Below are 144,179 nucleotides of genomic sequence, written 5' to 3' on the forward strand. Positions count from 1 at the left end.
GTACAATTGTGAATGGGATTGACTCCTTAATTTCTCTTTCTTCAGTCTTGTTGTTGGTGTACAGAAATGCAACTGATTTCTGTGCATTGATTTTATATCCTGACACTTTACTGAATTCCTGGACAAGTTCTAGCAGTTTTGGAGTGGAGTCTTTTGGGTTTTCCACATATAGTATCATATCATCTGCGAAGAGTGATAGTTTGACTTCTTCTTTACCAATTTGGATGCCTTTAATTTCTTTTTGTTGTCTGATTGCTGAGGCTAGGACTTCTAATACTATGTTGAATAGCAGTGGTGATAATGGACATCCCTGCCGTGTTCCTGACCTTAATGGAAAAGCTTTCAGTTTTTCTCCATTGAGAATGATATTTGCGGTGGGTTTCATCAAGACAGCATGGTACTGGCACAAAAACAGACACATAGATCAGTGGAACAGAATAGAGAGCCCAGAAATCGACCCTCAACTCTATGGCCAACTCATCTTCGACAAAGCAGGAAAGAATGTCCAATGGAAAAAAGACAGCCTCTTCAATAAATGGTGCTGGGAAAATTGGACAGCCACATGCAGAAAAATGAAATTGGACCACTTCCTTACACCACACACGAAAATAGACTCCAAATGGATGAAGGACCTCAATGTGAGAAAGGAATCCATCAAAATCCTTGAGGAGAATGCAGGCAGCAACCTCTTCGACCTCAGCCGCAGCAACATCTTCCTAGGAACAACGGCAAAGGCAAGGGAAGCAAGGGCAAAAATGAACTATTGGGATTTCATCAAGATCAAAAGCTTTTGCACAGCAAAGGAAACAGTTAACAAAACCAAAAGACAGCTGACAGAATGGGAGAAGATATTTGCAAACGACATATCAGATAAAGGGCTAGTATCCAAAATCTATAAGGAACTTAGCAAACTCAACACCCAAAGAACAAACAATCCAATCAAGAAATGGGCAGAGGACATGAACAGACATTTCTGCAAAGAAGACATCCAGATGGCCAACAGACACATGAAAAAGTGCTCCACGTCACTCGGCATCAGGGAAATACAAATCAAAACCACAATGAGATATCACCTCACACCAGTCAGAATGGCTAAAATGAACAAGTCAGGAAATGACAGATGCTGGCGAGGATGTGGAGAAAGGGGAACCCTCCTCCACTGTTGGTGGGAATGCAAGCTGGTCCAACCACTCTGGAAAACAGCATGGAGGTTCCTCAAAATGTTGAAAATAGAACTACCCTATGACCCAGCAATTGCACTACTGGGTATTTACCCTAAAGATACAAACATAGTGATCCGAAGGGGCACGTGTACCCGAATGTTTATAGCAGCAATGTCTACAATAGCCAGACTATGGAAAGAACCTAGATGTCCATCAACAGATGAATGGATAAAGAAGATGTGGTATATATACACAATGGAATACTATGCAGCCATCAAAAGAAATGAAATCTTGCCATTTGCGACGACGTGGATGGAACTAGAGCGTATCATGCTTAGTGAAATAAGTCAATCGGAGAAAGACAACTATCATATGATCTCCCTGATATGAGGACATGGAGAAGCAACATGGGGGGGTAGGGGGATAGGAGAAGAATAAATGAAACAAGATGGGATTGGGAGGGAGACAAACCATAAATGACTCTTAATCTCACAAAACAAACTGGGGGTTGCTGGGGGGAGGTGGGATTGGGAGGGGGGAGCGGGCTATGGACATTGGGGAGGGGAGGCGAACCATAAGAGACTATGGACTCTGAAAAACAACCTGAGGGTTTTGAAGGGTCAGGGGTGGGAGGTTGGGGGAACAGGTGGTGGGTAATGGGGAGGGCACGTTTTGCATGGAGCACTGGGTGTTGTGCAAAAAGAATGAATACTGTTACGCTGAAAAAATAAATAAAATGGAAAAAAAATTTTTTAAAAAGATAATAAAATGGAAAGACTACATAAAGGCAAAAAAAAAAAAAGATTTAGTCTGAGGAACATCACTATTAATCAGTTTTTTAACAGTAGAGGCCAAAATATGAATGCATAATATTAGACTGTGTCCCAGTAGAAAAGAACTAAGAGAGTTTCTGAAGCAGAGTAGGGAAGTTTGAAGCATTTTGTTATAATTAATGCTTTTCCTGGTCTTGGGATAAAGAGGCATTTATTGCCCTCTGCTCTAAGCTGACATCTTCTATGATGAATTCGCTTTGAACTGTAAAACAAAGAGATTTTTCAAAGTATACACTATAAAGAGATGATAGTTTCTAAGAGGGTGACCAGTATAAGGAGAAAAATATTTCCATTTATCATGTAGGTTTATATTTTACACTATAAGATTAAAAAAGAGAAAGTTCTTCTTCTTATGCAAGGATCAGTGAAATAAATCCCAGTAACGAATGCAAAGTTGAATTTTTAAATTCCAAATTAATTAATATTGATAATAAAAAAGTAGCTCAAAATCAATATTGATCAAACATTTAATTTAAAACCATAGTAACATCAATACCATCATATAGATATTGCCAGAATCATATGAGGCGTGATGGACCAGGTGACAAAAGGATTAGGAGATCCATGAGGTATTTGTAAGAGATTTCATCCCAATAGGAACCACTCCCAAGTATGGGGTTCCTCAGTCTGCTGGCTTTATCTGGTCCCTCCCTCCCAGTGTTTCTACTTGGCAGTACCTGAAGAGATCCTTTTAACTTGGAACTTTTAGAGAGCCACTGAGTCCGCAATGTGGCACGAAGTATGTAGAGTTCACCAAAAGTTAAATGAAGTTCCAAACACCAGTGTTGCCAAGGCTTAGCTCAAAAACCTATCTTCTGTTGATGTACCCGCAGCGGTATGAGGCACAAGAATCTGAAATCATGGAAATGTAGGGAAGATGAGGAAGCCAGGTAGCGAATCAGATACAGTATTTGAGACCTAGGGTATGCATGCGTGGAAAGGAGCCAAGACCGGATGCCAGCAGTGAAAGTTTAGCAGAGAGCTGAGCCAGAGCAGTGCTAAAGATTTTGCCAAAACACAAACGTGGAAATCAGGTGAGATGGCAGGGGGTGGAGATATTAGGTCATCTAAGTTAATTGAGTAAACTGCATCTCTTTCTGGCCTGGAGCTGTTTATAATAGGCTGGCTGGGTGTGTGGCACAAGGAAGTGCTGACTGGTACCTCAATAATAGAATCCTGCTAAGATCTTAAATAGGATTGAATCTAGTAGTGCCTTTCAGGCAATTCTTTCTGCATTTATCTTCTGGTTTACCTTGTTCTCTGCCAGTGTCTCTCCTTTGAAGGTCCATGTGCCATGTTCATCTGGTTGCTTCCTGATGTCTGCCCAAACTGATACATACGTGTGTGTGTATGTGTGTGTGTATACAGTTCTGTTAATAGGTGTCTTGTGGGAATGAACACGTTATGGTTCAGTGAAGGTGTAAAAACAGAGACCCTGGGGCACCTGGTGGCTCAGTCAGTTAAGTGTCCAACTCTTGATTTCGGCTCATGTCATGATCTCAGGGTCGTGGGATTGAGCCGCACGTTGGCTCCATGCTCAGCATGGAGTCAGCTTGAGATTCTCTCTCTTCCTCTGCTTCTGCCCCTCCCCCCAACTTGTGTGCGCATGCTCTCTGTCTCTCCCTCTCTCTCTCAATAAATACATACAATTTTTTAAAAAGACCAACAAATGGGGAGATCCTAAAAGTTATATGGTATGAGCACTAAGGCAAACTCTCCGTTCCTTAGTTTTCCTCAGGACACCACTGCTCATCATATGGCAGAGTGTGAAAAATATATCAAAGGTGAGTTATGATCCAGAAGTGTTTACCTTTACTGGGAGTTGCAAGTTCATAATTTTGGGCTAAGAAATAGCAATTTTATTCACTTAGTATATATATATTAAGAGCAAGGGAAGGAGAGGGGGAGGAAGAGAGGAGAAAGAAGGAAAGGAAGGACAGGAGGGAAAGAAGGAACAAAGATGACTTCAGAGATAACGACAGAAAACCCCATCCAAGGTGGGGTGTCAGATGAGACTTCTAGAAGCAGGTGACACCTGAGCAGAGTCCTGACAGCTGAGTGGGAGTTATCCAGGGAAGAGAGGTGTGGGTGAGTAGAGATTTGTGGAGAAGGAGGAAAAAGCCTGAAGATGAGAGTGTGGGACACACAACAGGCACTGCAAGTAGTTAGATGTGTTCAAAGTGAGAAGAGGGTGTTGGTGAGGGATGATGTTGGAGGCATAGGAAAGGGAAGCTGCACAAGGGGCTTTTGCTAGGCTAGGGGATTTGGACTTGGTCCTCGTGACCACGAGGAGTCCAGAAAGATTTGAGTGGTACAGTGTCATGATCTGATGTGTGTCTAGAGAGTCATTCTGATGGCAGTGTGAAGCATTGGTTGGAGGTGAGTAAGGCTGAGAGAGGGAGGCCAGGTAGAAGGTAATAGCAGGAATCAAGGGGACATTTGATGGTGACCAAGACTGTGGTAGTGAGGATGGAACTCAATAGAAGTGGGTGGATTGGAGGGATAATTCTAAAGAGGTAGAATCAGCTTTTTGACTGCTCTGGTTAATATTTTTTTTTCTAAAAAACGTTTTAATTTTTAAGATTTTTTTCAGCTTTATTGAGGTGTAATTGATAAAATTATAAGCTATTTACATTATTTTATTTTTTAGGGTTTATTTATTTATTTGAGAGAAAAAGAGAGGGCACAAGTAGGGGGAGAAGTAGAGGGAGAGAATCCTCAAGCAGCCATCCCACTGAGTGTGGAGTACAACAGGGGGCTCAATCTCATGACCCACGAGATCATGACGAGCTGAAATCAAGAGTTGGACACTTAACCAACTGAGCCATCCAGGCACCCCAAACTGTAAGCTATTTAAAGTGTACAACTTTATGACTTGCTACCCATATACTTGTGAAAAGATTCCCCCCTATGGAGTTAATGAATTAGTTAACACATTCATCACCTTACATATTTACTTCTGTTTTTGGTGAAAACATTTAAGTTCTACTCTCTCAGAAAATTTTAGTTGTATAGTGTAGTGTTATCACCACATTGTACATTAGATCCTCAGACCTTATTCAATTTATAACTGAGATTCGTACCCTTTTTCCAACCTCTCCCTATTCCTCCCCCACCCCTCAACCCCCGGCAAGCACTTTTCTCCTGTTTCTATGAGTTTGAGTTTTTATTATTATTATTTTTTAAAGACTCCACATATAAGTGGTACCATATAGTGTTTTTTATCTCTGTCTGGCTTATTTCATTTAACATAATGATCTTCAGATTCATCCATGTTGTTGCAAGTGGCAGGATTTCCTTATTTTTAAAGGCTGAATAATATTCTGCTATCTTTATATCCCATTATCTTATTCATTCATCTGTTGATGGTCTCTTAGGTTGTTTCTGTATCTTGGCTATTCTGAATAATGCTGCAATGAACAGGAGAGTACCAGTATCTCTTCAAGATAATGGTTTCACTTCCTTTGGATACATACCCAGAAGTGGGATTGATGGATCATATGGTAGTTCTATATTTAATTTTTTGAGGAACCTCCATACAGTTTTCCACAGTGACTTACCAATTTACATGCCCACCAGCACTGCACATAGGTTGCCTTTTCTCCGAAACCTTTTCAGTGCTTGTCAACTCTTTTCTGTTTGATAATAGCCATTCTCACAGGTGTGAGGTGGTATCTCATTGTGGTTTTGATTTGCATTGCTCTCATGATTAGTGATGCTAAGCACCTTTTCATGTACCTGTTGGTTATATCTTATATGTTTGCTACTACTGCTTAGGTCTGAGCAATGCTGAAAAAAAAAGGGATGTGACTTTCTATGCTTTCTTCTCAATATGAACATCTCTGCTAGTGTCTTCTGCCAAAGGTCTCCTAGAAAACAATGCCTTTCGTGAATACATGCGTGGAATTTCATATCCTTACTTGAATTTGGTGGCAAAAGTATCTTTCTCATACAGTGTTCAATAGAAGAATTCCCCATTATTTAGATAATTTTGTTTGGTAATACTTGCCACCTCATCCTCTGGTTACAAGTGTGTTTCAGGCTTTTTCCCTGCAGCATTATGGAGGACATTCTGGTTGTCTGTTTCATGCTCAGTCATGCTGAAAAATATCCTCCAGGAGTCTGAGGGAGTGTCTCTGATGGCACTTCAACAACAAGATGTGATTAGCAAACATCTGGGTTCATCAGAATCCCCTGGGGAACTTGTAAATAAAAGATTCCTAGGCTCTGCCTTTAGGTACTCCAATTCAGTGTGTGTAGGATGGGCTCACAATCTCCATCTCTCTCTCTTTTTTTAAAGATTTTATTTATTTATTTGACAGAGAGAGACACACTAAGAGAGGGAACACAAGCAGGGGGAGTGAGAGAGAGAGAAGCTGGTTTCCTGCAGAGCAGGGAGCCAGGTGTGATGCAGGGCTCGATCCTGTTCTAGAATCACGACCTGAGCCAAAGGCAAAGGCTTAACGACTGAGCCACCTAGGCACCTCTAGAATCTCCATTTTTAAAAAGTGCCCTCAGGTGATTCTGAAACAAATGGTCAGATAATTACATTACCCACTCCTCCCAGAAAACCCCTTTTCTATAATTTGTTTATACTTTACCTGATTTCTGAAATGGAACTTGAAATAAATGTATTACAATAAATAATGACTAAAAAACATGATTTTTGTATTATGTTCATTTCACTATTTTTTTTGTAAGTTCTAATCAATTTAAAATAATGAGAGTATGGAGCTTTTTATGTCCATGGTAAGGTATTCCAGGATGTTAAAAGTGGCTTTGCATGACACTTAGAAATTAGAATATCCTGATGGTAGGGCAAGGAGCAGCTGTATCTCGCTGTAGGACTCACAGAATGAGCATATGTTGGAGGTGGAGGTGTGTTCTGGAGCTGTGAGACCTGGTGTGTGGGCAGCATTAGCATCACCCAGGAGGCTGTTAGAAATGCAAATTCTCAGCCCCACCCTGACCTACCGAATCAGATCTTTGGGGGTTAGGGGTTTCTGTGTTTTAGCAAGCTCTCTAGGTGATTCTGATACACATCGGAAGTTGAGAATAACTGGTCTAGTGCACTTCTGTCTCTCCATGGAGACTCTGCTTGGTGGTTTTTAAAGTTTAGTAGTATGTCTTAAAGTGTGGAGGTATTGCCTCACTTGTTTCTCTAGAATAAATCCACATCTTCGAGTGTATTTAATTTGGATTTGGTTCACCCTAAAGGGACAGCAAAACCAAGCAACAGTGGATTTAAAAGGTAGAAATTGCTTTCTCTCTTAAAGTACAAGTTGGGAAGAGTGATCCAGGACTGGTTTGACCTTCCACAGTCTGAGTCTCAGGCTTCTTTCACTTTATCCTCAGCCTTGCAAGCATTGCATTCCCAAGACTACCCATCACCTTAGAAGACGCTCTGCCTGGAGCATGGACATCTATGTCCCAGTCAGCGGAAAGGGGAAAGGAGAGGATGGATACTTCACAGGGCATGCAGACACCACTCTCCCTTACATTGCACTGGCCAGGGCCAAGCCATTGGTCCTCTTTCGCTTTGTAGAAGGTAGGGATGTGGAGTCTTGATTCTAAAAGGTGATGTGCCCAGCTGAAATTTAAGTTTTATTATTGAGGACGATGAGGAAAAGAGAAATAGGGTGAGGAGTGGGGGGATGGATTGGTTGTTTGTCACCGTGGGCGTGTACACGTACCTGGGAAGTATACATTTCTTCTTCTTCTTTTTAAACAAAGTTTACTTCTCTTATATATAGTTATTTATTCATGCTTTCCATCTTTCCACTTAAGATTTCAATCTGTTTCTTTATCAATGCCTTGGCGAAAAGGATGTTGAATCCTATGGAAATTACTATGATGAAATGATTCTTATTGTATCTATCTAGATCGATTGATCTATCTATCTTTGTATCTATCATCAATCTATCTTTGTGTCTGCCTGAATGTGTACATGTTTCCATGACAAACTTTGCTTCTGTTAAATATTGTTATTTACCAATTTGTTATTTATGTGAATGTATAAGGAAGTTCCTATTTTTTAAAGTAATGCTTCTAATGGCCCACTTTCTCAGAATTTATAAGTTACATCATGTCAGAGAATGATTCCCGAACCTTTAGGGAAATACCAAATTTACATGATAATATCAATGACTTATTTTAGGCCACTTTAAATAATTCACTCCTCATTTTTTCCAACTTAGTATTTCCTGACATTTGAACCAGACAATGGCTGAATACAAATGTTTTATGTGCTCTTTAGTGGAGACACCTACTGTAAAATGGTTATTGAAAAGCCTATGAATCATCCCTTCTCTAAAATATTCAGTTCTTTAAGCTGATTGCTATTAGCTCTTCATATTATTTTAATTAGAAGAAAACATGGCTGCTGAAAATCAGCCCAAGGTTCTATAAATAAAAGTATCTGTCCTGCAGAGTCAAATTTTAATTAACCTTTTAGTATGCCAACCTTTCTGCTAGCATTTTTCAGGGCTTGCAGCCATTCATTTTGTTCAAAAGCCATATGGGCTATTTTTCATCTGTATATAATCCAAACCTATGAGAGAGTGTTCCTGGAATACAAACGTGCTATTCATCAGCTGTCCCTTCAATACCTTTATTTAAATAAGAAGACACACACAAATGTAATGCAGTGTGGTGTGGTACAGGGGAAATACACAAGGTGGAATAAGATGACTGTCTTTTCTTTTTCCCATTTATCTCCTCATTTTAGTCACAACTTGTGTCCTGACCTGCTCTGGGCAGGGTAGGTTTCTTTCTTTCTTTCTTTTATTTTTTTTTTAGGGTAGGTTTCTTAACGATAGACTACTTACTGGTGATTAAAGCAACACCAAGCTGTAATTACTGGGAATCAGTCCATTTTTCACTTCTAGTCATTATCCACATGAAAGGTATTTTCATAAGCTATTTGTTGGAAATCTATAGATGACATAAATAAGCATTTTCTGCTGATTGATTTTGTATGTTGCTGTGACCGTGACTGTGGAAGAAATGCCAGATCAAAGTACAAAAGGTGGCTGGATCTTAATTCACTTCAGTCCCTGGTTATCAGAAAAATTAGTTTTTAGGAAAATGTTTCTAATTGTTATGCAGTCAATGAAAGCCATCAAACACAACCATAGCAACCACTGTCAGAACCTGACCTTAATAAGCAAAGAGGACTGATATTAATGCAGTTTCTATGGTTATAGTCAAAGTAAATGTGATATTTTTCTACTTAAAATTTACAATGCTCTGTGATTATTATAGTAATTGAACATCAACTATTTCAAGTTTATTAAACTTACAAAAGAACCCGATGATAAAGAACTGCAATTTGTTAGTAATACCCTAGGTCTATAGTGGTGATTTGGTGAATCCAGTTTTGAGTAGAATACACAAGGCTGACCACTGAACTTAAAACAACTCATTGCTATGATCCCGCACTATCTGGACATTTCTATTTCTCTGACCACTGTTTTTCTGCCTTTTGGTTATATAAAGCCTCTGCCTTTGACTCTGGTCATGGTCCTGGGGTCCTGGGGATTGAGCCCCACATCGGGCTCTCTGCTCCGCGGGGAGCCTGCTTCCTCCTCTCTCTCTGCCTGCCTCTCTGCCTGCTTGTGATCTCTGTCTGTCGGATAAATAAATAAAATCTTTAAAAAAAAAAAAAGAAGAAGAAGATCCTTTCCAGTTGACTTAAGCCCCGGGAGTTAAGCCATGCCTAGACTCCTGACCCACAGAAACTGTGAGATAATTGCTATTGTTATTTTAAACCACCAAGTTTGGAAAAACATGTTATACCACCTTTGTTAAATACTGCAGCCAGAATCTGAAACAGGTATAAAATCTGGCCTCATGGAGGGGGAAGGGTTTGGAGAGTGGAAGGGAAGGGTCTGCTCAGCATAAAGACAGGGGTCAACACTCAGAGGTCAGGAAGAGTGGGATGGAAGGAGGGCAAAGGAGAGAAAAAAGGAGGAAGCAGAAAGCACACTTTCCCTTAAAGGACAACATTTAAACTGGAAACAGGACAAGGGCAAAATGAACATCATCTACCAACACGAGGGAAGAATTGGTTGTATCACAGTACAATCAGAGAAAAACTTGACTTTCAAAGTGGAGCATGTCTCAAGATCCCCTGCTCCTTACAGGTTACTACAGACCCAAGGAATAATAATCAGAGAATAATAATCCATTATATTTGTGATAGATCTCTCCACAGGATCCGTGGTTCAAGAACTTGCAAATATTTGTACTGCCACTGGACAAACAGAATCACAAATTATAGACCTTGTATTTCATGCCCTACCATGTTTTATATTTTATATTTGATTGTAGAGTTGTCTTTTTCCTCTGATTCATGCCGATGTTACAGGATGATGTGAGCATGTGTGTGTATGACATAATCTGAAGAAAGTACACCATGATATGCTATCTGAGGCCCCTTATTGCAGCTGTCCCACTGAGATGCCTCTCACTCACAAAGCTTGATGTTTGCAGTGTAAATGATTCAGGGAAAAAAACAAAACAAAACCCAAAATCCCCCATCCCCTCAAAAAAAACCCTGTTTCTGCAGACATCTGTGGTTTAACAGATAATCACAAAGAGCCTTCTATAGTTGTCATCCAACTTGGGGTCTAGAGAATTCTCACAATTCCATCAGAGAGACTCTTGAGAGAACTGTTTCAGGAACATGGTGAGTGATAATCTTGGATCTCAGATATAAAAATTCCTGTTAGGTCTTTCAAATTGGAAGTTTTTCCAGGAAGACTTGTTTCAGCAGTTTGTATCTACTTCTAGTGAATGAATAACTTCAACAAGATGGCCAGAAGCTCTCAGCCTACTTCTTATGTCTCTCACATTTTCCAAAAGAGATTTGGCTCCAGTGTGGGTGGAAATGAACCTGTAATCAAGATCAGAGTCTCTGCTGTCCTTTGCTCCGGTTACTGATTTGTGTCTCCTGAAGAGAAAGAGATGGCTGAGATATTCCTACTGATGGCTCCAGTTGGCCTCCCCATGGGTTAGAGCTGAACCATACTTAGTGTCATAGGCTCTAAATGTTGGCATTTTCTCAATATTTATTCTAGTGTCTTACGAATAGATGAACTGTACTCTCTTCATATTCTGCTCGAGATGAATTCACCAACTTTGGCAGCCAGAGATCCTTGTGAACCACTTCAAGTGCATGTTTCTGCTACCCCTGGAACTACAACTTGTTCCTAATACTCAAGTCATGGTGCCTAAAGAACGCTTTCTGACAACTCACTGTAATTTTCAAAATCTCTCTTGATTTGCTCATCTCTTAGGACTTGGCTTCCATGGGAAGATGGGAATGGGCATTTTCCTCACGCATGTCATTATAGATCTAAACTCAAACTATAGGCACATGAAGATATGTTAAAGAAACAACTTTTAAGTATCAATTTCAAACATTATATGAACTTTCTCTGGTAAAAATGTATCTCACTTATATTATCCCCCTTTTCCTTTCATTATAATTTTATTACTTTTTATTTTATGTATTGGCTACCTTATAATTTTGTTTCGATTCATCATTTATAGATTGTTCCTCTTTCTCTCTTACTATCACAGATAAGCTAGTATTTAAGTTATAAGTAAACAGTTTATTTGTCAAACTCTGGCACGAATGCCTGTGTAGAATGACTCCATTCTGCACTCCTTTCCAACAGTGCCTACGAAAGGGAGGATAATTCTGTGAATCTTTGCATATATAAAAATATCTTTATTCTATTCTTACCCTTGAATGAAAAGATTCTTGGTAGGAAAATTACTTTCTTTCTGAATCATCAGGTGCTGCCGTTGAAAAGCTTGATGTAATTCTGATTCTTTTCTTCGGATGTGACTTCTTTTTAAAATTATTATTATCATTATTATTATTATTAATTGTTTGTTTGTCTTTTTAACATGGTATTCTGAAATGTCATGATAATATGCCTTGTTTTGTATATTTAAAAAATTAATTGTGATGTACATTTTTGGGTTCTTTTAATCTGGAAATACACATTTTTTAGTTTTGGAAAAGTCTGCTCTTAAAAAATATTTTTATCTCCATGACTTTCATTCTGTGCTCTTTATGAAACTCATCGTAATTAGTCATTTGAGCTCTGGGTTTGATGGTATTAATTCTTAGCTTTTCTCTCTTATTTTCCTTCCTCTTGACATTTGTTTACTTCCAGGCTTCTGTAGAAATTTTTGTTTCAACTATGTTATTTTGGTTCTTCCTTCTAAGTGACATCCATTTTTATTGATGCAAAAACTTCTGTCTCCCTGGTACATTAATTTGCAGCATGGTTCTCATTTGAAATGTTCTTGCATTTCATGCATTCTCTCTCTCTGGATTAGTTTTCTTGGTTTGCTTACTTAGCCTCTCTCTTACATTCTGGAGACTTTCCACACATGTTTCCTGACCCTTGACAATCATTCCTATTTAACAACAAGGCCTTGAATTTTGATTGGAAGCTCTGTGATCTCTGCTGCTTGCAATGAGCACTTCTCACTCTTGTGAATTGGTCCAAATAACGGCCCATCACTCAGGCCTCAAATATTCATGCAAGGAGATCAATGTCTGGAATCTTTTGATTTCTCCAGAAAAAAATTCTCGACTTTTCTACATGGAGCCAGCCTATTGATTTCTAATCATCTGTGTAAGGTAGGACAGGTCTTGGGATCAGTCTATCATGTTTACAGTGGTTTAGCAATTACTCTTATTTTCAATTACGTACCTCATCCTTGCTCTAGTATGTGCCTATTCCGATAATTTTATCTCCACTCTTCAATATTGTCAGTGACTAAACCTTTATACCTAAGCCTTTCTGTCCCTAGGGATAAGGTACCTGACCACTTGTATTCAGTGTGTGGAAATGGAAGAGGGAAATTGAAAGTGCTGAACATAGACAGTCAACTTGTCTTCTGTATCCCTCTTTCATCCCTGCCCCATACGTGTTTTAGACTCTAATTTTCTGCTTTCCTCTGTATCAAATGCTTCCAAATCCTGTGCTTTTCTGGATTTTGGAAGGGGCTGGTGGTGGTAACTAGCCCATTTTTCATCAATCCCTCTGCATGCCACTGACCTGGGGTTCTATCTCCTAATATGTTTTTGCTGCTGTATTGGCTAAAATTTTTCTGAGATCTCTAGTTTCTTGATCTCAGAGCTAATAACCATAAGCTAAAAACAGTAGTCTTAGCTTGAAGTTGTTGAATATAAAATAATTTCTATCTTTGGATCCATTTATTGAGCATTTATTATGTGCCAGTCATTGTCCTAAGCACTTTATATATGTTATTTCATTTAATATTTCTAATTTTCATTTTACATATGAGGAAACTGAGGATCAGAGAGATAATAAAGAATAATATAATAATAAGATGTCCAACAGAAAATTTATTCCAATGAGAATTAGCTGCTTTACTTTAAAAATTTTTTAAGCAACAATAAGAAAATAGACTTATATGAATAGAGCGTCTTTCATCCCATGAGGTACTAGCCTTAGCTGATGGCAAGATTATGAGTACGTATTCTATGATAAGTTTATATATTAGGCATTCTATGTCTAGCTGAATGATAGGAAATGTCACTTCCAATAAATATTGCAAATTTGGAAAAGAACGGATAATTTATTACTGTGTATTTTTTTCCAAGAGTTACTGAGGGCATATCTGAAAGATACATCTCCTTTCCAGTGTAAATATCATCTACAAGGGTTGAATTCTGATCAGGGCTCATTAGTGAGTAAAAATTACACCATACCTTATGACATAAAGACTATGGACTACAAGACACAAATGAATAGAAAAAAAATGTTCTGGCAAGGAAAAAGATATAAATGCCCTGGCATTCCACTTCCAACAAACTCAGTCCTTTTTTTCTCTCAAACAAAAAGAATCTTGATCTCCCTAAACAGAATGCTTAAACCTCACACAGTTAATGACAGACAGTACTCAAACTGCTGGGTGCATCTCGAGTCTTCAGCATAGCTCTAGGCTCACAAAAATCCAGCTACTTTAGAAAAAGTTTTCTTTATCATTCATAAAAAATGCATCAAAACTCTTTCACCAACAATGAAAGAGTTTTTTCCTAAGGCAGGAGAATAATTAGCCTGATTCTTTCTTCCTTAGTCCTATTCTTACAATCAATCAAAATAGAACCAGACTTGAGATGAAGGCATGTATTACCTTCAGGGTCTGTTCCTAGTAGGGCAAAAGAGGAGCTTTCTTCCATCCTAAGTTTAGAAACTACCTTCCAAAGACCCTGGAGCTAGAAACACTGGAATTTTGTACTATTCTTTTTTGACTCACTAATCTCCTGTGTAACAGCTTTTTTGGGGAGGGAAGGTGGTATGGTGGTACAAGAATGAGTTCCTGGCTTTTATTTATTATTTATTTATTTATTTATTTATTTATTTATTATTTATTTATTTGTAACTTCTTATTTTGATATACTTTCAGACTTAACAGAAATGTTTCAGGAATAGTACAGGGAACCAGAAATATCACACAACCCAAATTCTATTTTCATTTTGTCTCATTTACTTCCTCTCTGTATACTTGCATATTATTCTTTTTTCCCCCTGAATCATATGGAAATAAATCGAAGAGATCACAAGTGCTACCCCTAAATAATTCACTGTGTGCTTCCTAAGAGCATGTTCTTTCTCTTATCTATTGACGACATATTTATCAAAATGAGGACATTTCCTTACTTTTTGCCAATTCAAGATCCAAACCAGGAACATGGATTACATTTATTTTTTATGTCTCTTCAGTATCTTTTAATTTGGAGCAGATCATCAATCATACTTAATGTTTCTGGTCTTAAATTTTTGAAGGATTATAGATTAGTTATTTCATAGAATGTTCCTCAACTCGAGTTTATATGATATTTCATCATTATTAGTCTTAAGTTACAGATTTTCATCTGGAATTTCACTGAAGTGTTAATTTAGCCTTCTCAGTGAGTCATATCAGGGCACATGATTCAAACTACATTAATATTAGTGATATTAGCTTTGATCACTTGAGTAAAGTGATGTCTACCAGGTTCCTCCATGGTGAAGTCGCTATGTTCTCTTCCTAATTAATAGGTAGCTGTGGAGAGACCATGTAAATAGCTTGTTCATCAAACTTTTATCTACTACATTTGATATTTGCTAATGGTTTTCTAACTCCATCCTCCTTTCTTCTTTTATTGGTCTGCATTCTACCAGAGATAGTGCATTTCCTTTTTTTGCATTTTTTTAATTCATTTATGTATTTTCATTAGTATGGGGTCATGGATTCCTATTTTACTCACTAGGTTATAATCCGTTAGTATTGGTATTTACTTGGTGGTCAAATTTTCCCAGATTTGGCCAGTATGAGTCTTTTGGATCTGTTCATTTGATATGTTCCCTTATTCTTTATATCCTCACTTTCTGTCACAACAAGATGTTCCAGACATTAGCATTGGTATCATCTGTTTCTCCTAGGAATCCTGGTTCCATTTAGCAGACAATAAATTTAGAATCCTGGTTCCGTTTATTGGAAAGTAGGTATGCCATCACTACTGGTGTCTTTGCTCCTATGCCTTCTCAGTGGATAGATAACATGTATGTGTGTGTGTGTGTGTGTGTGTGTGTGTAAGTGAGAAAACTTCTTCCAGTTAGCTTCATTATATTTATTCACTTGCTAAAACCTAGACTACACAAAAGAGAGTTTCAGAAATGGTAAGCTGCAAAACAAACCTACTTATTAGAGTTTAATATTTGTTGTTTCTTTTTTAAGATAAAATTCATACAAATTGAAATATACAAATCATAAAGACACAATTCAATGAGGTCTGAAAAAATAATATACCCATGTAGCCATATCCATAACAAGAAATAGAATATATTCTTTAGAAAAAAATTCTCTGATTCCTCTTCATGGCTAATGAACCCTCTCAAATTCCAAGAAAACCACTTTTCTGATTTTTTCACCTTGGATTGGTTTTTGCCTTTTTCAAAGCTTTGCATCATTGTAATATCTATATCTATATCTATATCTATATCTATATCTATATCTATGTCTATATCTATATCTATATAGGTCTATATAGATATATCTAACTCCTTTTTGCCCGGCTCTTTTGTTAAGTAAAATGTTTTTGAGATTCACATGTTGTTGCATGTATCAGTAACTCATACCTTTTTATTGCTCAGTAGTGTACCATTATATAAAATACCAGTTTATCCCTTCTTTTACTGATGGACAATTGAGTTGTTCCCAGTGTTAGGCTATTATGAATAAAGCTGTATGAACATTATGTACAAGTCTTTGTGTGGATATATATTTTCATTTCTCCCGGTAAATATGTAGGAGTGGAATTGCGGGGCCATGTAGTAAGGATATGTTTCATTTGACATGCAACGGCCAAACTCTTTTCTGCAGCGATACCATCATTTTGTGTTCTCCCCACAGTGTATGAGAGTTCCAGTTCCTCTATATCCTTGTCAACATTTAATATGTTCACTCTTTTAAATTTTGATTATTCCATTGAACATGTAGTACTATCTCATTTTGATTTTAACTTGAATTTTCTTGGTAACTTATGATATTAAGCACTTTTCCAAATGCTTATTATGTATTTCCCTTATTATTTGTTAGTTCCATTTATTAATATCACTAACTATTGACTTTTGTAAAATACTTTCTGCAGCTATTGAGATGGTTTTGTCTTATTTTATATTTTCTTAAAAAGATGAGCTACATTGATGGGTATTTTCAAGGAACCAACTTGTAGTTTTGTAAATTAATGATTTTTCTATTTTATAGTATCCTCTTATCTCCTTTATTTTCTTTGTTCTACTTGCCTTTGTTTTCATTTGCTCATATTTTGCTGGATTCCTATCATGGGCTCTTAAATATATGATTTCAAATCTTACTTATTTTATAATATAATCACTTAAAACTATGAAATTTCATCTAACCACTGCTTTACTATATCACACAAATATTGATATATTTGTGTGATATATAGATATAGATATAGATATAGTGTATTTATCATTATTCATCAGAAATGCTGTCCAATATTCAGCCATCAAATCTTTTACCCATTAAATGGTACCCATACCATGTTGGTGACTATATTTTTTCCTTCTGGGTAAGGCTCCTGGTATTTGCTTTCATGGCCTATGTTGGCCATAGTTACCAAGTTGTAACACAAAACTTGTACCTAATCCTGGAGCCAGTCATCCAAAATGAACTAATATTCATTTTGTCTGTGCTTCATTTTTGAAATTGATTCTACAAATTCATTATCCTGGAATCTATGCTCCCCTCTATATCAACCTCCATTATGATAGAGTTATGATTCTGTTCACATGAGTAGTCCTTGGGAAATATGGTGAAAGGTGCTTCCTCCTTTTTCAGCTGTCCATCTTCCAAACCCCTTTTGTATTTTAAGAAATATTCCATTCCTAAAATCTTGGCTGGATCCAGAGCCCCAGCTCCCATCACAGGAGCCAAAGGAGGTCAAACTTTCTTTCCTTCCCTCTGCCCCTGGCATTTAAGTTATATGAGTAGGTGGTATTAGCTCAGCGGATTGAATTCTTCTGCTGGGGACATTGACTCCAAAGTAGTCAACATGAAGATGGAGGGACAGTTTCGAATATAGTACTAGTTGCAATGAACAACAGGAACTACAGTGGTACCCAGTGGTTTCTCCTGTGATTCCCAGTGATAGCAGCAGTGGACAGTTGTGAGGGCAGTGGAGCTAATGGTGATGTTCTGACCAGACTGGTTTTGCAGAGGGACACCCTCACCTGATGCTCTTCTGCCTGTCTGGTTCTTGCCTGATTTGAGAGCCTGATATCCGGTTTTCCTAACAATTCTTAATATCCTACCTCCTTCCAGTAAGGCCCACTTCTGCTTAAATTAGAACTGATTTTTCTTTCTTGAAATCAGGAACCCTAACAGTTCTAGGACTCAAGGACAAAGGTCAGAAGGACAGTTTGTTGCCAATAAACAGAACTTCAGTTATGAAAATCCAGTTTATCTCTCATTTCTAGGTAGCAATAGCACCAACTTCTCAGCTCGAAGCTGTAAGTCAGGTGAATATATGTGACATACAATGGTTTAGAATTTATTCTATTTTTAGGATTAGAATCATGAAATTTACAGATTATTGTATATGGTGTGTGGTGGCAAATGACAAAATGTATATCCTAATTCGTGTACACATATCACTGTTTTCATCAGTAATGTTAGAGGTAGAGAATTATTAAAAACAGATCATTCTATCATGGGGTAGCATAATATTACATGCACCCTAAAAATTCTATCAGAAAATAATATTACACAGTAAAGAAAAATATGTATATGGTCTTATGGCAAAAATTGCTCAGCGTATTTTTTTTTCTATAAAGTAAACTGCGTGTGTACCTGAAGTTGTATGGTTACAGTAGCTGATATGGCTTTCCACTACTGAAGTGTGGCCTGCATGGATACTAACAGTAATAGCTAACATTTGCTTTACTATTTACACTTCTATATAATTTAGAACTTTTTTTTTTAGCATTAATTGCCTTTTGAACTTTTTTTTAGGACATTAACATTAAGATTCAGCACTGGAAGTGAAGGCTACATGAGCACATGACTAGAAAGACACTGGTGTCAGGCAAGCAATTAGGCATAAGTAACATTAAACACTGTTCTCATTTTTTCTGCAATAGTGTAATTAATCTCCTAAAGTCCATCTCCCAGAAAATGGCACCTTTTAAACTTAAATCTAAGATAACTTAGAAGTTCATGGGCCCATATTGATGTTATTTCCTATAGAATTGACTCAGATGTGGAATCAAGATTGTAGCCTTGATGGGTAGGCTTGTGTGGAGGGAAGGAATCAGCATTTTTAAAAAGTTTCCTCCAAATGTGTAGGCAAGTTTAAGAAACTATGAGCTCACCTATGGCCTCAGGGTTTTACCTTCTATCCTATATTGCTTTTCCTAGAAGGAATTATGGTGCCAAGTTTTTGAAACAAAGGAAAACAAAATCACCTTCCATTTTAACTGTGTAAATGAAGACTATTTTTAAAAAGCTATTTAATATTTGATTATTGCAGAAACACTTTAGGCATCCTGGAAGAGAAAATAATCTTCTGCTTAAATATTTAATTACTTAAGAAACATTGATCGACCAAATATACCATATTTTCTTACATAATACATTCTCTAGGAGTTTTTACTTTTAACCTAAGATTATACGAGGAATAATGTCAGCTAATATTCCTATAGCCACTGCTGAGAAGGTGAAAGCCATATACTTTGGGTCAGATGTAGCTTCAGCTTGGAGTGAAATTACACTCCTTTCTACTTTCACCTAGGTCTTTAGTAATTGATTTGACCTCTGGGAGAAGTATTGGGAGTGCTTATAAGCTGTTCTCTGTTTCTTTTTGGTTGCTTGACACCTCTTCACCTTCACTGACCAAAGTCTTCTGGGTGATTCTATAGCTACTGACAATCACAGAAGACTGCCTTGAGAAGTCATGTGGAGAATAAAAATACATTTCCTCCTCAGCTCTGGAGGTGGAGTAGGGAGGTGGATTATGGAATATATAGGTACATACACACACACACACAATTTTGAATGTAAAAAGCATATTTTTGTAAAGTGCAGTAAAATAAAAGAATAAGAGTGAATAAGTGCTATAAAAGGTATAAAAAGTAATTATACTTCATACTGGTAGTGAATAAAACTGAAATAAATACATATACTTTGGATAACCTGAAAAGTTTAACATTATGTTTTATGTTTTTTATTCAGAAGTTACCTGGAGAAAAAAAATCCAAATGCAAACTAAGTACATTACTCACGTGTGTGCTACTCAAGTTAGAGTGCCAGTGAGGTGCCGGTGCCGGGTGGCTGGGGTGAGGACCAGAATCCACTGCTTTCTCCAGTGCTTTATTTCTGACTGCTATGCAGCTAATTGCCTAATTTCCACTCCCATTTTACCATTTGATTGTAAAAGAACTGGACTAAATGGGAGGTACTCATTTAGCTGGATTTGCAATTTAGTAAGAAACTGACAGACAGTTTTCAGAGTGGTAGGATCATTTTGCATTCCTTCCAGCAATGAATGAGAGTTCTTACTGCTCTGTGCTCTGGTCAGTGCTTGGTATTTTTAGGCTTTTCTTAGTTTAGCCATTTAATAGGTTTGAAATGATACCATGTTGTAGTTTTAATCTGCATTTCCCCAACAAATCATGTTTGTTAATTATCTTCCTATATGTTCATTTCTAATTTGTATACCTTCTTTGGTTAAGCATCTGTTCATATTCATTGCCCATTTTTTTTTTAAATATTTTATTTATTTATTTGACAGAGAGAGATCACAAGTAGGCAGAGAGGCAGGCAGAGAGAGAGAGAGAGGGAAGCAGGCTCCCTGCTGAACAGAGAGCCTGATGTGGGACTTGATCCCAGGACCCTGAGATCATGACCTGAGCCAAAGGCAGCGGCTTAACCCACTGAGCCACCCAGGCGCCCCCATTGCCCATTTTTAACTTATTTTTTTATTAGATTTTACATTCTTTTTCTATTCTGGAAAGAACTATTTTACTGGATATGGGATTTGCAAATATTTTCTCTCATTTTGTGGTTTGTCCTTTCATTTTCTTAGCATTGTCTTTTATAGGATAAAATTTTAATTTTAACAAAGTACACATCAATTTTCCTGTTATGGACCATGCTTCTGGTGTTGTAGATAAAAACTTATCGTCAAATCCCAGTTGAGTCAGACTTACTCCTTTGTACTCTTCTAGTTTTATACCCTTGCATTTTTTATTTAGGACTATGATCTGTTTTTCACTAATTTTTTACAAAGTTTGAAGTGCATGTTGAGATTATTTTTTGTTTTGTATTGTATTGTTTTGTTTTGCGTATGATTATCCAAATCTTCCAGCACCATTATTTGAAAAGACTATCCTTTTTCCATGGATTTTTCTTTGAGCCTTTTGCAAAATGAGTTGACTAAAGCAGTAGTCCATCTTTGTGTGGGTATATTTCCGTGCTATCGAGTTTCATTAATATGTATATCTCTCTTTTCACCAGCATACTGGATTATTACTGTAGCTTTACAGTAAGTCTTGAAATCAGACAAGATGCCTTCTATATTTAACCTTCTTTTTCAAATTTAGTTGACTGTCCTAGTTCTTTTGATTTTCCATGTGAGTTATAGAATCAGCATAATGATATCCAAAAAATTATGGTTTTCTGGGGTTTTGGTTGGTATTACATTAAATTTATAGACCAAATTGAGAATAATTAACATCTTAACAATATTGAGTCTTCTGAGCAATATACAGGGTGTATATCTTCATGTACTTAAATATTCTTTGATTTTTCTTATCAGTTTTGCAGTTTTTAGCATTTGTAACCTGCACATTTTTTTTGTTTAATTTATACCTAGTCCATTTTTTGAGCAATGATAAATGGTATTTTTAAATTTCAAATTCCAATTGTTCTTTGCTGAAAATGACTGGTTTTTGAATATTGACTGTGCAGTCTACAGACTTGTTAAACTCATTTATGCACTCTGCAACTCTTGTAACGTTCATGGGATTTTCTAGACAGAAAATCCTGTTGTCAGCAAATATAGATCATTTTATTTCTACCCATCTAATCTATGTCTTTTGTCTCTTATTCTTGTCTTACCGCATTAGCTAAGACTTCCAGTGCATTGTTAACAACATTAGTGACAGACAATATTCCTGCCTTGTTCACACCTTAAGAGAAAGCATTCAGATTGTCAACACTGAGTATGAAGTTTGCTATAAGTTTTCTGTAGATGTCCTTCCTAGTTTGCTGAGAATTTTTTTAATCATAAGTGGAAATTGAATTTTGTTGAATATTTTTGCGTCTACTGATATTGTCTTGAGGTTTTTGGTTTTTTTTTTTTTGTTTTGTTTTTTACCCAATCTGGTAATAAGGTGTATTACACTGATTTTTCAAATTTTGAATAAGTCTTTCACTCCTTGGATAAATCACACTGGAGTGTCAAAAACTATTCTTTTATATATATTGCAGTATTTAATTTATATATATTTGTTGAGCATATCGATGAATATTCATGAGGGATATTGGTTTCTAGTTTTGTTTTTGTGTCATATCTTCTTCAGGTTTTGATATTAGCACAATGCTGACCTCATAGAATGAGCATAGAAGTGCTCCCTCGTCTTCTATTTTTTTAAAGATTTTATATATGTATTTATTTATTTACTAGAGAGAGATCACAAGTAGGCAGAGAGGCAGGCACAGAGAGAGGGGGAAGCAGGCTCCCCACGGAGCAGAGAGCCCTATGAGGGGCTCGATCCCAAGACCCTGAGACCATGACCTGAGCCGAAGGCAGAGGCTTAACCCACTGAGCCACCTAGGCACCCCTTGTCTTCTATTTTCTGAAAGAGATTATGTAGACTTGACATTATTCCTTCCTCAAATATTTGATAGAATTTGCCATTGAAAACATCTGGGCCTGGAATTCTATTTTTTAGAAAGATTTTTAACCATGGTTTAAATATTTTGTATGGATAGAGCTAGTCACATTTTCCATGTTTTCTTGAATGAGTTTTGGTAGTTTGTGTCTTTCAAGGAATTGGTCTATTTCATCGTAATTGTTGAACATATGGGCATAAAGATGTTTTTAGTAATCCCTTGCTATCTGTTTAATAACAGGTTTGTAATGATGTTCTTTCATTCCTGGTATTATTTTATGCCTTCTCTCTTTTTTTTCTTGGTCAGTTTTGCTAGAGGTTAATCAACTTTATTGATATTTTCAAAGAAATTCTTCATTATAACCTTTAGCATATAAATAATTAAATATTCTCTCTGGTAATTGCCCCATCCATAGCATATCTGAGTCATGATTTTTTTGGTCACTTTAGACTATTTTTTCTTGCTTGCCATTTATTGCATAATTATTATTGAAGCTGTATATATGTGCAGGCCTGTTGATGCTGAGATAGTATATTTTATGCTTGAGGATAAGCACAACTTCTCTTCTGCTAAGGGTTTTGTGAGTCTGGTTAGATGGGCTGGGGTTGAAGTTTTTTGTTGCCACAGTTACCCATAATGCACTAGACACCAAATTCCTCTGTCGTTTCTTTTTGTTTGGAGTATGGGCTCATAAAAGGCTTTTCCCAAGGTTGCTCCCCACTTGGCTTTGGGTGTCCTCTTTCAGTGCCTCCAGAGAGACTTTGTCTCAGATATTTACCACTGTTTTTGTTTTTTAATCTATGCTTATCAGCCTGGAGAGAGTAGTCTGGAAAGGAGGCATTCTCTGATGTTCTGATTAAACCTGTTCTTAGGCAAGCACTGTGAAGGTGCACCTGGGCTTTGTGGTTTTCCCCACTGTTCCCGCTCTTCCTCCAGCTGTTTGTAACCTGAGGCTAGCATGCACTCCAGCCCCTTTCTTAGAGGTAGGATGTTTTCTTACCCCCTCTCACTTCTCCCCCTAGTCCCAAGGGTTCCTGCCCATGAGCCAATGCAACAGATTGTGTTGATGTGCTCTAGGTGTTATCAAAGCTTTTATTCCGTAAGGAAGATAAAGAACCTGATCTAAAGAACAACAATGATTGCTGTTTCCCTGGCTCAGCCACAACCACAGGAAACCTTTCTCAGGATTCTCCCTATCACCCCTGCAAGTCTTTGGTGGATTTCATGGAGGAAAAGCCAAAAGAGAATACAAACCTCCATGTCGGTGGCCCCCAGAATCTTCACATTATCACAACAGCCCATATTTGATCTTTAGCAATTCCTTTTAAAAGCATTTAGCTGCATTGGGGCACCTGGGTGGCTAAAACCTCTGCCTTCGGCTCCTGGGATCAAGCCCCACATCGGGCTCTCTGCTCAGCAGGGAGTCTGACTCCCCCCACCCTCTGCCTGCCTCTGCCTACTTGTGATCTCTGTCTGTCAAATAAATAAATAAAATCTTTGAAAAAAAATTTTAGCTGTATTGTCTTACTGGTTAATACAATCTTCAACAGCATCGGCCCAAGTAATCAAACTCCAAGATCCTATTTTTCCCTGTCTTTCACCATTTGGGGATTAGTGATTTGCTCCAAAAAATCTTTAATTTGTAGTTAGGCCAGACATTTTTCTTGTTGTAAGGGTGGGAATGATATCCTTTCCAGCTTTCTACATCTTTGAGCTCTCAGCTGACATTTTAAAAGATTCTTTAAATGTACTCAAGGATATTGTTAACATTAGACTGTCTTTACTCAACTCAAAGAGCATCATGATTTGCAGTGATACCACAGATATGGAAATAGGTAAGTCCTTATGTTACCAATATATAGGTTGGCAACTACTATGGTATCAGTGCACAGGACGATAAAAAAAAAAATCATTCAAAATCTAATTACAAATGCTACAACAGATGTTTCTGCAAATGCTAATGTCTTAGCTGTTCCAATGTGAAAATATACTTTAAAAATAAAGGTCAACAACACAAGGAATGAATTTCATTAGACTTATATCAACAGTTCTATAAGAAAGAAAAACTATTGCATGACATTTATTCACAAGTAGTGTCACCATATGAGTTGACAAGAAAAAAGGTTCAGAAAAAAATCAAATAAAATGCCTAAGAAATCCCAGGATAATGTAAAGATAGAATTCAAGGAGCAACTTCCAAATCACCCTCTGAGGCACAGCCGGAGAAGAAACTCAGTCTGATTGCCACTTTCACAGGAAGTCTGGATGCACTTATGTTTACTAGGCGATCCCAATAGTAGTTTATGTCTCAGCTTTATATAGCCAATGCATGATATTACAAAAATATTTACAGAGAGAAATGCTACGTAGGCCTAACAGAAAAATAACTGTTATGTATCAACACAAATGCCTTCAAAGGAGCGGGGATATTGTTATGTTGTACTCTGAGCGTTTTTATGGGTTTAGATGTGCAAGTTTGGGCCAGGAACTAGAGGTAAATGTTGTCCTACATAACAGGGAGAGGGGAGTAAGAAGAAGGAAGTAAAAGGTCAGGAGAAGAGCAAGGAAGTTGGCAGTCCGCCAAGGTTCCACCTGGGCAGGAATAACCACTATGATTTCTACGTAGGAAATAAATTTTGTCATTGTAAGTTCTTATGAGGTGATCAAGCTGACCCTTTAGTAAAGCTTTAGTGAAAAACTCCTTCCATAACTTTCTTTTGTCCATAGTGCTTTGGAGCATTATGAACCCTTGGTAGAACCTATTTCCACAACTGGATCAACCCCAGGGTAAAAATAAAGGACTTTGTCTGGAAGCAGGAATCAGTCAAAGGGACTTAAAAATGAAAGTTCCTTCACCTCTTCCCCTAGAAATCAGCAAAGACTCAAAGGAGCTTCTAGATTTTCAGTTGCTCAGATGAGGTGATCTTCCTTTGCCAGGAGAAGCCTACCTGTGTGTTTACTTCTTTACAACTCCAGAGCCTCACCACCCACTTGTTCATAGACTATATCACTCATTTGGGAAATCAGAAGAAAATATATGGTATTTGTGTATATGATAATGCAAATAATAATAATAAAGAATGTGCTCCCTGTTTTATCCAGGGCAGCTCCAAGCACAGGAACCACAGAGCCTCTAAAGGAAACATGAGGACCCAGGACCTATGGAATAATTAAAAAGTCACTCATCACCATAATTCACTTTTGCTCATTCCTGATGTTGTTTATAGCACATTTTTACTTGTGAGGATCTCATTTTTTATATGCAGTACTCATCTCAGAGAACTTAGGTCTGACTCCAAACCCAAAGTGCTGCCCGTTAACCATAGCACGTCCTGCTCACTTTATTACTTCTCCCAAGACTGTCCACCTACAGGCACACAGAATTTTCAGGTATAGGTACTGATATATTTTCAACATTCTCATTAGGCACATAGAAAAGAATTTTTAAAGTTCCTTGAGAAAGAAAGAACAATCTTCCTTAAGAATGAAGTCATTTGCTAACTGCATTTTAAAAACTGAAAATTAAGGACTTTGAAAGATGTCATTCAATATTGGAAATTCTTGGGGTGCCTGGGTGGCTAAGTTGGTGTGACTCTTGATCTCAGTTCAGGTTTTGATCTCAGGGTCATGAGTTCAAGCTCCACACTGGGCTCCATGCTGGGCCCAAATTATTATTTAGTAAAAAATTTAGTAAAAAAATATATAGAATTATACATATGTACATATATATAATATATAGATACACATAATTCTTAATGGATATTGACAAACCATCAACTTTCTTTTAAACATTCAACTTCACTCTGACTATCATTATAAACAAAGTAAAGGGCTTTGTTAATAATACCTTACAAAATATTTCAGAACAGAACAGAAAGTATTAAAACTATACAACAATATTTCAATAATACCTCTTTGTGGTGGGTTATCTGTAATTTTCACTTCATAAATTTTGCTTTAGAATTTTCCAGTTCTTTTCCAAGTTATGTGGATTTAACCTTTTAACTAAGAAAAGTTGGTTGTTCCACAATTAGGTTTTTTGTGGCAGATATCAATATTCTTTAGTTAGAAGGGTTTTCTTCCGACATAGTTTAACTGTTCTATAATTTTTTAAAATTTCCTTCCTCCCATACAGCCTAACTGCTTTATACTTTTTTTTTTTTTTAAAAAAGATTGTATTTATTTATTTGACAGAAAGATCACAAGTAGGCAGAAAGGCAGGTAGAGAGATAGGAGGAAGTAGGCTCCCTGCTGAGCAGAGAGCCCCATGCGGGTCCCAGGACCCTGAGATCATGACCTGAGCTGAAGGAAGAAGCTTAACCCACTGAGCCACCCAGGCACTCCTCTATACTTTTTTAAAATAAAACATTATCTAAAAAGTAGCCAAGAAACTATTAACTGTGTAAAAAGGCATGCTATCAGGTAAACCAAAAAGGGCAAAATCTTGGAAGCAAGAGTATATCTGTTTTAAAATAGGATCTCTTAAATAAGCCAAAATGATCACTTTAGAAAGAGATCAACTAGTCAAATTACTTCATTTTACAAATGAGAAAACTAATACCGGAGAGGCAAATTGACTTCCCCAAAGTCACAGAGAATGGGATGGCCAGAAACAGAGCCCAGGTTCTCTCTCATGACATTGACCTGACCACAGAAATATAACCTATTGAATACAAAATAACTTGTGGCCTTTCATAAAAGTACCTACTGCCATTACCTTCTCCATTTGCACATTTTAATTGGTGTCAGGTCTAGGGAATAAAAAATAAACTAACGAACCTTAAATCCTGGCTCATCTCACATAAATTCCTTTCATCCTTCATAAGCAAATGGAAAAAAAAACAAAAAAAACAAAAGAGGAGAATATCATTCCATTTTGTCCAAACTGGGAGGTAGGTTGCTGTGTATTGAGGAGTAATAAATTTCTGTTTTAACAACTGGCTCCAGATTCCCAGAAAGAAGTGCCTTTGCCTAGGAAATATCTTCATAGAACTTTGATGAGAGAATCAATAAGGCCTGAGATTATGTTCTTTATGGAAACAGTAGAGTAAATTACACCTAAGCTATTCAAAGTAGCCACTTAACAGAAATTTGGTATTGGGGGAAGAAACTATGGAAAGGAAGAAAGAAATCCAAACAGCATGGCAGGATATTTGACAATAAAAGTAAGAATCTTGATGTTAAAAACTGACATTTAATTTCATCAATTCTATTTACTAACAAAACACATTCTCTTTATTTAGTGACAAAAATCCTTAAATCAGGGGTAAAACACCAAAATTTGTTGCACACACAAAAGTTCTGGGGAAATGGGCATCATTAGAAAGAGAAGTTATGTGGTTCTAAAGCAGAAAAAGAAAAAAAGCTGAAGGAGTTGAGACTTGGTAAGATTGAGAATTTGGTGAGAGCCCAAGCTCAGTAGAAGGTAAGAAATCACGTAACTCCAACATGCAAGTTTATCTTCTCCAAGCATCTGACAATTAAATAAAACAGCTTCATGAGAGAATTTTAATTCAATTGTACTTAATTCTCAAAAAAAAAAAAGTCATTACTCCAGTTTTCATCTAGGTTATACCAGCATCAACCATGAGTGGGTAAGTAGAAACATAAACCTTAACATCAGACATTTTGCCTCCCATTTTCATTATCACATTGTTTTTGGTGCTTATCAAAACCAGGAGTGACTCCTACCTCTAAGTAAGGCTTCATTCAGTCTGTTTTGGTGATATGCAATGAAGTTAAAACATTTAGGAAAGTTCTTTAGATCATATTAAATGCCATGTACAAAATAAACATTATGGTAATTAAAGAGACACAAAGAAAACCTTAGAGTAATTAAACGTTAAATGTAAAAGCTTAAAGTTGAAATAAACTAATAAGAAAATGGCATGAATGTGCAGAAGATCCTAAAAAACTGAAATTGGTGCAAATTGGTGCAAAAATATGTTGACCACAGAAAGAAAACTATATGGTTTTGCAATTATGAAAAAAAAATAAAATTAAATGGAATCTGACACGTATGATAGGCAAGGACTAACCCAACATTATATGGATTCTATGGATTCTATCACATAACAAACACGACTTAAATAGTTAAATGGTCAAAGGACATAAGAGCTTGTGCAAAAGAACACGAAATCCAATTGTTAAGTAAACATTTAAGAAAATATATAACCACAACATTGACCAAAATAATTAAATTTCAAAAATAGTGTCTTTATTACTTGATAAATTGGTAAAGGTAACTTCTTTCGTGAAAATACTTCCTGCTGACCAGGATGTCTCATCTTCACTGAGATACAATTAATTTGGTAATATTTACAATGTACACTGAAAAAAACCTTTACATTGTTACTTGTTTTAGAAAGCAAAATCACTATACTTACCAGAATCACAACCAAGTACATATACTTTGACCAATAATCCTAAGGAAATCTGAGTGTAAAAAAAAAACAAAAAACAAAAGACAAAAAAACCCACAAAACTCTAGGTTAGATGTGGTTCAAAAATAACAAAAAACCAACCGAAACATTCAGAAAATGAGAAGTAAATTATGAAATCAATCAATGTACTACCTTACAACAATTTTAAATACTGAATATAATGACAGCCTGGCATATAATTTTAGATAAAAATATGATCAGAAAATATAATTCAAGCCCTGAATGGACATGCACATATATGTACATGTGTGTGTACCTATAAATGGATATATATTTAAACAACAGAGAGAAATATGGCAAATGTGAAAGGAGTGTTCGAGTTAGAGTGAAAGATATAATGAGAATCATCTTCTAACTCTTTTATTGTTGTGAAAATATTTATATGAGAAATACAGTTTTTAGGAGAGAGGAAGTAATATTGATTGGAGCTCATATGTATCTCCCACTTTTCTATGCTATACCATTCCATTTGTTCACATATCCCCTCTCTTCATTGATTAAAAAAAAGCTATATTCTATACTCCAAATATTCATTGTCTTTACCAAACACAAAAAACCCATTCTAAGCAGTACTACTTAGAAGTGGGTCAGCTCCAAACAATAGTGAGAAATATGGCCCTGAATAAGTATATAAACTCCAAAGTTGACAACAATGAAATAATTTATTCTAAAGTGAACTTAGATATGCCCTGATATTAGTAATTCACCTTTATGAATTACAAGTGCTAACAATTTTTTAAATTTAATTTCTTAATTTTTTCACTTATTATTAAGGTTCTATTATTTATACTTAGCAATGTGCGAGTGCTAGGTGTTCCACATTCATTCCAACAGTTAGTATTATTTGGATTTTTCATTTTAATCATTCTGATGGCTTTGTAGTGGTAGAACTTTGTGATTGATACCAGGTGTTATTTTAGATGCTTTCTTGGTAGCATCTTTTAGTCCCCAATCAACCCATCTGGAAATTGAGGCATGAAAAATGTCAAGCTAACATGAGAATATGAGCTGTCAGACTGCAAAGCCTGAGCTCTTGACCTTTGTGATGGAACCGACTCTACAAGTAGTACATCAATTCTCTTCTGGGTAATTCTGCAGATTATTACACCAGGTTGGTAGTTCTAAGTGAAGGAGGCTAAAATCAATCATTCTTTCCCCATTAGCTCTAAGTATTAATCAAACCGATGTTGCATTTTCTCCCTTTAACCTATGATGTTCATAAAGCTGTCTTTTAAGCACTAAGAAATTAGCACTCAAGTTGAAATATCAGTTAACATGACTGATGAAACAAACAAAGAGAAATTCTAAAGCTGTCATCCAACTATAATTATATACAATTTAAAGTTTTAAATCATAACACTATGATGAATGCCTCCCTTAACACACCTATAAATACATTTGAGGAAAGCTGAGAGTTTAACCAGTCCTTATGGCATACTAATTTACCTTTTCAGCCATTCTCTGTAGAATCAGTTCCAGGATGGTAAGCAAGTAGCCATGTACAGAAATGAAGTCAATAACTGCTTTCCCTCTCATTCTTGCTGATTTCTGCCTATTCATTAAATAAAACAAAGTCTTAAAAATTACAAATTTCATCATGAACTATATTATATTAGATACTTTTTTTTAAACTTTGGGTATCTCTACTAACTGTTAATGATTTGTTGGTTCTTTCTGTTATTTAAAAGAGCCTACCGCACCAGATAGTAGTTGGAGTCTAACACACAGATTATTCAAGTTTCTACAAGTGAAAAATTAACTTCACATTTAATTCATAATCTAGAGACAGAGCAAATGTAACAATTTATTTTGCAATTTTCATTCTGAATTTTGGTTGGCAGTGTTGAGCTGGAGTGTTAAGAGGAGGTGGCATTCAAGAATGCAGAGTTCTTTAAATATATTTAGACAAAGTAGGGGAAAAAGAGGTATGGAAATAGAGAATCACAAGGAAAAAGGCTAATTTAATTTGAGGAAGAAAAACATTTCCATTTAGGCTTAAAACTCATGTATCAGGGGCACCTGGGTGGCTCAGTGGGTTAAGCCTCTGCCTTCGGCTCAGGTCATGGACCCAGAATCCTGGGATCGAGTCCTGCATCGGGCTCTCTGCTCAGCAGGAAGCCTGTTCCTCCTCTCTCTTTCTCTGTCTGCCTCTCTGCCTACTTGTGATCTCTCTCTATCAAATTAATAAATAAAATCTTAAAAAAAACCCTCATGTATCAATAATAGTGCAGTGTTTTAAATGCATAGTATTTTATTTTATTATTTTTCTTTAAAATATTTTATTTATTTATTTGACAGAGAGATCACAAGTAGATAGAGAGGCAGGCAGAGAGAGAGAGAAGGAAGCAGGCCCCCTGCCGAGCAGAGAGCCCGATGCGGGACTCGATCCCAGGACCCTGAGATCATGACCTGAGCCGAAGGCAGCGGCTTAACCCACTGAGCCACCCAGGCGCCCCAAATGCATAGTATTTTAATGCACATATATCAATAGCATTTTTCTATTATAAATGATAAACATTTATAGAAAGCTTATTGCACAATTCTGTGACTCCATTCATTCATTTCTGGGCCAGTAAAAACGATGACCTTGTACATGGGCTTGAATGAATATCTTCATGAGCTACTTGCAAGGAGGTGATGAATAATATTATTCATGTATCTCATTTCACACGTTAATTTTCACAAAATACTAAGTAGTATGAAGAGTAGCAGAGCAAAGAAATCACAAGCTAAAATCAACACGATTTTAATGAAGAGTGGCCTATGTGTTCTCTAGGTCTAATAGAGTAAAACACCGGTATTTTGCAATGCTGAAAATCCAGACAAAGACAGAAAAAGCTGTTTCATTGCAGAAACATTAGTCTAGAATGGTCTTATATGATATTGAGATCACCATAAACAAAATGGATTATTCAAATAGAATTCTCAAGGCTCTATTTCAGTTTCTGTTTTCTGTTTTGTTTTAAGAGAACCCAAATGGACAATTAAATCTAATTTCCTAATTTGTTCCACAGTTACATATTTGAATGATTGGAGGAATTTTGCATACTATAGTCTTCTATAATATCCCATTCTTACTGAAAATTAAACTATCCAAACTAGACTCTTAACCAATGTTTGCCTATGAGTCTTTCCTAAATCAGTCCTCAATCTATCATCACCATCAAGGAGATATAATCCCAATGTTAATATTTTAAACAAGATCAGAGTTGTAGATCTGTCATTATGTCTGAATTTACTACATGCAAATTAAATTGTACATTCGATAATCAATACTGTCTTTTAATTTATTAACCTACATAGGTTTCATGTACTTTTATAGGCATGAAATTACATACTTCCTAAAACTTTCAAGAAAGTTTGCAAATTTCAAATAGCTTCTCTTTACTCTCAGATACATGAAATACCAGAACTTTCTTGGTAATAATAATGTAATATTAAATATAATGCCATTAGCAAAGAAAGATCATTCTTAATAAAAATTGGGCCATTAAAATCTATAAAGTGAAATCTTTTCTCATATAAATCACATGCATAAATCAGACTTTTTTTTTTTTTTTTAAAGATTTATTTTTTTGACAGATAGAGATTACAAGTAGGCAGAGAGGCAGGCAGAGAGAGAGAGAGGAGGAAGCAGGCTCCCAGCCAAGCAGAGAGCCCGATGCGGGGCTCGATCCCAGGACCCTGGGATCATGACCTGAGCCGAAGGCAGAGGCTTTAACCCGCTGAGCCACCCAGGCGCCCCAAAATCAGACTTTTTTAAAGTGAACTACTTTAGAACAGCTTTTGGTCCATAAACAAAATCAACTTGAACTAAATCTATCTCCCCATCATATAGATTATTATCAAGCAGGTCTGTAGGCTATAAATGATCTATATCCTTAATATAATTACAGAAGGACTCAAGGTCCATGTACTTTTTTTAAAACTCTAACCTCTAAATTAATAGAAAAAATGTAAAATTCTTATAGAAATTTTCGCTTAGTAGCAGACATTTTATAAGAGGAAAAAGACCATTTGGAACCAAATTAGGTGGATGTTTTCAAGTAAGATGTAAAATAAAAAAAAAAAAAAAGGATTTCCCACCAGAGCCTAAATCATAAATCATTTTCAGAGAAATCAATGTACATTCCCTTCTGTGTCTGGGATTTCAGTCTCTTATATAATACATCTTTCTAAAACAAATGAAACTATCTTACACCCTTGCTAATAGAAAACTAATGGTAAGTTATGCCTCAGATACCTCATTTACAATATTTTCATACTTATTGCTTTGTATCTCTATAAAGCTTCATTTTTATGTTTCCCTGGGTAATTTCTAAGGAAAGAAAATCTGTTCTAAATCATTGGTTTTGTGTATCAGAAAACATATATTCACTATATATCATGGCAGATTTTTAAAGGCAATTAGAATCAATCAATATAAGTATTACATAAGATTTGCAATGCTTGAACTAGTCTTTAATAACTATTTTTAAAAAGCATTCACATAGATCTAAGTGGCATTTATAGCTTCTTTCGGAGTTGAATTTGTTCTGGGAAGGGAACTAACGAGAGAATAAGATTAGATGACTATTGTACTTTCATTTCTCGCTTTCAAATAACTTTATTTTATTTACATTGAGAGGAAGGATTATTGCTACATTTTGTGGGGCTGGTATCTAGACACTGATGTCAAAGAACCTAGACTCTAAGAGAAAAGGTAAAACATTCCTTCTAATAACTGACTCTAACACAAGATGAGAGTTAAAAGCACCCATAAATCGAGTGCTCATAAAGAGCTATGGAAGTGCAGTGGTTCCTTCCTGCTTGGAAGAAGCAAGGTCTAGGAAGAAAGCCTGAAGGGAGGTAGCTTTTGAACTGGACCTTGAAGGGTAAGTAAGAAAACAAGAGTGTCAAAGGGCATGAAACTCTTGTTTCACAGAACACTTATTCATGCCTGGTGGCATCTTTTGGAACAGAGTACAAAGAAATACCAGTTTGGGGCCAAGCACTGTACAAAACCAGTTGCCATGGCCTCTGAGAGAGAAGTAGGGGCATGATCTGAACAGTGTTCGTTGAGAGCAGAGAAGGTACGGAGGTATAGAGAGATACTTGGAAAAGACGTGGTAACTATCTGATAAATGAGAGTGAGTGGCTACTGAAAAGTCAGAGTAGGATTCATGCTCCCACATGGCCTTCAAGAGTGAAAAGGGAGCATCTCCGCTTCCACGGAGGCTGGAATAAACAGCACCACATAGGAAGAACACTAAGACAGAGATTATAGTTAATTTGTTTTCCATATCTCTCCCTGATCCTCCTTTCTGTCTTCTTCACTGGTTTTTCCTATACCCCTTTGTTCCTTGAGTTGGAAGTCCCGGGGATCAGTGTATGGTGGGTCACTTCTCTTTTCTGTCAGTCCTCACTCCCTTGGTGATCTCAGAGTATTCTCATTCTCAGGGAACTGAATGCCATTCTTATGCAGATGAATTTGTATCTGTCATCATATGAAGATGAATTAGTATCACCAGCTGAGAAGACTCATCTTCATCCGAAATTGTGCATACGATAGCCTCCTCAACGCCTCACAGACTTCTCAGATTCAACATAATTTGAACTCGTCTCCTGATCCCTACTTCCCGGTCCCTGACCCTACACCACCAAATGTCTTCCCTTCCAGTTTCTTATGCAAAAACATTCCTGACCCCATTCTTTCTCTTTAACCCCACATTCAATGTTTTGGTCTTCTGTTAGGTCTTTAAAATTTACCCAGAATCTCACCTACTTTCACTACCTCTACTCATGTGTGATTAAAATTACTTGTCTGGCTCCTACATGATCTCTTCATTCCCCTACAGTATGTTCTAAAGTAGAAAAGCCAAAAGGATCCTTTTAGAGCGTGCTTCAGTTAAGATGACTACCCCACTCAAAACCCAGTGATGGTTTCTGACTTCACTCAAGATGAAAGGCAAAGCTTTAATATAACCCAAGTCTCCACATGTTCTTCCTTCTCCTGCTAGGCACCTCCATGACTTCATCTCCTACTACCTTGCCTTAGCTGATTCCACTCTAGGTACACCCGCCTCTCTGTTGTTTCTCAACTGTGCCAGGGAAACTCCCACTTTAGGCTTTGGCACTAGCTGTCCCCTCTGCCTAGAATGGGCTCCTCCAGAAGAACTAAAACTCCTACCTCCAACAAGTCTTTGTCACATTCTCAAAGAGATCTGTTGAAACTACCTTGTTTGAAATTACAACCAGCTCTCTCATCCCACCTAGCATTATCAATCTCCTATTATCTTGTTTTTTTTCTTATTTCCTTCGACAAAATTTATAGAAGGAAGTTAAATCATACAATATGATTTAATTATTTATTATATTTATATTTTTGTGTGTATCTCCCTCTACTAGTAGGTAAGCTCCATAAGAGCAGAAATACTTGCTTTATGCACCAAATACCTAGAACAATAATTGCCAGAGTAAGGGCTTAATAAATACTTACTAAATGAATGAATTCATGAATGAATGAATGTACTCTGAAGGGTCTATTGAGATAACTTTTCTCTTATTTTAACCACTAATGTAATTATATGATATTTATATATTGATTTATTAACATGGTAATATTAACTATAGTTGGATTCCAGGGAAAAATCATATTTATTTGTGATGTTATATATATATATATATATAATATACGAATATAAAATATTATATATAATATATATAAGTAATATAGATATTTAAACTATATTCCCTAAAGTTTTTTTTCTTAATTTTCATATCTATATTCAAAAGTAAAATAGATGTGACCTTATGTTGTGCCATCTTTACAGTTTGGGCTTCAAGCTGTGTTTGCTCTTTGAAAAAAGATGGGAGCAAATACTATGAAGTGTTGGGTGTGGCATACAAATTTGCCAAAAATTTCAAGACAATTTAACTAAGCAAATTCGGCAGAGATTTTGATAATATGTAGAATTTTTCTGTTTTTTTTTCTACCTTCTACTTAAGAAAACTTTGGAAATACACATACCTATATACGTATTTCATAGGTATATGAACTCATATACATATATTAAAGTTTATGAATATTTTCTAAATATGTAAGCACACAACTTAAGAGCCTATGCAATGAAGCTTTGGCTTTACAAACTGGACTCTAAGCCAGGGTACCTGGGTTTGAATCCCAGAACTCACCTTCCAGTTTTACCACTTACTAAACATGTAAGGTTTGGCAAAATAGCTTACTTCTTTATGCATCAGTTTTCCCAAAAATAAGAAGGGATGAGCAATAATATGTATGACTTTGAGAGGTTCTGAATGGTTTGATATATATAAAATTCACCTGGAACTGAAAAAAAGAATTCAATATTTCAACTTCCACTCAACTAAAATGAAAATAAACCACCCAACAAGAATAGCCTGATTTTATGATAATAAATAAATAAAAAGTACATTTTATTTAAATTTCAGGTTGATGTTTAGGCAGCAGGTGCTTTGGTTCTCTCTCTTTAAGAATTTAATGACTTGTAAACACACACTTGATAAGGCGTTACATAAGAGGAGCCTGCGATACTTTTGTGGTGTGAGGAATTCACTGTTGATGGAAATAATTTCATCTGCTAATTTATATGTTTAATAGTAAAGTGTTTAGGCTATGTAAAGCATCCTGTTTGATAATATGGTAGAGCACCTCCCAGATTTGCCATATCTGTATTTCTTGGAGGACATCAGGCACTAATCTCTAGTTTTTCCCCCAGGGAGCTTTCACTCATTAAGCCTCTACCCTCTGCCAATCTGGATTACTTGTTAGAAGTTACATGTTCTCAAAAAAAAAAAAAAAAAAAAGAAGAAGTTACATGTTCTCAGAGCTCTCTGTTTTTGTCCTTTAGCATTTTTTTAGCATCAAAATTGTATTTTTCAGTTTTTTGTATAATACTAGTTGAAACTCAAAATGCAGTTTCCATAAATGCATAGACTGTGTCTACCTTTTTTATTTGTTGTATCTCTGCTATCAGTTTTAAAATTTGAAAACTCTGGGGTGCCTGGGTGGCTCAGTCGGTTAAGCATCTGACTCTTGATTTCAGCTCAGGTCACAATCTCAGAGCTATGAGATTTAACATCACAACAGTCTCTGTACTAAGCATGGAGCCTTCTTGAGATTCTCTCTCTCCCTCTTCCTCTGTCCCTCCCCACTCTTGTGCAGTCTCTCTTTAAAAAATACTTAATTAATTAAATTAAAATCTGAAAAATTATAGACCCTCAATAAATATTTTATAAAATAAATGAATGATGATGTTATTCAGCACATACCAAACAATACCATATAGTGTTTAATAGTGTAGACTTTGGAGAAATAAAATTTTTATTTTGTCTCTCTCTGCCATTTTGTGTAAACAGGTTTCCACCAGGAAAGTTCAACTTTCTGATACTCAGCTTCCTTATCTAGAAAAGAGATATGACAAAAATCTCTTTCCTTACAGAATGATTGTGAAGCTGAAGTGATATTCCTGAAGGACTCAGCAGAGTAGTCATGTCTCAAGGTATAATACACTGTGGCTATTATTTTTAGGGTCATTACAGAACATATTATTATTATAACTTTAATCCTAATTGTATCTTTCATTAATATGAAATAAACCACAATCCAACATTATTTGGTTTGTGTTTAAAATTTCTTTCTTTAGAAAATGTTCTGAAAGTCAATTTCTCTATTGTTAAATTTATCTATTTGCTGAGAACTATCTCCATTTGACCCCCCACAATTATTACATTCTTCAGATGGCAGTATTTTCGATGGCCCAAGATACTTAAAAGACTGAAGAGAACTAGAGATCCTACTCACTACCCAGTAATGGTTTGGATGTTCTAGAGGGTTGGTCTGAACCTGCCACATCTGCGTGGTACAAGAACAAGTGGTATAAGAACAGTCATATGATCTTTCCATAGGAAGCTTGATGAAGTCCCAGCAACCTGTCCTTTGAAGCAGTCTCCCGCAGCTTGCAAGATCTACTTGAGGCAAATGTAACAATTTTCTATGGCAGAATGCAGTCAGATTTTAATCTGAATCAGGTGACCAAATTCATTTTTGTGATTCCTCTCAGGGCCAGGATGATTCTAGGACTACTACTCCAAAAGTCATGATGACCTTCTTGATTTTAAATCTTATTTATGAAAAGACACTGGTGTTTGATTATTATCTCTAGCTAATTCACAAATCTTAAACATCAGTAATTCCATCAATGAAGTGATGTCTCACATCCCTTTACACTGATTGGTAAGGGAAGTAGCTCTAACCAGAGATAAAGAGAGTTGACTTGTTTGTAGCTACTATCTTTGGAGTGTGGAATGAAGACTTTAAATTAAGTCTTTCAAATTCTGATTATTCTTTCACTCACCCAGCAGCTCCATATTACCTACTCTGGGGTGTATATAAATCAAAACACACACACAGCATTTTCTATGCTGAAGTATTTTAAAGTAAATTAAAGCAATGTGATATGTTTACTGAATCATTTTACATTTAACTCTTCACATCCTGGAGATATTGACTTACCCTTTCTGTGTTTCAGTTTACATCTATAATATGGAGGTAATAATAGTAATTTTCTTACAAGATTGATGTGAGTTTTGAACAAGATTGATGTGAGCTTGAATAAGACCTAGTAAGCACTTAGAACAGTGTCCAGCCTATAATAAAATTAAATAAATTTTGACAGCAGCAGCTACTACCACTGTTACTAACTACTTTTACCATTTTATAATTATTAATATTACTGACAATATAAGCAGATTTTTTAAAAGTCCTTAGATTCTAGGCTGTAGTTCTTTTGGGCAACATTATTTTCCTCTGAGTTCTCAGGATCCTGCTCCCTTTTTTGTGTCACTTAATTCTTTCTTGGTTCGTATGTTCCTTCTTCCCATTTACCCAGTCACAAATAAAAAATCTCCTTGGGATTATGGTCAGGATGTGTGGATTACCCACAGCTTCTATACATATCCCCCGTGGACTGTTCAGGCAAGTCTTCAGGAAACTGGGGACTCCTGAGGGAATCAAATTTCCCATTTCAAATTTCCCATTTCAGGTTCCCATTTCAAGCAAGAATGTGAGTTGGTATGTACTGTTCTTTGCCTAGTCTCCAGATCCTCTGAAGCAATGGACAAATGCCAATTGTCCTTCTGGATATGAAACCAGATTTTAAGCCTCCAGAACAGAAGTGCCCAACTCATGACCCCAAGCTTACATTTAGCTATCAGAAGTAATTGCTTGTCCTACATGATGCTTTTGTTGTTGTTGCTTTTGTTTGTTTTGTTTTATAGAATTTAAGTCAAAATTAAAAATTAAGAGGTCTTTCAAAGACTGAAACATTGGACCTAATGCCATAAAACTCCTAACATAAAACAGAGAAGCTCACCCGTATTGATCTTGGCAATGATTTTTTTTTTTTTAAACATGACAACAAAAGCAAAAATTAACAAATGGAACAATATCAAACTCAGGAACTTCTGCCCAGAAAAAAAAAAAGAAAAAAAAAAAAAGACAATCTACAAAATGGAAGAACATTTTTTTGTAAACCATATATTGAACACAAGGTTAATAGCCAAAATATAGAAAGAACTTGGCTAATTTAATAATAAAAAATAAACAATTTGAATAAAAAATGGGCAGGTAAGGTAAATAGATATTTTCTCAAAGAGGACAACAAAATGGCCAACAGGCACATAAAAAGATGCTCAATATCGCTAATTATCAGGGAAATGCAAATCAAAACCACAATAAGATGCCACCTCACACTATTAGAATAGCTATTATCAAAAAGACAAGAGACGACAGGGGCTGCAAGGATGTGCTGAAAAGGAACACTTACATAATGTTGTGGTAATATAAATTGGTTCAACGACTGTAAAAAACAATATGGAGGGCCCTCAAAAAAAAAGTAAATAAAACTACTATAGGACCCAGCAATTCCACTTCTGGGTATGTACCCAAAGGAAATGAAAATTGGATTTTGACAAGGTATATGCAGTCCCATGTTTATTACAGCATTATTCACAATAGCTAAGATACAGAAACAACCTAAATGCCCATTAATAAATGAATGGATTAAAAAGATGTGATATAAAAACACAAGGGAATATTATTCAAACATGAGAAAGGAGGATATCCTTCCATTTGCAACAACATAAATGGACCTAAAGCACATTACACTAAGTGAAATATGTTAGAGAAAGGCAACTATTACATGATCTCATTTACATGTGGAGTTTTTAAAAGTTAAACCTGTAGGGGCACATGGGTGGCTCAGTTAATAGAGAATGCAACTCTTGATCTCTAGGGTCACGAATTCAAGCCCCACATTGGGCATAGAGATTACTTTTAAAAAGTAAATTTAAAAAATTAGTTAATATTTTAAAAAGTTATACCTGTTTAAAAAAAAAAGAGAGTAAAATAGAAGTTACCAGAGGATAAGGTAGAGGATGATGTTTAAGGGTACAAACTCTTTTTTTTTTTTTTTAAGGGTACAAACTCTTAAGGAGTAATAAATAAGCCACAGAGATTTAATCCACAGTTTAATGAATATAGATGTTAATATTATAATTCAGTTATGTAATGTGGTCAGCAATCATATTAAAATATATAAGTGTATCAAAGTAACATGGTATATATGTTAAATTATACAATATCATGTTATGCTCCTGGCTTAAAATCATCAGATGGTTTCCTATCACTAGCTTAACCACCTCCTCTCAGTTTGAATAAGCCCTTCCTGGATTTAAACTGATAGTCTTATGTCCCAGAAACTCCTACATTTTGGGACAAACTGAAATAGTAAGTCACTCTGCCTACCGTAACAGAATAAAATAAGATACAATCAAATAAAAATCTCTACCATACACCAGGTCAACTGTATGACTTATTAATGAATTATTTCTACTCATTTAATATAGAGACTTCCAACTGCTTTGTTAATTATATTAGAAGTCTGGTCCCAGTAGCATGTGACTTCAGCTCTTGCTCTAAGCCATGCTAAGAAACTCAGGACATGAATACTGTTGTATTAGATCAACTTCAGGAAGATAGGAAGCCCGAGCTGTGCCTGGCATTCAGCTACTGAGCAGTTAATGGAAGCTGTTAATTGACCAAGAGAGAATAGTTAGAGAAGTAGATTTTCTATCAGAAAACACGGATCCTGGTCTTGGCTTTGCCACAGGCTAACTATATGACGTTCAATGAGTCACTTGTCCTCAGGCATTAGGTTTTTGGATTTTTGTTTTTGTTTTTGTTTGGTCGGTTGATTGGTTGTTGTTGTTTAATCTGAAAGAAGGAAGTTCTGGCATAAAGTTGTCACTTAGATTCCAGCTCTGCAATTTTTAAATGACTGATTCTCTTTTGCTTTTCCCTTGAGCTATGCATTCATATTTTCCAGATACAACAGTAATAAGTGTACAATCTGTGTGAAACTGATCTATTATGGATGCCACAAACCAGAGAAAAATAATGCTGGCTACATACTGCCTCTCTCACCAAGCCTAGGCAGTATTTTTTGGATGATTTTTAAAGAGATTATTCAGTGAGATGCAGACTGGTTAAAATTATTCATGTCATCAAGCTGTTAGCACTTCCTTAGGGCTCTGTTTCCTTGACACTGTTGAGTAATTTTTTGGATGGTAGGATAAAGTTTCTTTTCCTCAATTTCTTCCTATTTCTTTTCATTATTCCCTTTAAGATCAGATAGCATTCTCCTTCCCATCTTGGTGCTTACAGTTTTTAAAGATTTTATAATAATGTGCCATGCCCTAGTAGCTTTCTAAACTAATTTCAAACCCCTGGAGCTTCATGGAAATTCTGTTGCTTACATTTTTCCAGAGAAGTAGAATGTAAATCAGGTTATTAATATTTCAAATCTAACTTCATGATACCATATTTAAAATTCTATTTTTACTTTAAATAGAATAAACTCCCTCACATATTCTGTTTCTAAATGGCAAAAATACTAAGGAAACTGAAAAGTCATATCTCCTGCTGTATCATTTTCACTGTAGAATGGAAAGAAAGTGTCAGCTAGCTAGTTCATAGTTTGATGCTTCAGAAAACCTACCCCACCTACATTTTTCTTTTTGTTTTATTTTACATTATTCATCCTTCCCTAGTTTCCCCTTAACTATAAATCTTGCTTATTGTTATGCTTCCTGAAATATAATTTACCTTGCTATTTGATGTTAATATATCCCTCTCTCCCCTGTAGGTATTTAACTCTCCATTTTCTTGCTTATGTCATTACATTTTACTCATTTGATAACTCTACCCATTTATTTGTATGAGATTCACTTTTTCCTTTCCTTCCTGTAAAGGATGGATGGTAATTGTCTGTCATCAGTAAGCTTTAATGAATTTGTCTTGCTTGTGTTGTTTTTCAGGAAAACACTTAATAATTCTCAATATTACTGTAGCATCTTTCATTTTATAACTCACTGTGTTCTTAAAATTATACAATTAGCATTTATATAGCAGCCTTTGGAAATAATTCAATTGGTTGTATGCATTTTACAAATAATTAGAAATGGAGATTATAAATAATTCTATGCAGCAATTAAAACTAAACTACTTTCTTTCCTTGGAATGGTATATCTGGTTAGGGCATGGCTCACCTATGAGTATCTCACCTTTTGGTCTTCCTTTGTTGTTGTTTGGTAGTAGGGATCTTCAAATAAGCTTATGTTTTGCTCAGCTCCTTTTAGTACCGGAGGTGGTTCTGAGTGTATCTAGAACATGATAGAACTTAGTAAATGTTAGTTTCGCATTTTTCTGAGCAGATTTTGAGATGCATTCTGTTTCCTAGAACTAAATATTTTTAGTAGTATTATAAAAAGTATATGCACATAATAGGTCATAGGATAAATTTCTCATCCTATGCCACGTGTATGTGGTCATCAGGATGCTCATTCCATGTGTAGAGCAATGAGGGAAAAATTATGTATACAAATGATTAAAATCCACTGGGAGAGTTGTTTCCTGAGGTAAGAGTGGAGTGCAGTGAAATTACTAGAGATGAAATCATAAATTCTACGTTGGAATTTCAATACTTAAAAAAGAAGCTTAGATTTGAGCATTGTAGTTTGCATGACAGAGGGGAAGAACAGTATGAGTAAAATCAGTGCTGAGCAAGTGTAGCAAAAAATCTGAGTCAAGTCAAGGAAGCAATTAATTAGCAAGCTAATTCATTAGCAAGAAAATGAAATTTCTGAAGTTAGTGCAAGTGAACAATAGTATTTTAATTATGTATATGTTGTCAAAACCAAGGAAAATCTATACACCTAGGACACAAAAAGTATAGCAACTAGAGAAGTTCAGGACCTCCATTATTTATAACTGAACTATTTCCCCATATATTTCTTATTTTCTATTCTACTGCCAATTAATGCAAGCTCTCATCACCCTAATTCCAAATTTCCAGTTGAATAATCTAATGAACTCAATTTGAGAAAAATTACCCTCTCTTTAATTCCTTCAGCTATTGAAGGTCCAGAAAATGGTGCTATATTAGGTTCTTTGAAGAGGATTTGTGTGAAAGCATTTTCATAGTCTTGGGGACATGTATAGCAGACCGATATGCTCCTTAGAAGGAGCTTGGTTTTTTCACATGGTATCTGGGGTCTCAACTGGGAAGACTCAGTGACTGAAGATGACTCAATAGTTGAGGGCTATAATCATCTGAAGAGTGCATTCATCTGACTTGTGATTGGTACTAGCTATGGCCTGGGACCTCAGCTTGAACTGCAAATCACATGTACTCATGGCTTCTCTATGTGGCCTCTCTAGGTGGCTGCTTGAACTTCCTTAATTGTTTGTTTGTTTGTTTTAAGATTTAAATTGATTTATTTGACAGAGAGAGAGACAGCAAGAGAGGGAACACCAGCAGGGGGAGCAGGAGAGGGAGAAGCAGGCTTCCAGATGATCAGGGAGCCCAATGCAGGACTCTATCCCAGAAACCTGGGATTATGACCTGAGCCAAAGGCAGATGCTTAACGACTGAGCCACCCAGGCACCCCTCGTTAGTTGCTATTTTGATGGGGAAAAAAAGATTTAAAGAAAAATAAAAATTTGGGAAAATTTTTACAACATTCGACATATAAGAAAGGGGAAGAGTTATGCATAATTTTTTTTTAAGTTTTTAAGCTTTAGTTTTAAAATAGTGAGAAAGTAAAGAACTCCAAATAGAAACTAAAGTGCATTAAGGAAAAAAAAATTACAAAAACCTAGCAGGTGCATGAAAAAATATAAATGTCCCTGCCGTGTAAAGAAATGCAAGTAAAATAAAAAATAAGATAGCTTTATCTTCACTTATCAGATTGACAAAGATGAAAATCAAAGATGAAAAATTGGAAGATAACTCCAGTTATTAAGAATGTGAGGGAAAGGAAATCCAATTACTTTTAGTAAGAAGACAAACTTATATAAATTTTCTGGAAATTGCATTAAAATTTTAACTGCATAATCTTCAGCGCATTTTAAATCTAGAAATTTATTCTCAGGAAATTCTCAAGCAAGTGCAAACATGCATATAAAATGTCATTCAAAATAGTGTGATTTATAATACTGAAAAATTACAATCTACCCTTCTAAATGTTTAAGAAATTGGGTTGGTGGAAGACAGAATTGTCATATATGCAGTTTTTGAAACAATTGTGTAGTTTTAGGGTGCCTGGGTGCCTCAATTGATTAAACTTCTACCTTAGCTTGCATTATGATTTCAGGGTCCTAGGACTGAGCTCCGTGTTCAGCTACCTATGCAGCGAGGAATCTGCTTCTCCTTTTCCTTCCACCCCTCAAAACTGTTCATGCCCTCTCTCTCTCTTTCTCAAATAAATAAAATCTTTTAAAAAATAAAATAAATAATAGTGTAGATCTAGGGGCTCCCAGATGGCTCAGTTGGTTGAGCATCCAACTCTTGGTTTAGGCTCAGGTCATGATTTCAGGGTCATGAAATCCAGCCCAAGATGAGTTCTGTGCTCAGTGGGGAATCTGCTTGAGATTTTCCCTGTCCCTCACTCCTCTCTCTTTCTCTCTCTTTAAAACAAAACAAAACAAATCTTTAAAAAGATAAAATAATATAATTGTGTAGATTTATGTTAATTGACATAAGATGTCCAAAATATTACAATGATCATGACAGAAAACTAACTTACAAAACATCATGAACCAATTTTTGTTAAATTATTTATTTAAAAATGTGTATATATGTTTAAATGAATTTTTTTTTAAAGGCAGACAAAAAAGACAACTGAGAAATGCATATTTGAGAAAACGACTTAGTCATTTATTGTACAAAGATTGAGTGCATGTTTTGTTACAGGGATTTTTCTGGGTACTGGAAATAATGGCAATGAAGAAAGCAGACCAACCACAACTTGAAAAGCAGAATGTGGATGTATCTAGTCAGGTTCTTGCCCTATCCAACCCCATAAGAATGTTGAGCACTGCTAGACATTATTTTAAGCTCTTTTAAAAAATTACTTCATCTATTTGTTTTTATTTTAATTCCAGTATAATTAGCATACAGTGTTATATTAGTTTTAGGTGTACAATATAGTGATTCAGCAATTCCACATATCACCCAGTGCTCATCACTGCAAGTGTATCCTTAATCCCCTTCACCTGTTTCACTAACCATCCCCCCATCCCCTGTCCACCTCCTCTCTGGTAACCACCAGTTCTTTCTCTATATTTAAGAGTCTTCTTTTGGTTGGCCCTTTTCCCTTTGTTCATTTGTTTTGCATCTTAAATTCCACATATATAAGTGAGACCAAATGGTATATGTTTTTCTCTGACCTATATCACTTACAAAATCCCATTTAGATTCACCCATGTTGTTGCAAATGGCAAGATTTCATTCTTTTTATGGCTGAGTAATATTTCATTGTATGTACATACACACATACATAGCATTTTTTATCCATTCATCCATCCATGAACACTTGTGTTGCTTCCATAATTTGACTATTATAAATAATGCAGCAATAAACATAAGTGTGCATATATCTTTTCAAATTAGTGTTTTCTTATTCTTTGTGTAAATATCCAGTAGTGGAATGACTGAATCATGTAGTAATTCTATTTTTAATTTTTGGAGGGGAAACTCCATATTGTTTTCCACAGTGGCTAGGCCAATTTGCATTCTCACCAACAATGCACAGATTCCTTTTTCTTCACATCCTCACCAACACTTATTGTTTCTTGTGTTTTTTACTTTAGTCATTCTGACAGGTCTAAGGAAACATCTCATTGTGTTTTTGTTTTTAAGTAGGGTCCATGCCCATTGTGGAGCCCAATGTGAAGTTTAAACTCATGACCCTGAAAAAAATACCTGAGCTAAGATCAAGAGTTGGACACTTAACTGACTGAGCCACCCAGGCACACCCTCATTGTGGTTTTGATTTGCATATCCCTGATGATGAATGATGTTGAGCCTCTTTTCATATGTCTAGTGGCCTCTGCATGTCTTCTTTAGAGAAATGTCTTTGTATCTTCTGCCCGTGTTTAAATTGGGTTATTTAGTTTTTGGTGTTGAGTTGTATAAGTTCTTTATACATATTGCATACAAAACCTTTATTGGATAGATATTTACAAATATCTTCTCCCATTCAGTAGGTCTTCTATTCATTTTGTTGATTGTTTCCTCTGCTGTGCAGAAACATTTAACTTTGATGTAGTCTCAACAGTTGATTTTTGCTTTTGTTTCCCTTGCTTCAGGGGATATAGCTAGAAAAATGTTGTTATGACCCATGTCAGAGATATTACTGTCTGTGTTCTCTCCTAGGATGGCTAGGGTTTAAGGTCTCACAGGTTATTTTTGTGTAGAGTGTAAGAAAGTGGCTCAATCTTTTGCATGTAGCACCATTTGTTGAAGACTTTTTTTTCCCATTGCATATCTGACCTCCTTTGTCAAAGATTAATTGGCCATATAATTTTGGATTTATTTCTATGCTAGTACCATACTGTTTTGATTACTACAGCTTTGTAGTATATTTTGAAATCCAGGATTATGATACCTCCAGCTTTGTTCTTCTTTCTCAACATTGCTTTGGCTATTCAGGATTTTGTGTTTCTATACAAATTTTAGGATTATTTGTTCTAGTTCTGTGGAAAATACTGTTGATATTTTGGTAGAGATTGAATTAAATCTGTAGATTGCTTTGGGTAGTGTGGACATTTAATAATATTTGTTCTTCCAATCCATGAATGTGGAATCTTTCCATTTGTCTGTGTCATCTTCAATTTCTTTCATCAATATTTTATAGTTTTCAGAGTATGGGTCTTTTACCTCCTTGTTTAAGTTTATTCCTAGGTATTTTATTATTGGTGGTGCAATTGTCAATGGGATTGTTTTCTTGATTTCTCTTTCTGCTACTTCATTATTAGTGTATAAAAATGCAACAGATTTCCATACATTGACTTTGTATCTTGCAAACTTACTGAATTCATTCATCAGTTCTAGTAGTTTTTTGGTGGAGTCTTTAGGGTTTTCTACATATAGTATTATGTCATTTGCAAATAGTGAAATTTTACTTCTTCCTTACCAATTTGGATGCCTTTTATTTCTTTTTGTTGTCTGATTGCTGTGGCTAGGACTTCCAATACTATGTTAAATAAAAGTGCTGAGTGGACATTCTTGTCCTGTTTCTGATCTTAGGGGAAATGTTCTCAGTTTTTTGCCATTAGGTATGATGTTAGGTGTGAGTTTTTTCATAGAAGACCTTTATTACACTAAGGTACATTCCCTCTAAACCTACTTGGCTGAGGGTTTTTATCATGAATGGATGTTGTACTTTGTCAAATGCTTTTTTTCTTCTATTGAAATGATTATATGGTTTTTATCCTTTCTCCTATTAATGTGATATATCATGTTGATTGGTTTTTATCCTTTCTCCTATTAATGTGATATATCATGTTGATTGACTTGTGAATATTGAACCACCCTTGCACTCCAGGAATAAATCCCACTTGATCATGGTGAATGATTTTTTTAAAATGTATTGTTGGATTCAGTTACTAATATTCTGTTGAGGATTTATTCATCTACATTCCTTAGTGATACATTCCTTTTTTTTTTTTTTATCATGTCTTTATCTGGTTTGGGTATAATGCTGGCCATAAAGAATGAATTTGGAAGCTTTTGTCACTCATCTATTTTTTGGAATAATTTGAGGAGAATAGGTATTAATTCTTCTTTAAATGTTTGGTAGAATTCACCTGGGAAGCCGTCTGGTCCTGGACCTTTGTTTGCTGGGAGTTTTTTGATTATTGATTCAATTTCATTGCACCATATCCATGTATTCAAGCTTTGTATTTCTTCCTGATTCAGTTTTGGGAGGTTTTATGTTTCTAGGAATTTATTCATTTCCTCTAGGTTGTCCAATTTGTTGGCATCTAGTTTTTCATAATATTCTCTTATAATATTTTGTATTTATGTGGTATCAATTGTCATTTCTCCTCTTTCATTTCTGATTTTTGTTTATTTGTTTACTTTGTTTATTTCTCTTTTTTTTCTTCGATGAATCTGGCTAAAGTTTTATCAATTTGGTACATCTTTTCAAGGAACCAGCTCCTGGTTTCATTGATCTGCTCTATTGTGTTGTCGTTGTTTAATTCTATATCATTTATTTCTGCTCCAATCTTTATTATTTCCTTCTTTCTCTAGTCTGGGGTTCTGTTTGTTTTTCTTTTTCTAGCTCCTTTAGGTGTAAGGGTAGGTTGTTTTAGTTTTTTTTGCTTTGTTTTGGTTTGGTTTGGTTTTGGTTTTGGTTTCTTCTTGAGGTAGGCTTGTATTGCTATACACTTCCTTCTTAAAACAACTTTTGCTACATTCTAAAGATTTGGGGCCATTGTGTTTTCATTTTCATTTGTCTCCATGTATTTTTTTTTATTTCTTCTTGGATTTCTTGATTGACCTATTCATTGCTTAGTAGAATGTTATTTAGCCTCCATGTATTTGTGCTCTATCCAAATCTTTTCCTGTAGTTGATTTCTAGTTTCATAGTGTTGTGGTTGGAAAAGGTGGGTGGTATGACTATAATCTATTTGAATTTGTTGATGCTTGTTTTGTGGCCTTACATGTGATCTATTCTGGAGAACATTCCTTGTGCACTTGAAAAGAATGTGCATTCCACTATTTTAAGATGGAATCTTCTGAATATATCTGTTAGATCCATCTTGTCCAATGTGTCAAAGCACTGGGTATTACACACAACTATTGAATCATTGAACACTACATCAAAAACTAATGAGGTACCATATAGTGGTTAACTGAACATAATAAAAAATAAAAATAAATAAAACAAAGCCACGGTCTCCTTGTCGGTTGTTTGTTTGGATGATCTATCCATTAATGTCAGTGGGGAGTAAAAGTCTCCTACTACTTTTTTGTTACTATTGATTACTATTGATTACTTCCTTAATGTTTGTTATTAACTGCTTTTTTAATTTAGGTACTCCCATGGTTGTTTTTCATATATTTACAATTATTATATCTTTCTGTTGTATGGTTCCCTTTATGATTATATAGAGTCCTTCTTTGTCTTTTGTTACAGTCTTTGTTTTGGAGTCTATTTTGTCCAATATAAGCATTGCTACTCCATGTTTCTTTTCACTTCCATTTGCATGATGAATGATTTTCCATCCATTCACTTTCAATTTACATGTGTCTTCAGGTCTGAAATGAGTATCTTATAGGCAGCATATAGATGGATCTTAATTTTTATCCATCCTGTCACCCTATGCTTTTGATTGGATCATTTTGCCCATTGACATTCAAAGTAGTTATTCATAGGTGCTTACTTCCTCTTTTATGGTTGTGTTTATAGTTCTTCTCTATTCCTTTCTTCTCTTGCTCTCTTCTCTCATGGTTTGTTGGTTCTTTAATGATATACTTGGATTCCTTTCTCTTTACTTTTTGCATATCTATTACCACTTTTTGGTTTGTGGTTACAATTAGGTTTATATATAACATCTTATTCATATAGCAGTTTATATAAAAGTGATGGTCACTTAAGATTAAATCTATTCTAAAAGCATTAAGTTGTTACTACTCCTCTCCCCCTCCATGTTTTAAGTATATAGTGTCATACTTCACATGCTTTTATTTCGTGAATGTCTGATTTTTATAAATATACTGAATTTTAGTGCTTTTCTGCTTCCTACTTTTCTTACTCTTACTTATGTTCTTTCTTCTCCACTCAAAGAATCCCCTTTAACATTTCTTGTAGGGGAGAAGCTGGATACAGCCATGCTCCCCAGGGCTGGAGTGGATGTGGGGACACCCCTTTTCTCCACTGGTAGATTGCCAGGGGGTTCAAGTCCACCAGACGGTCAGGGGGTTCGAGTCCCCCTTGGCGGTTAGGGGGTTCGAGTCCCCCTACGCAGTCAGGGGATTCAAGTCCCCCTAGGTGGTCACTGGGGGGTTTGAGTCCCCCTGGGCTGTCAGGGGCCTGCCAGGGGGTTCGAGTCCTCCTAGGCGGTCTCTGGGGGTTCGAGTCCCTCTGGGCTGCCGGGGGGTTCTAGTCCCCCTAGGCGGCAGGGAGGGGTTCGAGTCCCCCTAGGCAGACGGTCACCAGGGACTGAAATAATCCCCACCAGCAGCAGGTTCTGGTAAGGACCACTGGGTCTGCAGTTGTCTTTGTGTTGTCTTTTTGTTGTCTGTTGTGTTATTTGTTGTGATTAAAGGAATGGGACAAGCAGAAAGTAAGGGGACTCTTGACTTTCGTCTCTCTATTCCTCATAATAGATGTGGGGCTTATCCCTCACTCATTTCGTGTGTTAAGGGCTATAACTGGAGCCAACTGGGGTTAGTCTAACTCAAGACAGAGATTTTAGGGAATATTCCCAAGCAGCTGCCGAAACTCCCTTTGTTTCTTGGGGAATTCCTTGCCTTCTCTGGCCTGAGGTGGACTGCCTGGCCCCTCCCTCTTGCTGGTGGGAAAGCATGGCGTCTGAAGTAGAATGGGCCCAGGTGGAATGTGAAATCTGTTAGCAAAGAGATGACTGAACTGATGGTTAATTGTCTGTCTCAGGGTTTTAATGGGTAATTGTTAAAGTAGCTTTCAGAGTCTTTGGTAATCTGAAACTTTGAAGTTTTGCCTGGATGACAAATGGGATAAAATGCTAGAGTGCTGGTTGCTGGAACTAGGTTTGTGCTTTTGAAATCTGTTGGTAAACATGTTTTGTGCTTAACTACTGTTGCAACAGTTCACAATTGGCTAATATTTAGTCTTCACTAGAGATTGAGGTGTTTCTAAGAAAATGTAAATGGTTTTCTCTTTGCCTGCCCAGAATTGTAAGTGCTGTAACTACTCCAGAGGTTCTATACATTTCCTAGAGTTTTAATGTTTTGATAAGCATCATCACTTGATATTTAACCATATCTATTCTGAGTTTTTGTCATTTGTAATTGTTTTAATTCTCTTGTAAGATGAATTCCACCTTAAAGGAAATTCATATGGGAGACTTTCAGAACAAATACAGGTCTTTGATATGTTGAAATCCTGGAACTGAAATGGGTAAGAATTTCCAGAAGTAAAAGCTACACTTAGACTAAACCAGAATTAGTACGGTGACTCAAGGTAAGGATGAGTCTCCAGGAGCTTTCCTAGAAAGGCTTATTGAAGCCTGTAAAATGTATAGCCCGATCAACCCTGAGGCACCCGAAAATCAGAGGGCAGTGAATCTTGCTTTTGCCAGTCAGTCAGTCCCAGATATAAGGAGGAAACTTCAGAAAATTGAAGGATCTGAAGGGAAGAATCTGACTAAGTTAGTTGGAATAGCAGAAAAGGTGTTTAACAACAGGGATGCACAAGAGGATGAAAAACAGTAAAAAAAAAAAAAAGCTGCTTAAGGTTTTGGCATTGCATGAGGCAGGTAGGGGATGGTAAATGGAAGGAAAAGCCTAAGCACAGAGAAGGCAGCCAGGAAGACTTAGATTCAGATCAGTGCACTTACTGTAAGGAAAAAGGACATTGGGCCAGGGAGTGCCCCAAAAGGAAGACGGCAATGCTCACAACCAGAGTAAAATTAAAGTGGAGGAGAAATCAGTTGATTTTTTGGTGGACACAGGAGCCCAATTTTTATCCTGCATATCTTTAGCAAGGGAGTCTCAGCCCCTCTTTGCTTTTGAGTGGTCCGACCCACAGGAGGGATTCCAAGGCCAGCTAACCTGGACAAGACTTCCCCAAGGGTTCAAGAATTTACCCACTATCTTCGATGAGGCCCTACATGAGGATTTGCATGAGTACAGAACCTCCAACCCGGGAGTCACTCTGTTGCAGTATGTTGATGACTTGCTAATAGCCACTGAGGACTGAGTCATGTTTGTGGGGGGGGGGAGGGGGGGACAAGAGCTCTCTTACAGACTCTGCAGAAAAAATGGTATCAGGTGTCAGCAAAGAAAGCACAGCTCTGTCAGAGCCATGCCACTTATCTAGGCTTTGATCTCCATGAGGGAGTTCGTTCACTGTCTGAGTCCAGGAAACAGGTGATTACCCAATATCCCTGCCCCACCACATCCTGACAAGTGAGGGAGTTTCTTGAGACGGTGGGCTGCTATAGGCTGTGGATACCGCAGTTTGTGGAGATTGCCCGACCTCTCTACGAACTGGCAAAGGTGGGGGGCTCACTATGATAGAGTGGACAGCTGAGGCAGAAGGAGCATTTCGGGAATTACAAACAGCCTTACTGAGTGCCCCAACATTGGCCATCCCAGAAGCCCTTCCACTTGTATGTGGATGAAAAAGCAGGGGTGGCCAAAGGAGTTTTTGACTCAGACTCTGGGCCTTGGCAAAGGCCAGTAGCCTATCTTAGCAAGAAACTAGATCCAGTAGCAGCTGGGCTGCCCCCTTGCCTCTGCATAATTGTTGCCACGGCCCTCCTGGTCAAGGATGCAAGTAAATTGACTTTGGGTCAAAATCTCATCTTAACCACCACCCACGCTATCGAGGGCCTTCTCCGGACTTCACCAGACCAATGGATGATGAACGCCTGAGTGATAGGGTATCAGTCCCTCCTCCTCAACGAACCAAGAGTGACCTTCTGGCCCCCAGCAGTGCTAAATTCAGCCATGCTGCTGCCAGAGCAACTGGCTGACCACCCACATGACTGCCAGGAGGTTCTAACCCAATTCACAAGAGTAAGGCCGGACCTCAGAGACATTTCCCTTCCAGATGCGGAGATGACTCTGTTCACAGACGGGAGTAGCTACAGGTCAATGGGAAGAAGTATGCGGGGGCTGCAGTGGTTTCCCCTGAGCAGGAACTCTGGATGGCAGCCCTGCCACATGCAACCTCAGTGCAAAAAGTGGAGCTGATTGCACTCACCAAGGCACTGCAGATGGCCAAAGGTAAAACCGTCAACATCTATATGGACAGCAGGTACACCTTTGCTATTCTCCATATACATGGGGCTACTTATAAAGAAGGGGGCCTATTAACAGCAGAAGAAAAAGGAATTAAAAACAGAGGAGAAATATTAGCTCTCCTCCAGGCTATTTGGGACCCAAAAGAGGTGGCCGTTATGCATTGCCCGGGACACCAAAAGGGGACTGATCTGATTTCAAAAGGAAACCAATTAGCAGATCAAACCGCAAAGCAAGCAGCCCAAGAAACAGTGTGAGAACTGGTTACACTCCCGGCTCCAGCCCTATCAGAAAAACCGAACTATTCAGAGGAAGATGTAAAGTATTTACAAAAATGAGCTAAATTAGACTATGAAGGGGTTGGGCTAAGACTAAAACAGGAAAGTTAATTCTTCCTTGAAGACTAGGTAAGAAGTTAGTAGACCAGATACATCAGGGTACTCATCTGGGGACACGCAAATTCAAGGAGCTTATAGGCAAGCAGTTCCAGGTTTCTAAATTAGGGCGTATGGTTCAGGATGTAGTTAATATATGTGCTCAATGTTAGGCAGTTAATGTGGGAGGAACTAGAATGGGAAGAGGGAAAAGAGAAAGAGGTAAGAAACCAGGAAATTATTGGGAAATAGATTTTACAGAATGAAACCCAGAAAATACGCACAAGTGTATGTTAGTTTTTGTAAATACCTTTTCAGGCTGGGTAAAGGCTTTTTCCGCCAAACATGAGACGGGGACGGAGGTGGAGCCACATCCTTACCAACTCAGGGACTTGGTTTGGATACGCCACCACCAAGTGGGAAACTTGGAGCCTCGCTGGAAGGGACTGTTTACTGTCATCCTGACCACCCCCACCACAATAAAGGCAGAAGGCATCAGGGCCTGGATTCACGCGGGTCACATCAAACGAGCTGAGGATGAGGATGCTCCCCAGAGATGGAAGCCGCAGCTGTTGGACCCCGCTGACCATGGACTAAAGCTAAGACTCAAAGGACTATGAGTTCATTGTTGTTCCTATTGTTACCTGTTTGTGTAAGAGCTTCTGAGTCACCTCATAAGACAAAAAGTATAGGTGGGAAATTAGACAAATGGAATTAGGAAAAATGAAAAGGTTATACAAAGCAGAGAATGGCTAACTCATCAGCCAACAGTGCACTAATGTCATTTGTACAAAAGAAAATTAGAGTGATAAAAATGTTAGTCTTACATGCTCAATATAACCCCTTACAACAGGAGAACATAGAACTGGCTGAAAAGTCAAGGATTTGACTAATTTCCAAAGAAAAGGGGGGAATGTAAGGGCCTGGTTAGCCAGAAGGAGCCATTTGGTTGTGAACTTATATTGACCCTACCCCTCCCAGAGGAACTTACTTGCAGAGCCCAGATACAAGGACGGGCCAGGCCGGGTGGAGACATCCAATCAGTAGGACGCGCATATATTTACTATGGTAAATTGAAATTCAATTGGCCACCTGTATTGCCGACCTAGCATGACTGTGCAGTTTTCCCTGTGTATTGCAATTCCATTGGCCACCTGTGTATAAGCCAGGCTCAACCACCTCTATAAGTTAGTCTGTGAGGATGGGGTAGGGTTGTCGTTGTCGGGGTCATTGTCATCGGGGGTTGTCATCATTGTCGTCGGGGTCATTGTTGTCATCATTGCCTCTTGGAAGAGAGACAGCCCTGACCGGTCAGATTGATTCTCGATGCTTGGCGCGAAATAAAGCTTTGCTTGACCTTCGCTTTGCATCAGTCTTGCTCCTTTGATCACGGACCCATTATTGGGGGACCCTAACACATCTTTCTAATGTGGGCCCCTCATGCCTAGGGTACCTATTATGGGGTCTACTCCTCTTCCCTCTCCACTCACAGCATCTCTCCTTCATACAGACAGTTCCTCATGTCTGTTTACCTTCTAACCGCACCCTTTCTCCCACTTCAGTGTTGCTACATTTAGCTGTGGAGAGTCTGTTCTGCCAGTTTTCAGCCCATTTCCTAGGTATTTACACTGACGTAGTAGATGTTATCTAGTTGTATTCATAAGTCGAGGTGAGCTTAGGATCCTCCTACTCAGCCGTCTTTCAGAGAAGTCTGACGCCCTGCTTTTAGCTCTTTGATGGGGATTCAGAGAATGGGCAGAGGAGGACATGAGGAGAGCTTAAGGAATGGCAAATAAGTCCATTTACATATTGAACCAGGAGCAGAATGTATTCCTGTGATTTAAAGTTTTCTTCATGGTTTTGAAAAGAGAGGCATATATTAAAAAAAAAAAAAAAAGCTGGTGTTTGTGTTGGCAGAGGATGGGATGGAAGAAGGAATTTATGTAGAAATGTTGGTGACTTCCTGAGCTTTTCAAGCTGCTTAATAAATGCAAATAAAGATTTGTATTTTTTCCAGATTACTTCGGTTTCTTATGCCTGGTTTATGAGCAATAGAATACAGAAGAACCAGGGAGTAAACTGGGAACCTCAATCTAATCAGAGAGTCAGAGACTCCTCACTGAGATTGTGGCATCTATACTCAGATTTAAAGATGTGTATGGCAGTAGACAGAGATCTCAGGGAAAGGGATCAGCATTTTAAAAGCCCCTAAAAAAGACTGTAAGGTACCTCAAATTAAGCAAAATAAATGTAGTCTGCTGAAACACTCAGAGATGTATCAACAAATTCTAGTTGAAGAAAATATAGTTTAGGAAGTTGCAGGACAGCAGGACATGATATATAACTTACAGACATGGGTTTAGCATATAGATTAGATTTGAGGCTATATACCCAGGCCTAGAAAAGGATCTGAAACTTGGCTTTCCTTAAGAAAAAAAAAAAAAAAAGATATTGTGTTCATGACTTGGGACACTCAATATTGTTCAGGTATTAATTCTTCCCTACTTGCTCTATTGATTAAATGCAATTCCAATCAAAATCCCAGCAAGATATTTTGTAGATATAGACAAACTGATCGCAAACTTCATATAGAAAGGCAAAGACTTAGAATATCTAACATAATATGGAAGAAGCAGAAAACATTGTAGAACTCACACTTCTCTATTTTCAAGATTTACTACAAAACTACCATAATCAAGACATTATCATATTAGTCAAAGAAGGACGCATAGATCAATAGAATAAAATAGAGAGACAAAAAATAGACCTACAAAAACAGTAAACTGGTTTTCAACAAATGTGCAAGGGCAATTCATGAAGAAAGCATAGTCTTTTCAACAAATAATGCTGGAACATTTGGACTTCCATATGCAAAATGGTGAACATAGACAGACTTTTCACCTTTCACAAAAAGTTAACCCAAAATAGATCATAGATCTAAGTGTAAAATGCAAAATTTTAAAACTTCATAGAGAAAATGAGAGAAAATCTGTTACCTTGTCTTTTGTGATGAGTTTTTAGATACAACATTAAAAGCATGATCCATGAAAAAAATGATAAATGTCAAATTTAAAAACTTCTGGACATCAAATCACATATACAACAGTGAAAAGGCAACCCATGTTTAAATTGGTAAGATTTATGCAATGTGTATCTTACCACAATTAAAAATAATTTTAAAAATTAAAAACTTCTATAAAAGACATTGTTACAAGCATAAGACGACAACGGACTCAGAGAAAACATTTGCAAAACATGTATCTGATAAAGACTTGTATCTAAATATACAAAGAATTCTTAAAACTCAACAATAAGAAAATCAACAACCTATTTTTTAAAAGATTTTATTTATTTATTTGATAGAGAGAGATCACAAGTAGGCAGAGAGGCAGGCAGAGGAGAGGAGGAAGCAAGCTCCCTGCTGAGCAGAGAGCCTGATGCAGGGCTCGATCCCAGGACCCTCCCAGGACACTGAGATCATGACCTGAGCCCAAGGCAGAGGCTTAACCCACTGAGCCACTCAGGTGCCCCAACAACCTAATTTTTAAAAGAGCAAAAGAAATGAATAGGCACCTCAGAAAAGAAGATATACAGCTGGCAAATAAGCATATGAGAAGATTCTCGATGGCATGTCATTTAAGGTAATGCAAATCAAAACAAAGAGATGTTGCTATGTACCTTTAGAAAGGCTAAAATCCAAATCATTTGAAATAGCAGTTACTGGCAAGGATATGGAGCAACAGGAACTACATTATGCATTGTCACTGGGAATGCAAAACCCTATAGTCACTTTGGAAGACAGCCTGGAGGGTTCTTACAAAACTGGCCAGAATCTTATCACAGCATCCCACAAGCCCCCTCCTAGGCTGTTTACCCAACTGACTTGAAAACTAAGCCTACACCAGAACTACAAAAATTCCAGACTGATTTGGAGACAGATAACCTGCCTGGGCCATTGGTAAGAGGAATTATTCTGCACCAAACAAAACCAAAGCTCTTATCTTGCATAAAAATAATACCCAAATTCACAATATCTATGAGGTGCTGAAACCTTGAACAAGAAACTAGTATATAGTGCCAAACTGGTTGACCCAATAGGGTTCTGGTATCAGTGAAACTGAAATATGGGCACTCATAAAATCCAAGAAATTCCCAGATCTTTTAGGGGAAAAACTCCCAATAGAGACAAACTCAGAAAAACTCATAAATGGATAATTCATACTTCATACTAAAGAAATAGAGATCAAATAGATAGAAAGAGATTTTTAAATGTGTTTAAAATATTCAGAGATCAAGGAAGCAAAAGAACCCCTGAAGAATAAAGATTTTATGAGGAGAAAACACACACACACACACACACACACACACACACACACACACAGATGTATTTGAAAAGAATCAAATGGAGAGTCTGGAAATAAAAATAGTCAATGAAATTTATAAAAAATTAATAGACATTTTAAACAGCAGGCCTTCTAAGAAACCAAATGAAAGCAGTTAAGAACTGAAAATGTCTGCTGCCACTAATCTGGCAGAGAAGATGACAGCTTGAGTTAGACAATGGCAGTGAGAGTAGAAGTAAATGGGAAATTTAAGACTTTGAAAGGAGAATCAACAAGATTTGGTAATGAATACACCAGCCTCCCAATACATCCCTTCCTGACTTAGACGAGAGGCATCCTGGCTGTGATTTGAGCTGATGTGGAAGCTTCTTCACGCCTAGCTTGTGGTAAGCACTCATTGATGCTGTTCATTGTGTTGTGGTGGTGGTTGTCATTTTACTATTATTACCATGAAAGTTCATCAGCTGTGTTGAAAGGTAAAGAAGGAGGCTGTGAGCCTCCTTCTAGGGAACATGGAGACTGTCTTCCGTTGCTTTCTGTTGTCCAGATATTTTGCAGGATAGCTTGGCACTACAGAGCTGCCCTGCCTCAGTCACATTGCAAAAAAAGATTAGACCAACTGAAATATAAAATAAACCAGATACCTCAGAAAACATACATCATTGTATGTAATCATGTACTACCTGATTAAGGAAGCAACCAAGTCAGCAGCAGAGAGACAAGGTTATTAAATCAGCGAGGCTGGTGCAGCAGCAATGACGAGCAACAAAAGACCATCATCACTTCACGATGCTGACACAATTTTAAAAATTCAAAAAGCACATAAAAAAAAAGTTGTAACAAAATTAAAGACATGCAGCTTTAAAGATTTCTTTTAAAAAATATGCAGATGTGATTTTTGTGGAAAAATTTCTCATCAAAGTAAGAAATAACTTTTATGGGAATATGCAATGCTCAACAACGTGCAGTAAACCAAGCACACTCTTGCATTACTGGAGGAATAATAATGTTTATGGCTGTAAGACATTGTCAGCAAGTTTTAAGAGGCCTAAGAACGTTTATGCTTTTTAGTGTAATAATTCAACTCCCAAGAATTTACTCAAAGGAAATTGTAGCAATGAAGAAATATATGCATTTTTTATAATAGCAAAAATACTGGACACAATCTAAGCAGTCAACCAAAAAGCAGTGGTTATAAAACACGGTATGGTTATTTTAGACTATTACATGGACATAAAAATCTATTAATAAACAATTTTTAATAAGTAATAATCTGATTATTCTCCATTTGCTCCCCATTCTGCCAGAGCTATTCTTCCTTGATTTTTCATTCCTTTCCTTGATCTGTCCTCTGAGAAACTGACTACTACAGACTGCATCATATAGATTCCTTGTCACTTCAGTTTCCACTGAGCTCTAGAAAACTATGATGTCTTTCCTTTGTCCTTGAGGCCAGATAGCTTCCTATTGTGGCTGATGCCCACCATCCTTTGTCCTTAATCTTAACCACACTTCTGTATAGAGTCTCTTCATGAAAGTCTCTTCATTAAAACCTTCTTAGTAAATTCCGTATCCAGACTGAGATGCATATGAACTCTAATGTCATGAACTGCATAATCTATATAATCTAGTGTGAAAGTACAGAGAAAAACTTATAAAGAAACACATGAACATGTGGAAAGAAGCTTCTTCTGAATAGGATAAATGATTTATTTCTTTCATCTGTTTTCTACTTCTTAAAATTTTTACAATAAATAAATTACATGCAATTTGTTATTTCATGTAATTATTATTAAAATTGCCAATAATTCTTTTACGATAGAGTAACAACTCTAAAAATTAGATGAACATATTTTAAATATACCTCTTCTTTTAAAAGTGACTTAAGCTGACATTCTTTTGACCTTCAATAGACTTCCAATAGTTCACTGTTCTTTTATAGAAAGATTCCAAGTCCTGGTGTCCACATCAAAATAAGTATTTTGCCAGAAATTACTCTTATTTTTCACTTTTGACTGGGGCATTTTAATTCTTGAAAGGGGAAGAGGTAATATCTAATTTTATCTCGCTTCTTTGGGGATAGGAACTTAAGTTCTTGCCACTGAAGCATTTTCATTGCATCTAACTAGACAAGCTTCCCTTGTACTCTTCATTTTCTTGGTTTTTTAGAGAACTCAAATAATGTACTTCTGCCATCCTTGTCCTTGCTGTTGCTGTTGTTACTCACATTTTTTAAGATTTTATGTATTTATTTGACAGAGAGAAACAGCAAGAGAAGGAACACAAGCAAAAGGAGTGGGAGAGGGAGAAGCAAAGCCCTACATGAGGCTCAGTTCCAGGACTCTGGGATCATGACCTGAGCCGAAGTCAGACACTTAACAACTGAGCCACCCAAGCACCCCATTACTCACTTTCTTCTTAGGAAGATGTAGTGTTTTTTCTGACCAGAAGCATAGGAAGAATAACTAGACACCCTCCACCATCCTATTTTCTCCTGCAGTCAGCCTCCTGGAGACTGTTAGCCTTCCTATGCTCTTTTATGCTGGAAGTGGTTTTATATATATATATATATGAAAGATACATATATATGAAAGATAAAGATATATATATATATATATATATATATATGAAAGATATATATCTTTTACTTAATAGTCAAGCCTTCTGGTTGGTTTGAGTTTTGCTATGTGCTGTCATAATTTGGATGCCAAAGGACTTCACATCATTCTTAAATAGTCCATCATAACTTCATAGAGAATTCAGAAGGTCAAACAGCAAAAAAGAGTGAAGATCATTTGGAGAGCTGGTAACTCTCAAACCTGAAGAGTATGAATGCCGTTATTGAGCTTTATGTAGATGTTCCTTTTCCTCTTATCATTTTACCCCTGGATTCCCAAAAATGTTGGCAAAATAAGTATTCTATATTATTCTCCTTAAAACTTTATTTTTTGACACGACTCAGTAATACCTCTTAGGAGTTAGGTAATCAGGCTACCCTAATATAATAGCTATTTCTTCTAAATACCAAGATAGTAAATTAGAGGCATGACTGCCTTTTTAGCTTCCCATATCTTAAGCATTAGTCATTCAAATAATGTTGAAATCTTTTGTAGTAATTGTATTAATTCCACTTGAATAGATCTTCATTTCATGAGTCACTGTGCACCCTTATTTTCTTCTTGAATAAAATAATTTTAATGAAATAATTCTGTGTCAATTTAGATTTTATTGTTATTATTAATGCTACATTTTAATGTTACATTCATTATGTGATCTGTTAATAAAAATCTACTAAAGGCAGGTCATTAATCCATTTCTTTCAGAATTCATGAAAAACTGATATACTTGCTTGACAATTTGGCAGCAAGCAATCATTTAGTATAAGACATACTTTACACCATATGATGAAGCATGATCATTCAGCTTGTGTGGAATGGATGAAAGATTGTTCATTAATCCCATAAAAGTGTATTGAGTACTTACCATGTGTCAAGCACTGTGCTAGTTACTGGACCCTAAAAGAAAAATTATACAAATGATATACATGAATTGAGTGATCACACAAATAATTATATAATAATAAATTATGAAAATACAATAAATAAAAATATATAATATGACCAGGGTTGTCAGGAAAATGTAGGAAAACTTGATAGATAGCGTAATGATCCTTTAGCCTTACAGTTAATAGAAATTTTCAACCTCTAAAATTTACTTCTTGCCTCTAAGTTGAATCACCATAGCAACTTAAACTTTTTTTTTTTTAAGATTTTAATTATTTACTTGACAAACCGAGAGAGACAGTGAGAGAGGGAACACAAGCAGTGGTAGTGGGAGAGGGAGAAGCAGGCTCCCCACTGAGCAGAGTCCAATGTGGGGCTCCGATCCCAGGACGCTGGGATCATGACCTGAGCAGAAGGCAGCCACTTTACTACTGAGCCACCCAGGCTTTCCAGAACTTATAACGTTTTAAAGATTTATTTATTTTAGAGAGAGAGAGAGAGACCATGGGTGCACATAAGCAGGGGGAGGCGCAGAGAGAAAATCAAGCAGACTCTGTGCTGAGGACAGAACATGAAGTGGGGATCGATCCCATGACTCTAAGATCATGACCTGAGTTGAAATCAAGAGTTGGAGGCTCAACAAACCGAGCCACCCAGGCACCCCAGAACTTGCAATTTTTATAATCAACTCTTTCATTAAAATTCACCCAATGACAATTATATGAGAAAAACATTTCTTTCAATGTTATAGACATTACGATCCAGATAGCAGGACACCTGAACTGCATATATAACCCTTCCAAACTCCAAAAGGAGCATTACGAAAGTAACTTTGCCTCTGTGGGCCCCAGTTGGTCATCGCAAAATGAAGTGTTGCCAAGGTCATCTCAAGGACTACACCAATCTAAATTCTCTGATCTGTAACTTCAGAGAAATATTCCCTATGACTACAGGATAAGTCTGTGCCTGTCATATACAGATTACCTGTCATATAGAAGACACAAGAGTGTTGATGGTAAGTGAAAATACAGAAGTGGATCCCTTTAGTCCTTCATTAATATATCACTATGTAGAACTACTACTTGAGATGAAAAAAGCAATTGCTTCCTGTTGTGAATATAGCAGTTGATTTTCCTGGTAGATAGGTTTGCAAGGGCACATCTCTTCTTTAATGGAAGATGGGATGACACATACTAAATAATGACTAGAAGCTAAATTAAATTGATTTATATATACATAGTAGCCACCAAGATTTTCCTCTTCCTCCAAACTAGGGTAATACTGGCTATGCATACTTGTAGAAACATTCCATTTCCTTGAAACACAAAGAACACATCAGTAACTACCTTTTTAATGTCTTTCTTTTCCACTAGACATAGTATCTTATTCACTTCTGCGTTAGTTTTCAATGCATTAACGAACAACCAAAATTTGAGTCTGACAAGAAAAAATCTATTTCTTCTTCATGATTTTGTGTTGACTATAGCTTGAGCCAACTTGAGCCAAACTCAACAACTTGGAGTTATGCTTAGCCAAGCCTAGTTGAGTCTTGGCTAAGTATAACTCCAAGTTGTTGAGTTTATGTTTCCTCCACAGGTTTCTCATTCTGGAGCCAAGACTGAAGAAACACTGACTTTATGCAGTATGGTTTTATAACAAATGACAATAGTGTAAGAGGAAACAAACAATAAGTTCTTAAGCCTTATTTAAGAATGGTCACACTGTGTCTTCTGCCTGCATTTTCATTGGTCAAAGAAATCACATGGACAAGTGCAGTATCAATGGAATGGGGAAGTATCTCTGCCCACATAATGGGGAGAGGAGGATGAATTAGTGAACAATAATAAAGTCCATGACAGCTGCCCTATGCTTCACCACATAGCACAGCTCATGGCACATAGTAGATGTTTAACTTTTTTGAGGAATTCATAAAATTTGATAATATGCCATTCATCTTCCCAAAATAGTTCATAGTCTCTTATCTATCTTTGTAATACAAATACATTTTTATTTCATGTGATAATAGTACTTTATTTAATGCTTTCATTTTCCCCAGATTCATCATTGCCAAGGGAACAATTTGTCATCATATCCCTAGTTCCAAGTTCAGTGGCCTTCATATAGTAAATATTCAATAAGTATTTTTTAGATGAACAAAAAAATGAAGGGATGAATGAGTCCATGAGCCAGATGCTCTATGTTTTTGTTTGCTTTTGTTTATGTTTGTTTTTGAAGAGATTTTTTGTTGGATTCATTTACAAATATAAAGCTAAATTTGACATCTAGTAAGTGGTGAATCCTAAGGTGTTCTAGAATTACCTTTATATAAATCAAGAAAGTAAGTACTCCCTTTTGTGAACTCTACTTAAATGTTATGGTGAGCTACTTGAAATTGGTTTTGAAAGCCAAATATACCCTACTGAGATTATATGGGCATCATGGAAGTGGTCCTACAGACTGGTGAATTTCAAACCTCATACTTTAAGGATGATTGTCATTATCTTAAATTTACTGCTCACTATCTCATGGAAGTATTTTGTTTTTATGTATTTGCCATTGCTTTTCAGTAAAAAAGAAAAACAAAACAAAACAAAACTCTTCGAGTATCTATTATATCCAAACCTCTGATACACAAGATATATAAGAAACAGGGTTTTTGGCTTTGTTTTTGTTTGTTCAGGGTTTGCTATCTGTTTGAGTAGATATACTGTGTTTCAAAATAGCTGCAGTAATATCTGTGAGTACCAAATGAGTAAAACATAAACCCATAGGAATTTAGATAAAGGAGATAAGGCCTTGTGAGAATGATTAGGAAAACCTCATGGACAAAATACAGTGCAATTAAACCTGAGAAAATGAGTAGGATTTCCATACGTGAATTAGTATTCCCAGAAGAAAGAATATAATAAGTAAAATAAGGAAAAGATATAACCCAGCAACATCAAGAAAGTCAGAGTTAAGACTGTGTAAGAAAATAACTTGAGATAAGACTGGAAAAATAAGTAGAGAACAGATTGTGAATGAAGACATAAAATGATGAGCTAAGGATTACCAATTTCATTTTGTAAGTATTATAGACCTGCTGACATTTTTCACAAGGGAATATATCACAGTGAATGTTTATTTTTAGGACTATTAATTTGGCAATACTATAGACAATGGATTTGGGGAGCACTAGCACAAAGGCAATTTAAGGGAAACTTTCCATCATCAAGGTATGAGGTAATCACACCTAAATGAAGATAGATGTCTATAATGTAAGTAAGGACTAATTAGTAAATACAAAGTCAGAGGTACTGGGACTAAAACAAAGAGCAGTATGTCATAGTTCCATTCATGGCCCAGGAATTCAGATTAGAGAACACTGGGGCAAAAGTACTGAAAGAATATCAAGTTGGGCTAAGACCTCAATCTAAAAATGGAAACAAGGGCAAGGGCAAGGGCTGGTTATTCCTGAGATAGGCATGATTCCTAAGGTATGAACAAATCCAAGAAACTTGGCATTATTTACCAGAGTTCAAACTGAATGGAGGCATCTAGAGTGTGGATTTTAGAAAAGAGAAGCTATATGTTCATTAAAAAAAAAAAAACAGCTAACATTGGACAGAATTTATTAAGTGAATAAATTGAACTAATGTTGACTCTTCTGGCCCAATTGAAAAGGAATTTTTCTCATTGGGAAGTATGAAAAATTAAAAATGGTGTTTGTGGAAGCCATGGGATTGTAATGTTCACTGTTGTCATGCAGTACAGGTTGAACACAGACATGCACCTGAGCACCAGAATTAGAAGCAGAAGGGACAAGATGTTGGTGATTCACTTCAGGGAAGTGAGACTTACATGGTCCATACTGAAAATTTGTCATTTCTTATCAAGTGAAGAATAATTTGCATGGTCTTTGAGAACCAGCCACTTACTCGTCATCAAAGAAAGGAGTGTTTCATATCCTAAATCTTATTCAGATCATGGAATTTTGAATTTTGTCTCTCTTACTCTAGCAAATTTTTCTGTAGTAATATTTCTAACATAAAGTAGGAAACCTACCAATGAGCCTAGAGACACAGAGAAGCAGAGAGAAGAGTGCTATGGTGGTTTGGGGGGGTGATTGGAAAGAAGAGGAGGGGGAGGTAAAGGAGAACTAAGGAGTAGGAGGAGGATGAAGAAGAAGAAGGTGAAGTAGGAAAAGAGAGAGGGGAGAGTTTTTATATTAGGTTAAACTGAAATCACTAATCAAGATATAATAAAAACACAATTTGCAAATGTAAAGACTATAAGGTATAGTTCCTTCTTAAAATGACATTTTAAAAATATCTTTATTGTTTATGGATTATTATATTGCCATGTAGAATATTATCAAGTGATGAATTTTTTTCATCTGTGAATATATTCATTTGTATGATTCATAGCCCCAATATGCAGAAGCCTGACTGGTATGTCACTGAGGAGAGATTTTAGATGTAGCATTATGCCTTTGTTCCTTGAAAACTTGTCAGCAGATACTGAAAATAATCATGTATGCTCTACTTGCTTCTGGGTACCAGGATACCAAAAATAAGATTTCTTCTGCTAACTGAAATTCTTCAGTGTATAGGATCTAATGACACAAGATTTAGTGCCAAGATAATCCATTTATTATTAATTGATCATGGAACTACCAAAAAAGCAAAATGCACCAACGGCTATAGGTTTCAAATATGTAGGCATCCACCAGATGTCTAATGCAAATGAAATCAGCACAGTACCTCTGTGGTCATCATCAACACATCCTTCTTTCTGAATTGAAATTCTCACTCACCTCTCATTCTGAACACCTACCCAAGCTCCAAAACTCTTTTTACTTATAATCATTTTTACCATTTGGACTTTTTCTGTCAAGATTCTTAATTCTATAAATCTCTTCCACTTTGATCTCTCTTTTGGTTTTGTTTTCCCAAACATGAGAAAAAGCGGTCATGCATAAGAAAGAAATTTAGGAAATGCACCAATTTCAAGATTGAATTGATGCTTTCTTTCCTCTCCACCCCAAACTTAAAGCTCACCAGCAGCATTACTGCTTCACAAATAGGAGTTCAACAGCAAAAGCATACTGAGTATGATTGTAAATCAACGGAGAAAAATCTAATAAACTCCATCCAGTTGAAACTGTCATCTCCTAAAACGGTCATCTTGAGTCAGAATCTCTTTTGGAATTTATTAAAAATACAGATTCTTTGGGATCTACTCCCACAGAGATTCTGATTCAGTAGGTCCGGTGAAAGGCCAAAAAATGTACATTTTTAACATGCTGCCCAGATGAACCAGGTGTATGAACTTACACATTACAATTATTATTCTAGAAATGGAAGGAATCAATACTTTTTGGTCCTAATTTGACTAACAGACTAATTGATAGCAGAATTGATAGTGATGGAGACACAGGTTATAAAGGTCCAGGGTAATCATAAAACTCACAGTACCTGAGAGGACAACACAAGACCAAAATTAGACCTTAAACATTAGGACCTCAAATTTCTGAAAATTAAGAGAAAAAATTGAAACCATATGAGACTATGGACTCTGAAAAACAACCTAAGGGTTTTAAAGGGGCGGGGGTGGGAGGTTGGGGGAACCAGGTAGTGGGTAATAGGAAGGGCACATATTGCCCTGTATTGCATGGAGCACTGGGTGTTGTGCAAAAACAATGAATACTGTTATGCTGAAAAAGATAAATAAATTAATTTAAAAAAATGAAAATTAAGAGAAAAAATAGATTGAATCTTGGGAACTAAACAAACACGTTTCTTTCACGTTGCTGTCATGTACACTTAAATATGATAGGTCCTACTCATTCCCATTTTCAGCCCATCACTGCATACTTTTCCAGTTCTTTCACTATTTTTACCATTTACCATTTACCACTTTACCATCTCTTTCAAACCCAATCCCTTGGTCATCCTTACCTCCATGTCTAGAAGACTCTACTAGTTTTACTATCTAAATTCCAGCCCCAGAGTCCTTCATTCCACCCAGTCTATTGTCAACACCTTCAAGTACATGTCACTGTTGCCCACACTACTTGTTTTATTAAACTCCTAAACTAAGATGAACCCAATCCTGGCATCTATTCTCTGCCTCCTCTGATCACGACTGAACAAAAACTACACAGTCAGGCACACTAATGTTATTACAATATGACTTTTCCCCTCAGCTGGTCTTTTAACCTCACAACAGTCTTTTTGTTTTATTTCTAGTCAGTTCTGACTCTTTTCTCACAGTAGCTACACTAAATCTTCACCAATTTGCTTGATGACTCTATTAATTTTCTCAATACAAACAATAAAGTCCATCACACACAAGCTACTTTAACTTTCCATTGCGCTATACCTAAATGCCCATGTCTGCATCTCTACCAAATACTTTTATCTGTATCCACAGCTGTGCTCATCCTTTCCCTATTTCCTCTTATCCCAGAAAAATAAGTGCTTCTAAACAAAGTTAACATATTGATCCCATCTTCTCCAAAATTCTGTGTCATTAATTTTACCTTTTGAAATTCTGTAGCCACCTTTCTTTCTTCACTGTCCCTTCTTCTTCGTAGTTTCAGGACTCTCCCATATTTTAAAAATGCTTACCAAATTTTCATTCTCCCTTAAAACAACCCTTCCTCATTCCCTTATTTTATATTGGAAACTCATAAAACGAAGGCTTAAGCTCTCTATTTTTTACATTTTCCTTTCATTCTTTAGGTCTCTATATTCCACCTTACTACTCCCATCTTTGTACTCAAGCTGGTATTGCTAACATTATCAATGAACTCCTCATTTATAAATCTAGGGAATGGTGTTTATTATTTATCTTACTTAACTCTGGCATTGACATGCTCTGCTCTGTGTTCTTTTCCTTTTGACTCTATGACAGGCATCTCCCTGGTTTTCCTTTCACTTGGCTCCCCCTTTCTTAGAGTTGTGGGCATGGGCTTTAGAATCAGACTGTTTCCACCACTTAGCAACTATGTGACCTCTCTGACCCTAGCTCCCTTCTCATATATTAGGGAGATGTTAATAATATAAGTTTCATAAGGTGGTTGCAAGAAATACATGGCAAAATATGCTATAAATGCTTCACAACCCAATGTCTGATGAATAGCAATGTGGTGCCATAACTGGTAGACAGTGTGGTGTTAATCCATATGTTGTTTAGTTGTTACTATTATTATCATAACTATTCCTTACATCAAAATTTTTCCAAGTGAATCCTTTTTTGTGTTTGTTAGAATATACATTTCTGGGCCTTACCCCAAACCTAACAAATTAGAATTTTTGGAATAGATCCCAGTAATATGTATTTTAAGAATTTCTTTGGGTGACTTTTCTGTTCATTGAAGTTGGAGATCCATTATCTTATCTCCTTCTTTTAGTGGGGACCTTAGTATCAGACAGATCTGAGATCAAGTTTAAGGATAAAGACTTGAGCAAATTACTTCTTTCTTACTTTTAGTTTTCATGTCTATAAATGTAGCTTAGTATCATCAACTACATAAGTTTGTTGAGAAGAGAAAATTTGATTGTATGTATAAATGGTCTAGCACAATATTCTTAATATAGACCATTCAACAAATATTTATTTATAATACACCCCATTTTCATCTTCAGACAAAGGTGAAAATAGTATGACTGTGACATTGAAAGCAAATCCTCTCCCACCCTGTGTACCAATCCCCAAGATGTATCTGTGTACATCTTCTCTAAAGATAGAGTTTTAGTTGCCTTATTTACTGAGAAGTCTAGTAAGAATGACAGTAAATTAGAAGGCAATAGAGCAGGGAAAAATTGTAAGTATGGCAGTAACTTAGAACCAATAGATCAGGAAAAACAGAATGAAGTTAGAGTGTCAGATATTACAAAATAAATTTAAAGTAAAAACTAGGTCATTTGTCAGCTAGGTCCCACCTAACAATGGATATTGTTCATGTGTTGAAAATCTCCAGCACAATCAGCATTATGCTTGCTCATGTAGCAAATCCAAAGAGTCTCAGATTTGACTTCTTCCCACAAGGACTTAATATCCAATTGGCTTAAAAGACTAAAACACATGAAAAATAAGATACAAATTTAAGCCATATTTTTCTTTGAATGAAAACATAATCAGCACTTACCATGTGTAAGGTCGTAATATTTGCTAGAGGTGATTCAGTTTCTTAAATATCTTATAAAGATATCTTAAATATCTTACAGTCAATAATCTGTATAGATAATAAAAGGTAACCCAGAAAGTGGATTAATATGCAAATAACCCATCTCAAGTTTCCATATTGGAATTTCTATAGTATCACAATTTTAAATTCTCTCCCAGTTTCATTCTGGGTTTGGGGGGAGGTCTTTGTATGATTAAGTACTAAAGTAAGTGTATTAATTTCTCCTTTCAGTTGTGAAAGAGAAGAAACATTGCCAAAATAACATGAAGTTCTCCAGGGGAAATTGGGAACAGGGATGGGACCTGAAATAAGGCTTGGATAGCTGAAAAGAAGACAAGATGGCACTCAAGCCAAGGAAACATCAGCAAAGTCTTTGGGGTGAGGATGAATATGGCATGTCCGTGGAATACCAAGAAGGCCAGTAGGACTTGAGCAGCTACCTAAAGTCATGTTATACAGAGAGGATGTGAGTAGACACGGGAGAGACTTAGAAGCCTGGCAAGGAATGCAGATCTGCTTCCATAAAATAAGAATTTTTTTTTAATGATGACAAAACAATGAATAATATTATTCTGTTAGTCATGTTCATTCCCTCAACAACTAGCCACTGGCAGTTCACATAGTCAAAGCCAAATGCTAAGCATTGCAGAAAATAAAATTGAATGAGACATAGTACATTGCTCTCAATGCCACTGAAAAATTAGGACATAAGATAATGACAAAAATAATTATAATCACAGCAGAATATAAATGCTACCAGATAGATCCATGATATTACTATGAGAGGAAGTAGGTAGCTTATGAATAGCAGTAACTCATGATATCGAATGGGAACTTGAAGGATAGGGGTTATGTAGGTAAAGGCAAGAAGAGAGGACTCCTGGGAGGAAAATAGTATGAGCAGAGGCTGCCCATTTCAACAAGCTTGCCCACTGTGTGCCAGGTCCTGGATTAATACTGGGGTATAAAGAAGTTTTATACCTCTGCTCTTAATTGCATAACGGGCAAAGAGAGCACTCGTTCTCGGGGACCTTTGGGGAGTTCCATTCAGGCAAAGCATTTATACATGAGGAAGTAATAGAATGAAGCTGGCAAGATAAATTGAACCAATATATTAATGAAAGCCTTAAATGCCAGGTTATGGGTTCAGTGGAAATCTGTTGCTATCATTTTTACCAGGGGAGGGAAATTATGAGAATTGTATTTTGGGCAGTCTAAGCTGGAAGGAATGTATAGAATAGATTTTAAAGGAAGAGACTTTAGAACTAGGAGGTTATTACTACACAAATAAAGTATGGAGTGATAATAGCCTGGGATAGCTGGTGACAGCAGAGAATACCAAGAACATGGTAATGCTCTAGTCATTTGCTAAGAGCTTAATGAATCATCCCACTCAGTCCTCACAATATCCCTATATTACAGGTACTGTTATTACTCCCTATTGACAGATGACTAAATTGAGCACAAAGACATCAAGGAACATGCCCATGTTCCACAACAACTCAATGATGAAGCATAGGCAGTCTCTAGAAACTGTACTTTTTAACCATTAGCTATGGTGTCAAAAACAGATATACATTTTTGAACTTGCATGTCTAAGTTAAAAAAAAAAAAGCTCAATTAACAAATACAAGGAGGTTTAAATACTTTTTTCATTTAAAAACTTTACCAGCTAAGGGGCACCTGGGTGGCTCAGTGGGTCAAGCCTCAAGTCATGATCTCAGGGTCCTGGGATCGAGCCCCGCATTGGGCTCTCTGCTCAGCAGGGAGCCTGCTTCCCCCCCTCCTCTGCCTCTCTGTCTACTTGTGATCCTTCTCTGTCAAATAAATAAATAAAATCTTAAAAATAAAACAACTTTACCAGCTAAAAAAGGCTTTATCATTCCTTTCCTAAATCACACTCACTGAAAGGTTTAGTGGTTTTCAAATTCAATAATAGAATTTTAACAGCAGAATGTATCTCAGAGAGTATTTACTCCAAACTCAGAACTTTACAAGAGAGGGACTTGAGACCAAGATTAAGGGAATTGACCAAAGTCAAAAAGCTAGCTAGGAATAGGGGCGGGAGTCAGATTAAAACCCATACCTCCTGTTTCTGGTCTACCATAATACAATACCCTGATTTTATCATATAGAAAAGGATATAACTCTTCTATTATGGTTTTCATGGCAAATATAAGGAAGATCCCAGTACAGACTCATAAAGGGAGAATAGTTTTTACTATAAATTTTAGAAGTATATATAGTTGATTGCATAACTACTCACTCAAAATTACAGCAGTAAGTGTATTAATAATTTTTAAATATTTTTTTATTAATTTATTTGACAGAGAGTAAGATCACAAGTAGGCAGAGAGGCAGGCAGAGACAGGGGTGTTGGGGGAGGGAAGCAGGCTCTCCACAGAACAGAGAGCCCGATGCGGGGCTCGACCCCAGGACCCTGAGATCATGACCTGAGCCAAAGGCAGAGGCTTAACCCACTGAGCCACCCAGATGCCACTAGTGTATTAATAATTAAGACCATTTTTATTTTAACAGTCTTAACAGATAAATTTATCTGCAACAGTGGATTTGCAGGCAGTGATGTCAAATAAGTCCACTTCTTTATTAAAACAAATCTTTAGTGAGCAAATAAATAAAAATCCATATACTACTTGTTACCTCACCATGATAAATGCCAGGGATTTTTTTGGTTTTGCTTTGGCAGATTGGGAAGGTGGAGGGAGCACCAAAAAAATGTTCAAATATGAAATGCATTGCTGTCTTGAGTGTACATCTTTCCAGAACTTTGAATTTTTTTTTTGGGGGGGGGGCTCATTACCAGGTGTTTCCCTTTGCAGCACCAGAGTCGAGCATTGATAGTAAAAGCATGGCCAGACCAATTTGCTCTCATCTATTTTGAGCCATTGCCAGACTCAGAGAAAAAGAACAAAAGGAAGCATATCCTTTTCATGTCTTTTTAAATTAAATGATCTTCCATGAAGTATCTTCATACTATTAAGTATGTTAGAGAATGTTCTACATTGATGTAGGACCAAAATACCTTTAAGAACTCTGTGGGTTCAGGGCTAATGGAATGTGCCAAGAGGGCTATCGCACAAGCAGAGAGACCACACTGGGCAGCTCAGAGAGTAATGGTGTAGGGTTCTCTGTCAGGAACAAGACAAGTCCAAATAATAACTAAAAATAGTCTTTCAGTTATTTCCCCGTGGCCTTCCCTAGCCACAGTTTAGAAAAATAAAAATGAAAGGAGTTTGAAGTAAGAAGAAAATATAAACCAGGCAGTTTGTAAAGAAAAGCTTGATTCACTTCAGATTCACTGGATGAGCAACTGATTAAAGATGAATACATAAATGCCAGAGTTCACATCACTGGTAGAAGAAGAAAGAAAGAGGTAAAACCATACATCCAAGTGGGGTGGAATGAAGGGGGCAAAAAAACGAGAAAAGCAAATAAAATTTAAAAAGTGAAAGAAAGAGAGTAGAAAGTAAAAGAAAAAAATTAAGCCAACAGGAAGGAACATATGAAATGCAGCTGTGATGCTTATTTGTTCTTTTAAAATGTAAATTACTCGTGATTTTGAAGTCAAGGTCTTGATATTTTCCTGTGGAAATATAGCCATGTACACATAAATAGCCTCTTCTACAAAAGAGAGAAAATTAGGAGAGATCATGTAATTTTACTGCAAGGAATTAAAAAATAGTCCTAAAAACCTAAAGGCATCTCAGTGTAAGTTGTCCGCAATAGACAACAGCGTTAAAAACCTCACGATTTCCTAGCCTGATGTAGGCACAAAGAGAGCCAGGGACTTGGTTGCCTGGCAACGGCGCTCTTCACAGGCAGCTGGAGTAAAAGGAACTGCCTGGTGCCAAATGGCCTTTCACCTGCTTCGTTAAAGGGAAATCAAAGTGAAAGCATTACTTCGCAAGGGCCAAAGCTCCCCTTGAGAAACAGAGGCTGGAGAAACCCTCCTCTAGCTTAATTTTGTTTGGGGAATCATTTGAAGGGAGTTTTCTAATGCCTCAGTAATCCGGAGTGCGTTCTGTCTCCTTGCCCTCTCCTCTGGGTACCACCCTGCACATAACAGGCTGTAAGCTTGGTATTCTGACATTGTATACGAGGCAAAGCCATCGTCTTAAACTTTTCACTCCAAACTGATAGTTAAACTCTGAAAACCAAGCACAAGTCTTATAACTATTTTAGGGACAACCTTTTAGGAACATCTCCCCAGTTTTTCATTAGATTGGCTTCCTGATAAATACGAGGACTGACAAAATTTATTCATGATGAAAAGAAACTTAGAAATAATCACAAAAGTATTTTGTGTTTACAAAAACACCTGGTGAATGAATTTAGTTTAGGAATCTCCTTGGCTGGCTATTTGAGTGGAAATATGAAAAGTGCCTAGAGGTGATTTCTTATAAAGAGTAGGGGGAGTTCCTCCCAAAAGAACTCATACAGCCCATTCCTAAAATGTAAATTATTCTCTTTTTAAAATGTATTTATTTGAGAGAGAGATCAGGAGCAGGGGAAGGGGCAGAGAGAGAGGCAGAAAGAGACGTGCAGACTCCCTGCTGAGCGGGAAGCCCAATGTAGGGCTCCATCCCAGGACACCAAGTTCATGACCTGAGCTGAAGTCAGACACTTCACTGACTGAGCCATCCAGGCATTCCTAAAATATAAAGTATTCAAATACACACCTTTGTCTGTGGAAATTTTAGATTTTGCTAGAAAATGCAGTTTTATAATGGCAAAACTTACAGCTTAATAAGTAACTCGCACTTATGCTAACACCGTTAGCATAGGACCCAGTGTTCTCAGACATAGTATTTACCCAAGAGAACTGAATACTTACATTTACACAAAAATCTGTATGTGAATATTTGTAATGTGTAAAAGTTGTAAACAATCCAGATAGTTTTCAACACATGATTGGATAAACAAAACTATAGTATATCTACTGAATCACTGACTCATGCTACAGCATAAGTAAATCTTGAATGCACTTTTCTAAATGAAAGAACCCAGATTCAAAACGTTACATAATAGCCTTTTATTTATATGACATCCTTGTAAAAGCATAGGCATAGCAAATCGGTCAGTGGTTGCAGAGGTTGGGAATAAAAATAAGGATTGGCTACAACAATTGCACAAGAGAATTAGTAGAGTTATTTAACTGTTCTGTATGGTGCCATGGTGGTGGTTACATGATTCTATTCAATTGTCAATACCTTTAAAACTGTAAACTGTAAAAGCAAAACATAACTTTTATTATATGTAAATTAAAACTTTAACCAAGATTTGAGTATCCCAGAATATAATGAATCAAATGAAGATTTGGACAAATACATCCTAAGCATATTATGAATGCATGAGATATCCTCACTAAAGGCAGCGGAGGAAGAAAAGAACTGACATAAAATGTTTTGTTTCATCTAGATACAGTTACAGCTAAAAGCATAAAGTGTCCACAAAAATTGTAGTTTAATAAATTTATTTCTCATGAGGGTGTGGTTTTGTTCACCTTAAATTTTCACCTTAAACTAATTTACATGTAAACTACAAGAGCCAGATTTTTCACTGTTAGAGAAAGAAGTTAAAAATCAGAGGGAGTTTAGAATGAACTGTGTGGTCATATCAATATGAACTCATGTTTGTTCACATATATATATTTAGAAAAAATATATACAGAGATAAAACTAGGGTTGCTAGATTTAGCAACTGAAAATGCAGGACATCCAGTTAAATATGAATTTCAGATAAACAAATAATCTTTTAGTATAAGTATATTGCATGCAATATTTGGAACACATTTATGCTAATTTAAATTTAACTGGGAATCTTATATTTTTTGGCAACCCTACATTATAGATATATATACATACATATATGAAGATGCATACTTTAATGTCCTACTTTGTTCTCTGAGAGGATCTAGAGCATGAAAACCCAATAGCAACAAGGACAACTAGCACCCAGATTTTGGTTTCTAAATATTAATTTTTTAAATACAATACACAAGGCTTCTTGAAGGAATGGCTGATTCTGGATTAGGGGCAGGGTAACAAAGATGAGCCTGGAGTGTTGTAGCATCAGAAAGTTAAAAAGTACACCGAACAAAACAGAAGAAAACAAAGACAAAGTCATGTCAAGGACGCTGAAGCCATCTAGTGAAAGAGCTCTCAGTAGCCAAAACTGCACAATTTAAACAGTCAAATAAATAATAATAGTATTGAATTATAAGCCAAAGAGTAAAATAAATACTCTTGAGTGCATACTAGTATAAAAGAATGAATGAATGAATGGGAAGAAAAAATGAAATTTCATTATAGAATTCCAATTAATAGAAGTGGAAGGAATTAATATATTATTAGTATCTTGATGATTAGTATAGCACAGTAGTAACTGTTGTAGATGAAACATTGATAAATGCTAAAATTAGTGGACAAGATATTAATGATTAACAGGACACTTGCACAGCCTCCACTAAAATATTAACTGATTACTATGGTATTTTTAGCACATGTTCACAAATTCTTTAATAGTTGTCATCATTCATACAGGCTACCTTAACAGAATATCACAAACTGGGTGCCTTATAAATAACAACAAAAAATATTCCTCATAGTTCTGGAGGCTGGGAATTCCAAGGTCAAGGTGCTGGTAGATCCCATGTCTGGTGAGGGCCTGCTTCCTAGTTCACAGAGGGCTGTCTTCTTGCTATGTCCTTGCATGAAAGAAGGGAGCTCTCTGGGGTCTCTTTTTCAAGGCTCCAATCTCATGATCTATGCACATCCCAAATGTCCCACCTCTCAATACGATCACATTGGATGTTAGATTTCAGCATGAATTTGAGCGGACACATTCGGTCTATAGTAACAGTCTTTCCTCCAGGATGTGGAGCTTAGTTCCCCTCTCTGTGAGGGGGTCAGGCTTAGTAATTTGCTTCTTACAAATAGAGCTTGGAAAGGAAACCAGTAGTTTTTATTTTGAAGAAATCTGGAAGATGCCACCTTAACCAATGATCAAAGTTAATGTCACCAGCTATAAGTGAGGTACACCCCATGTGATGCTATGAGAAGGGAATGTCATCTCTTTGATATTCTTCCAAAAAATTCATGACTTCAATATAATCATCAGACAACATAAGACAAGCTAGATCGAGGGACATTCTACAAATGCTTGGCCAGTACTCTTCAGAAGTGTCAAGTTCATGAAGACAAGAAAACACCAAGAAATTATCTCAGATTGGAGGAGACCAAGGAGATATGATGATGTGGTTTCCTGGATTGAACCCTAGAACAGAAAAGACATTACTGCCAAAATCGGAGACATCTAAATAAAACCTAGAGGGCAGGCCAAATCTACAAGACCAGTGCTCTAACCCCTGAGCTATGGAGCCAACTGCGGGCAGGCCAAATCTAGTCCATCATCAGTCTTTATAACATTTTACTGGAACAAAGTTGTACTCATTTGTGTTATGTATTGTCTACAGCTGCTTCTACTCTACAATGGCAGAGTCAAGTAATTCAAACAGTGGGCATCTCATTCACAAAGCCTAAAATATTTGCTATCTAACCCCTTATAGAAAATGTTTGTAGACCCTCCTCCCTGTGTACAGAAACATCTGTGTACTATCTTCTGCCAGTTTTCCATAAGTCTAAAACAATTTTGATATAAAACATAATTTTTAAGTCATTTGGTTAAAATCATCAGTACATTTTTAGCTAACATTGTTAGAGAGTCTCCTGTTTGTGTTTTGCAAAACACTTTGCTAAATGTTTTTCATAAGCTACCTATCCTAGTTAATCTTCTCAGCAGCCTTTGTAGCTTATCCTATTATTACCCTCCTTTTGTACCTAAGGAGACTAAAGTCAGTCAAGTGACCTGCTGAAAGGCAGAGTTTACATGGTTAAAAATGCAGAACTAGAGTTTAAGCCAAAGTCTGCCTGTAATCCAAGTCTCTTATCCTATTCTGTCATCTATATGCATGGGTCGATGGCAGACATCCAATGTCATCTTCATATAAAGTTCAGAATTCATTTCCTCAAAGTATGGAACACCTACCAGGTGCCAGCTACTCTACCTGTATGAGATAAACATGCCCAACACAATTTTCTGAGACCCATGGAGTGTGGGTAATCCCGTTACTCACAACACCCCTGAACTTGCCCTTACTCAAAGCTCTGATTAGATTTACGATTATGCTTATGTCCCTCCTCGACCTGGTTTCTTCTCTTACTGTTCCAGTTGCACTACCTATCATAATAATATATACCAAGGAATAAATTTACATCTCCTTTCCCTCACCCTTGTCACAAAGTTTTCAATTCCTTAGTGGCCTCTGTGTCCCTTGTTTGAAACTGGTGGTGTCAAGAGCAGTTGTCTTTAATGATCTTTTATTATTCTGCTAATAAATAAGCAGACAAATCTCGGTCTTGAAACTTATTTATAACCCATTTTTCTTGAAAATTCTGGAAATGATGTGTTAACTTTTTCAGTCCATGAAAGCTTATCTAAAACACCAGGTACTTGAGATTTTGTTTTGTTTTGTTTTGCTATTTGAATTCCTAATAAATGGAAATTTACTATACTTCTTGTTCTAGTTATTAAATATTATACATAAGTTATAAACATGACCTTTAAAAACTAACCCTGGAAAAACAAATCTATTTGGTATTTACGTACACTGAAGAGAATTTCTGGGTACTGCAGTTTTCATTAGTTAAAAGAGGCAAGGAAAACAATCTCTTTGGTCTCTGAGGATACTTTATGGTTGGGGAAAAGGGAACTTTTCCCTGGAGGTTTGTAATTCATTTTAGTAGAAGCTGACTTATGGTTGACAGTATATTTTCAATGTGAAGATAAATGACTGACAAAACATTAAGCCTCATTGAACACAGGTATTCTTACTATCTGAGTCCTGGTTTGACATAGGCAGAGAATGATTTTATTTGAGCCATACTTAGAATTCATGACAGGTTCACCCTCAAACACCAGATCTCTGATGGCATTACTGTCTTTACATGACGCTTCGATTCTTTCTTAAGAGGATATAGTACCTGTCTGGGCTTGACAAGTAAAGCTAAAGTTTTAATAACCTCAAAGGTGTCTCATTGCCAGAAAGGAACTGATGAAATGTTTAAAAGAATTACTTGGAAGTTGCCTTATTACTTTTACATCAGAGCACATTTAAATAAAAAGCAGACAATTTCATTACTGTCAAGAAGCACACTTTTCAACTATACATTTCTATAGCAACATCTCTATAGCAACACTTCACTGTTTAATTTGAGATATAGACTACACAAAGAACACATTTCATTTGCTTATTCTGTAGGCAACTCCTAATCCTACTTAGAAGTGATATCAACATACAGACATTGTTGAGAAACTCAACATGACATTTTTTTGGGTAGGGAAGAAATAATATAAAAATATAAGAAGTGATCTTATGGTTTACTATTAAGAAATAACCCTAAATCTGGTATTTGAAGTTCTCTTCAAGGTAGTCCGCTCATAAATGATATCCCCAAATCCTATGGGCTACCTTATTACCAGTTTCTCCCTAATCCTCAAAATCTACTTTATCTACCTTTGAATATCACAATGTCTTCATCAATATTTTTGTGAATTCCTAAGTTATTGTCATAAAATCAGTGGCAGCCTGGCTTAAGTTCTAGATCATCTAATTTGTTCCATCTCTTATCTCTTTTCATTGGAAACACTATCTCCCTCATAGTATGATTTTGAAGATTAAAAGGTAATTGGCCCAAATTTGCTAAGTTCCTTTCCACTCTTTCTCTAAACATCCTATAGGCGCAAAATCTGATAATCAGAATACCATCTCTTCTGAGCCAATATCATATCTAGTTGGCTCCCACAGTGTTGATTTTGGTCTTCCCATCTTCTTCAGTCTTCTACATTGGCACACCTGACAGTGGCAATTTTTCTATGCATTCTCTCCATTTCCAAACTTGGTTTTACCATGTTTTCTTGCATTTGTTTGGATTGAATACCTCACATGGCATATACTGAATTATTTATCTTGTTTCTTTCTTAGCACTGCTATAACATCCAATTTTGTAGAAGTCTGAGGAATCAGGCTACGTTCTTGGTATGGCTCATATGTCTCAGTGACTGCTGTTAGGATAGGCCAAGCATACCTACTGAGCTGGACTTGCAGGCATTGGTGAATGTAGTTTCCTGAATGTTCTAGCTATTACTTTTTGGCCTTACCTTTTGCTCTCTTGACTCCCTCCATTCCTTCTCTGTTCTATTTTGTATATCTACAGTATGTCTACTACACCTACAATAGGTGCCTTCATTGTAATTACTAATTATATGTTGTCAGGAATCTCCTTTTTATTCTTTTACTGGCACCTCATGGTGTCATGAAATCTCCTAAAAAATAATACAATAAAATTAAGATATAATTGAGCACAGTATCAAAATCTATTAAAGCTCTAGGAATTTTCTGACAAGTATTTACTGTACATGTAGACTACTTAAATAGCAGATATTTGCACAGTGGAAATGAATTACATTGTTGGAATAAGAAAATGATGAAGTCCAAAGTTATGGGCTGTCACTTTGGTTTTTAGTGCCTAGTATTGGGAGAGGAAAGCTTTAGTGTATTAAAAAAAGATACTGACAGTGATTTGTGTTAAAATTTATAACTTCAGTAAATTGAATTTAAAAACCAACTCTTTAAGCTTAACTTACAAATCCTATTTTTAAAACCAATTAATTTTTTGCTTAAATTAAAATGCTCATTTTAGTTCTCTTCCATTAACGTTCAACTTGTGTATAGATTTACCAGACTAAATTCCCTAGGTTTTAGTACAGCTTAAATAGTTGATTAATGATTAGTTGTAGCTATTTCATGCTAACATCTTAAATCTAATATATCTAATTATCTTAAGCACAATTATATGCAGAACAAGACAGAGCTATAACTCAAATGAAAGTGACTTCATAAATTCTTAAATATGTCTAATGAACCTAAAAGTCTATATATATGGATTTAGCAAATTATATTTTCTTTGTCTTTCAATACTGTTTTAAACAAAAATTACGTATATAACATCATAAATATAAGCAACTCAAATGATCTTAAAATATTTAAAATTTAAAAAGTAAGTCTAATATTTAAATAGTCAAGGTTTGATTTAGAAACTACAGCTACTCTGAATTTTTACACAGAAATATATTGAATATAAGGAAAATTGTTGAAAGGGCTGAGAAGCTGGGCACAACTGGAATGACTGAATGTAAAGACATGCCACAATGTCTGCTGTCCCAGGACCAGAGAGTTCCTATGTCCCCAGGTACCTCTGCTGCCCCAGTTTTCTCCCAACACCTATGGAACTACTGACGACTGAAATGCCAAGTTCAGCTGCCACAGTTTCCTCTCTGCTCTCCATTCTACGATGCTGCCTGTTAGGAGAATAGAGTGGTGGAGGGTATCCTCTGTTTCACTTCTACCTCCCAAGTCTAAGATGATGTCTAATTGACAGAAACTATTTCATATATGGAATTCTAGCTGCCAGTGAACCTGAGTGATATGGTTTTTAATTCTTGGCTCTTGAGAACAGGAGGCACGTGAAAAGGTAGCATGTAGCCTAGCAAACCAAACCAACCACGTCCATAGAAGCCCATCAAATTCTCTAACGTTACAAATTCAGGTTATGGATTCTGGTCACAGGTCCAGAATTTCTGACACAATTTCCCAGAAGATTATTCTCCAATACACTTATTTATTTCTTGGATCCATTCTTACAGTCTGTCTGTTATCTGCTGTGTCAACCAAGAATCCCCAAATCAAGCCTTTCAGCTAGGATTTCATGTAGGTTTTATAACCCAGATATTAAAGATCTCCAACTCACTTTTATTATAATCTCATAGTAACACCTTTCCCAACTTTTTATCATCTAACTTGATATGTTTGAATTCTCACCCCTCACCCAGATTGCAAGTAATCTTTTTATTGTGTGATACAGAGAACATAATTTCACCAGTAGTGGAATTAAATTTTTGTTATAGAAAATACGTTTTAGGGGCGCCTGGGTGGCTCAGTGGGTTAAAGCCTCTGCCTTCGGCTCAGGTCATGATCCCAGAGTCCTGGGATCAAGCCCCACATGGGGCTTTCTGCCCTGCGGGGAGCCTGCTTCCTCCTCTCTCTCTCTGCCTGCCTCTCTGCCTATTTGTGATTTCTCTCTGTCAAATAAATAAAATATTAAAAAAAAAAGAAAATACGTTTTAAAGCATGGATTTTACTAAATACTGTTTCTTCTAATTTTAAGACAGATATTTTCTTTAGGGAAGTGAGATTTAACTCTTAAAAATGATTCTTTTCCTGAGATAATAAAGACTTCTTGCAAATCCTGTCACCTAGTATTCGAGTCCTCCAATTTTGTTCTTTTTCTCCAGTATTGTGTTGGCTATTCTAGAGTCTTTGTCTTTGCATATACGTTTTAGAATAAACTCATTGATGTCTATAAAATGGCTTGCTGGAGTTTTGATTGGGATTCTGTTAAATCTATAAATCAATTTGGGAATAATTGACATATTAACAATATTCAGTCTTCCAATCCATGAACATGAAATAGCTCTCAATTTATTTATTTTTTTATGATATTTTTTTCACCAGTTTTTTTTTACATATAAATTCTGTCCATATTTTGTTAGATTTATACCTAAGTGTTTAATTTTGGGGAGTGCTATTGTAAACTATATATATTTAATTTCATATATATATATGGATATAGGAAAGCATGTAGGAAGTATATAGGAAAGCAGATGATATTTGCATGTTGACATCGTATAGTTACATTGTGACTTACTATTGTTACTTTTTAGTTCTAGGAGTTTTGGTTTTGTTTTTGATTTTTGTTGTTGTTTGCATATTCTTTGGGGTTTTCTGTAAAGACGGTAATATCATTTGTGAGCAAAGACAGTTTTCTTTTTTTTCTAATCTATAAATCTTCTTTTCCTTGTTTTATTGCACCAGCTTATAGTATGATGCTGAATAGGAGTGGTGACAGAGAACATCCTTTTTCATGTGTGATATTAAAGGGATGTGTCCACTCTCTCACCACTAAGTTTGTTGTTAGCTGTAAGTTTTTTCTAGATAATCTTTATCAAGTTCCCTCTATTCTTGGTTTACTGAAAGTTTCTTTATCATGAATGGGTATTGGATTTTGTCAAATGCTTTTTCTAAGTTATGATCATATGATTTACTTTTTCTTTAGGCTATTGATGTGGTAGATTACACCGAATAATTTTAAAATGTCAAGCCAGCCTTTCATACCTGGAATAAATCCCAGTTTCTTGCAGTATATAATTCTTTTTATACACTGTTGTATTCAATTTGCTAATATTTCGTTGTGGATTACAATGGCAAATGCATGAATAAATCTATTTAATGTGAGATTCTTTGTATTATCTGGACCAAAGATATTTTTGAGAATGCAAATTTCCTTAAGTGGAAAGGTACTGGCTTGAGCCTCTAGAATTTCAGAACTATAAAACATGTGATTTTATTTTACATCATCAGCTAACAAATCCTATAGGTTTAATTTAATTTTCTTTCAATCTAATGGGGTTAGTGTGCTTTTTGTTATTTTTTTGCGTTAGGAAGCTGACCATTCACAGTTGAGGAAGGATATAAGTAAATTGCATAGAATCACATAACTAAAAGTGGTGGAGCTCTATGTTAAGCCCATTTTTTCATGCCTTAAAAGTCCATGGTTGGGGCGCCTGGGTGGCTCAGTGGGTTAAAGCCTCTGCCTTCGGCTCAGGTCATGATCTCAGGGTCCTGGGATGGAGCCCCGCATCGGGCTCTCTGCTCAGCATGGAGCCTGCTTCCCTTCCCCTCTCTCTGCCTGCCTCTCTGCCTACTTGTGATCTCTCTCTGTCAAATAAATAAATAAAATCTTAAAAAAAAAAGTCCATGGTTTTCCCACCATAATAAACAACCTTGCTAATGGTAGGGAAAAATGAAAGGTTGATACATTAAAAGCCATAAAGCAAGTCAATAATAAAGTTTCAAAATTAAAAATATATATGTACTTTAACATCTGCACTAAAACCATCAAATTATGTAGTCAAGATTATATTTGTATGTATGTATTGTATATGCTGACTATTGAAAATAAACTTCATAACATAATGAAGACTGGACTGGCACATGCTTATTTACTGTTAAAAAACTGATATAGAGTCTATATAACTCAATACTCACTATGTTTCTTGTAAAACTATGAAGAAGTGTTTTGATTCCCTGATCCTCAAACTCATTTTCTCTGACACAGTGTTCTCTTATTCAGCAGTGTCTTTTATGAAAATTATCAATGCAACACTATTAATCATTTAGCAGCTGGTACAAGAAAGAGCTTTTTGGAGACTTGGGTTGATGTACAATTCAGAAATAATCACTTGCTTACTGTGCTCCATGAGATATCTGACACCTCATTTGATGAACCAGAGACACATCCTCATTGTTTTACTCTTATGATTTCTGAAATTGAAATGTTTAGTATATGTTTCTTTAATAGGCCTCATCATGTTTATAATTTAGTGCTATGAGAATGATGTGTGGCATTCTTTTGGTGAAAGAGGAAAGGGAAAAATAAAGGAAAATTACCTTTCTATTCTGTTAGAGTAGTTCATTTTTTATCAATTAATAATGCAAAATAGCCTTGAAATATTCCACAGAGCTTTTCAAAAGGAACTGGGCATATTATCAATTGCTCTGTAAACTAAAAAGTCTCAAAGTGTGTAAGATAGTGACTGTAGATTTATAAATCTGAAATAGGCATAATTAAATTTTGTTTTAATATCATGAGATACTATATTGTATGGTCAAAACTTATAAACTAAACAGGACATTTATTAGAACAATAAGACTCTATCCATAATCTTGGAAAAAATTCAAATTTTTAAGAATCAGTTCAATCACTAATGCTTATACTTAGAGGGAAAATGAATTTATGAGAGAAAATTGGCAAACTGGGGATGGTATTCATTTAAGTAGCAGATGAGCGTTTGAGATAATCTGTATCTCATATCATTGCCTGAAATAAATTTCTATTCTGTTTATCAAAGTAAAATTATTAACTCAAATCAGTTTTAAAATATTGAACTCTAAATATCAAAAGTGACTTGGTCTATGTAAGCCACATAAACTGAGACATTGTCCTTTTTCCAATGGAGTCCTTTTTTCCACTGACTTTTCCCACGTTGTGCTTTAATAAGCATGAAAAAGTTCTGCCATTTCCATAACTGTCTCAGAAAATAGCCCAAATGTGGAAGGATTGCTTCAGGTGTTCAGAGAGTCTAGAAGTTGCACCTGTTGGTGCCCATGAAAGCAGAGCTAGTCAGAGGGCTCAGGGATCAGTCAGTCCCAGAGATGTCACATCAGTTTTTGGTTTGTTATAGCCTAAAGCCATAGAGTCACTTAAGGGTGTAAATTCTTGGAAAGAAGTGATACCAAGTAGCGGCTAAAAAGCCCAGAGTTAGCCTGAGTGGGCTGGAATTCTGGGATCCACCATTTACCAGTTGACCTTGAGGAAGCTACTTAGTATCTCTGTGCCTTACTATCTTCATATCTGAATGGAGACGGAAGTAGTACCTGTCTCACACAGTTACTGTGAGGATTAAACAACACAGTCCATGGTTAGTACCTAACTGGCATTAGAGAAATACTGTGTAGCAGAAGCAGCCCTGGAAGTGTAATATTGTAAGGCACACACTCATAATTTTAATGCTCATCATTCCCACATTTCCTTTGCTATGTCTCTCCTTGCTTCGAAAAATAGAAAATGATGTCTTGCTTTGTGTGATATAAATTTGAGAATATATTGTGGGGCCATTTTTCCAAGTGGAAAAATACTTCATAAAATTCTGTTTGGTCAACAAACTTTTATAACCAAATAAAACATACATTTCCTCACTCATGTTTCTTAATCTGCTAAGCTTGAAAAATGTTGTGAAAATGAGCTACGGTGTGGTAGAAAAATTATGAACACATTAAATTTAATCTGCATTATTGAAAGAAATTTTAAATCACATTTTATTGTATTTTTTCTTCTTTTGTAAGATGAAGTATCAGAAGTCAACATCAAGTCCTACTGTAAACCAGGAGGAGCTTTAAGAACTCCTATCAGATTAATAATTATTAACTGATTAGTTATTATTAGTAGCTAATTGTTTCACCTATTAGTTGTTTTAACCATTCCATACTGAATTTAAGTGTTAATTCATACAGAGTTTCTTCTCATGTCTTGCTTCTTCCCAGCCTTTGACCCAAATGGATTAACATTATTTCCATTTCCAATCATGATGTTATTTTGGTGTGTGACTTCATCACTCATGAAGATTTTAAGTTCCTCATAGTGCTTTTAGATGGAGGTGAAAGGTCATAAAGAAGTATAACAAAGACACTCCATCATAGCCACAGTGACTGTTGATATATACCATCCTGTAGTTTGCCCAATATGGATATTTTAGCACTTACTTTCTCTGACAAACATTAATGTTTCTTTTATAGTACTTTATCATAAACATTAAATAATGGACATGTAATTCAGAGGAAAACATTTATAGAAAATCTGTATCCTTTGAGAACATTAGGTAAGTAAATTATTATTAACAAAAATCATGCCCATCTTTATTTTTAAGATCCCAAAAAAGAAAGCTTGATCACCTGTCTCCCATGTGATGTTAAAACACCAGTCTTATGTACAGATGTACTTCCTCATTAAATTGTGTAGCTTCTTTTGTTATTGTGGACTTTGCCTACATCTGTAATGTATAGGATATGCTGGCCCAGGTGGGGAGCTGTCTCACTTGCTCACTGTTTTAACTCAGTGGTTGGTGTATTACTCAGAATATAGTAAGTGCTCAACACCTGGATGAGTAAGTGGTTGAGTCAATGCTGATTAAATGAACAGATAACTCTGAACATTTAAGAATTTTTGTAAAACTTGACTTTTTATTGTAAAATAATACATGTTTATTTTAGAAGATTTAGGTAATAAAAATAAGCATATAGTACAAAAAATCTATTACATAAGAATCCATTATTTATAAATAGCTTTGTTAACATTTTTCATATAATCTTTTGTGATTATATGTGATGTGTGTATGTATTTATATGTACAAAATGGTATACCCAGAGGTATATATGTATAACAAAATATATAATCATAAGTGATTGAAAAATACTACCAATGTTTTATAATAGACTCTATACTATTTAGTAAACATTTAAAATAAAGGTATTTTATGGCACAAAATTCAAAGTGATAATCAAGGATTTGGTTAGGTGGTTGGATGACCCATTACTAAGAGGGGTACAAAGGATTAGAAACAGAGAGAGGAAGACAGAAGAACAATAGAGCATTTAAAACAGGGATAGAGGGGAATAGGAGACAAAGCCTGTGTATCTGTCTTAGTAGACCAATTCTCTGTCCAGCCCAGGAGATGCTGCACTGTATTTTGGTGAGAGTAGACAGGCTAACAAAACCATGAGGATAATTTACAGACAAAATCTTCGGGAGACTTGGGTGGTCAAGTAAGCTCTTTTGAAGATCATTCTTTCAATGCATATATGTATGTGGCAGGTCAGCCAGTGAATCAAGCTTAATTTTTAGTTGTTCTTTTAAAATTTGATATATGTAGGTTGTTGCAGGGAAAGAATTTGGGAATTTTGCATAAGAAGTTTGTATGTTCCTGAGAGGCAAAGGACAGAAATCCTAAACCCTCCTGAGATGCAAGTTCTGAAACCTGTTGAATGGGAAGAGCCAGCCTGGACCAAATCTTGGCAACAGGGAAGAGCATAGAGGCCTTGATGCTCACCTTACTTACTAGGTGTTAGAACATGGATTGGAACAGTGGGCTGGCCTCTCCATGTGCCAGTGGTTCTGAAGTAAGCATGCATCTGCTAGCAAACTTAGTCTTCATCTAAACCTCTTATATCAAAGGGACATAAAACATGAGTAAATCTAAAGTGTTATATCTTTGGGAGCTCAAAACAGTCTGTGGCTGAGCATGGTCATTCAAAGGAGGGAAGCCAGTTAGGGAACCATCCTCCCTTGAAACTTGAAGAATGCCAGTGTCCAAGACCAGTAGCTGTTGAACTGAAACTGGGGCAGGAGCTTTTACCTTGGCCATATCATTTTGAAGAGGACTGGAGAAGTGTGTGAGCCTTGATGGTGAACTGAGGGTCGTTTGCATGTCCTGGAGGTTACATGGGTATCTGGTTGTCTTTAGAGCTCAGATGGGAAGCAAACTACACTTATGGTATTTGACTGTAATATCTGCAATATTCAAGGGATTAATGTTACTACTACTTGGAAATGAAAAAGTACTCTGGGGACTCTGAAGATTATCATGGGATTGGGGTAACCATGTAGAAAGAGCATTTATTTATTTATTTAGTGTTTCATCTAGTAAATAATTTATTAAAATAGTCCAATTATTTTTCATCGAAATGCAAATAACATTTAAGGAATTCAGTAGTATTCTGGGACACATAGGGTGATTTACAAAATAGTTATTATTCAAAGGCTCAAACATTTTTCTTCTAAATTTTTATTTAAATTCTAGTTTTTTAACATACAGTGTAATAATAGTTTCAGGAGTAGAATGTAGTGATTTGTCACTAAGGTATAACAACCAATTCTCATCATAACAAGTGCCCTCTTTAATACCCATCACCCGGTTAGCTTCCCCCACCCACGTCCCTCCCTCAATCCTCAGTTTGTTTTCTATTGTTAAGAGTCTCTTATGACTTGTTTCCCTCTCTCCCTCTCTTTTCCCTCCCTTCCTCTATGTTCATATGCTTTGTTTCTTAAATTCCACATATGAATGGAATCATTTGGTATTTATCTTTCTCTGAGTGACTTATTTTGCTTAGCATAATACATTTCAGCTCCATTCATGTCATTGCAAATGGCAAAATTTCATTCTTCTTGATGAATGACTAATATTCTATTACACACACACACACACACACACACACACACACACACCACTTTATCCATTCATCCGTCAATGGACATTTGGGCTCTTTCCATAGTTTGGCCATTGTTGACAATGACAGCATTTAGATGTTACAGAGTGATGGAGTAGTAGCTGAATCCTCCCCTGATAAGAAGTGAGAGTCCTTATGTATGCAGGAGGGAAGAACTCTTTCTATTTCACCCAACCAACCACCCTGTTATGGACGTAAATAGTATGCCATGATAAGGGCATCAACAGGGAGTATATATTTGTTTCCTATTGCTGCTTTAACAAACTTCCACAAAGGTATCAGCTTAAAACAATACAAGAGCAATATCTTACAGTTCTGAAGGAGAGAGTTCTAAAATGGGTTGTCAGGGTTATATGCTCTCTGGAGGCTTTAGAGAAGAATCCATTTCCTTTCCTTTTCAAACTTCTAGAGGCCACCACATTCTTTGGTTCATGGCTCTGTGTCACTCTGACTTCTGCTTCTACCATCACATCTCTTTCTCTGACTTTCCTGTCCTTGCCTTTCTCTTTCACTTATAAACATCCTTGTAATAATGTTGGATCTACATAGAGAATCCAGGACAGCCCCTGCATCTCAAGATCTGTAACTTAATCACATCTACAAAGTCTTTTTTGCCTTAGAAGGGTAACATATTCATAGGTTCCAGGCATTAGGACATCTTTTTGGGGCCCATTATTGTGCCTACCACAGGGAACATTGCCGAGAGTGGGCACTGACACCTGCATCTTTGGCAAGGACTAGTCCCCTACTCATAATTATAGATCCTTTCTATAAACACCAGTTTTTATAGGATTTGAAGAGATTATATTCATGACTTAATATTTTTGCAATAGATAAATTGCTATTTACAAGAATGACCTTATTGGTTATGTGGAGATCTCCAAAAACTATTCACACATCCCTTCAAAAATTTTTGTTTGGGGGCGCCTGGGTGGCTCAGTGGGTTAAACCTCTGCCTTCGGCTCAGGTCATGATCTCAGGGTCCTGGGATCGAGCCCCGCATCAGGCTCTCTGCTCGGCAGGGAGCCTGCTTCCTCCCCTCTCTCTCTGCCTGCCTCTCTGCCTACTTGTGATCTCTCTTTGTCAAATAAATAAATAAAATCTTTAAAAAAAATTTTTTTGTTTGAAGCCATATCTTAGTCAAGTGGGAGATGAATCCAAGTTTAAAATATAATAATAACTAATTAAATTAAACCTGAACCCAGGTCGTGAATATCAAAAAGTCATTCAGGTAAATCTAAATTATTACTTTAAATACTACTTTTAAAACTGAATACAAATTAAAAAAAAAAACCCTGAATACAAGTCAATATTTTTGAAAAAAAAATTATATCTAGAGTATGGGCACTTGGCTCAGACAATGATAGGTTCAAATCCAAGCTCTATAATATGATAGTTGAAAATTTTATCCCAACATGGTTATATCATAGTTTTATGATTGATGATCATTATTAGAGAAGTAAAGAAAAATAAAAGAATGTTCTTTAAAAAATTATGGTAACCATTAAGACAACTAAACTAAGACTGTTAACTCTGTAAAAGGTTGTTAAGGATAATTTAAAAAATGAAAAGTTATTACAAATATAGAAATTCATAGCAGCAAGAAAATTAAAAACTACTTCTTCCAAAAGAGAAAACATAAAATAAAGTAAGGAAAAGCTTGCAAATTTTATCAATAACTATAATCAGATTAAGCATTTTGTTTAAGATGAAGATGAAACTGGCTCTTTGAAGACAAAGTTATCTAAGACTTACACATAAAACTACAAAGAATAAGAATTATTAAAAATAAATAGACAAGATTTCTCAAATTAAAAAAGTAAGTTTCAGTGGCAATATTAATTTCAGCAAGTTGAGAATTAAAAGTAAAATTAATTAAGTGAGCTAAAAGGTGTAATTCATATTTAAATAAAAATATAATAATCATAGGTTCTTTTTGGTGATCTTTAATGAAATATCAAAATATATATTTTAAAGACCAATGTTTGGGGAAAAAATAGAAACACAAATGATCTAAGGTAACTGTCTTTGCTATTGATAGGTTAAGTAGAAAAATATGGAAAATTAGAATAATATGATTAATAAAATGAAGCATTGGTTTACATATAAACTTTTTAACTCAAAAGAGATAGCAAAACCAATTTTCCAATTTCCATGAAATCTTTAGCACAGAAAATTACACATCAAGTTATAAAATAAATTTAGAATATTTCAAATGGCAGAAATTATTCATGGTAGACTTTTTTTTTTCTGACCAAAGTGCTATATAATTTGAAATTTGCAATTAAAATTTTAAAGTAAACAAAACATCCAAGCATTTGTTAACTGCTACAACAACACTTCTCCTTGGTAACAAGAGGGTTAAAGAACATTATTGTAAAGTTTGGGGATGCCTAAAGTGGTGGCAGTATTAAATTTGTAATCATATGTTTCTATTATTAAATATTGGTTTAAAATGAAAATTTATTTGTAACAAAATAAAAATTACATCTTAATATAGGTTACTAGACAGGAATTTATTAGGTTAAATAGTATGCATTTTTACATGCATTTGATTTGTATTACAAGCTTATTTTCCAGGGCTGTTGAAAAAGTAAAAATAGCAATTATTGCCTCTATTAAAACATGATAAAAATTAATTGCAAAGTCATCAATTAAATATGTATCATACGTGTACTCTATTTTGTTTCTCAACTAATATCAACTCTATTATTGAGCCAGTAGTACGCAACAGAGTAAGCAACATGGTTTTTTTTCATTGGTCAGATAATATTAAAGTCAGAGTCAGTCTTTATTGTCAAGTGTATCTTAAGCTACATCACAAAGCTTTGTGGATTCCAGCTGCTCATGTTCTCTCTTGACTAGTTTGTGGTGCTGGTATACCCATTGTTGATTTTGGCTTATGGTACACTTGGTGACCTAGATGGGCACTTGCTGGGTGCTCTGCTGCTTGCTATGGAGGATTCTAGAGAAGCAATCCCTGGAGTGTGACCCTCAAAGCCCTACTGATATACGTTTTATTCTCTGCCAAGCTGTCAACCTTCCAAATTGACCCAGGGTCCATTCGCATTAGAAAACACATATATCTTGCACTTTTGTGGAGCTCTTTAAATGTTCTCTCTCTCTATCTTAATTGAACCTCTATATAGGTATGTCGCATTTTATATTTTTATTTTTTAATATATTTTTATTTTTTTAATATATATTTATTTATTTTAGAGGGAGAAAGAGAGAGTGAACTGGGCAAGGCATAGAGAGAGAGGTAGAGTGTCCACAAGAAGACTCCCTGCTGAGTGTGGAGCCTGACATAAGGCTTGATTCCAGGATCCTGACATCATGAGCTAAGCCAAAACCAAGAGTCAACCACTCAACCAACTGAGCCACCCAGGTGCCCGTATGTTGAATTTAGATGTGTGTGTGTGTGTGTGTGTGCGTGCGTGTATGTGTGTGTTACATACATATTGGTACTTGCTTATCTGGGTTTATATTTCTTTTGTGCAAGTTAACTAACACCAGTCTCCATGAGCACTTCAGAGGAGAAGTGCTCATTAAGCTCATGTTCCAAACTACAAGGGAAATTCTGGGAATGGGGACAATCAGGGTAGAGGCAGAAGTCACCTTCTCTGTTCTATTCACCCCTCTGACTCCAAGATTTGTCTCTTTCTCTTGCATCTCCATTTATGAGCTCACTTCTGGTAGCTTGGGAAGACAAAAACCAGCTCCTTGGTTTTCTTCATTGTTTTAATCTTACATCTTGCAGGATAGTGTAGAGTTTTGTCATTTTTAATTTGGCAATTATCCTCCACAAATAAAGGGGGGCGGGGATGTTGCAGGGGAAGGTAAGATGACCCAGAACTGGTAGTTGACATCTTGAGATACCGTAATGGAATAACCTCATATGTCACTCCATTTGAGCTCTGACAACTGACAGTGCGGTACTGACAAAATAATTAATGAGCATTATGGAATACTATGCAGCCATCAAAAGAAATGAAATCTTGCCATTTGCGATGACGTGGATGGAACTAGAGCGTATCATGCTTAGTGAAATAAGTCAATCGGAGAAAGACAACTATCATATGATCTCCCTGATATGAGGACATGGAGAAGCAACATGGGGGGGTAGGGGGATAGGAGAAGAATAAATGAAACAAGATGGGATTGGGAGGGAGACAAACCATAAATGACTCTTAATCTCACAAAACAAACTGGCGGTTGCTGGGGGGAGGTGGGATTGGGAGAGGGGGAGCGGGCTATGGACATTGGGGAGGGGAGGCGAACCATAAGAGACTATGGACTCTGAAAAACAACCTGAGGGTTTTGAAGGGTCAGGGGTGGGAGGTTGGGGGAACAGGTGGTGGGTGATGGGGAGGGCACGTTTTGCATGGGGCACTGGGTGTTGTGCAAAAAGAATGAATACTGTTACGCTGAAAAAAAAATAAATAAAAAGGGAAAAAAAAATGTAATGGAACATGCATTGATGTATCTCTGAATTAACTCTATGCTAATGGAAGCATTAAAGACCAATGTTGGAAGGATATCTTTATTTAATAAGTGGGATGGTGAAAGTTACTTTCCAGATAAATTAGAGAATTGGAAAAAGTATGAAGGAAAATAACTTTGAATATAGATTTTTTCAAATAAACAGTATTTTAAGTTATGAAAATGAAGTATCTTTGTTTTCTGAGGCTTAGATCATTGAAGCTCTGAAAATTTGCAACACAAAGACCACTTTTGAAATTATTCTTGGAGAAAGAACTCTGGCAAAAAGAGAAATGGATCTAAGGGAAGTAATGCCATGGAATTGTCGCCTACATACTGTTATTATTGTCTTAATAAGTAATCATCATAAACAGAAAAAAAACTCCATTAACAGTCCAGAATTAAAATTCCAGGTGATTCTAATACAACTTGGGGTATAAGGGATGTTGGAAATCAGTGGGGGCTGAGAATAGTTTACAAAAAAATATATAGATATATATAGATTTAAGAAATTGATAGTTTAATATAAATTTGGGCTTTAATTAGAAATAACCATACATAAACAAAAATAGTACGTCTGCTGTTTTACATAGAATTCAAGATGCCATTGATGATAAGATACACCATTATTTCATTTATCACTAAGAGTAAAAAATGCTGCCAGCTCTGAAAAAGAGGCTGCCAATCAAGACACAATGCTTTCTTATCAGTTAGAATTTGTATTTGTATTGTGAAAGATCTTTTAGACATTCTTATAAAACATATAAAGAGGAAAGACCAAAATAAAACCAGTTACCATTTTCATAAAATTTCTTCACACTGAGGCCAACTTTTCTAAATGAATTCTTAACATCATTTGTGTTTTTCTACACAGAATAAACCTCTGTGCTGTAAAGAGTGGCGATGCAATATTTTAAAAAGATTTACGGGAGTAAAACCGATGTGCATTGCAGGTAGAGCAGGGATACTTGAGAATGTGGCTACATATGTCTGATTCACTTCTTCTGTCAACCTCTTTTCCGGAATCATTTTGTTCCTAGAGGTTAAATTTTTCTGTTCTCCACCACTTATCTCTAGGATTTTCTTTAGAACGGCTGACGCCCACTCTATGGGTAATGATGCTGGCACTTTGACATTCCTGCATGCTCAGGGAATGACAACTATGGCATAACTTTACTCCCTGGCCATCCCAGGGATCACAAAACACTACAGACTGCAAAACCCACCTTGATTTTCAAGATATTACATTATAAAGTATATGAATTTTGGAAGTCATAAAATAGAACTTTAACCAGTTAAGAAAATTCCACTGTCCTAATATAAAAAAAGAAAGGAGAAAAAAGGAAAAAAAAAAGAAACTATGATAATATCTAACACCAAGCATGGCATAGAAGAAAATCTCATTATGAGTAGTTTCAATAAATGTGAGTTCAACTCAAAAATCTAAAGATAGAGACATACAGACTGGATTTCAAATAAGGTTAGCAGTATATTGCTGTATCAGTTTAGATGCCATTGATGAAAAAAGAATTCTATATTTAGAGGGGATTTAAAACAGGAAATCGGTTATACAGATGTGGGATGAGCAAAATGCAGGAGATGATTCGCAAGAGCAACATAGAAGGAGTGATGCTCCAAGATCAGACGTTTGCTGATGCTTTCTCTCTGGAGCCCACGAGTCTACACCTGCTGATGAGCTGCGGGACAGCTGTCACATCCAGTTCAAGATCCACCACAGAGTCACCCTCTTGGCCAAGGCTGAGACCAGAGGCCGCGTGGTGGCTACTACCAATGCTGTCATCTGTCACTGTGCCATGGTCACTATCGCTCTGTTGCTGCTTCTCTTGTTGACGCTGCCAAAAACTCTGACAGAAACGGGAAGCAGGGTGAGAGGTACTTTCCTCTTCCACCTCACAAATTCCTCTCAGGAATCCCCTTAGCAGAACTTGACAGGAAGCTGGTTGGTAAGAATTCCAAGGAAATGTCATTTGCAGACTCCCAGCCCCCTCCAACACAGAGGAGAATACAGAAGGGGCCGCAGACAAACATGCACATAAGTGACACTCTTGTCTACAGGACATGCAATTAAAGCCAAAGGATATAGGCCTGTTTATTCATTCATTCAACAAAGTTTTATGGAATTCCTTCTAAGTGCCCATTCGTCTTCCAGGTCCCCAGCAGGGAGTAACCCAGACCCAATACCTGCTCAGTGTATTTTTGGCCTTTGAAGACAGACAACAAACAAAATGGGTAGTTACATTCTATAGTATCTTGGAACATGACAACCGTTATGGGAAAAGTAAAGCAGGAAGGAGGGGTAAAGAGCCTGGGAGATTGTAATTTGTTAAAACAGGCCTTATTGAAAATGTCACGCTTGAACCAAAATATGCAGGGAAAGAAGAGAGAAGTCTGAATGAAATGTGAAATCTTTATTTTAATAATAAATCAAGTAAGGATTAAGGTAAAAGTTTAGTAGGAATAAATAAATGTTATTTATTGGTAAAAAGGAATGTTATTTGGTAAATAATGATAAATAAATATTATTTATTAGTAAAAGAAAACTTGGCCATAGTAATCATGTACCTAGTTTGTAGAATATCATTGCAGCCCTAAAGCATAAACCAACAATGGTCAGAATAAGGAGAAACGGGTATATCAAAAATTGTGGTTTAAATTGAAAAAATCTAGCAGACAAAAATTCTCAATATAGTAAATTTGGGTAACACAATAAGAAAATATTAGCTCTATGTAAAAAATGTATGCCCAACAGGAAACACTGATTCATTTAATTCATTTGTGGGAGTCTCCGTGTACAAGGCTGCAAAAGAAGCCCCAGTACAATCTAAAGAATCAGCGTGACACCAAGACCATGTTCTTTGATGGAAATGCAATAAAGTTAGAATCCATAAAGGACAGCTTTAAAAAAAATTCCCTATATTTGGAACCTAAAGTAAGTACTATTTTTATTAAGGAAGATCTCATGGGAAATTACAAACTACTGAATGCAATAAACATACCACATATCAATATTTGTGAGATTTTACCAAAACAGAACTTAGAAATTTATATCTTTGAATACATTTAAACATTTAACCACAAAAAATATTGAAAAAAGATAGTAGTTAAACTCAGAAATAAAGAAAAAAGTGACAGAATAAACTGGAACTTAATCATTAAAAGTGACAAGAAGTAAAAGAACAAACATCTCTGAAATAGGGAACAGAAACCAAAAAGGTGATCAACAAAATAAAAAAATTAACAAGAAAAGCTAATGATAGAATCATTGGTAAGTCTAATTTACAAAAGAAGAAACAAACACAATTCAGAATGAAAGAAACAGAAATAAGAATAATTATGAGGGTGCCTCGGTGGCTCAGTGGGTTGGGGCCTCTGCCTTCAGCTTGGGTCATGATCTGAGGGTCCTGGGATCGAGCCCCACATCGGGCTTCTGCTCAGCAGGGAGCCTGCTTCCCCTTCTCTCTCTGCCTACTTGTGATCTCTGTCTGTCAAATACATAAATAAAATCTTAAAAAAAAAAAGAATAATTATGAGAGCTACTAATATAATAAAGGACATCACGGACAAACGCAAATAAGTTAGCAAACCTATGCATGAAGCTATTGCCGTGCATTTACCTTGTCCTCTGGGAGTTTCAGCGGTGCCTAGACACAGAACAACAGGTGCTGGACCTTTGGTATAGGACAGGATGAGAGCTCATCCTTGTTTAAGTCATTCTCAGGTCCAGACTACATGCAGAATTGAGTCATGCAGAAGTAGAAGACTGGAGAGAAAGCGTTTCTTTCTGGGAACTGCTGGAGTTATCTTGGGTTTCTCTCCATTCCCAAACAAACGAGGGGTTCTTTAAGGCCACCTGGGGAAGTTGATTGGTGTCACTTGGAATGTGGGAGACAGAAGGCTAGGATTTCTCTTTGTTCTGGAAAAGTATTTTATTTTATTTTATTTTTTTAAGATTTTATTTATTTATTTGACAGAGAGAGATCACAAGTAGAAGAGACGCAGGCAGAGAGAGAGGGGGAAGCAGGCTCTTTGACCTGAGCCGAAGGCAGAGGTTTAACCCACTGAGCCACCCAGGTGCCCTGGAAAAGTATTTTAAAGATGAGAGACTGGTGAGGACAGACCTGTGGTGGCAGAGCCAACATTACATACTGTTCTTTATAGAGTCTGAGGGGCACTAGGGTAAATCTGTGCTTGCTCTAGTCTCTCTCATCCAAGAGGAAACCTGAAGGGATGAGAGAGCCCCAGGGATGGAGTTTGAATGTGGTGCACACCAGAAGAGCTGAGGGAAGGAGTCACACCTTCCTGGCCAGAGACAGAATGCCCCATAGGAGGAAAATGCAGGTGGGGGCACCTCAGAAACAGATCCTTAGAAATGGGTCCTGAATGAATTCCGTAAGTGCCAATGTACTTGTAAATAAGGCAAGTCCCAATATTTATTCAGAACCAATATTGTGGGACTATGATATCAAAGACTTGTAAAGGAGTTTGGAGAGGACAACATTTAAGAGATTAAAACGTTAATGTTAGCTGAATATTTAACTGAATAATTGACATGAACTTCTTTCAAATGTTAGGACTGGTTTTGTCACCATATCATTGTGGTATGATATCTGGGAAGACATAAACAATAGTTTTCAGTGTAGCATTGTTTGTAATAGTAATAGAAGAAAAAGCAGAAACAACCCCAAATAGACATCAGTAGGTGAGCAGAGAAATAAATCTTGGAAGATGCACACAAAGGAATGTTATACAGCATGTAGAATAAACTAGGACCAGAAAATAGAAACTCAAAGACCAAAGCTTGAGTGCTGGGTGAAAGTCATATTTATTGCTAGGCAGAGCTCAATCTGATACCACATCTAAACTTTGATGATGGGCTTTGAGGAAGGAAAAATGGGGTATGTCTCCTAAAGCTGAAAAATCTCAAATGATCTCAGTCCCATATTAGGAAAGCAGGCTCAGAGTGCAGCTGATCAGCTGGTAATAACTACAATGGCTAGGGAACGTATCGATGGCAGATCTCACTTTGATGTTTGCTTCTAAATTTGGGCATCTGGCTACCTTTGGTATGTTGATGAGTTTCTTGATTTGGAACTGTATTACACAATTATCTTTTAGTAAAGCCAAGCCTGCCCCATTGGCAACAGGCTAGGCAGGCAGGTCAGGCTAAACATCAGTTTGGACAGATCTCAAAGACATAATATTGAATGCAAAAAGCATATTGCAGAATCATGGAGAAGTGGGAATCATTTATGTAAATTATGTAAATTAAAGAACACATGCAAAAAATGTGGCATATTGTGTTATTTTGAGCATATTTGAGAAGGCTATTCTTGGGATCATTATTAGCTACTTGTAGATTTTGTTTGCTTAATCCTTCTCGACACTAAAATCAGGAGAGGAAAAGCTAAAGCACATTTGGCATTACTTTCCTTACTGTTCCATCACCATGAAAATAAATGAGTGGCTGCTTCTGTCTTCCAGCAGCTCAGAGCTAGCACCAGGCACAAGCGCTTTGGTTGATTTGTGGAGTCAGAGATTGGAATTTTAGTCTCGTACACTGCTGAGCTTACGTGCCCTAGCCATAGCATGTGACAGTGTAGGAATGATGGTTCCTGTCCTCCTTTCAGCTTTTCCCATTCTGATTTCAGTGCTGAAAAATGGAGACAAGAAGCTCTATGTGAAAGCCAGCCAGACTTCTCTGGAGGAGCCCTTGCCTGTCAGGGATTTCTGGGGAAAGCTTTGGGCATCAATATTTCCTTTTCATCCGGCGGCAAAAATTCAAGGACTAGGGGAATCACTCAAATATTTATAGGAGCTACCAGCTCATGCCAAGCCTAGGCTCTCATCAGACTTAAAGAAAGGCACGGACCTTGTCATCAAAGGCATGTTCCTTCAAAGGATAAACAACACATGTTCTCATATATCTTTCATGCAAACACAAATCTTCATATTTCTACTGCATGTGTTAGTATAGATGGGTTAATGATCTACTTTCTTTTTTTTTAATTAAAAAAATTTTTATTTTTTAAAGATTTTTTTTTTTATTTATTTGACGGAGAGAGAGATCATAAGTAGGCAGATCATGACCTGAGCCGAAGGCAGAGGCTTAACCCACTGACCCATCCAGGCGCCTCAAATGATCTATTTTTTTTCTTTTCTTCTTTTTTTTTTTAAATGATCTATTTTCTATACCTGGAAACAAAGAATGTTGAAATTATTCTTCCATGTGAAAATGTTTCCACTGCGGGGAAAAATGACCCCAGGCTTGACCAAGCTTCACAGTAAATCCCGGTCTCTGACCGTCTTCACTAATCAGTCTTTGCCAACTAGGAAGCCACTGGAACAAGGTCCTCAGACCTATGGCTGCAGCTCCTTGAGCCTCCCTGGGTGGTCACATCCCAAGGCAGTTCTTTTCCTTGCCCTAATCCCCAAACTGCAGATCGCTGGTTTAGCAATCCAACTGCAGAAAATGTGACCCTTTGCTCTTTTGAAAGAATCCGCTTTCCGCCATCTAATGATGGAGGCTGTGTTTCCCTATGCTATTTATTTTGTTTTCAGATTAAATCAGGTTGTCAGAGATTTTTATTTTCATAGTCAGACCTCCAGTGTTCTGCAGCAAGCCCTTCAATGGACGGTTCCAGCTTATGTGACCTGTTTTCTTTTTTATTTTCATCTCTCTACCTTTTAATAACTCAACCTATCGCTTCCCTTCAACTGCATTAGCAGTGCTAGGTAGTGCGGGATTCAACACACTTCTGAACTGTTTGCCAGGAGGCTCTGCAAAACACTGGCTATTTTAAAATTTGCTTTTGAACCAGCATTTTACCAGAATGCAATAATTATTCTTTTATCCTTGTTGCATGCTTTATGTTATCTGTTAAGTGAAACTGTAACTGTACAGAATATTTAGAAATGATGTAATTTTTTATTGCCAGTAGTGAAACACCGGGTGAAAGCTACAAATTCCCCCAGATATGTTGATTTCTTTAGTACATGTGCCAGTCCCCAGACACATTCACTAAATACCAGATATTTGGTCAATTCTGATTACATTTGTAGGCAACCAAGTTTGCTCAAAAACTTTTCAGGCAATTTAATCAGTCAGTCAATTAAGTCAGATTAGGCAAAATGACCAAACTGATATGATTGCCTATCTCGTGGCTGACATCCCCACCATTGCAATTGCTTCACACAGATCTGACTCTTGGCCAGAAGTCCTCAGAACTATTCAGCTTTCCTCCAAGTTGATTCTGAACAATGGAAAAACCAGTTGTGATACTTATTAACTCTTAATCCTGTTTTCAGGTCATTTCATCACCTCGTACTTTACCCACATTCTTCCTTTCTTAGTGCCATTGTCTCTGTATCTGGTTTATGGAGCTTAATATTTCCATCTTCTGATGGAAGCCTGCACAGAGAGCTCCTGCAGAGGACTTGAGAAATTTAACCTTCACTTGACCCTTCCATCAATTAAAACCTTTGTTCTTAAGGTCAGATTTGCATGCTTCTAACCCCCAGCTTCATCTTGATTTCTGCATTTAGCAATCTTTCCTCCTCCTTTTTATTCAATAATTTGAACTAATTAATTCAGGTACAATATTTATTGACTCCTTCCTGTGTCATGTCACACAAATGATAAAAGATGAAAAAGGCAATTCGTATCCATAAGGGGATTATACTCAAGTGAGAGAATTGAACACACACACACACACACACACACACACACACACACACAGAGGTAATTTCAACACACAGCAGTAAGAACTCCCTGAGCAGAATTCAAGAGGGCCGGCAGAGAGGGGGTGTGGATTGGCAGTTATAATGCTTGCTTCAGCAATCCCACTGCCTGCTCACCACTCTGAAATCATGTAACTTTGGGTACATTTTTAAACATTTTCTCATGCCTCAGTTACCTTACATTTTAAATGGGGATACAAGTAAGACTTCCTTCATGGGATTGTTGTGAGACCAAAATGAAATGATACACATACAATACTTAGGCAAATTCTTGGCACATAGTACGTAGTCAATACATATTATTGTGCTACTAAGATTATGAGAAAGGAGAAAATTTCACACAACTGGCAGATTGCCTGTTGAGTGAGTAAGAACAAGACTTTGATCTGTGAGATTTTGTTTGGCTTCTGGATCTGTCATTGGAACACTGATGCCCCTCCCCCTTTCTGGAACACAACATTTTTTAGATGTAACATGAATGGATTTTAATAATTTGTTGGATTTGTTTTCCCCTAAATTTGGGCCGTGTATGGATCCTTAAAAAAAAATGTTCTAACAGATCTTAGTATTTAAAATTAATCTTATGATAACATTACTAATATTATTAAAGTAAGTATATCCATAAAATGAAATATAAACCAGATATAAAACGTTAACAGCTATAAAAATACAAAATGAAAACAAAAGCAGGTATCTCCCAATTTTGGCTTGGATTGTTTGGATATGCCTTCTTCTTTTGTTTTTGCTTTTGTTTGATTCTACAGAGTGCATATAGATAATGCTTTCATTTTAGCTTTCAGGATCACTTAAAACAGACTATGTGGGATTTTCTTTCTTACCCCTTGATGGCATATTGGGCATAATTTCTATGGTCACTTTCAGGTATTAAAATGATTCCATTTTTAGGTCATGGAAAGTCTGATACAACCTAAATCAAATGGCCAAAGGTAACATCACAGTAATGGGACAAATTGAAACCATGTACCGCTTGGTGGAATGTAGTGAGAACAGAACATCACCTCTGTGATATCCTTGTGAAGATATATAACACAAATCTTATCATGAAAAATCATGAGACAAACCCAAATTGTAGAGCATTCCATAGAACATTAGCTTATAATTTTTGCAAGTACCAAGATCATGAAAGTCAAGGTAGTCATGAAAGACAAAGAGAAACTCTCCCAGATTGAAGGGCATTAAGGAGACTGACAAGAGAGCTAAGTGCAGTGTGTGTTCCTGGACTGGATCTTTTTGCTATGAAAGAAATTATTGGAACAACTGGAAAAATTGAGTGGAGTCTGAGGATTTGATGCTGGCCATGCTTCAGATTGATTTTTTTTTATTTGATAGTTTTATTATAATTATCTTTTAAAAAGTCCTTGTTTATAGAAATTGCATGCTGACATATTTGAGAATGATGGGACATTGCATTAGGAACTTACTTTCAAATGAGTCAGGAAAAAAGTTATTTGTACTTGTGGCTCTTCTTTAATTTTTAAATTACTTAATTTTTTAAAAATTTTATTTGTTTGTTTGACAGAGAGAGAGAGATCACAAGTAGGCAGAGAGGCAGGCAGAGAGAGGGCGAGCAGACTTCCTGCTGAGCAGAGAGCTCAATGTGGGGCTCAATCCCAGGACCCTGGGATTATGACCTGAGCTGAAGGCAGAGGCTTTAAACCACTGAGCCACCCAGGTGCCCCACTTAACAATTTTTTAATGATACTTTTCAATGGGCTTGAAAAGAAAAGTACATATCTAGATAACCAATTCCAAGCTAAATAAAAAATTCAGCCTCTTTAAAAATTCAATGCCAATTAAATAGAATTAAATTAATGAATATTATAATTTAAAATATATTAATGAAATATTAATTGCTATGAATTACATTAATTTTTGCCTCCTCTTCCCATTTAGTCCTGACCTGCACTATTGTAAACCCCATAGAGAAAAGAATGTATTCTCTTTTATCTTTCTCTGCTTCATGGCCAGCTCCTCACCTCTATGACTCCTATTTTCTCTGGGTCTGAGACATGGTAAATGGTGGTGATATGGAACAGACAAAGCCCTACCTGACTGCTACACACTGTATCATTTTCTGATGCTGATAATACATGCCCTAAAGAACTCCCAACTCCTATCCTCATGAACAACACCCCTATGAGTTTTAGTAGCGTTCTTTCAATCTCTTCCTAGCCCTACTAACTTCTGAGTGTCCACTTGGTCCCTAGGAAAGTTCTCTACCTCACCCTAATCAAGCTCTGGACTTTCAGGCTTTTATCAGTTGTGCTTTCTATCCCCATTTCACCATTAGGAGCACTCAGACCAGTCTCTAACCTTCAGATTCATCTAATTCGTGCCAAGCAACTGTCTCCATTTATTCCCAAGCTTCAAAGAAATCTCCAGTACTCTGCTCTAATCTTAAGTGGGGATATGGTTTTTTGAAGCTCATCAAGAATCTAGAAGGAAGTAAGACGCCGGTCTTGCATTCCTTGGACTGGGGGAATGGCATAGAGTGGAGAAGAATCACCAAGGCATTCTCTATTTCTACATATTTCCTTCAAAGAATCTTCTCTCCTCAGTAAATTCTCAGTTGTATGATAGAATCCTCTAAAGGTTTCTTGGGTTTTTGTCAGCTCTTAGCAAGTCATCAACCTAGGGTTAATCTAAATAATTTTGTTACAATAAATGATGTATTTTTGCTGACATTAAATTGATATTAGCAACACTAATAAGGTACTGATGAAGACAGGAATTCTTCTGATTTTATCTTTTCTGTACTGTGTAATAACTCATTTCTCCCATTCCCTTTCCCTGTTCAAAATTCTAGGCACCTTGATGTTTTTGGCCATTAAGTAGACTGACAGGGTTCTCTTATGGCTCAGAATTATAGCTTTTAACACTTACATGATTGTGAACACAATTGTAATTTAAGACTTTCCAATTGTGTGGTAGTTATAAGGTGCTCATTTGGGTGGTTAAGAGTTCTTTGTTTTTAGATTATCCTTGGATTGCAGACCTGCAATATGTAGATGAACCCTAATTTGAAAAACATTGGCATGGACCTAACAATTTTGTGTTCTTTTCCAAATATAGAGTCACTATGATTCTAGCAGCATAAAACATTCTCTGGCAATTAGTTCTTTATATGGAGGAGGACACTCTGGTGTCATCAAAATCGAATTTGACCTTTAAAAACAGCTGACCTGATTTCTTTTTATAGAAAGCACCCTCTCCTAACAGGTTTTTTTTTTTTTTTTCTTAAAAAATTATATAGCAAACTTGCCTGTAGAGATATCTAAGATTTTTTATTTTTTTTTATTTTTATTTTTTTGGTCTGCTAGGCATATCTACATAAGATACCAGCAATATAAACTCCATAATCATGTTGGAAACAGAAGGCAAGCTTAGTTATCACAGGGTACCACAGGGTATATTAACCCAATGTCCAAGTGTTTTAAAAAGTTCCTGAAACATCTTGCTGTATTAAAGTCATCAGTATGCCCGTTGCTCTGAGTCTATCTTTGTAACTCCCAGTTTTGGAGAAGCATGTGATAGAGAAGAAAGATCTACTGAAAACCATCTCCATGTCCCCTGCCTATAGCTACTTCATCAAAAGTTGCTCCCACATGCTTTAGCACCAGATGAAGATATGACTGAGTATATCAAGGTTCCAGGGACCATATTTTCTGTTTCATTATATTCTTCACAGTTTTCCATGTCGATGCATATGTGAAAGTTTCTCTCAGTAGACTTGTGATGTTCAGATAAATACCAAATATGGCTCAGCTAGCTGCTCTTACAAGGAAATTTTGTGAGAAATCCTGGTCTGAGTGTTTTGTAATAAATAAACAATTAAAAAGAATTCGGAATGACCTTAACTAAATCTTACTGTTTGTTTTTCTAAGCCCCCCCACAGAAGACATTTGTCCAGATCATTTTAAAATCTATTCAAACCAATAGAGAATCTCAGATTTTCCTTCAGGAACATAACTCAGATTCCACTCCAACATGGTCCAGTTTTTTATTTGCAATGTGCATTCTTGATTTTGGCAGTTTATGATTTATAACCATTCTGTGTGGGACACAATAACATTGTGCGTCTCTTATTCTCAAGGGTATAACTAGGGAAAAATAATTGTTTCTCAATAGGTTGAGCTCAAGAATTTGCGAATATTTAATAATAATATCACCAAAGTTTCTGGGAAAATGCCTTCCATTGCAGCTGTAGTGTATTTCTTGTTTTTGCTAGTTGGAAATTTAGTAATGAGTTTTATCTGAAATAGAGAGAAAGACCTGTTTTTTCTTTTCTTCCATTTATTCTACTTAAAATTAAATTGCATTTGTATGATTTTCAGTGAGATAATTGTTTTAAACAGATATTTATTCAGGTTACCATTTGCAAATTCCCCCTTATTTATATTTGTACTAACAAACAATAACCAAGAAATGCACTGGTATACCTGGCAACAAAACTTTCATGTAATAGCTGGGCCAATAAAACTCATGAGCTTCTAAAATGATGTCCATGATACTTACATGGAAACTAGCATCTGTATTTGATTAAAATAATCCCCATTTAGATCAATAACTAAGCAATTTTAAAAATTAACTGATTCATGAAATAAGGCATCTTTTTTTTTATAGTTTAAATCATCAGATGTAATTCAATTACCACAAAGCAATTTTTGGCTGATTTGAATTTACTTATTTTATATTACTATTCACTATCATATGAATTTTCCATCATACACCATAAAGTAGTGTATTATATACTATGTCCAAAGCCCTATAAATAAAAAGGAAGAAATATATTCAATGAGAATTATGTCAGCAAAGTGTCTTTAAGCCAATAGCTAAAAATAACTGGTCACATAAAGCCACTAATCAAAATCAAAGGAGAAAAACATTCTTAGCACCAGTCTCATTTTCTCTTGGTAATTGGTTTTCTTTCTTCATGACTTTGGAATTAGAGGAGACTTAGCAGTAGAAGAAAAAAGGCACACAGAGAAAATGAGAACCTGACAGATCCACAGGATTAGCATCAGCTCTCTTTCCAGATTTGTTAATGATGGACTTGCTCATAAAGTTCTTATCTCTAGGAAATCTCATTCACTGGCAAGCCACTTTCAGTTTTCTTTGTATTTGCAGCAGAATGTGTGTATTTCACTCATTTTTCTTTCTTGCATTTTTTTATGTTAGTCTGAAATATTAATGTTGCATGGCAGGTGTTGAAACAGAAATTGTCTTTGTTTGGATTCGTCTTTAAAAAACTAGAGAAACTTAAAAAAAAAAAAGGTAAGCTGTGTCCTTTACGTCCTGCTCTGTGTGTCTCTATTATTTCTTTTCAAGCAACAGTGAGCTGAGTACTTCATAATAGATGTCTGTAGACTCCTTTAGAGGTGAATCACCACCCAAGGAGAAGCCTGGAACGCAGAGCAGTGGAGCAAGAATATCTTCGTACAGGGAATCTGGTCAATTCCCTTGGCTTTTGTTCCTGAATTACTCCTGAAAACTTCACTTACAAATCCCCAGAAGAAGTATCACAATTCTCTCAAATTTTAGAATCAGGATTTTCTATTTTACTTCTTTTTTAAAAAAATTAATTTATTTGACAGAGAGATCACAAGTAGGCAGAGAGGCAGGCAAAGAGAAAGAGGGGGTGGGGGGAAGCAGGCTCCCTGCTGAGCAGAAAGCCCAATGTGGGGCTCAATCCCAGAACCCTGAGATCATGACCTGAGCCGAAGGCAGAGGCTTAACCCGCTGAGCCACCCAGGCACCCCTCTACCTTACTTTTTGAATTCATTATTATTACTGTATTATTATTATAATACCTGACTATGAAATTAATACACTTTCTTTGAAGAAAATGTGAATAATAAAGAAAAATAGGAAGAGTAGGCAATCCCATCCAAAGATTGTGTGTCTCTATACTGTTAATAATTTTGATATATATTTATTTCTATGCATACATGCACTTAGATATCACATAAATTAGGTTTTTTGAAGTTTGGATCTATGGTTGCATTACCTATAATCACTAAACAGCATTTTATAGACAAAATTAATATTATATTTAAATAGCACCCATAATGTACCTGATCAGTTTCCTACTGTTAGACCTTTAGATTATTTAATGTTTTTTATTATAAATAACATTACAAGAAACATCATTTTAGCTGCAACTTGTAGATGTCTCAAATTATTACTTTAAGTCAGTTTTCTAGAAATTAAATTGCCATGTCTAATGTTATACACTTAAATTTTGATGCATGCTGCAAAATTGTCATTAAAAAAGCTGGATGTACAATTTATGATTCCAATGGCAAAGTGAGAGTATTGGTTTCCCAGCACCCTTGTCCATGGTATTCACTGGGCAGCAAGATTTCAAAACTATCTTTGCCAATATGATAGGCAAAATTTGGATCTAATTATCTGAATTTGAATATAGTTGATCAATAAGGCTGAATATATTACTGTTACTAATATTTCCTCTTTTAGACACTTTTGGTACTGCCAACTCAAGTCATTTGATAATTGTTTTCATTCTGACATATAAATATTTTTTACATATTCACTATATTTCTCTCATCTACCCATCAAATATTGTTTCCAGTTTAAACTTTGCATATTAACTTTATAATGGTGCTTTTGAGATACTCTTCTTCTTGTGGTCAACTATCAGTTTTTGTCTTTGCCTATAATTATAGCTTTTTCACATCAAGGTTATGCTTTTCTATGTGAACTGGGAGCCATTCTCACTTTTATTCTCTTCTTAACATTTCATTTAGTGAGGAAATGATCTCTTCCCAAGAAGTTTAAAATATCAGCCATTTGAACTGGTTGGTTATGCTAACATTAATGGAATTCAGCTTCTGACTTTTTCAAAATTCCCCAATATTATTGTAATTCACCTGAGCTGATTTTCTTTTCCAGAAAATTCTGTATACCATTGAACATTTGTAATATATTAACATAGAACATGCCCCAAATATTCTTTTCAGCTTTTGTCTGATAATCTTTTTGTTTCTTAATTTAAGGTTTTCTGTCTTCTTTCTTTTTTTCTTGATTACAGTAGCTAGTATTTTGTTTGGGTTACACAATTCTTCAAATATTTTTTCATTATCTAATGTGAGTTTCTTTATATTCTACATTCTTTGGTATGAGTGCCTTGAATAATGAGATTTCGGATAACAGAGAAAAATATTTTTCCTGTTCCCTCGAGTATTTCACATCTCGTCTTCAAGGTGTAGAGCAGTTTAGTATATGCCTAATAAATGCTTGTTAAGTGGGTCATTGAAAAGTAGAGGTCAGAGGGGAGGAGTCAAGATAGCGGAGGAGTAGCAGGCTGAGATGACATCGGGTAACAGGAATTCAGCCAGATAGTTATCAAAACATTCCAAACACCTACAAATCCAACAGGAGATTGAAGAGAAGTAGAGCAGCAATTCTAGAAACAGAAAATCGACCACTTTCTGAAAGGTAGGACCTGCGGAGAAGTGAATCCAAAGCGATGGGAAGATAGACTGCGGGGGGATGGGCCAGCTCCCAACAAGTGGCGGAGCAATGGAGCACAAAATCAGAACTTTTAGAAGCCTGCTCCACTGAGGGATGTCGCTCCAGAGGCTAAGTGGGGGTGGAACCCTCACCGGGACAGCATGGTCTTAGCTCCCGCAGAGTCACAGAAGGATCAGGGGTGTCTGAGTGTAGCCAGAGCTTGTAGGAATCAGAGAGGGGAAGGCGGCTACAGAGACAGAGCCAAGGAGTGAGCTCTCAGCTTGGGGTTACCTTAAACTGTGATCCATGGCACATTCAGGCCACTGTTCTTTGAGCAGGGGCCCCACAAGTGGCAAATCTGGGGACACTCCCCTGGAAGAGCGGCAGGGATCTGCTGGGTTTGGAGACTCTAAACGGGGCTGTGTGCTAGAGACAGAAACACTCAGTCACAGGCCAGGTGAGCTCGGAGCGTGGCTCCAATGGGGGTGATTGAGCACTTTTCTCCAAGGGCGCACTGAGGAGTGGGGCCTAGAGCTCTGCGCTCCTCTGGCCGGAGACTGGGAGGTCTCCATTTTCATTCCTGTTCTCCAGAGCCCTATGGAAAGAGTTCAGGGGGAAAAAAGCCCTCAAGAACCGGAGCAGATTATTTAGCACAGCCCCTGGGAAGGGTGGTGCCATTCTGCCTCAGGCAAAGACACTTGAGAATCACTACAACAGGCCCCTCCCACAGAATATCAGCAAGAAATCCAGCCGAGACCAAGCTCAGTGATCAAGGAAAACAGCGGAATTCCAAAGAAGGGGAAAGCAAAGCATGGAATTCATGGCTTTCTCCCCATGATCCTTTAGTCTTGCAAAGTTAATTAAATTTTTTTTTAATTTATTTTTTCTTATTCTAATTTTTTTAACTTTTTCTTTTCCCTCTTTTAACTTTTTAAAACTAGTTTATCTTAACAATATCTTTCTTTAAAAAATCTTTTTGAACCTTTATTATTATAGTCATATTTTATCCTTCATTGTATCTAACTTTATCTTTTATATACACATAGGGTTTTTTTCTTCTAAAAAAAATTTGGGATAGAACTTCTTCTAGATCAAAATATACCCTAAATCTAGCACAGGGTTTGTTCTAGTCTCCAGCCTGAGCAAATTCTCTCCACTTTCTTTTTTTTCTTTTCCCAACCAACTTATCAACTCCTTTTATAGAATTCTTTTAAAATTTTCATTTTACAGTCATATTCCATTCCTTCATCGTGTTTACCCTTATTTTTTGTATACACACACACACGTTTTTCTTTCTTTAACATTTTGGGAGGAAGTTTCTTCTAAGAGACTAAAAGACTCTCAAAATCAAGTGGGTGGCTCTGTTCTATTCACCAGTCTAATATATATATTTTCTTTTTTTCTTATTCTTGTCTTTTTAACTTCTTTTTACCCCTTTCTTCTCCCCATGATTTGGGGTCTCTTCTGATTAGGTTAATGCACATTTTTCTAGAATCTTTGCCACCCTTTTAGTATTTTATTCTCTTGTTCATATATTCTTATCTGGATAAAATGACAAGGCGGAAAAACTCACCACAAAACAAACAAACAAACAAACAAACAAACAAAAAATTGAGAGGCAGTACCAAAGGCTAGGGACCTAATCAATATGGATGTTGGTAATATGTCAGATCTAGAGTTCAGAATGATGATTCTCACGGTGCTAGCTGGGCTCAAAAAGGCATGGACGGTATTAGAGAAACCTGTCTGGAGAATTAAAATCCTTTTCTGGAGAAATAAAAGAACTAAAATCTAACCAAGGTTGAATCAAAAAAGCTATTAATGAGATGCAATAAAAAAATGGAGACTCTTACTGCTAGGATAAATGAGGCAGAAGAGAGAATTAGTGATATAGAAACTAAATGATGGAGAATAAATAAGCTGAGCAAAAGAGAGACAAACAACTACTGGATCATGAGGGGAGAATTCAAGAGATAATTGATACCATAAGATGAAACAATATTACAATAATTGGGATTCCAGAAGAAGAAGAAAAAGAGGGGGGCAGAAGGTATATTGGAGCAAATTATAATAGAGAATTTCCCTAATATGGCAAAGGGAACAAGCATCAAAATCCAGGAGGTGCAGAGAATCCCCCTCAAAATAAATAAGAATAGATCCACACCCTGTCATCTAATAGTGAACTTACAATTCTTAGTGACAAAGAGAAAATCCTGAAAGCAGCCCGAGACAAGAAATCTATAACATACAATGGTAAAAATATTAGATTGGCAGCAGACTTATCCAAAGAGACCTGGGAGGCCAGAAAGAACTGGCATGATATATTCAGAGCACTAAATGAGAAAAACATGCAGCCAAGAATACTATATCCAGCTAGGCTCTCATTGAAAATAGAAGGAGAGATAAAAAGATTCCAAGACAAACTAAAAGAGTTTGTAAACACCAAACCAGTTCTACAGGAAATATTCAAAAGGGGTCTCTAAGCAAAGAGAGAGCCTCAAAGTAGTAGACCACAAAGGAACAGAGACAATATACAGTAACAGTCACCTTACAGGCAATACAATAGCACTAAATTCATAACTCTCAATAGTAACCCTGAATGTAAATGGGCTAAATGCCCCAATCAAAAGTCATAGGCTATCAGAATGGATAAAAAAACAAAACCCATCAATATACTGTCTACAAGAAACCCATTTTAGACCCAAAGACACCTCCAGATTTAAAGTGAGGAGATGGAAAACAATTTACCATGCTAATGGACATTAAAAGAAAGCTGGGGTGGCAATCCTTATATCAGATCAATTAGATTTTAAGCCAAAGACCATAATAAGAGATGAGGAAGGACACTATATAATACTCAAAGGATCTGTTCAAGAAGAAGACCTAAAAATTTTAAATAACTATGCCCCTAACATGGGAGCAGCCAACTACATAAACTAATTAATAACAAAATCAAAGAAACACATCAACAATAATACAATAATAGTAGGAGACTTTAACACCCCCCTCACTGAAATGGACAGACCATCCAAGCAAAAGATCAACAAGGAAATAAAGGCCTTAAATGACACACTGGACCAGATGGACATCACAGATATATTCAGAACATTCCATCCCAAAGCAACAGAATACACATTTTTCTCTAGCACACATGGAATATTCTCCAGAATAGATCATATCCTGGGTCATAAATCAGGTCTCAACCAGTACCAAAAGATTGGGATTATTCCCTGTATATTTTCAGACCACAACGCTCTGAAGCTAGAACTCAATCACAAGAGGAAATTTGGGAAGAACCCAAATATATGGAGACTAAACAGCATCCTTCTAAAGAATGAATGGATCAACCAGAAAATTAAAGAAGAATTGAATAAATTCATGGAAACAAATGATAATGAAAACACAACGTTCAAAATCTGTGGGACACAGCAAAGGCAGTCCTGAGAGGAAGATACATAGTGATACAAGCCTTTCTCAAGAACAAGAAAGGTCTCAAATATACAACCTAACCCTACACCTAAGGGAGCTGGAGAAAGAACAACAAAGAAAGCCTAAACCCAGCAGGAGAAGAGAAATAATAAAGATCAGAGCAGAAATCAATGAAATATAAATGAAAAAAACAATAGAAAAAATCAACAAAACTAGGAGCTGCTTCTTTGAAAGAATTAATAATATTGATAACCCATGGCCAGGCTTTTCAAAAAAAAAAAGATAAAGGACCCAAATAAATAAAATCATAAATGAAAGAGAGATCACAACCAACACCAAAGAAATACAATTATAAGAACATATTATGAGCAACTATACATCAGTTAATTTGACAATCTAGAAGAAATGTATGCATTCCTAGAGACATATAAACTACCATAACTGAACCAGGAGGCAAGAGAAAACCTGAACAGACCCATAACCAGTAAGGAGATTACAGTCATCAAGAATCTCCAACAAACAAGAGCCCAAGGCCAGACGGCTTCCCAGGGGCATTCTACCAAACATTTTTTTTTTTTCTTTTTTAGAAAGAGAGGAAGGCAGAGAGAGAGAGGAGGAAGCAGGCTCCCTGCTGAGCAGAGAGCCCGATGCGGGGCTTGATCCCAGTACCCTGAGATCATTACCTGAGCCGAAGGCAGAGGCTTAACCCACTGAGCCACCCAGGTGCCCCTCTACCAAACATTTAAAGAAGAATTAATTCCTATTCTCGTGAAACTGTTCCAAAAAATAGAAATGGAAAGAAAACTTCCAAACTCATTTTATGAGGCCAGCATTTTCTTGATCCCCAAACCAGACAAAGACCCCATCAAAAAAGAGAATTACAGACCAATATCCTTGATGAACACAGATGTGAAAATTCTCACCAAAATACTGTCCAGTAGGATCCAACGGTACATTAAAAGGGTTATTTACCAAGACCAAGTGGGATTTATTCCAAGGCTGCAAGGTTGGTTCAACATCTGCAAATCAATCATTGTGATACATTAATAAAAGAAAGAACACAACCATATGATACTCTCAATAGATGCTGAAAAAGCATTTGACAGAGCACAGCATCCTTTGATTAAAACTCTTCAAAGTATATGGATAGAGGGTACATACCTCAATATCATCAAAGCCATCTATGAAAAACTCACCACAAATATCATTCTCAATGGAGAAAAACTGAGAGCTTTTCTGCTAAGGTCAGGAACACGACAGGGATGTCCATTATCACCACTGCTATTCAACATAGTACTAGAAGTCCTAGCCTCAGCAATCAGACAACAAAAAGAAATTAAAGGCATTCAAATCAGCAATGAAGAAGTCAAACTATCACTCTTTGCAGATGATATACTTTATGTGGAAAACCCAAAAGACTCCTCTCCAAATCAGCTAGAACTCATACAAGAATTCAGTAAAGTGTCAGGATATAAAACCAGTGCACAGAAGTTACATTTCTATACACCAACAGAAGAAAGAGAAATTAAGGAGTCAATCCCATTTACAATTGGACACCAAACCATAAGATACCTAGGAATAAACTAACCAAAGAGGCAAAGAATCTGTACTCAGAAAACTATAAAGTACTCATGAAAGAAATTGAGGAAGACACAAAGAAATGGAAAAATGTTCCATGCTCATGGATTGGAAGAACAAATATTGTGAAAATGTCTATGCTATCTAAATCAATCTATATGTTTAGTGCAATCCCTATCAAAATCCCATCAATTTTTTTTTCAAAGAAATGGAACAAATAATCCTGAAATTTATATGGATCCAGAAAAGACCTCAAATAGCCAGAGGAATGTTGAAAAAGAAAGCCAAAGTTGGTGGCATCACATTCCAGACTTCAAGCTCTATTACAAAGCTGTCATCATCAAGACAGTATGGTACTGGCACCAAAAAAGACACATAGATCAGTGGAATAGAATAGAGAGCCCAGAAATAGACCCTCAACTCTATGGTCAACTAATCGTTGAAAAAGCTAGAAAGAATGGCCAATGGAAAAAAAGACAGTCTCTTCAACAAATGGTGTAGGGAAGATTGGACAGCCACATGCAGAAAAATGAAACTGGACAATTTCCTTACACCACACACAAAAATAGATTCCAAATGTATGAAAGACCTCAATGTGAGAAAGGAATCTATCAAAATCTTGAGGAGAACACAACCTCTTCGACCTCAGCTGCAGCAACTTCTTCCTAGAAATATCACCAAAGGTAAGGGAAGCAAGGCCAAAAATGAACTATTGGGGCTTCATCAAGATCAAAAGTTTTTGCACAGCAAAGGAAAGAGTCAACAAAACCAAAAAACAACTGAGAGAATGGGAGAAGATATTTACAAACAACATATCACATAAAGAGCTAGTTATCAAAATCTATAAAGAACTTATCAAACTCAACACCCAAAGAACAACTAATCCAATCAAGAAATAGGCAGAGGACATGACCAGACATTTCTACAAAGAAGACATCCAGATGGCCAACAGACACATGAGAAAGTGCTCCATATCACTTGGCATCAGGGAAATACAAATCAAAACCACAATGAGATACCACCTCAAACCAGTCAGAATAAAATTACCAAGTCAGGAAATGACAGATGTTGGCTAGGATGCAGAGAAAGGGGAACTCTCTTACACTGTTGGTGGGAATGTAAACTGGTGCAACCACTCTGGAAAACAGCATGGAAGTTCCTCAAAAAGTTGAAAATAGAGCTACCCTACGTCCCAGCAATCTCACTATTGGCTATTCACCCTAAAGATACGAATGTAGTGATCCAAAGGAGCACGTACACCTGAATGTTTATAGGAGCAATTTCCACAATAGCCAAACTATGGAAAGAACCTAGATATCCATCAACAGATGAATGGATAAAGAAGATGTGGTATATATATATACAGTGGAATACTACGCAGCCATCAAAAGAAATGAAATCTTGCCATTTGCGATGACGTGGATGGAACTAGAAAGTCTTATGCTGAGATAATAAGAAATAAACCAATCAGAGAAAGACAATTATCAAATGATCTCCCTAATATGAGGAAGTTGAGAAGCAAAGTGGGGGTTGTGGGGGTCAGGGAAGGAAAAAATGAAACAAGACAGGATTGGGAGGAAGACAAACCATAAGAGACTCTTAATCTCACAAAACAAACTGAGGGTTGACAGGGGATGGGGGTAGGGAGAGGGTGGTTGGGTTATGGACATTGGGGAAGGTATGTGCTATGGTGAGTGCTGTGAAGTGTGTAAAACTGGCGATTCACAGACCTCTACCCCTGGAACTAATAATACATATATGTTAATAAAAAATTAAAAACTAAAAAAAAAAAAAAAAAGAAAGAAAAAAAGAAAAGAAAAGTAGAGGTCAAGTCATGGCATGGAGGGAACCAAAACAGGGTGAGCATAAATGGCATAAACCAAAGGAAAATGAACAAAGAGGGAAATAAAGACCTATTATATCAACAAAAATTCCTTCTTTGCCTTACATACTAAATGGCATATCTTTTAGTTTAGGGATTACAGCTTTTCAAATTCTGACCCAATGCCTAATTTCTGGCAGTGGAGGAAAGTGTCCTATAGCCACTGGGTCAGAGGCAGTGTTATCTTTTTTGTCCTAAAATCGTTTTATTTGGGAGCAAGATGCCTACTTTCCCTGCATGTGTCACATATATGGTCTCCTCTTACCTTGCACACTAAGCATCTGATCTGAAGTAGTTTGTAATTGCTCCATACAATTCTATCACTTTAAGAAACAACACTAGGACCCCCGGACATAGTTTACACACAGATAAGATCTGCTATAATCCAAAGCATGAGATACTCAAATTGAGGTTGAAGTTTGAGTCAGTTTTGTGATGGAAAACTTGGAAATCTTTTAAACTATTTCTTGAACTTACTCTCAAGAGATTAATCTTATTTCATATTTTTCATTGAGCCACATAAATTTCCTCTGTACATGACAAGACCTTTCCCAGAAGCATTGGTACCTGCGGCTCACTTTTGCCCCTTGGCCATGTGTTTTCTTATCTTGTAGGTTGTTAGCTGTATGCAGTGAATCAGGGAGAGAGAACACAGAGGTGCATTCAATTAATTTCTTAGCTCAAAGGCATCAATCTGCAGCTTCTTACATCCATTACCTATGTTGGCAATGCTTTTTATGAAGACTGACTGCTATTTCTGAGATAGCACAAATTTAACCTGAGTGCTTGGACAGGTTTTCTTGATGACATGGTTGATTTCCAAGAGGATTTTATTTCAAACAAGGACATGATTTAGAGAAATGGTAAAAGAGGTATTGTGGGGCAGATTTACTTTACCAAGTCTTTTAAAATCCATTTTTATTAAAGTCTGAGTTTCAAAGCAAGTGTCACTTAAGTTTACATGGTAGCAGCACATTTCCAGTATGGTGACAAGCTTTGTGATTAATTTTTTAATAGACTTTAGTTTTTAGAGCAGTTTTAGGTTCAAAGCAAAATTGGGCAGAATATACAGAGATTTTTCCATGTGCCCCCTTGTCTCCACCCATGCAGAGCCTTTCCCTTTACCAACATCAGTCACCAGAGAAGTACACTGGTTATAACTGATGAATCTACACTGACCCATTAATATCATGTTACATCCATGTAAAATCCATGGGTTTGGGGAAATTTATAATGACATGTATTTTTAAAAATTAGAATTCACTCAACATACATTTTATTTACATACCGTATGCCACATAGTATACTAGATCTTGAAGTTTCAAAAGAAAAGATGTCCTTTGCTTCAGTGTGGAGGACAGTGTAGCAAGGAGACTAATGTAAAACCAAACTAACAAAAAAAGGTGTATGTGTCTGTGTTGCAATGAGAATGCATACAAAAAACAATGAAAAGAGAGCTAATGTAGATATCCTATATGTTCTCTATTTTTATTGTTGTTGTTTTTGGAAGAAAGTAAAAAAAAAACTATGGCTAGGATCTGTGAGAAGACAGAAAACAACCGTGAAGTGTGATAAATGTCACAGTTCTACTGGAAGTTGAATGATATTTAGTATCAGCTCAGAAAATGACTTTAACCTCAGTACTATTTATCTTTAAATAAATAAAAAGTTTAAACTCAGTAATATTATCTACTTTAATCCAAACCCAGGTCACTTATATATGGGAAAGGAAAAAGGACTCAAGCAAAATGAAACTCACCTATTACTTTGCTGTTTTCTATATAAACTGTTTTAATTTTTTGATAGTTGATACATATGTTTCCTTCAAATATAATATTCTTGATTCACGAAGAAGAGGTTTTTTTTCTTTTTTTCCCCATAGAAAGTAAAACTGTATGTAGTGTATGGTGACTAACATAGCACAATAAAAATTAAAAAAAAAAAAAAGTAAAACTGTGCCTAAATTTGGAAATAAGGAAGAGACTAACTGCAATCAACACTAGCCCACAAATAGCGCTTAATAGTCTCATTGCCAGCAGTGTGACAGAATGGGAGTTAAAATTGAGGGGATAATCTAAAATTGTTAGGATCCTGTGAGAAAAGAGTTAACATGTTAGGGCCTGCTGCTCAGTCCTTGCATGTCTCCTAGGAAACCTAGGACCATGACTAATCCTTAGCCAGTCACTTGGAATGTGACTATACGTAGGTTCTTTATGTTAATGATTGATGTTTTGCTATGTACACAGGGATCCATGGACTGTGACATAACAGTCCATCTAGGTTGCTTTACAAATCATCAAGATTGGTGATATACACCTGATTTCATTGTTGGGGTCTTGAGTTTCAGTTGTCATGGCTGGTTACATGGCAGAATGTGACTATGTGACTAATTCTTCATTGAAGTCTTAGACCTGACATTCAAAGATAGCCTTCTTGAATGGAGACACTCCATACACGTCTCTATGGTTTGATGCTAAAAAGAAAGAGCATCTGGTGTAGCTCTGGGTGGAGAAGAACTTGAAAGCTTGTGTCTGATGTCTCTGGACTCTGCTCAATATGTATCTTTCCCTGCTGCTTTGACTCTATATCCTTTGCTGTGTTAAACCTTAGCCCTGAGTATAAACTGCTTTCGAGTCCTGTGAGTCTTTCTAGCAAATCACTTATCTTGAAGGTAGTCATGTGATTCCCCCAAACAGATCCGTTATAAAAATGTATAGCTCTTGGGGCACAACTGCAAACACTATAGCTGTGCATGTTCTTGTATGTGATATTTGGTAAAAATTTCTGTTGGGTATATACAAAGCAGTAGAATTGCTGAGTGGTAAGGATTATAAATCTTAAGCTCTACAAGATACTGACAAGCACTTTTCTCCAGTTTACGCTCTCACTAACAGAAGGAGAGTACTAATTAAATCCTGACGGCACTTGGTATTGTCTGTTTATTTTTTCACCTTTTTAGTCACTGTAGTAGCTGTAGTTACTGTAGATGATTATTTCACAATGTATACATATATGAAACAGCAAGTCATACATCTCAAATATATACAGCTTTGTCAGTTAAACCTCAGAAAAGATGAAAAAATGAAAAGGTAACTGTAGTGTGTATAATTTTACCAGTCAAAAATTATATTGGTGCTGAAATGTAGCTTTCCTTATCTTTTTGGCAGATTTCTTCTTCCAAGCTCTATTTCTGCCAAGCGTAGAAAAAGAGCTTAAACCTGCTTATTCAAACTAATTGAGACTCTATCATTTTAAATGGTTCTTTTCAGGTGCATGCAAAGCTTAAATTCCTTTCAGGAACTTCTGACCTTTCAAAAGTCTTCTCTCCCCATGATGGTGTCTCAAAGACTGTATCAGCAGAATAGCATGAAATCTCTCTTCCTTTCCTTGCTTCCTGGCTGGCCAGTGCTCTTTCTTGTTCTCCGATTGAGGTGCAGTTCATCTCCTGATGGTTATGGTGGGTAATAAAAATCACTACTTCCATTGATTTCACTTTCTTATCACTTATTCCAATATAGAATTCTATGCCAGAAGTTGAACATGGGTGGCTTTTGAGACAAATCCAGGCAGGAGATAGATTTCATTTGGCATCCATAAATGTTTTTAAAAATAATCAAATTATTTGCTAGCATTTAAACTAGGGAGATTTCACTTCTGATTCTAAATTTTTGGTTTCTCTTCGACAATCAGAAGATTTGAAAAGCCTGGGCCAACAGTTGGCCAAAGCTGATCAGGGTCAGAGACCTCTGTAAATGGGGCTCACTTTGGTTATCATTCCTGGTCTCACTCTACAGTCCTCAGTGAGCTTGACTTACTCATTGATGTCACCTGCCCCAGACAAAAAATATTTGTTGCAGCCATTCCCTTAGTTGCACTTTTTTTTTTTTAAAGGCTCTGCTTTTATGTGAGCATCTTTTCAAAAAGCTTCTGTGAAAAATCACTTCAAAATGGCATTTGCAATTTTACAAATAAAGTTAAATGATCGTGTAGAGACTTTTATCATTCATTAGAAGTTCCTGGTCAAAAGACTACTTAGTAGTCTTAGACTTAGTAGTCTAAAGTAGAGACTTAGTCTCTAAGTAGAGACTTAGTAGTCTAAAAGACTACTTTATGAATTATTCTTTGTCCAAAAGCTTCTCAACTGAAAGCTAGAAATGCATGCTCTACTGGCAATAATCTGACTTTGAGCTGTCAAAATTCTGGGTTATAAACTGTTAATTTTTTGTTAGTTTTATTTTATCAAAGGTAGGCACAGCCTCTCATGCTGTATCTTAATTTTTCTTTTTTGGAGATCATATGAACAAGTTGTTGAGAAATTTCTCCTTGTCTAGCATCGAAGGAAAGGATCTTAGAAAAGGCACTCACTGGCTTCCAGCTGTCCAACATCTAAAGTGCCAAACTCCCCAGGCTTTCCAAAATTTGACTGATTTTAAGCCTGTCTGCCTTTCGCCTTTTTAGAGGCTTTTTGGCTACAGGGGCACAAGAGCAAGGCTGCTCAACTTCTTGATCCCTATGAATTCAGTCTAATTAAGTGTAACTTTGATGTTGTAAGGAGCCTAGATATCTTTGCTAAAATGTAAAATCTAAATTATGTAAATTGTTTTATTTATGATGCTTGCATAAGGTGAGCAATATGATAGCGTGACTGACTGGATGACTAATTAGGCTTTTGGTTTTTCAATAAATGACATTAAAAAGAGAAAGAGTGCCTGGCTGTCTGAACCTAAGATAGGAGGAACACCTGTGCAAATCTGGAAGCCAGCGCTGTACCCGAGCGTGAAGCTTTATTTTAGGCACACTTAGACCAATTACACTTCCAGGTTTTCTTGAGATGATAGACTTCCCTGTAGCAGTCAGATAAGAGTCTTTTGTAATACTGCGGTTTCTGTTTTATACACATCAATCGACTAGGAGATGGATGTGAATTTTAACACACGTAGGAAATAGCAAATGAACTATAATTTCTCTCAGGTTTTCTTAACCCTTTAGGTTAAGAAAATGACAAAATGACAAAAACGACAAAGAACTCATTCATCCACTACCATGATATAGTTACATGCAGGTAAAAAAATCACATCTAAAGTGGCTTCGCATTATAACTGAGTATTTTGGTTTGAATTAGAGTCTGTTACTTTGAATAAAGAACAAAGGAAATGGCCAGCTCTCTCACTCAATTATTTAAGGTGTTTCCTAATGTTAAAGAAAATGGGAGGAAAAGTATAATAAAAATAAGTGTTTCTTGTGAAAATAATTTTCTGACTAATATATGTGATTCTGATACTGCTTCCCCCAAACTTGAAGCTGTTTCTCTTGTATGCAAAATATCTCTTACTAACAATGAAAATATAATTTGTATATTCTGTTTAAATATTTATGTATATGTACATATGAATTTTACCTTAACAGATTACAAATCACTTAGTGACCAATTTAAAAGGTGATGGGTATTAAAGGAGGGCACAGATTGCATGGAGCACTGGGTGTTATATGCAACAACGAATCATGGAACACTAAAAAAACTAATGATCTACTGCATGGTGACTAACATAACACAATAAAAAATAAAAAATAAAAAAATAAAAGTATTTGTGATTAGAGTAGTTTTTTATTTTTTTATTTTTTAAAAAAGATTTTATTTATTTATTTGTTTATATCAGAGAGAGAGAGAGAGAGAGAGAGAGAATGAGCAGGCATTGTGGCAGGCAGAGTCAGAGAGAGAAGCAGGCTCCCTGCTGAGCAAGGAGCCCGATGTAGGACTTGATTCCAGGACCCTGGGATCATGACCTGAGCCAAAGGCAGCAGCTTAACCGACTGAGCCACCCAGATGTCCCTAGAGGAGTTTTTTAAAGGCATGGGGTCAAAATGAAATGGCAGCTCTAGGTAAGCCATCTTATGGTTTTTACAAATGCAGTTACTATGATAAGAAGGAATTCAAGGGGTCATCTACACCAGTGGTCCCCAAAGCAGGGTAACTGAGTTTATCTGTTAGGATTTGGTAATAATTAACTTAAAGGGTGACCCTGGCACTCTCAGCAAGCATATGTTTCATAAGCCACCCACCATGAGTGATCCCGAGGGAAGGGTAGGTCCTAAAACAGGAATTGACAGAAGATCTTTGTGCATTCATTTGATTTCAGACAATTATGATTACTGCAACTTATCTGTGCTTAATTAGTTGGATTTGCAAGTTATGTTAATTAGCTTTAATGAAAGGAAAACTCTCGAATCGAACAAATGGTTTAAAAAAGATTCCTGCAAAGAAATCATAGCTTGAGTATATTACTAATAACACAAGTGCAAATAAACAATAAGAAAACAGCAGAGCTCACACTTCTAAAACGAAAACTGGTTCTTCTTCAGCCACAGTCTGAGCTAAAACCAATAATGGTATTTGAGATGTTGATAAAAAATAATTGAAATTTTCAAGGACATTATTTGAAATTTAATTACATGCACTACCATTAAGGATGAATCTTGTCCTTAATACTTATTTAGTTCTTAGATATCAGCGAATTGTAGTCTAAAGCCATCATCATTGAAAAACTAAGCATTTGGAAGATGATCATTTCTTCACTAATGTTTAGGGTCATATGATAATTTAGTACTTCATAATATTTAATCAACTATAATAAATGCTTAGATGACAATTTCGAGTTTTCCTAATAGTGAGGGGCAAAATGCCATGTAGGTATTCCCAATTAGGGGAACTTTTTTTTTTTTTCCCCCCTGATTTAAAATTTAGTTGAACTATAGCAGAGAATTCATATGGGGACAAATTAAAACACATCCCTTGTAAGAAAGTTATATTGGAAAATGCCTGGGAAAAACTGTAAAAGAAGTTGTTAAAATATATTTCATGTATTTGGGGAAGTTTGTTATACAGATGGAAAACCTGCAGTTTTTTCTAACATTCTGGCTATGGTACTTGCTGGATTATATTTCTTTGGGTGAATGATCAAAGGAAGATGTCTGCTAACAGATATAATCTCAATACAAATAACTTGATTAAAAGAACTGACTACAAGTATTTTGTTTTATGGACAAAATATTTACATACAACCACTGGCAAAACTGCTGATTTATTAGGAATTATAATTAAGGTTCCTGGTTATGAATAGAGATATCCTTGTAAGTGAAGTTCATTCATTCTGTTACTTGAACAGAAGCCTTTGAAAGTGAAATTGTGCCATTTTCAGTTTATAAATGTAGTTAGTTTTGTAAAAATAAGATTTTTAAATAGCCAGACAATTTTTTTTTAATACAATAGGAGTGACTATGAAAGTCTTTTTTAATCACAACAAGTTTTTATTTGTCTCAAGGCAAGTACTTAAAGGAATTGACAACTTAAAAAAAGACACAATTTTTCTTTTTAAAATAACAGATGTTCCAAATTTGTTGACCTTTTCAGGGATGAGGAGGTATATCGCTACCTGGAAGATGTTTCTTTAAAAAAAAAAAAAATATATATATATATATATATATATATATATATATATATATATATTATAAAATCTGCCTTTTCAAGTTAAAAGTGACATTTTAACAATAAGCAAATGAACTTCTTTTTTTTTTAAAGATTTTATTTATTTATTTGACAGAGAGAGATCACAAGCAGACAGAGAGGCAGGCAGAGAGAGAGAGAGAGGGAAGCAGGCTCGCCGCTGAGCAGAGAGCCCGATGCGGGACTCGATCCCAGGACCCTGAGATCATGACCTGAGCCGAAGGCAGCGGCTTAACCCACTGAGCCACCCAGGCGCCCAAGAAAATGAACTTCTGTTCAAGAAGAAATTCAAGAGAATTTTGAAAATAGATATCTGGAGATGTTCCCATCATTACGTAGCTTTGTTGAAAAAAACAACTATAAGAATATAACCTAGAGGGGCACCTGGGTGGCTCAGTGGGTTAAAGCCTCTGACTTCCGTTCAGGTCATGATCTCAGGGTCCTGGGATCGAGCCCTGAGTTGGGTTCTCTGCTCAGCAGTGAGCCTGCTTTCTCCTCCCTCTCTCTCTCTGCCTGCTCCTCTGTCTACTTGTAATCTCTGTCTGTCAAATAAATAAATAAAATCGTTTAAAAAAAAAAAGAATATCACCTATAAACTTTGCTTATCTGCAAACAGAGTTTTCTAATCTCCTTATAATTTACCCAAATGAAGAGGTTTTATAGGGTTTATACCCATTTTAAATGGAACATTATGTTTGTTGTTTTATAAGCTTTGATTGACATTGAGAAAGGTAAAAATTAGCTGGCTCAATTTCATAATTATCTATGGTGATGGATAAAATAGAAAAAAGGTATCATGCTTTAGTGGAAGCAGCCAGTAAAGCACTTTTTCATTTGAATCAATATATTTTTGTGAAGTGTCCTTTCCAGGTATATGTGTCACTTAACCAAGTAGGAAATGACTAAATTTATAAACCACACCTCAGAATTAGTACATCACAGTAATTTTATGCAAATATTAATGTAAAGAATTTCTAAATATTATACAATGAAGTATGTGTACATATTTTTCTTTTTGATCAGTGGAGTCGAGGAAGAAAATATCTGGGTGCCACTGACCTATGCATGCCTTCTGTCTCAGATGCCCCAGAACCGAGCTACCATGATGGATGAGACTTCCTGCTAGTGGAAGGTCCTTCTACCTTCCATACGAGCTTCAAGAGTGGCTCATTTCAAGACAGAATGTCAATTATTTCTATGTTCTATTAATCTCTACTTTTACCTTTAGTCTAGAAAAATATATCCTGATTTTTAAAAAGAAATTGAAGTAAAACATATTTACATTTGCCCCCTGTCTTCTTCTCAGGGCAAAATCCTCTACCTTTGTATTGACCCTGTCTCCACTGTCCTCACCACACCCCTGTCCCCTCTTCATTTTCTCCCTTCCTCTTTCTCTCTGCCTTCAAACTCTCTTGGTTCTTTCCCATTTTGAAAAGAAAGAAAGAAACAGACATTCACCTATCTTGTACTCGTATCATTTGTTTTATAGTACTTTATTTCCCCAGCATCCAAAAATATGGAATCTATTTTCTGTTCAAGATTTATCTTCGGGACGCCTGGGTGGCTCAGTTGGTTAAGCGGCTGCCTTCGGCTCAGGTCATGATCCCAGCGTCCTGGGATTGAGTCCCACATCAGGCTCCGTGCTCGGCAGGGAGCCTGCTTCTCTCTCTGTCTCTGCCTGTGCTCACTCTCTCTCTCTCTCTCTCTGACAAATAAATAAATAAAATCTTAAAAAAAAAATTTATCTTCACTTACTCCTTTTTCACACACTTTGAAAATATGTCCTCCATTGTTTATATGGTAAGATGTTCTCTTAAAAGTCACTAGTGCCTAATTGATAAAGTCCGCTTTCATAATCAAATTCTCCGTAGCCTGTCTGCAGCATTTCACACCATTGACTGAAATCTTTCTCACTGCATTTTCCCCTCAGTTCCACGACATTATAACATCCTCCTTTCCTAAAATTCCTTGGCATTCTTTGTCCATATCCCCAAGGTTCCAAGTGTCAATATTCAGCCCTATATAGTCCTTGGCTCTCTGGATCAAAGAGGGATCTTTTCTTTATAGAGATGCTTCTTAAACATTTGCCCTGAAGAATTCATCTCATCATTTGATTCAGTCACGAACCTATCAGGAGACTAAATTTATAACCGATTACCATACGAAGAGGCTTAACGGAGAGATGTAGGCTGTGTTAAAGACTCAAAAAAGGCATGGCATGGTACTCAGCGTTGGTTTTAGGAAATTACCTCCACCTCAAGGCCTGAAGGAAAAGGGCAGACACAAACTTCCAAGAATGCAGGGAGGCCTAAAACCCAGCCAGAGGTAACTACTACAGGCAAACCCTACTTGTGGGGGAGGATACAGAAATCGTGCTTTGAAGCAGAAAAGAGGTGAGGAAGAAATACCCCAACCACTCTCTGCTCCCACCACACCTGTAATTTCCTGTCTTTGCTCTCTAAGTGCCAAACCCAATTTGAAGCTGGTTGGCATGCAAGGTGGGACAAGTAGTGTAAAGAGATCAGCCTCCTGAGGTGCCCAGGGGCCTGATAAGAGCAGAGGCTTACTGATCTGGGAGGAGTACGATGACAGCCAGTACATCGGCTCTAAGCCAGTGACTAGAAATCCATATTTTTTTCAGTTAGAGCTGAAACCTAATTTCCAGGTCAACTATCAATTAGCTATCTCTACATGATTTTCCTGCTAGCCCTTCAAACACAGTATGTCTAAAAACAAATACCATCTTCTTTTTCTAAACCTGTCCCTGAAATGCTCTACATTTCAAGCAATACCATGCTTGCTTTGTAATTTTCTCTGACTTGGATCCTATTACCACAACGCTAATTCCAGAACCATATTCCACTTCTACCTTAATCCTGAGACTCGCTGTTACTTTAAATCATACTTCTGGAAATTTGTTGCCTTATTTTGTTTCCAATGCCCATTTCATCTTGCTTTTCCTATTAACCATATCCCTGGGGACTGAAGTTCTGTCCTAGTGGCTGGATTGTGATGGCATGTGATAGTATTCTGAGCAGCTGTTGTCTATCTAGCCTGCTGGGTCTCTAAAGCTTGGAGTCCCAGCTGTCCTTCCTCCTAAATTCATCTTTTAGGACCTTTTCTGAGTGCAACTTTCATAATGCTGACTAGGGCCTGTCTGGGCACTCCCTTGTAGCTACTGTTAGTCTCCAGATACAGTGTTCCATTTACTAGACTAGATTTTTTTTCTCCCTTGGGCACATCTGTACTCCCTAGTGCCTGCCAGTTTCTACAAACTAATATAATACTGAGTGTTCATCCTTCTCAATTGGAAGAGTTAACGGGGTTATTCAAAGTTATGTAGTTACTTTCATCTGTACTACGAGAGATGGCAAACCTTAGTTTACTAAACCAGAAAGCTTTAACATTTAATGTTCTAACTTAAAAAAATGTGCCTTAATTATAAAAATTTGGATGATACAAAAAAAAGACTAAAAAAGAGATAAAGTCCACTTATATGTATAATGTTAATACCTCAAAACAGAAATTAATAATATTTGGGGTATTTCTAACTACCTCAAATATATGTAGACCTACATAATATATTGTAATATAAATATCATTTAATATACATATGTAGACAAAGGTTTATATAATGTTTCATTTATCTTTAAAAAAATATGCAATGTCCACAATCGCCGAATTATGGAAAGACAATATGCCCTTCAACAGATGAATGGATAAAGAAGATATGGTCCATATATACAATGGAATATTATGCCTCCATCAGAAAGGATGAATACCCAACTTTTGTATCAACATGGACAGGACTGGAGGAGATTATGCTGAATGAAATAAGTCAAGCAGAGAGAGTCAAGTATCATATGGTTTCACTTACTTGTGGAGCATAAGGAATAACACGGAGGACATTGGTAGATGGAGAGGAGAAGTGAGATGGGGGAAATCAGAGGGGGAGACAAACCATGAGAGACCGTGGACCCTGAGAAACTAACTGCGGGTTTTGGAGGAGACAGAGGTGGGGGTTACCCCACCTGGTGGTGGGTATTAAGGAGGGCACATATTGCATGGAGCACTGGGTGTTTATGCACTAGGTGCATAAACAATGAATCTTGGAACTCTAAAAAAATAAAATTAAATTAAAAAACCCCCAGAACATTATATGCATATACAAAAACACAATATATTCATATATTCATAAATTTATATAGATTATTCATATATATATAACAATATATTCATAAATGTGTAGATAAAATATGTATAGATATGTATATGTATAAGTGTAACTATATGTATAGATATGTGGTACAAAGTTTTGTATCCCATCTTTTTTTTTTTTCCATTTTATTTATTTTTTCAGCGTAACAGTATTCATTCTTTTTGCACAATACCCAGTGCTCCATGCAAAACGTGCCCTCCCCATTACACACCACCTGTTCCCCCAACCTCCCACCCCTGACCTTTCAAAACCCTCAGGTTGTTTTTCAGAGTCCATAGTCTCTTATGGTTCGCCTCCCCTTCCAAATTTTTTTTTTTTAATAAACATATAATGTATTTTTATCCCCAGGGGTACAGGTCTGTGAATCGCCAGGTTTACACACTTCACAGCACTCACGATAGCACTTACCCTCCCCAATGTCCATAGCCCCCTCCCCCTCTCCCAATCCCACCTCCCCCCAGCAACCCCCAGTTTGTTTTGTGAGATTAAGAGTCATTGATGGTTTGTCTCCCTCCCAATCCCATCTTGCTTCATTTATTCTTCTCCTATCCCCCTACCCCCCCATGTTGCTTCTCCATGTCCTCATATCAGGGAGATCATATGATAGTTGTCTTTCTCCGATTGACTTATTTCACTAAGCATGATACGCTCTAGTTCCATCCACGTCGTCGCAAATGGCATGATTTCATTTCTTTTGATGGCTGCATAGTATTCCATTGTGTATATATACCACATCTTCTTTATCCATTCATCTGTTGATGGACATCTAGGTTCTTTCCATAGTTTGGCTATTGTAGACATTGCTGCTATAAACATTCGGGTACACGTGCCCCTTCGGATCACTATGTTTGTATCTTTAGGGTAAATACCCAGTAGTGCAATTGCTGGGTCATAGGGTAGTTCTATTTTCAACATTTTGAGGAACCTCCATGCTGTTTTCCAGAGTGGTTGCACCAGCTTGCATTCCTACCAACAGTGGAGGAGGGTTCCCTTTCTCCACATCCTCTCCAGCATCTGTCATTTCCTGACTTGTTAATTTTAGCCATTCTGACTGGTGTGAGGTGGTATCTCATTGTGGTTTTGATTTGTATTTCCCTGATGCCGAGTGACGTGGAGCACTTTTTCATGTGACTGTTGGCCATCTGGATGTCTTCTTTGCAGAAATGTCTGTTCATGTCCTCTGCCCATTTCTTGATTGGATTGTTTGTTCTTGGGGTGTTGAGTTTGCTAAGTTCCTTATAGATTTTGGATACTAGCCCTTTATCTGATATGTCGTTTGCAAATATCTTCTCCCATTCTGTCAGTTGTCTTTTGGTTTTGTTAACTGTTTCCTTTGCTGTGCAAAAGCTTTTGATCTTGATGAAATCCCAATAGTTCATTTTTGCCCTTGCTTCCCTTGCCTTTGCCGTTGTTCCTAGGAAGATGTTGCTACGGCTGAGGTCGAAGAGGTTGCTGCCTGCATTCTCCTCAAGGATTTTGATGGATTCCTTTCTCACATTGAGGTCCTTCATCCATTTGGAGTCTATTTTCGTGTGTGGTGTAAGGAAGTGGTCCAATTTCATTTTTCTGCATGTGGCTATCCAATTTTCCCAGCACCATTTATTGAAGAGGCTGTCTTTTTTCCATTGGACATTCTTTCCTGCTTTGTCGAAGATCAGTTGACCATAGAGTTGAGGGTCTATTTCTGGGCTCTCTATTCTGTTCCACTGATCTATGTGTCTGTTTTTGTGCCAGTACCATGCTGTCTTGATGATGACAGCTTTGTAATAGAGCTTGAAGTCCGGAATTGTGATGCCACCAACTTTGGCTTTCTTTTTCAATATTCCTTTGGCTATTCGAGGTCTTTTCTGGTTCCATATAAATTTTAGGATTATTTGTTCCATTTCTTTGAAAAAAATGGATGGTATTTTGATAGGGATTGCATTAAATGTGTAGATTGCTTTAGGTAGCATAGACATTTTCACAATATTTATTCTTCCAATCCAGGAGCATGGAACATTTTTCCATTTTTTTGTGTCTTCCTCAATTTCTTTCATGAGTACTTTATAATTTTCTGTGTATAGATTCTTAGTCTCTTTGGTTAGGTTTATTCCTAGGTATCTTATAGTTTTGGGTACAATTGTAAATGGGATTGACTCCTTAATTTCTCTTTCTTCAGTCTTGTTGTTGGTGTACAGAAATGCAACTGATTTCTGTGCATTGATTTTATATCCTGACACTTTACTGAATTCCTGTACAAGTTCTAGCAGTTTTGGCGTGGAGTCTTTTGGGTTTTCCACATATAGTATCATATCATCTGCGAAGAGTGATAGTTTGACTTCTTCTTTACCGATTTGGATGCCTTTAATTTCTTTTTGTTGTCTGATTGCTGAGGTTAGGACTTCTAGTACTATGTTGAATAGCAGTGGTGATAATGGACATCCCTGCTGTGTTCCTGACCTTAACGGAAAAGCTTTCAGTTTTTCTCCATTGAGAATGATATTTGTGGTGGGTTTTTCATAGATGGCTTTGATAATATTGAGGTATGTGCCCTCTATCCCCACACTTTGAAGAGTTTTGATCAGGAAGGGATGCTGTACTTTGTCAAATACTTTTTCAGCATCTATTGAGAGTATCATATGGTTCTTGTTCTTTCTTTTATTAATGTGTTCTATCACATTGATTGATTTGCGGATGTTGAACCAACCCTGCAGCCCTGGAATAAATCCCACTTGATCGTGGTGAATAATCCTTTTAATGTACTGTTGAATCCTATTGGCTAGTATTTTGGCGAGAATTTTTGCGTCTGTGTTCATCAAGGATATTGGTCTGTAGTTCTCTTTTTTGGTGGGATCCTTGTCTGGTTTTGGGATCAAGGTGATGCTGGCCTCATAAAATGAGTTTGGAAGTTTTCCTTCCATTTCTATGTTTTGGAACAGTCTCAGGAGAATAGGAATTAGTTCTTCTTTAAATGTTTGGTAGAATTCCCCTGGGAAGCCGTCTGGCCCCGGGCTTTTGTTTGTTTGGAGATTTTTGATGACTGTTTCAATCTCCTTACTGGTTATGGGCCTGTTCAGGTTTTCTATTTCTTCCTGGTTCAGTTGTGGTAGTTTATATGTCTCTAGGAATGCATCCATTTCTTCCAGATTGTCAAATTTGTTGGCGTAGAGTTGCTCATAGTATGTTCTTATAATTGTCTGTATTTCTTTGGTGTTAGTTGTGATCTCTCCTCTTTCATTCATGATTTTATTTATTTGGGTCCTTTCTCTTTTCTTTTTGATGAGTCTGGCCAGGGGTTTATCAATCTTATTGATTCTTTCAAAGAACCAGCTCCTAGTTTCATTGATTTTTTCTATTGTTTTTTTGGTTTCTATTTCATTGATTTCTGCTCTGATCTTTATGATTTCTCTTCTCCTGCTGGGTTTAGGGTTTCTTTCTTGTTCTTTCTCCAGCTCCTTTACGTGTAGGGTTAGGTTGTGTACTTGAGACCTTTCTTGTTTCTTGAGAAAGGCTTGTACCGCTATATATTTTCCTCTCAGGACTGCCTTTGCTGTGTCCCACAGATTTTGAACCGTTGTGTTTTCATTATCATTTGTTTCCATGAATTTTTTCAATTCTTCTTTAATTTTCTGGTTAACCCATTCATTCTTTAGAAGGATGCTGTTTAGTCTCTATGTATTTGGGTTCTTTCCAGCTTTCCTCTTGTGATTGAGTTCTAGCTTCAGAGCATTGTGGTCTGAAAATATGCAGGGAATAATCCTAATCTTTTGATACCGGTTGAGACCTGATTTGTGACCCAGGATGTGATCTATTCTGGAGAAGGTTCCATGTGCACTAGAGAAGAATGTGTATTCTGTTGCTTTGGGATGAAATGTTCTGAATATATCTGTGATGTCCATCTGGTCCAGTGTGTCATTTAAGGCCTTTATTTCCTTGTTGATCTTTGGCTTGGATGATCTGTCCATTTCAGTGAGGGGAGTGTTAAAGTCCCCTACTATTATTGTATTATTATTGATGTGTTTCTTTGATTTTGTTATTAATTGGTTGATATAGTTGGCTGCTCCCACGTTAGGGGCATAGATATTTAAAATTGTTAGATCTTCTTGTTGGACAGACCCTTTGAGTAGGATATAGTGTCCTTCCTCATCTCTTATTATAGTCTTTGGCTTGAAATCTAATTGATCTGATATAAGGATTGCCACCCCAGCTTTCTTCTGATGTCCATTAGCATGGTAAATTGTTTTCCACCCCCTCACTTTAAATCTGGAGGTGTCTTCACGTCTAAAATGAGTTTCTTGTAGGCAACATATAGATGGGTTTTGTTTTTTTATCCATTCTGATACCCTGTGTCTTTTGATTGGGGCATTTAGCCCATTAACATTCAGGGTAACTATTGAGAGATATGAATTTAGTGCCATTATTAGCCTGTAAGGTGACTGTTACTGTATATTGTCTCTGTACCTTTCTGATCTACTACTTTTAGACTCTCTCTTTGCTTAGAGGACCCCTTTCAATATTTCCTGTAGAGCTGGTTTGGTGTTTGCAAATTCTTTCAGTTTTTGTTTGTCCTGGAAGCTTTTGATCTCTCCTTCTATTTTCAATGATAGCCTAGCTGGATAGAGTATTCTTGGCTGCATGTTTTTCTCATTTAGTGCTCTGAATATATCATGCCAGCTCTTTCTGGCCTGCCAGGTCTCTGTGGATAAGTCTGCCGCCAATCTAATATTTTTACCATTGTATGTTACAGACTTCTTTTCCCGAGCTGCTTTCAGGATTTTCTCTTTGTCACTAAGACTTGTAAATTTTACTATTAGGTGATGGGGTGTGGACCTATTCTTGTTGACTTTGAGGGGGGTTCTCTGCATCTCCTGGATTTTGATGCTTGTTCCCTTTGCCATATTAGGGAAATTCTCTCCAATGATTCTCTCCAATAGACCTTCTGCTCCCCTCTCTGTTTCTTCTTCTTCTGGAATCCCAATTATTCTAATGTTGTTTCGTCTTATGGTGTCACTTATCTCTCGAATTCTCCCCTCATGGTCCAGTAGCTGTTTGTCCCTCTTTTGCTCGGCTTCCTTATTCTCTGTCATTTGGTCTTCTATATCACTAATTCTTTCTTCTGCCTCATTTATCCTAGCAGTGAGAGCCTCCATTTTTGATTGCACCTCATTAATAGCTTTTTTGATTTCAACTTGGTTAGATTTTAGTTCTTTAATTTCTCCAGAAAGGGCTTTAATATCTCCAGAGAGGGTTTCTCTAATATCTTCCATGCCTTTTTCGAGCCCGGCTAGGATGTTCAGAATCGTCATTCTGAACTCTTGATCTGACATATTACCAATGTCTGTGTTGATTAGGTCCCTAGCCTTCGGTACTGTCTCTTGTTCTTTTGTTTGTGGTGATTTTTTCTGCCTTGTCATTTTGTCCAGATAAGAGGATATGAAGGAGCAAATAAACTACTAAAAGGGTGGCAAAGACCCCAGAAGAATGCGCTGTAACCAAATCAGAAGAGACCCCTAATTGTGGGGGGGAGGAAGGGGATAAAAACAGGTTCTGAAAAAAAAAAAGAAAAAAAAAGGAAAAAAAGAAAAAATTAAGAAATAAAACAAATAAAAAAAATAAAAAAGAAAGAAAAAAATATATTTAGATGAACTAGTCAAAAAGCGTTAAAAAAGAAAAGGGTAAAAGTTTTAAAAAATTTAGCAGAAGAAGAAAAAAGAAGAAAGAAAAAAAAATTGAAAAAAGAAAAAAAAAATTGAAGTAGCCGCAAGACTAAAGAATCATGGGGAGAAAGCCATGAGTTCCGTGCTTTGCTTTCTCCTCCTCTGGAATTGCTCTGCTGTCTTAGGAATTGAACCTGCTTTCTCCTTGATAGATGAACTTCGTCCTGGCTGGATATTTTGTTGATCTTCTGGGGGAGGGGCCTGTTGTAGTGACTCTCAAGTGTCTTTGCCCGAGGCAGGATTGCACCGCCCTTACCGGCGGCCGGACTAAGTAATCGGCTCGGGTTCGCTTTTGGGAGCTTCTGTTCCCTGAACGCTTTTCGTAGAGTTCCGGAGGACGGGAATGAAAATGGCGGCCTCCCAGTCTCCGGCCCGGAGGAGCCGTGAGCCTGCGGCCCCACTCCTCAGTGTGCCCCCAGAGGACAACACCCAATCACTCCCGTATCCCCAGCCTCTAGCCGCGCTCCGAGCTCACCCAGCCCGCGACCAGTTCAAGGTAACCCCGAGCTGAGAGTTCAGTCCTCGGCTCTGTCTCTGCAGCCGGTTTCTCCGTTCTAATACCTGTGAGCTCTCCGACACTCTGACACCCCCGATCCTTCTGTGACCCTGCGGGGCCTGGGGCCACGCTGACCCCGCGTGGGCTTCACCCTGGTTTCGCCTCTGGAGCAATGTCCCTCAGTGGAACAGACTTTTAAAAGTCCTGATTTTGTGCTCCGTTCCTCCGCCGCTTGCCGGGAGCTGGCCCCTCCCCCCGCGATCTATCTTCCCGTCGTTTTAGATTCACTTCTCCGCCAGTCCTACCTTTCAGAAAGTGGTTGATTTTCTGTTTCTAGAGTTGCTGTTCTTCTTCTCTTCACTCTCCCGTTGGATTTGTAGGTGTTTGCAATGTTTAGATAAGCTATCGAGCTGATCTCCTGCTACCTGATGTAGTCTCAGGCTGCTACTTCTCCGCCATCTTGACTCCTCCCTGTATCCCATCTTTTTAACTTAACATTTTTATGAGCATATAACTAAGTCTTTAATACTTCAGGGAAATATGACTTTATTGGTTACACAACACTGCAGGCAGGAATTGCTCCATAATGCATTTTGTCCCTCACATTGTTGAGTGCTTGTATTGTTTCTAGCTTTTCCTTTAACATATATGTTTGTTACACATCAGATTTTTTTTTCCCCTTTAGGACAGAATCTTCAAAGTGGAATTACTGATTCAAAGGTAGTTATATTTATTAAAAGACTCTTGATATATACGGCCAAGTTGTTGTCTTAACAAAATGAACCAATATGCTCCTCTTCCAGTAACGTCTGTGTGCACGTGTTCCAATGACCCTCTCTTGCCACACTGTTTTTATGATGAATATTTTTATATTTAAAATATTCCTCACTGTGATGAGCACTGGGTATTATATATAAGTGGTGAATCACTAAATTCTGCTTCTGGAACTAATAGTGCACTATATGTTAACTAACTGGAATTTAAATAACAATTCATGATGAAGAACAGGGAAGATTTTGAAGAAACTACAATCCTTATTCTGTCTTCCAGTTGGAACATAACAGAGGTTATCTTACCTTTCCTTGTTGCCACTCAAACTTATATTCTATGAAATTGTTTTATCTGTTTATTTCACTAACTGGAAGTCAGGAGGTTTGTACTTACCTCTGAAAGAGTCAGTGTCTCAGAGAAGAACCAAACACCAGAGCTGTATAAAGTAGCCAGGAATCTTCCTGAACACAGGTACGGCAGCACTCAGGAAGCCAATGGTGTGCTATAAGGTTAGAGGGTGCACTTGGAGGCCACATCTGACAAAGAAGGAATTTGGCTCACAGCAAAACCCCCCTGCTGACCTTCTTTTGTTCAGTGATAAAACATGTAGACGAAAAGAAAAGTTTTAATTTCTTTGTGTAGTTTTTAAAAAAGCGATGTTGAGCTTCCTCACCAGCACCCCCCGCCCCCCATTTGATGACTGTGATCCTGGTGGATGGTAATGTAAGAAAATGCAGCACTATAAAGTTCTGTGGTACTTTTCTTAATTTTGAGAACAGAAGTGTGGAATTCTTCAAAGAGTGACAGTAAAGGTATATAATTCTGTCCTGTTTTGGGAATTAGCTCAGTAAACCTATTACTAATGTTGCCCATAAAAAAGTAGGGCCATTCTCTTTAGTTTGTTCCATGAAGCTTTACTGCCATTTATCAGCCATTCCCTCTATAAGCACAAGAGGATCTTGAAGATATATATGTATGAATTGCTATCTCACTGTATTAAAGACAATGAATCCTTCATGTGAGAGTTTATAATATGAGCTGTATTGTCTCTGTGACAAATGAAAGGTAGGACAACAGCAGTAAATATTTATCTTAGTCGAAATAAAAGCTCAGAAATACCCTTTTTGTGTTGTTAATTTCCATCTTTCCCTGTCATTAGCTTTGTACTACTTCTTGTCAATTTCACACTAGGGAAACAGTGCGAAACAAATGGAGACGAGTTCTTGGCATCCTTTCTCCCTTAAAAAAAGAAAAAAAGAAAAAGGAATCCCAACTGAAAATAGCACTTAAATCAAGATTATAGTTGCAACTTTTGATACCAAAAAAGGTTTTCTGAATTGTAGACTGAAAACATGGACTTAATCAAAATCTTCTTCTCTTATCAATTTCTGTTTTGTTTTATGGACATTAGCTATTTTTTAAAGGTAAGTTACTAATTTCCCTGATTTCTGTTTTAAGTCTGAAAACTGTTATCTTGAAAAGGAACATTTTAGAAAAAATCTATACATAATACTTAAATCCTTCCCATCAGCCTTCTGTACCATGTGCAGTGAATTATGTCTTTCTTGAATTCATAATTAGAGGAGAAAGCAGATGGCTGAGACTTATTATAAAATTATGTACCCATTAAATGGTAACTTATGTATTCCCAGTGACTACTTTTTGTAGTGGGGTAAACCAAACATTTAAGAGGTGATTTTTTAAAAAACATGAAACAAAATACATTTTCTCTTCTAGGCAAACTTGCTATATACAATCAGAATCACTTCGCAGGTTAAGCTTCAAATTACTATAGGTTAACTATGTGGAATTTTTGTTCCAGATCCTTTTCATAGATATTGTGATATAGACAATTTTGGAAAAAGAGTTCTTATAATACCGTCAGCAATTTTATCCTCTCCACTTTACTTTCAAACTATTCCTCTATGAAGATTGTTTTCAAAGGCATTTGACCTACTTCACAGCTGTTTTACTGTTACTTCTAAAAAAGACACATTTGGGCATGTGCCGTTTTAGGTTGTGGATAGAGGCAGGTGAGCCAGCTTATCATTTTCTTATTCTGTTTTAATTCCACCCAGAGGAGGCCATGAGAGTAACCAAGCATCAGAGGTGTGCCTCTGGCTTCTAGCATTATCCACACATTCCCAGCCAGTCCATTAGAGGCAGGTCAGTGATGCCTTCCTTCTCATACACTCATTGAACACCTGTGCTTATCAAGCACTTTCACTTTCAATGTGTATTTGGGGATCCTACTAGCTGTGGGTGGAAAAAGGATTCTAATTTTATGGGGCATGAGGTCTGAGGATAGTCAAGTACAATGCTTTAAAGACAACATTATTATACCTTTAACATTCCTTTTGCAGGTGGCAGAACCTTTAGACCAAATGTATGACTGTGGTATTACAGAGGTTATGTCCCTGGGAGGAAGGTTGTGGAATGAGTCCTACCCTTTCCAAACCAAGACAGGTTTTTGTTAGCATGTAGTTCTACTTTTTCTCTGCCTAAAATGTTCTTTTAGAGAAACTGGGGGGCCTCACATGGTGACAAATGTTGAAATTAAAGTCATGAATTCCATTTTATCCCTGATTTGTGTTTTCATGTTAGTCAATGTGAAAGAGTTTTTGTCTAAAAGGAAGGGGTATTTATATATTACACAATTCCTTGGAAATTCTGGAAATATCTGCTTTGGTATTGCATGAAATAAATATGTGGATGTGTAAACCTATAGTCAAATATCATGTTAACAAAAAGAGGTTGCTCAAAATGCTGATGAGCATAATTAATGTTTTATTAACTGGGAAATCAGGCATCATTCTTTGCAATGGTTTTTTAAAAAATATTACATGTCTTTTGTTGAGAGAAAAATATTTCTGGATTACTTTCATGCAAACAATGAAAGCAATACAAAGAAGAGAGTGATGTTGTGTTTACAATAAAGCCTTGCTAGGCCTCATTGGTATTCTTAGTTGTAACAATCCCTACCTTTTTTAGAACCAACTACTTAATGAATCAGCTCTGAAAGCAGCAAGCGGATATGCCTGGAGGGCTTCGAAACTGGCCTCAGTCCAGACCTCATTATGGTTAAGGATTTCAGTGTTTAAAGAACAACCAGAAGTTTAGGAGGTATGAATGCTAGCAGGATTAAGATCCCATTCTCTATTCTTTTAGGTTCAGAATCTTAATTTTGTCCTAGGCCTTTTCTTATAGAGTCCCAGACATTGGGGTTGACCAGACCATTCACCCAAGACTTGGATTGATCCTAGGAAGCATGTTAAGATTTTAGGTCAGGATTCTCTCCCTGCAGACTTTTGGGGATACCCTTCTTAACAAAGCATGTAAATGGGCGATGTTAGTGAAAATAATGCATCTGTTTGTTCCTTCTCCCAGTTGGTCACTGTTCTCATATAAAAATTACCCCTCTGAATGATACTGCTTTTGTGTTTGATACACAGGGGCTGGACCATGAGTTTAAAAGGCCCTTAGAAGGCACTCGGGTATGAAGAACGGAGTGGCACCCTACACACCAGCAATAATAACTGGTTTCCAGGTGGACATGTGAATCAGCAAAAAAAAAAAAAAAAAAAAAAAAAAAAAAATCAACAGTGATTGCTATTAATTATTCTGATTCTGTAAAGGCAACAAATTTTAGTTAACTGTTGTAGTAGGTAAGACTCATGCATGTATATATATTACATATATATGAGAGTGTTGCATGCATACCTTGTATGTGAGTATGTATGTGTGTGTGTATATATATCTATATAGCAGGGACACTTCCACTTATTCAGTATAAATAGAATATAGTGATAATATTTTGGACATTTTTTTAAAGATTTTATTTATTTGAGAGAGAGAGAATGAGAGAGAGAGCATGAGAAGAGAGAGGTCAGTAGGAGAAGCAGACTTTGCCAAACAGGGAGCCCGATATGGGACTTGGTCCTGCGGCAGTTGCTTAACCAACTGAGCTACCCAGGTGTCTTGTTTTGGACATTTTTAATTTAGCTTATTAGATTAAGAATCTGTGATTTTTTTCTCTGGTCCTCCACCTTTATTGCTTATATACATGTATAAATTGTGCATCTATATATAATCTATAGGTACATTTGAATGCATATTGAACATATACTAAATATATATATACATATTATTTATATTTATCTCCAGAAATTTCTCTTTAATCACTTGGGTACTGATAGAATTTTTTTCTCATGTTCATTGTTCCTGATCAACTACAACTACATATACTATATTGACCAACATAAAATTGGATTTTTTCTTCCTTTTTAATGTTTAAAAAATTGCTCTGGGAATTCGTGAAAATTCTAATCAAGGACAGACATTACATGATAAGAAATTATGTGTTAACTATGTTATTGATACATTTTTCAAAATTTTTCAAAAATTTTGAAAAATTCAAAAATTTTTCAAAAGGTTAAATTCTTCTGGAATATTGTTGAATACTGAAGGGAGATTTGACAGTGGTCTCAGAAGTAACCTGAAACTTCAGACATAAATTTAAATCATCTTCCATTGAAACAACTCAGACTGTGCAGCTAAAACAAAAAAAGAAGAACTTTATCTAGAGATTGATTTCCAGATGGAAACATGTGCATTATCACCCGTCACTTGTATGTTCTCTGTTTGAGAATAAATTATACAACAGTTGTTTCTCATAAATCTGTGATCAGTGCATGGGGCTAGAGATTTTCTGATTCACTCCTGATTTTACATAGGTTAAGATAAGGAGCTACTTATTTATATGGTGCTAGAAAATATGGATTTATAGAATATATTCATTTAAAGAAGCCAGTAGTAGTTTCTAGTAGAAGCAGAATACCAAAAATAACTGTGTAACCTGAGGACTTGACTCTCTCTCCTGGCAATTCTGGACTTACTAGCTTTCCCAAAATTTAGTAATTCCCATTTCCCACTTTCCTCCTTGTACGGGGCACCACTTCATTAACCTTAAGAGGAATATTCTTAGACATCCTTCCTCAACATCCAGATCCAAAAACAAAAGGCCCCAAACTCTGTCTTCTCAGTTTGAGTTTTAGTTTCAAGACTTATTTCTTCTCTAGAAGATCAGGGTTTGTTCAAGTGCTCATCACTGTGAAGGTCCATGACACTAGTTAAAGTCGTTTTGTAAAAATTAAATATAAATGAAATCCAAAGGAAAATTTTAAAACATGCAAATATTTTATTTCTTTATTTAAGTTTTTTAAAGATTTTATTTGTTTATTTGACACAGAGAGAGAGCACAAGCAGTGGGAACTATAGAGGCAGATCCTGGAACGTGGGACCATGACCTGAGCCAAAGGCAGATGCTTAGCTTAACCGACTGAGCCACCCAGGTGCCCCCGAAAACATGCAAAGATTTTAAAAAGTAATGTACAATGAACAGTTGTGTATCTACCACCCAATTTACAAAAAAACCCAAAAACAAACCCATTCCCTTGAGGTCACAGGCACTCTTCTTTTTTTTTTTAAAGATTTTTTTTATTTATTTATTTGACAGAGAGAGAGATCACAAGTAGGCAGAGAGGCAGGCAGAGAGAGAGGAGGAAGCAGGCTCCCTGCGGAGCAGAGAACCCGATGCGGGGCTCGATCCCAGGACCCTGAGATCATGACCTGAGCCGAAGGCAGCGGCTTAATCCACTGAGCCACCCAGGCGCCCCCACAGGCACTCTTCTGATCCCCCTTCCTTCACCCCTCAGATGTCACGGCCATCTTGAATTTGAGATTTATTATTCCTTTGTTTTTCTGTATTAGCTTAATTTTACGTATGTATCGCAATCAATTCATTGTTTAGACTAATAAGTTTTTGAAGTTTATGTGATTCAGTTGCATCATTCTGTGTGCATTATTCTACGATTGCTTTTGCCATTCAAAGTTATTTTCCTAAGATTTATTCATGTGATTGTATTTAGCTGCAATTTATTCATTTTCTCTGCTATATCAGATTCCATTTTCAACCATTTATTTGCAGATTCTACTGTCGATGGATTCGTGGCATTTTGACAAGTTAATTTCTTTTGTGTCCATTTTCATAATCAGGACTTTTTAAAATTTTTGTTTATTTCATATCCACAGACACTAAGTCACTGAGTTTTGAGCATTTTAAAATTGTCATTTAATTTCCCTCTCTAACAGAACACCCTCCTCACCTCCCTTCTGTGCTGAGCGTCTTTCCGTTCCGGGCATATGCTCCACGCAGCTCACCGTGTACTGCTGTGAGCGATGATGTATAAGAAGATTGAGGCTAAAGGAAAGAATGTTGGTCAGGAATGAGTTTGGGCAATCTGCTGATAATAATAACTTTTAAAAGACTGAAATTTCATCTTTATCAAAATGTTCTGCTTTTCCGGGTTCACCACACAGTATTTTTAAATAAATGAAATGCCTCGGTGATAAGGCAGCCATTTCAATTCACTTAGTCTGACGCCCTTTCTGTAGATAAACACACAAAACTTGGATGTTACCATATAATTTCCTATATTGATGTGCCTGGCTGGGAGTACCTGAGTTTTGTTCTTTGTTTCACTTCTATATAATAGGGAAAGATTGCTGTTGCCACCAAAAGAGAAGGACAATCGGCAGAGATTTTCTTTCTGTATTTTCAGTGATTTTCTAAGAAGGGAGTTAATTCCCCTGGGATGATAATACTTTATAAAATGTGCAAGAGCTTACTGTGAATCAAGGAGATGCAGGGTTGTCTTGGGAGGAAACTGAAGGAAATTTATAGGGGAGATTAGAAAAGGGAGTGAGATTTTAGCCAAAAGAACTGGGGAAGTAATTAACCTCACAGGAGAGAGAGCATGGCTTATATCTGAAGGCCTTATTGGAATTTGTGTTTTTTCCTTATTGGTTGATTTACTGCATTATATATGTTAGAAAAAAAATGCAATGAAACTTAAATGAAAACGTCTTGCATTGCACATGGAGTAATTTTAATTAACACTTGTATCCTGCTTATATTTAATAAGCACAAGCCAAAGCTTGTGTAAGGGAGTGAAAGGCTGTCACACTCTATTCTATGAGTCTGCACCACTGTCCTCTTATAAACTACAGGCTCTGCTTCTGTGGATAATCACAACTCACTCTAAGGAAATGAACAAGAAAACACTGATGATTCTCAGGAGAAACACCAGCCTTCCTTCTCCACCCACTTGTGGTATCTTCTTAATACAGCATTCCTTCTGCTCAATTCTAGCACCTTATAATGAAAAGCAAGAAGAATGTTTTTCCTGTCCTTGTTTCTGTGACATTCTGGCAAGTTTCTCTTTCTTTGTGTATCGACTTAGAATGTGGTATGGGGAAAGTGTACACTTGAAAATACACCTAATGGATCAACTTCTCATAAATGAAGCCCTTAAAATTAACGAAGATGGAGACTGAAGTACAGTCTGTGTTAGTCTAAGCTTGCACAGAAGTAGGCAATGGGGCTTAGTCACATTCTCAGGAGGGAGCTAATGCTGAAGTAGGACGGGAACATTTATTATAGTTGGAATGCTTTGGCTGGACCAGCAGGCCTGCGCGAGAATGCAGAGGGACAATATGGTGCAAACTGGATTGATAGTTATGAGGCTATGCAAATGCCTTGGCTCTATAGCTATGCCGCTCTACCAGCTGGGTTACATTGACCTTGGGTTAATAATAACCTTTTCCTTCCATTTCCTCATCTAAAGAATGCTGAAAGCTATACCTGACCTATCTACTTCACAAGATTATTGTAATCACTGAATAGAGAAATAGATGTGAAAGGTTTGTGAACTTTTAAATGTTCTAGTCCTTTAAAAAGGAATAACAATATTGTTCCTGGTCACTCATTTTTCACAGTGGCAGGAAGTAGAGTCCAGATATTTTTCAGATGGATATCAAGCCCAGAAAGTCTAGTGACTTGTCAAATGTCGCATATGGTAACCCTACTAATGTATCTGGGGTTTCATTCTAGACTATTGCCTTTGGCCTCTGTTTTAAAGATGTTTAAAAACAGAGCAGAGGTTGTTTGTTTTTAAAGATTTATTTTTTTTAATTTTTAAATTTTTTATTAGCATGTAATATATTATTTGTTTCAGGGGTACAGGTCTGTGACTCTTCAGTCTTATACAATTCACAGCGCTCACCATAGCACTTACCCGCCTCAATGCCCATCACCCAGCCACCTCATCCCTCCTTGCACCGCCCTCCCCTCCAGCAACCGTCCGTTTTTTTCCCAAAATTAAGAGTCTCTTATGTTTGTCTCCCTCTCTGGTTTCATCCCATTTCCTATTTATTTATTTTAGAGAGAGGGAGAGCAGGGGTGAGAGTGGTGGGAGGGGCATAGGGAGAGGAGAAAGAAACGCCAGCAGACTCCACATTGAGCAGGGAGCTGACCTGGGGCTCAACCTGGGGCTTGACTACTAAGACACGCAAGTGCCCCCAGGAGCAGAGTTTCCTGAGGAACGAGATTGGTTGATGATTATACAGCAGGCGGAACTCTGTTTTGGCTGCCAGGAACAGAAACCCAAAACAAAGTAGTTTAGGATTAAAAAATGAAAAGGAGTGCATTTGTTTGCACAATTTATGTTCAGCCTTACAGATGGCCCCAGCAATCCCCTCCTCCTGGCACTTAAGCCATTGTATAGTCCCCTCCCATACTGCTGTGGGCTGGTCTTTGTGACAAATAGGTGGCAGCAGGAGTGAAGGTATATGACTCCTGAAGATAAATCATAAAGACGTCGTAGCTTCTACCTAGCTCTCTCTCTTGGATTTGCTCATGCCAGGGGAACCTGTCATGTCCTGAGGACACACTTGTGGCTCTATGGAGAAATCCCTATGATGAGGAAATAGGGTCTTCTGACAAAAGTCGGTGAGGAACTCTGGCCAACACCATGGGACTGAGTGAAGACCTTGGAAAGTTCCAGTCACATCTTCAGTTGCTGTTCTACTCAGCTGACATTGGTCTGGAACATGGGAGAGATCCAAAGTCAGACCACCCATCTAGTCCCTTCCTGGATTCCTGACTCTCAGCAATGTGTAACATCATAAATGTCTGTCTGGGGCTAATTTATTATAGAGAAATAGATTCCTAATAAAACAAATGACTGGTGAAACTTGTTGAGACACATATGGATTCATATGTTCAAAGCTGTGATCAGGGTTCTACTTCACTTCATCTCCTGGCTCTGCATTTCTCCACGTTTCTCCTAGTCTTGGCTCTCCCCGATGTGGTAGAAATGGTGACCACCAGCTCACATGAAATGAATAGCTTTTAATTTTAGAAAAAAAGTCATAGCCTCTCTTTCCTACCCCTTCGGTGAATATTTTATACAGTGAACAGTATATAAACTGTGAACTATGAATACTCCTATTTGGGACAAAGGCAGAGAGATGGGTGCTTTGATTGCCTGGGTCTATGGCCTGGGTCAGATCCAGCACCGCTGAGGAAAAGATACCTCTTTTATGGACAGCCCCACTGGAATCATACTAAATACAGATGGGGCTGTTCCCCAATGAAAGAGGTACTGGATAGTCAAACATCATACATTCATCACAGGATAGGTGTGACTCCACAGGGGGAAAAAAAAAGTTATTCTGTAGTTATTCTGTTGCTCTTTATACTTTTATTAAGATAAGGGGCACCTGGGTGGCTCAGTGGGTTAAAGCCTCTGCCTTTGGCGCAGGTCATGATCCCAGGGTCCTGGGATCGAGCCCCACATCGGGCTCTCTGCACAACAGGGAGCCTGTTTCCTCCTCTCTCACTCTCTCTGCCTGCCTCTCTGTCTACTTGTGATCTCTGTCTGTCAAATAAATAAATAAAAATCTTAAAAAAAAGATAAGGAAAACATCAGAGAACCGATATTTGTCAGATAGCAGCAACTAAGAATTATTTTCTCTTAAGGATGCCTTAGTCTATACTACTGAAAAGACATCTGCAATGCTTCTTTTGTTAAAGTATTAAAAATTAGCTTGCAAACAAAAATTTCACATGTTAGTGAGATATACCCCAGAGCAGAGTTTAACGGAAGTCTGGGAGTCTTGTGTGCTCTGGGTGATAATTTGTGTCCCCATGTCCTGCTCTGTCTCCACTACACATTGTCTGAAATGACTATTACAGAATTGGTTGAGCAAATCCATCCCTCAAAGGAGAGGCTATAACTAGAAGTGGGTATTCACTCATCTTTAAAAG

This window comes from Meles meles, chromosome 5 (assembly GCF_922984935.1).
Source record: "Meles meles chromosome 5, mMelMel3.1 paternal haplotype, whole genome shotgun sequence".
NCBI classification, from domain to species: Eukaryota; Metazoa; Chordata; class Mammalia; order Carnivora; family Mustelidae; genus Meles; species Meles meles.